This window comes from Tamandua tetradactyla, chromosome 12, assembly GCF_023851605.1.
Source record: "Tamandua tetradactyla isolate mTamTet1 chromosome 12, mTamTet1.pri, whole genome shotgun sequence".
Lineage (NCBI taxonomy): Eukaryota > Metazoa > Chordata > Mammalia > Pilosa > Myrmecophagidae > Tamandua > Tamandua tetradactyla.
Window position 1 is genome coordinate 48,391,929 of NC_135338.1, and position 144,179 is coordinate 48,536,107.

Sequence of the window (144,179 nt, forward strand, 5' to 3'; positions counted from 1 at the left end):
AGGTTGAGACACCTGAGAATTTTGGAAGAAGAAAACTTCTGAAGTTCCAAATAACTTTCAAAAATAATTAGTGAAGTCAGCAAGAAATAACAGTAAAAGACCACACAAAGACCATTTAGGAGTCAAGTACATACATGTTTACTTGTGCAGTGACAAGATACAAAAAAAGAAACCAAATTACCATTCAGTCATATGACTTCCCAATGAAAACGAAATTTATTTAGACCCTTAAATAACCTTCCATCTGGCAAGTAGACTTCAATGCTCCTGGAGCTAAGGGGCCTTTTTCTCCTGTTCCCCCTTTTAATTAGACCCATACCAATAGTTAACTTCTATTTCTGACAGAATCTATACCGCACAGGGACCAGCCATTAAAAGTCATTATTTAAAAGGGTATTTAGCAAGTGAGAAAATGTAATACATTGCTAAATGCAGACACAAGAAAGAGTACAGTACTGTACAAGATAACATTTTGTCAAAACAATATATGCATTTATTTGTAAATTGAAGGAGAGATCAACAGAAATCAAAGTATTGACATTTATGTTTGGATGGAAATGATCACAAGTGATTTTTTGTTGCTTTTCCCCACTTTAATACTCATCAAGCTTAATCTTGAGCATGTATTTTATAAATAATAAAGAATTGTAACTTTAAAACTATACAAGAATTTGGGATGTGACTAGACCCAAGGATCAAAATTTCAATTAGAGGGGATTCCTGTCCTTTGCCCTTCCCCTTCTAAGCAACCTTCTAAGCAACTTGACAATAGAAATGGCCAAAAGAAGTCACCTGGTTGATTTTAAGCATGCCACTGGTCATCCACTACTGCCAATACATCCATTTTCTGGGTGTCTCTCTGTGAGATAATGATTCCAGGCATTTCCACACATGATTAAACTCATCTAGCTAGAGTGAGAGAGAGTTTAATGGATGCCCATGAAAGGGTATTTTTAAAAAGTGAGACAAATGATAATTCAAAATATTTCATCCAAACTTCCTGTTTGCTCTTCATTTGCCCCCAAACACTTAGTCACTTACAAGTACTAAGTTTATGGCTGCCAAAGTGATACGGGTTTCATTCAAATATGAGTCATATGTTTCCTCATCTTCCAAATCATAACGAGTTGCAATCAGGGCATCTCACCACACAACAATGCAATGCAGAAGAGAAGGGCTTCTTGGTGACAATACCATTTTCTTTCCATTGCAGGTCATTATCTGCCCAGGCCCTCAGAAGGGGATAGCAGACAGATAAAATGTTCTGCCTGCAGCCAGAAATGCTGTGAAATCCACCTTGGACTAATATTATTTGTCTTAATGGTTTCCCTTACATTGCTGTCCAAAATGAACTTGCTAATATGTAACAGGGGTTATCAAGCAGGTTGTTGCTTCTTTCTTAATACTTATCCTGAAAACTCATTGGCAATCTCACTTTTGTATTTTTAATTTGTAGGATGGAAACATGTTTCCTATTGACATGTTTTTCTTTTCTTGGAAAGGAGTGCTGTCACAGTTTACAAGAGATTGGTGGCAGGATCACAGACTGTACCAAGCAGACAAAGTCCCATAATGCCAGGATCTCCAGCAGTTTTTCTCCTTGTACTCTAACCAGCTCCTAATTGCTTCTTCACTTCTCTCTTTCTCTGAAAATAACCCAAATGACCTCTGTGGTAGTCCAACCCTGGTGGCCATAAATCAGATAGGGGTGAAGGATAAAACTGGTTACTCGAACCACTGGGTTTCTTCATGTTCTCTCTACCTGCTCAAATGGAGCAGTTTCATTCTTTTAACACACTATCTCGACCAATACTTTTCAAACTGGTTTGCATATGAATAACCTGGGGGTCTTGGTAAAATGCAGATCCTTAGGGCTGGGCTAGGGCTAGGATTTGGGATTTCTAATGAGCTCCCAGGTCAGGCTCACGCCTCGGCAGGTCCATGGATCCATACTTTGAGTAACAAGGACCTTGTCCTTTCCAAGTTTGGCCTCTTCTGGATTTCACTGCTGAAGATAATTCATTACATCCAATTTTGTCTGTCATGGTGATCCAAAGTAAGGAAATTTTAATCTGGTGGTAAGGGACTGACCCCGGACAAGGGGTTATTATGAAAGAAGTCCAGTACTTTGTACGCTGATCACTCAGCAAAAAGCAAAAGGAAAGGGGAGAAGGAGGTGCAAGAGAGACAGGAAGTGAAAGATTGTGAAAGAAGATACCCCAGATCCCTCTAGAAGCTGAAAGGGTTAAAAAAACAGGCAAAGAACACTTTTTATTGAAGCCAAAAGAAAACCAGGCACCAAAACAACTCGGGGATCAGAATTGGAATGAAAACGAAATAAAACTAGCTACTTTCTCTGAATATGAAAATATTCTCTGAATATTTTGGAATCAAAAATGGGAAAAGGAAGAAGAATTTTCAGGAGGAGAAAAAGGGACTATATTACCACTGCCTCTGTAGTTGATTTATGTCTCCTCTAGGTATTAGGAAACCAGTGACTAGGTAGGTTCTCTGTGCATTCATCATTAGAAATATAATTGTAGGAATAAAGAACCTACGTGGCAGATTGATTAATATGTTACCCTCAGACTTTTCCATTTCTAATTTCCACTACTTTATGATTACAGGATATACATTAACTAAATATGACCAGAGACGATACATTTACATCCTTCCTAAATGAAGCCTTTTCACCTGGCTCTTTTCCTGAGTCTATCAAGGATGCTCAGGCCTCCATTATTTCCATTTATATAAAATGGATGAGTGTATATGTGCTCAGATATACCCAACTCCATCTAGCATTCCAAGGTTAGAAGGGATCACATGTTCAGACTCTCAGATCCACAGAAGACAGAGGCCCACAGTGATGAGTGCCAGTTCTGAAAGCTAACTTGGACTATTGGGTGGTTATATAGTCAACTGAGAACCCAGGCTTCCTGAATCCCAGTTGAGGGAACATTCTACCATACCAGGAAGGAGAATCGTTTATGGAAGAATCAGAGATGCCCCATACAGTCTGGAGGTGTGGATTCAGCTTGGTCTAAATTCAGAAACCATTTGCAATTCCTTGACCTTCTTAAATTGCAAACTCCAGGAAAAGAGTCCTAACATGTCATAACTTAAGGCCCTAAAGAGAAATATTAGCAAAATGTACACTTCTTCTGTAGTGGCTGCTTATAGAGAACAGCAGATTTCTTGGATGAGGCCTGAGAACCAACTATGAATTGCAGTTCCAGAGACAGGATGCGGTGGAATGGGGGCAAACCAAGGTGATGTGTTTTAGGAGAACCAAATGACAGGTGTCCTTGGCAGATAAGGAGCCTAATTCTGACTCTTATGAGAGAGACTGCATTTTCATTTGAAGAATGTTCTTTTTATTGGCCCAGATTGCAGTAGCCAGAAGCAAAAATCTGGGCTTATCCAGGTAGGCAAGAATCTAAGAATTAAAGTGGAGGAAAGTATTACACACATTCAACATCTGTAATTTCCCGTAATTGCCAAGGTGCCCCTTTAAAAAAGTTATTGAATACCCATAAAAGAAAGAGAAGAAAGAAAAATTAAACGACTCATATTCAGAATCCCTAAATGCTATGGAAAGAAAAAGCATTTTGGATGCCTTCACTTCACAGATTTCTTGGGGAAGTGGGTTATTCCATCAAAATGCAGAGAAGTGTAGTTATAGTACTGGCTTGAACAATAAGCAAGCGCAATAACAGTCCCCCAGAAAAGTCTGTCACTGCATCCTTCTAACAGCCAGAACTTGTCATTCTCTAAAATAACACCATCTTTGAAATGCTAAATTCTAAGTTTTGGCCACCATCTCCCACTATTTTTCCAGCTCTGATTTCTTCACTTCCCTTATATCAGCTCTTCATTGATCCTGCGCTTGCCTGCCTACCTTCCAGCAAAGCCCCCGTCTGTGGCTTCCTTTCGTATTCTGGAAGGACTCGGTACTTCTCACAGTGAATTGCTTCCCAATTCTTCCCATTATCCTCAATGCCCTAGAACTTTCTCTGCCCCACCACACCTGTCCTGCATATGGTCAACCTTATCCAAACGTTACCCCTGTTCTGTCCTTCTACCCAGGTGCTGCTGAGCCCTGCTGGAGGAAATCACCAGGCAGGGTCTCCAGCCTCCCTTGGGATCTCAGTGTCCCTCAACAATCCTCTCCCATATCCCACAGCGGTTATTCCAAAATTTCATCACTCTTCCCCAATCACCACCCCTTCCCCAGCTTCCTATCTCAGCAGATTACCCTGTCTCCTTCCTTCATTGAAGATAATAAAGACCTAGAAAAGGTCAGGCAATATCCCCTGTGCCCATGAGTGCATCTAAATCTACATCCATCCTCACCTACACTCTGCATCCATTCCCTCTCCCTTTCTCCTGGCCCAAGACCCTGTTTCTTCCCCAGTACTTCCTTCACCCCTGTATGCTCAACCTCTCTTATCAGGCTCCTTTCATACAGCTTATAAATGTGCTTCAATGCCTGCGACATTTATGAAAAGAAAAAATCTCTCCCTTGATCTTGCAATTTTCTCTAGCCAACTGCTCCATGTTCCCTGTCAAGCTTGTCAAAGAAATGCTTCTTTCGCTGTCTTCTCGTCCTTCAGCTCACTGCTGTCAGGCTTCATTCTCCTCCTCCACTGAAAATGTTCTGGCGCAAGTATCAGGCCACCATCTAAATAAGAAACCCAGTGAGCTTGATGGGTCCTTTCAGACCTTATTTTATGTGAATGCTGTGCCTGCCACTCCTTTCTCAAATATCCTTCACCCCATTCTAGCCCTGGCATCCACGAGCCCATGCTTCTCTTCACTGCTGCCCTCTACCACTTGAACTTCCTCTAAGTCTCTTTTTGGTTTCTCCTTTTTCTTAGTGTTCCCTAAGTTTCTAACCTTTTCACTTTTCATGTTCAGTAGTGGCCTTTTACTCACTGTTGTGGGCTTATCCCATGGATGGATAAATGAACTCAAAATAAGCCAATTCTTTTCTTACTAGATCTCATAGTTCAGGTTTTCTAAAGAACCCACAGGTACCTCATTTCCTGACGGATTCTTACTCTCCTATAACTTCCAAGTCATACACTGAAGGACTCACTAAGTCAGGGTCCCATCACCTAGAGAAGGGTCTCAAGAAATTAGAAAGGTTGAGGATGCAAGAAAGTGGAGGAAAGTGTCTATAAAATCAGGAAAGAATTGGATTTTCGAAGGCTTAGCTTTGGAAATAAAAAGTGACAGTTTTTCTCTTCTGGGGAAGCAAACAAATTACTGAGTGCCCACAGGTGCTGACAGATACTAAGCATTTGGCATATATTAGCTCAGTTTATACTCACAATTGTGAGGTAAGGAGTATCATTCCTATTATAGAAGAGGAAATACAGTCTAAACAAGGTTAATTAATTTGCCCAAGGTCATGAAGCTAGTAAATGCCAAGGTCAAGACACAAACTCAAACCAGCACTCTCCAAAGTCAATGGCCCTGAGGAATGAGAAAAGAAAAGGAAAATCCTGGAGAGAAAAAAAAGAAATGTCAAGATAAAGGGAAGGGAATCTGAAAACTCTAACAAACTTCGGAAAATAAGTATAAATTGAAGGGGAAAAAAAGGAATGTACAAAATCCAATAAACTCAGAAGCTTGGGGAATATTTTCCTGTGACCTAATGTCATTCTAATCTCCCATTTTTAGGAGCCATAACCTCTAATAGTCACCTGGCTCAATAATATTTCCTTTCTTAATGGCATTTTACAACGATGTATGTAAATTTCACTTGTGGTTTTTCTGTATCATTATTTTGAATTTTAAATTGGATAGGTAAGAAGGGAATTGGAGATTCTTTATGCATCTGTGACTTTTGGTTATCTTTCCTTTCCCAACCCTTCACCCTTCCCTACAACCCGTGGTGATGAGGGAATTTTGCATGCTCTAATACTGCTCTAAGTCCTGGCTCCTTATGCATTCAGCACTCAAAACAATCTGTGGGAGTTTCGATGCATTTTCCTAAGGCTCTAATCTTGGTCACTGGCATTCACCTCTATAAGTCTTTTTTTTTTTGTATGCTGTATGGCAGGGTCACATCTCATTCTTTCTCCATGAGTATCCCATTATTGAAGCACCATTTGTTGAATCTTTGTTTGTTTTTGTTTAACTTTTTAAACTAAAAATCCTAGCCATTTCTACAAGTTTATCAGACTCTTGGATGAAGATGGAGTGACAATTCCATGGCTGTTTCCCTCAACTTACTATGACTTCCTATCAGCCAAGGAAGTTATCCAGCTCTCTTCTTCTTAGCTTTGGAAATAGATCACAAGAACCAGCAAAAACTATACCGGATGGTTCAAGGATAGTTTGTGGGTATGTGAGGGATGTTGTATGTGTGTGTGTGCGAGTATGTTGAGGATGAGCTTAGTCATGTGTCCCAAAGGAATGGTCGCTGGAAAATAACTTCTCCTGCAAGATTACCTTCCCCCACAAGAGTTAAAAACTTAATAAGCCAGATTCATTAAATAATATAGTGAGAAAGGAAAACTGATTATCAGTAATGTCAAAATCACAATGTTCAGTAGCTTAAAATTTACTTCTAAGGTAAGGGCCCCTTTCATTAGCTACTCGATAAATATGCCCACAGTACAGGAACAGTTCAAAAATACATTTAAAGTACACTATGTTGGTATGCTATTGCTTCTTCTCCACGCCTAATAGATGCCTTCAATCAGACCCCAAGATTTTGAGGCAACATACAGGCCAAGCACTATTGATTTCTATATCTCTCCAGGCCCTGCTCAGCCACTTTTATTCATGAGTTGCCAAGAACATGCTAGAAAATTTCCATTTGTTGCCAATTCCTCAAAGTAGCTTTTCATTCAAGTTTGCATTAGAGAACAGGCAGCCTGTTCCCCTGGAAGATCTTTGACCCTAAGTCATCATGAAATCCACACTGAAGAATGGAACAATTTCATGAAAAACAACATGTAGAGGAAAAATGCTAATTGGAGAAATTAGATCTTAACCTTGAAATGGATTCAAGGCATCATCAAACATAAAGAGGCTGGTGCTATTTCTTGGGAGAGGACAGAAATGTTGAGACCAAAGGACAGTTTAACTGAATGGAACCTTGGGGAAGGCAAGGGGCCTCAATAACCCCCAAACCTGGGGGCAGGGCACTTTGGGGCTTCAGACTTTGGTTGCTCTCACATTCCAAGTGATCACATGAATCTTCTTCTATAAGTCACTTCTCGTTTACTTGTTTATCTCCTATTTAATATATCTTGGTCTATCCCCAGCTAATCCTAGTACATAGTAGGCAGTCAATCAGTATGGTAAAAAGGGAGGAAGAGAGGGAGGGAGGGAGGAAGGAAGGAAGGAAAAGGAAGAAAGGAAAGAAAAGGAAGGAAGGAAGGAAGGAAGGAAGGAAGGAAGGAAGGAAGGGGAAAGGGCAATTGGAGAGCATATATACAGACACAGAAAAAGCAAGAACTGAAATGAGTAGCAGTAGCTGTATCAAACAGCTGAAAGACCCAGAAAATGTTGCTGAATCAATTTCTGAAAACTTCAGTGAGCTCAACTCAACTGAGGAGAGGTCTAAAATGTCCCTAGTGGTTGAGACAAATAAGGCAAGCCTGAGGATGGGAACAGAGAACAGTGTCTGCCATTCTTTGTTCCCTGAAGACATAGAGCCTGGCAAACAGGTACTAATAAAAGCATGTTGAATGAATATCATCTCTAAGGCCCTTTCCAGCTCTGACATGGTAGAATTCCACCTTTTAGGATCTCTGCTGACAGCTGAATCCCTCTGACCCAGTACATGACCCTGGCAAAACTGAGGAGAAAACTGCAATTTGGAGGCTAGAGGGAGGCAGATGTGAAAGCTCAAACTTGGGAATAAACCTCACTGTTCACTTGCTTCGGAGGAGTTTTCACTGTTATTGCCAACTAAACCAATGTTTTCTTGCAAAAGACTATTCTGCCTATCCATGGCCTCTGCCACTGTGTTGGGAGAAGAGCAAAGATTCAGAATATGCCCCCTGATTCTCCTCTTGGTTATCAGTCCACACTGTTGGACTCTGTTCATATTTTCCCCACACTGGAGGCTCTACACAACCTAATTCTATAAAGAGGGCTAGCCCCAAACTTTAGACATATTTCCACTCTTTATTCCATTCTCTTCTGCTCTTACTAATAAAGGAACTCAGCCTGATGGTCTTGCCAAAGAATGAATAATTTAGGAAGACTGCTGTGTGCAAACCAAAAAGCAGGTCAAAGCCCTGCCTTTGCTGTGTGCAAACCAAAAAGCCAAAAACCCATGACAGGCCAGGGTTCCCATGGTGGGAAGCATTATTCAAAGTTTTTGCCGACAGTTAGGAATTATAGTCTAAAGGAGGAAAGAAGGGTAGAGAAGGAAGGAGGGAAGGAAAGGGGGAGGGGGAGGGAGAAATAGAGGGAGAAAGGAAGGAAAGGGGAAGGGGAGGAGAAGGGAAGAGGAGAGAAGAGGAAGGAAGGAAGGAAGGAAGGGAAGGGCATCTGGACAGCATACTATACAGACAGATGAAACAGAAACAAATTAGCGGCAATACCTTTCTCAAGTACACAGCTAAAAGATCCAGACATTTTGTGGAATTAGTTTCTGAAAAAGGTTAACATACCAAACCGAAGTCTAAAGAGAGCGGTTATTTTCTAGCTGCGGGAACAAGCCATTTTAATCTGATGATCGGATTATGAACTCTTGCCTTTCCTGACAGAACTGGAGAAAGAAAGCACTTTGTAAATTCACGGTACTATTCCTTTAAGTAGTTCTGGGTTTGTCTCACTAGACAAAATTTTAAGTGGACTCTCTCAAATCTCTCCCTCCAAAACCTCTGGCACTGCCCCACTGCACTCCATGACGTGGCATTCTAGACCCCGTTGACTTGGTTCCTCCCTCACCTCCATCAGGGTCTTCCCATCCTAACAACACAAGCAGCTTGGCAGTTCCCCAAACCCATCGTGCCCTGCCATACCTCTGTGCTTTTGCTCATGGTTCTGCTCTTTTGAAAGAGTCCCCTCCCCACACCACCTCCAGGCCTCTTCCTGAAGCTGCCCGTGACCCTTTGCCTCCTTCCCCCACTACTGCCTGGCAGCGTGAGTGACCCTTACCCTGCCTGTCTCTGCAGTGACCACAGCCTATGATATTTTTCTGCCCATGAGCTTTGCCCCCAATAGACAGTGGGATCCTATGGGCGGAAATGAGGTCTCACCCATCTCTGGATCTCCACCTTTGAACATCCAGTCTGGCACACAGTAGGCACTCAATAAATGTTTGTTAGGTGAAGGGATGTTCATCAACAAACATTTCATCATCCCTGCACTTGAGACCCAGATTTCCTTCAGAGCATTCAAAACGAAGCTTGAAACTTCTGTTTCCTTCCAACCTCTTGGTGGGTATATATTTTGTGCCTTTTTCTCCTCTGACCGTCCCTCATCTCTTTCTCATTTCCCTTTGTCACTTTAATGGCATGCCAGCTACCATATGCTGAGCAGCTAGCTGGTAAGGCAGCAAGCCTGACCTATGAATACAGCAGGAAAACATACTACTCCTCAGAGCTGGAGTGGATGGGGGGCATCAGGAGGTAAAGACCTTCCTGAAATGTGTTCTTGGAGACCCAAAGTGTGTGCTGGGAGGCCATGCTTTCTACTTAAGAGCAACGCAAGGAGAACCTGGTGTGTAAGGGTGGGGGCCACACCTGCAATGTTGTATTCACTTCTGGGCCCTTCCCCACCCACAATGGAACTGTGCAAGTGGCAGCTGGACTGCTACCTCCCAGGATTATTCCAGAAGGGATTTGGGCACCATATGGGAGGTTCCAATCAGTGACCCATCCCTGTATTGACAGGTCTCAATCTTTTGAGTACGATTGGGGGAAACCATGGTGAGCTTTTGATTGAGGCTGTGACTTGGGCCCTATTATCCTGTCCCCCTTACCTTTCGTCCACATTGGGAACTGGGAAGGCTCTAACTCCCTACATATCCCTTCTCCAGGCCCTGCCCTAGAGAAGGGTTGCATGTAATTCTCTCGGGTTCTTCTGAGGCCTAGCCTATGAAAAGAAAGAAGAAAACTAGTGAAAGACAGTTACTAAAACTTAAGCGACTAGAAGTAGCCACCCCTAGGTCCTGCCAACGACTCGCCTCAGGTAAGCCCTCCTTGGTTATCACGGACTGCATGTGGCCAGCGGCAGCAGCAACGGGCTCCACAGCGATGTTCCCACTGCCTTTGGAATAAGCACCGCCCTAGACCTTGGCTTAGGTAGGTAGTTAAGCCAGCTGCTGGACCTTCAGATACCTTCCATGGCCTCCAGTTTGAACCTTGGCAGCAGCCTAGAGCTCTCTCCTGGTTAAGTGCAGCAGCAGTGGAGAAATAGGACGAGGACTACATGATGAGTCACCGTCTGGGGACTCAAAGGACTCTGAGAGAAATTCAGGGAATGGGGGCTGGAGCCCCCAAAAGAAACCTGGTGGGGGCAGGGGGATAGGGCCAGAGAAATAATGTTCTGCAGCTATCTCTATGATTCAGTTCTTACCCCAAGGGAAGTGGGTGGTTTCCACATGGTTTTGTTGTGTTCTGAACTGGGTGAAGATGTCTGTTGGCCAAAGAAGAGTGTGAGAGTCATCAAGGAGTGATGGCTCGGGATACACGTAAGTGCTCCAAAATAGTGGGGGTGGCAGCAGAAGCCCCCAAAGCTGGTAGACAGCAGCAACAAGGGAAACGACAGTGAAAGCAGCAAGAGAAAGCAAGCCATTTTATTATAATCCTCCATAACTGGAGGAAAGATTTTCCTTGCCCCCACGTGCCTCAACCAGGGGGCCTCTGAGTACTTTGCCTGGCCTGGCAGGGCCGTGAGGCAGGCTGTCCCGGTGCCGTATCAGGGAATGCAAGGCCACTGCTTGTCACAGCCCTACCCAAAGAAAGCACAGGCCATGCTTGAGCCTGGGGTCCCATTTCATATCATGCCCCATTTCCGTACCACCACCACTCACCCCTCCCTGGCCATCAGACCCCACAGGCTCATGGACTGGACCATTAAAAAAACACTGAAAAGCAAACGAGATGCTTCCACAAAGCAAAAAGAGACTCACTGCAAAGCAGACAGATGCTGCTACTTTTCCCACCAAGTGAGCCCCCCTCTCCCCACATCCTTCCTAGCCTCCCCAGGGAGGCCAGGGGCAAGTGGGCTTTTCCAGGGCCAACCAATTTCCAAATGCTGAGAGGTATTTTTGAATCGAATTGCAAAAGGCTGGAAAGCCTCCTCAGGAAACACTGCAGCCAAATCCTCCCATACTGGAGAGGAGCCTCCTTCTGCAGGCCAGGGAGGGACTCAAATGGTGCTGAGGATTTGTCAAACCCTTTAAGCAGAAGATGCAAGGAAGGGGAGGCAGGAAGAAGGGAGGGGGGAGGAGGAGCCAGACACCTCCATTTTCTGTCTCCATGAGCCCAACGTGGGTGAAGATAAAGCGTCAAGGATAAGGAGGTCTGTGCTGCCTAGAAGCATTTTCCAAAATGGGGAGCCCAGACACTCCCCCACTACCAGACCCTTCTCCTTAGTTGCTTCCAAGAGGAAGGGTCTTTGGGTATGTGAAAGGGAGACAGGAAAAGGGGCAAAAGGAACTCCTTTGTCTTTTTCCTTACACACTTGGACCTTGCCTGGCTTCCTTAGCCAGTTGTCTCATCAGTAGGGGAATGAGCCAGTCATTTTCTGACTTTCCCCTCACATCTTTGTGATGTTACTGCCAGCCCTCAGCCTGAGCACCAACCCATCCTCTTCACCTGAGATCGATGGGGAAGCTGTTTGAATGGAGGGATGAGCCATTGCAAAGCATCACTGTTGCTTAAGCATTGCTAATTTGGTGCTTTCAGTGAGATGGGACACAACAAAAGGGGACTTCGGAAAGGACCGTCAGCTGGAGAACAGTGCCTAAATGGTTTGTTGCACATCGTCTAGCTACGGGGGGGGGGGGGGGGGGGGGGGGGATGGGGCGAGCCCCTAATCTCTTCAGTAGTCTGGCCTTAAGGAACTTACCCCAGTGACTTCGGGGGCCAGTGGGATGCCACAGCCCATCTTGGGAGTTCTGATGGCAGAGAAGGGGCATCTAGTGCAGCCCCCGTTCTGTCTACTGAGGTGTGGCTTTCACATGGGGTTAGAAGCTTCCGCAGCAGTAAAAAGTGCAAACGAGAAGAATGCGAGATCTGGAACCACTAAGCTTGTTTTGATTCTGTGTCCCAGCTCTGTCTGTACATGTGACTTCGGGCAAGTCAGTAAAGTTGTCTGGCACCCAAGACACCCTCCACAGCAGACAGTAATTGCGTTTTTGGTTTTGATAACAAAAGAGACAGACAACGTTGACCTTCATTAGTCTCCAGTGGGTCTGACCAGCCACAACTGTTACAGGGCGCTCCAGCTTTGCGCAGGGTTAGAAAAAGGAAAAGGAAACATTAAAAAGGGAAATCGGCAGACTTGTCCACAGGGGTCGGAAAATGAGCTGTAGATTTTGTTTTACTGCTTCAATTACATTTTTTCCGTCACCACCTAAATAAAAAAATAAGAGAAGTAGTAATAGAAATATTTAACATTTAATAAATGTCTATGGAAATATTTAATAAGTTCATTAATATTTGTGTGTGTGTCTGTGTGTGTGCCTGGTACCTTATCAACGATGCCACACTATCTCCTGGAGGATTCTAACCCAGAAAATTCTAACCTCTTGATTTTTTTTTCCCTAATCTCTTTAAAAGGGACACCTCTTGCTTTGCTCTAGCCGCCTTTGGGACATCTTCTGGGTCTCTAGTGAGGAAAGGCCCTGGGCTTAAAGACACAAAAATGTTAGGGGCGGAGGTGGAGGAGGGGGAGGGGAGGGTGGGGGAGGGGACTCTCTGCCGCCTGAAACACCCAGCATTGTTTTTACTTTATTCTGTCTACTCTTTCCTGCCCAGTTCATCTGCTGGTTGCCTGCGCACTATAGCACAATAACTCCCTCCCTAAGGCACACGGAGAACAGGGCCTGCTTTACAACATTAGTGAAATCACTCAACATTTCTATCTGTGTGTCTCTCTATGTGGTGACCTGAGGAACAAAACCGGTCCCCTCACCTTACCTACGTGGCAGCTGAAGGTGCAGCAGGGCTCGGCCGGACCTGCTGCTCGGGCCTTGCCGATGTAGTGCCGCGGGCCCAATACCCGCCCCCTGCCCCCTGCCCCCTGCCCCCGCCGGGTACCGGGTCACAAAGTGGGGAGGTGGAGCCTTTTCAACCTGTGGCCTCGAAATTCACCATCTTCTTCGAAGACGCTCCGGCAAGGGTTCAGGGTCACGCCCCGCCTTTTCAGAAACAGACAGGACTGGGTCGTTTGGTCTTGAGCCCCCGAAGTCCTTGGAGGGCGGCGCTGGTCCCAGGCGCCCCCGCAACTACTGGAGGAATCCGTTCTTCTCGTGGAGCACAGCACAGGGGTGAGATCCTGCGCCCGCTGCTCCAGCAACCGCAGAGCCAGCAGACAGACTGACCTCTGCCCACGCCCTCCTCCGAGGCCCGGCCTAACCCCTTCAGCTCAGTTCCCTTTGGATCCTTTTTTAGAGCCATGAATCGTCTGAGGGCATCTCTTCTCCCTTTAGACTTTTTTGGAAACCGCTCACCTGCTGGGGGCCCCGGGGCCATCCACAGCCCGAGGCTTGCACCGTCAGCTCCCTGCATGCCCGCGCCTGTGACAGGAGTCACAGCCCCAGCCACGCGCCCTGACACCCTGGAACGTGACGCCCCTGCTCGGACTCCTGATCCCATCTGTCCACATAAGCTTTGCGGGCACCTCCTCTCTGGGCCTTGCCACTTCTTGCTCTCCTCCTCCCACTTTTTCTCTCCCAGCCTGAGGGAATCTGTTTTCGTTTTTTTCCAGAATGAGTAAATTCCTTAGCCTTGTTTGTTGCTGGGAGATATTTTTGCCTATGTCCCATAGCTTTCCTCATTTACTTTTTCTCATAATTCTCCTGGTGTGTTCCCCCGCTCCCACCAAGGTTTCAGACTTTTTGGTAAAATAAAAAATCAGAGAAATGCTAGGCTATTTCTGCTTCAAGGGAAGCTAGGGGGTGGGGAGTGGGGGTGGGAGGGGAAGGAGACAAGTTGAGGGGTGGGGACCATGAGGAAGGGAAAAAGGAAAATTAAAGGAGAAAGGAAAAAAAATACCAAAATTTTGTACAATATTATCCTGCCCCAAAGATAATATGCAGTCAGTTTTGGGGGGTGGGGAATAGATTTAAACTTATTTATTCCAGGAGCCCTTATATATAGCCTGTTTTATGCTATAAGTCCTTCCTCATGTGGGTGGGCAATCAGCCCCGATACTGGTGGGGAATTGCCCCAGGGTGGACATGAAATACAGGTCTTGATCTGAGAGGGTGGCCAGGCTTGGGTGGGTCTGGACTCTGGACCTACAACCTGTCTTGGCCAGGGTCTCCCCACAGGAGTCCCCCAGATCTGCCCCCATCTTCCTGCTCTTTGTTTGGGAAGCTGAATTCTCTGCCTCACGCTCCCCACAGAGCAGTACAGGGTTAGAAAGCAAGAGTTTAGTTAGCTCAGGTATGCAAGAAATGGTGAAACAGCATGACCTGGGTTTCCAGGCACATGGGAAATTCTCTGTCGGCTGCCGATGGGTTGGGCCGAGGTCCTGGGGCCCTGCCACTTGGCCACACTGCCCTGGTCCTCCTGGCAGGCTGCCCTAAGTCTCCTCTGCTGAAGCCCATCCTGCAGCCCCTTCTCTTCAGGGAGCTACCCACAGGCCCTCTCTCTGTGGACCGCTGCCTTTTCTCTGCTGTAGCCCCAAGCCTAGGAGTCTCTCTTTTGAGCCTGGGGGGACGCTTTTCTTTTCCCATCAGGGTATTCTGGAGTCACTCTGCTTCCTACCAAATGAGCTCTTTTGTGGGCTGGCTTTTGACTCAAAGAGTCAGGAATGCCCTTGCCACTATATTCCTTCTTGAGGAAATGAAGCCAGAACCTGAGATCTGCCTGTTAGAGAAAAGGAAAGGGAAGATACAGGAAGAAGGGAGAAACATTAATATATCAAATTTATGCAGACAGTTGCTTTCAGAAGGAGCTACAATTCTTGTTGTAATCAGTGACTGCTGAAACTTATCTTTATCTTTTAGTTTGGCTTAGTGATTCTGATTTGTTTTGGTCATTTTGGAGCATTCCTCTCTTGACTGAAAATGTGTTACAACAAAGTATTCTTAAATGAGATTTTATTTGAAGTACTCTCAGAACAAATGATCAATCTTGAATAATATTGTGCAGAACGGCTTTGGAGCCACTCATGTTCCTGTACTCCTATACCTTCTTTAAGACATCCCCCTCTTACAGGAAGCCCACCTGGACTGCCACAGAGCACAGTGCTCCTCACACTCCCTTAATCCTTATCACTTGTATGATAGTTCCTTGTAATTCAATATGCAATTACATACTGTTCAATTATTGTTCTTCCTCCAACCTAATTGCAGGCTTATTACCCCCCAGAACATATCGTGCAGGGGCTACTTAACTCTTAACAAAAAATTTATTTAAAAAGTTTGAGGCCCTTAAAGACAGAGACTACAGTCTCGCAATCCCCAGTTGCTCTCACACATGTAGGGTTCTGTGAATGTTTGTTCAATGAATGGATGGATGGACCGCACAATCTTAATTGATTACCAACCACAATTAGGTATTAATCCTTTTCTCCCTCCTTCAGTCATAATTGAATGGAAAAATTGCTTTGGATAAATATTTATCAAGGAAATAATGGACTAGCCTGTTATCTTTCTTTTTCTTTGGTATCAGTCACCTAAAGAACAGAATTCTTTAAGTTACAGATTAACGTTCTACAAAAAAATAGTAAAATGTGCAGCTGTAAATTATGATAGTATTATGTGTATATCTCTTTCTTGCATTTGCACCTAATGCCATTGATTCCAGAATGTTGGAGTTTTCCAAGTTTCTTCATTTCAAAATAAATTTATATTTTATTGAGTCCTTCAGTAGTTCTTTCCCTGAGATATTTCCAAATAATTCAAAAGACTCATTGACAGTAGGCAGTTTATACATAACAATATAGATTATTATATTTGGAAAATATTTTAATGTTATTGCATTCCAAGTCAGGAGAACTCCTTGTTTATCCGAAATAATTGCAAATAATGAATGTCTTAGTAGTATTTCAAAATATTTCTGAACTCATGAACCCCTGAAAGACTCTCAAGGACATAGAAGGGTCACTGCACCATATTATAGGAACTGTAGACCTAAAGTATGGTCTTAAAATGGTTCCTGAGAATGCACCTGGATTAATAGGAAGGTGCTCTGTGATTAATGAGTCATGTCTGCCTTGGGCACAGAGTGAGGTATGGTAGCACACTTTCCATGTGTTCGATATCTGTAGTGGTTTGGCGTTGTATGTACCCCTGAAAGATACGTTCTTAAATTTAATACATTCCAGTGGGTGTGGAGCCACTGAAAGTAGGACAGCTTGATGAGACTACTTCAGTTAAGGTGTGACCCAACTCATTCAGGATGAGTTTTAATCCTTTTACTGGAGTCCTAAATGGAATGAACACATAGAGGGAAAGAGAAAGCCTCAGGAGCAATAACCTGAGTTATAGATTAACTCAATGGAATAGGAAAAGAAGGGAGAGACCAGCAGATGCCACCATGTGCCTTGCCATGTAGCAGAGGAGCCAAGGATCACTGGCTGATGGTCTTCAGAAAGTATTGCTTTGATGATGCCTTGATTTGGACATTCTCATGGCCTCAAACTGTAAGCTCATAAATTCCCATTGTTTAAAGTGAATCCATTTGAAGTATTTTGTTTCAAGCAGCCTGGATTGGAAGTTTATTATTCTCTCTGAGCCTCAAAGTCTTCATCAGCAAAATGAAGATACCCAGCTTATTGTTTCATTGGGAAGACTAAGTGGGGTGTTTTTAAACTGCCTAGTATAGTACCTGAATATAGGTCTTCAAAACTTGCCACCATTTGCTTTCTACTCATTATTACAAGCCCACGGCTGGTGACTACATAGTGAAGGCAAAGCCAAACACTGACCGAAATGTCGGCACCCAAGAAGAGGTTCATCTCATGTTAGCAGACTTATCAAAATGCCCACACTCAATTTTTCACATAGGACATGTGATTTATAATGCTGTCTGACCCCTAGCACCATGCAATCAATATCAGATTAAAATAGGGAGGGGAAAGGAAATGTGCAGCGACAATTCTTAATTATGTAAGATTCTTCTTCTTGGGTTGTTTCAGGCTGCCCCTTCTGCAGGGCAGTGAATTTGCACGTGTTTTACTCTTTTGAATGCATCTAAGGGTGAGAGGGCAGCACAGCTGAGGAAGGAGCCTGTCCCCAGGAGTCCTATGGTCCTGAATGGTGCTCCCAGCCCAGCCCCCAGGAACCACGCTTGGTCCCACAAAGGAAAGGAAAACAGAAGAGGCATTGGATTGAATCTTCCAGAAGGTCTTTGTTGCAATTTTTCTCCATCATTGGAGAAACCAAAAAACAAAAACAAAAACATTACATCATCAAATAAAGACAATAGCAGCACAGCTTATTGAAATGTTACAAGCAAATTTGCTTTTGTACTTTTCCTAAGAACATTACGAAATCCCCTCCCCCCATTATTTTCTGTAAAATGCCTTTTTAAAAAAAAAAAAAGCACCATGAAATCCTACAGAGACAGAAATAGGTAAAACACTTCCACACGTGGGTTTATCATCTCAACCACTGGGTCCCCTGTCTGTGACCCTGGGACGGGAAAGAGGCGGGAGGCTGGCATGGAAGTTGGTTTTGCATATCACTTCTAGGCACCACTGCACCTTCTCCCTTCAAGCTCCGAGCCCTGGCAGTGAAGGAGAAGATCTGTGCTCATCCTGTGAGGCCCAGGCCTGCTGTTTTGATGGATTGGGAGTCCTCTCGAAAAGAAAAATATTTTTAAAAATGCAGAGAGAGCTATATGAGATTTTGTCACTTAAGAATCAAGAACAGAAAGTCGATTCCCAATCTCTTAGGCACCTGTGAAAATGATAATCACTCAGCAAAATCAGAGACACCTCTTAGCTCTCCTCCGTGGCACTGTACTGCTGTCATGTGACTCATGGACTGCCTCGGGAGGACCCAGGCAGACCTGGATTGTGGGCAGGTTGGTGAAGTCCAGTGCAGCTAGTTTATCATGCGAGGATGGACTGCAGGAACTTTAGTGACAGCTGGGTTATCATCATGCAAATTCCAGAGTTTCCACACACAGAATTAACAGCATCCACGACTCCAAATTAAAGTGGCCTTTGATTCAGAGAGTTGCCATTTCCCTCTATTAAGGCCACTACTACCTGGCTCTTACAGTACACCACCAAAAGCTCACTAGGCTCATGCAGATACAATTGCATCTTAATAATGAGAAGGAATAGCCCCCGACTCTGAAACATTAACAGAATGCAGAAAACAGAGATTTGAAATGTAATACTGGCTCTTTTTTTTTCTTTTTCCTATTTTTTTCTTTTTTTAAAAGACAGGCAAAAAATAAAATAAAATAAAAGACAGACTCCGCATGTTTGTTTGTTCGTTTGTTTTCCTAGGCCTGTCCTATGGTTAGGAAACAACATGTCCATTGAATGGTCCATATACTTAGACAACCCAGTGAGTAAAAGCCTGGCTGCCCTGCTCAAACTTGGGCTCCACATCAAGCATACAAATAGATGAGCAGCATCAGTTAAGCCAAAAAATGATATCATCTCAGAGGGAGGCAAAAGGAAGGCTTGCTAAAATCTAGCACAACTAGGACTATCAACAGGGAATGGTCCCTGTAGAACGCAAAACAGCCATTTCCTATGTGTGTGCTCACGCGATATGCCTGTCTTGTCTATAATACATGAAACTCATAATCAAAGGAAGTTTCTAGTACAATCACCTGCAAATAGAATAACTTAAAATAACCTTAACACCATGCAAAAATACCCACCTAGCATGTCCCCTGCTGGTGACAGTGTGCTGAAGAGTTGTGACAGAGCCTGGCAGAGCCTACACAGGGCGTGAGCCTAATTTGGAAACCAGTCTCCCCAGCACATTCTAGGCTCAGTCACCCCAGAAAATGAATCTCAAAGGGCAGGAGATTAAGCTCTCATTTTAACCTGAAATGAGTGGGACCATGTAGGAGCCAAAGGGTTAACAGAAAACCTGCAGAATTTATTGGGAATAACTGGCTTCAAATTGGCCTTGAGGAGGTCTGCTGCAAACAGCAAGCTCCCAGCTGTGAGCCTTATCTGGGGACAAAGGGGAGGAACAGGTATGCAAACGGACTTGCTTTGTTCCTACTTTCACACACGAAGTTTGGAATGTTCCCTTTTTGCTACCCAGATATCCAGGAGGCTAAATTGAAAATAATCAGCAAAAAAGCTATGAGAAATAATATAAAATAAAGCAGCTGGAGCTGTTCGGGGCTGCAGTCATCTTGTCTGTCTTCTGTGTGTGTCTGTGTGACTCATTCCACAGGAAGTGTCCGCGTCTGTGTCTTTTATTTCGCAGGGGTTGCTGAAAGACTGCAACAGGACCATGGGTCAGTGTTCACAAATCCAGTTAATAACCCTCCTACTAAATTCCATTAACTCATGGACCGCAGAATGTTTCATCAGAGAACTTCGGGAGTCAGAGGGGCCTTGATGATAATCTGTGTCCACTTCCTCCACGGGCAGATGGGCAAACAGAGCTCACAGATGCCCTAGCTGTCAGCCAGGGGACGATCTACTCAGGACCCTCCCCAGCCCCAGCCTATGTGCTTTCCCCAAAAGTGATAAAACTCTTAGATCACTATTGGATTAGGACTGGCTATCAAGACACTCCAAACCATCCCCAGTAAACCTCCAGATCAGTTAGGGAAGAAAAATCCAGTACCCAGTTACCAGGTAGAACAAAAGACACTGTCCACTGAAGGTACTGAACATGTGTTCATCCCTTGTAGGAAATCAGAGTGTTTATTCCAGGTTTATGGTGGGGGCAGGGAATGCAGATTGGAAGAGAAGGGCTGCACTGATGCGTGCATAGAATATGTAGTGGCTGTGCCTCTAATGTGTGCTACACTTGTGATTTGGTCCAATTTTTAAAAGGTAACATTCCAGCAACTTCCAAATCTTAGCTGGTACCCACAAAGTCAGCCTATTATTCCCCCTCAGCATCTCCTTTGAAAAGTATGTTATAGTTTGCCAGTCACTTTCCCCACATTAATGGATCGATCCCCAAGGGAGGGCTATTTGATTTAATGTGTCAGGGTCTTGGTCCCATCTGTACTCAGGGAAGGGGTTATATTGAAGATTTCCCCACTCCCAGTCCAAGGGCTGTTTTCAATCCCTCCATGTAATGTGATTTGACTCATCTGGGGAGGGGCACCTAGGTGGCACCCCAACACATGTGCCTCTTCCATTTGATAGAGTAATGTGGCGTAGTGCTTTAAATTATTTTATCCCTGCTGTATGTGGAGTTCCTGCAAGGTAAGCAAGTAAAGTGCAAAAGAGTGCTTTCAAGTGGCATTTTTAACAATGCAGAAAGGATGCCACATTCAGCATTTCAAAGCAAATTAAAACAAAACAAAATTAAAAATTGTACACTAAGTGTCTGCAAGGCCAACACATTAGGCCATGTTGACATAAAGACTGCATGTTCTATTAGTGGCAAAGATCTCTTCATGCCTTCAAGCCACCTCTGCATGCTCCGTCCAAGAAGAAAGACACATGCAAGTCTGTGTGTGTGTCTGTGTGCACGCGCACACACACACACACGCACACAGAGGGTGCCAGAGACAGACACTGCAGCGAAGTAGAAAGCACAGACTTTGGCCAGACAGGCTTTGAAACAACAGCTCCACCACCTGCTTGCTTAGGTAATTTACTTGGCTTCCCTGAGTGTCCAGGTCCGCATCTGTAAAATGGGTCTGCAAGTACCTTCCACAAAATGTTGCTGTGAGGTTTCCGTGTGCTGACACACGTAAAGTGCCTAGTACAGTGCCTGGCTCACAGAAGGCACTGGGTAAATGATAGCCACTTTTGCTCTTTCAGGACGAGGCCCCATTGCCAGATTTGTCTGTAGGGCTAGAGCTTTAGCACACTACCACTATAAAGAAGGTGCCGAGGTAATATAGGGTGGAAACCTAAGAAAGATCAGGAAGCATTGAATTTCAGAAGAGGGGGAGTCCCAGTTATCTACCAATTCCTTAACACACATTTTATCAGGTGGGACTGATCCCCATAGTAAGAACCGAGGTCCAGGCTGCAAGGATATCATTTGCTGTTATCCATTTATTACCGTGTGGGCACAGAATGATCAGTGAGCCCCAGCTCCAGCCCCAGCTCCAGCCACAGCAGAGGACCTCATCAAAGCAGATTCTTATTTGGCTCCTTCCCTGAAGCAATGCCAGAACTTTAATTAGAGCCTGACGGTGTGGCAGTGGGGGAAGGGAGGGCCACCCCAGCTCCAGGCAGGGGACAGGTGTGCATTTGGGGAAAAACAGGCAGGGAACGGTCTTCCACAGTACCAGCGGTCAAAAATGTGGTGAGCATAATTTTCCCTCACAGTTAGAAAGCATCTGATGGTTTCCGGAAGCCTCTGCTAGCACTGTGATCTTTGGGTAAATCCATTCTGTGGATTCGTTATCTGAAATCCCCAAAAAGTGGCCCTGAGGCTGGGGGGTCCATAACCAGCAACTGTGAACCAAGACAACAGCCAGATAATTATGACAGACTGGGGCAAAACACGTGTCAGTGACCTGCTATATAAAGCATATTTTCCCTTTTCCAATAAAAATCCATTTAAACCCATCCTCTCAAAACCTGTGACTAGTCATTCCCCCACTTTCCTTTACTGGACACTGCAACCTCCTCGAGCAAACATAATCATCCCATGTGGTTTAGTGTTTGGCTTGAAACAATCATCCAATTTTGGTGAACAACAGGTGTGAGACAAAGAGACAGACAAGAAAAAGAAGGGATGTTTTCAGAATAAAGGAACACCCCAAAATAAAGTAGAATTACATATTTTAAATATTCCTCTTAAGTATTATTTTTAAAATTGTATTAACGGCACTTAAGCTGCAAGCAATTAAACGTTTCAATCTTAGTACAAGGGTGGGGTAAGGGGTTCATTTTTCTTTCGTTTGGAGATAGCAAGAGTGGATTTATATCTACCCTAAGACACCCAAAGGGACAAAAAGCCCTGAGATGGAATGATGCCACGGCCCTCCTTGGTATGCTTCAGAAATGAAGGATGTCTATTTTTGTGAAAATTTAGGGTCAGCTAGACAGAACAGCAAGCCACTGGCATCATGCAAGGCAATAGTTTTGGTATTTTACCCCCCTCCCCCTTATCAAAGCAAATTATAACCAAAGTTCCACTATAAGAGTGAACAAGGACATTTCAAAGCCAGTTTATTTTTACCACTGGACCCACTGAGGAAAATAAATGCATGATTTGTCTTTAACCGTGCAGTGGTTGAGGTTGAGTTTTCACCAATGCCTTCAAGTTCACTTCTTTAACTACCTACCCCTTCGAGAAAGACAAAATTCAATAGGCTTCTAGCACTGGTTAAGATGACAGCCACAGTGTGATGTGTTTGTGATTATTAATCCGTGTTTTCTTTTGTAACAAGGAAAGCAATTGCACCTTTTAATTCGTGTGCTCTGATCTGCTTCCAGCAAATTCCAGGTGCTCTCAGGTTCCATGGACATTCATTTGGAGTTTAGAAAGACTAGGACTGCACTTAATGATTTGTATCAAAATTCCAAGTTCAGAGCACATGCCAAAACGTCAACTCTAACCCTAAGGACAGAGGCCAGTTCACCCCAAGTCAGGTCCCCTTCTGGTTCTGCACATGTCACTGACAGTAGGTTCCGGAAATGACACTTCATTTAAAAGACACCCCTTTTCCTTGCAGAAGGCTGGTCTAAGGAATAGCTGCCCTTTGTGAGTGCCAGGGCTGCACTGCATGGCTGCACAGCCTTCGCCACAGACATTTCCTTGAGCACGTGCGTGTGCTCCCTGCCTGGCCTGCAGTCGCCGTCTGAAGCGCAGTTCTTTGATTCCTTTTGGCAGAGCAAGCTTTCAAGTCATTTATGGCACAGTGAAATATCTTCCTCAATGCTATGTAATTTCGGACTAGCAAGAAGTCTGTTTAAGGCACGTGTCTCAGTGTGAATATAAAAAAAAACAAAAAACAAAACAGAAACAGAAACAAAAACCCAACACTCGGTCCACGTCCACGATATTTAGTTTCTGTCTTCAAGTAACGAGTTGTTCTCGAGTTCCGTGTCTTTGGTGTCGGTGCGGAGCACGCCGTTCTCCATCTCGGAGTGCCGCTGGATGCACTCAGTTAGCATGGCCGTGCTCGAGCTGTCCGAGTGGCACGTCTTTCCGGTCTCCTCCTCTTTCTTCTCCTCGTCCAAGGAGTAATTCCGGAAGGTCTTGTAGATCTTCTGGATGTCCTCGGGTAACGTCTTCTTGAGGTCCTTGTTCTTCCTCTTGGTGAGTCTGGAGGAAGACCCGAACTTGTTGACGATGTTGTCCTCCGAGGCCCCCTGCCCGTGTTTGTTCAGCTGCTCCGAGCCCTTAAGGCGCAGGTTGTTGGGCCGGTTGTTGATGCTCTCCTGGGACGAGGCCTTGAAGCTGCCGGCGTCCAAGGCGGCGAAGACGGAGCGCCTCTCCGGGGACAGCATGTCCAGCGAGTGCGCCCTCTGGTCCAGGCCCAGGCGCCGGCGCTCCAGGCTGCGGATGGTGGCCGCCCGCTGCAGCTTGTCGTGGATCTCCACGCTGAGCCGCCGCCGCGTCTCCCGGAACTCCGCCGTCACGCTGGCCTTCCACTCGGCGGCGTGGGCCTTGATCTCACCGACCTGGATGACAGATGGAAGAACAGCGCCACGCTGAGAAAATCCACACCCCCTCGAGCCACCCGGCCCCCACGACCCTTGGGGGGCCCGATGGGAAAGTGGGCTGGGAGAGGCCCGGAGGTGGGGACGGGGGAGGCAGTACCCAGGCCTCGTACTTCCTGCCACCTACATACCCGTCCCAAGCTGGCTGGTGACGAAGGTGGCTCAGAGAGGGACGCATGCTAGACAGTTCCACAGAGGGCTGGGATTTTGGAAATGGTGACTAAAAGCGGCAGATGGCAGGCTGGGGGAGAGATCATCCCTGGGTGTTGGGCAGGCCAAGTTTCTAGCTATGCGTCCACCCCATTTTTAGTCGTGTAGCCTCATTCCTCCCACAAGGACTGAGGTGACATCCAGCTCAAGGAGTGTTTGCTGTTACACGAGAGAAAGAAATGCATCTAACTCAGTCTGGGCACAAGGCAGATGGTCAGCAGTTTTTTGGCCCTTCCCCAGCGAATACTTCTGTCTGGGTGGGACAGAAATTTGCCTGGGACTGTCCTGGCTTTAAATTAGAAAGATCTGTGTCCTGGGAACCCCTCAGTCCTGGGCAAACTGGGGCCTTTGGTCAGCCTACATCTGGTCCATGCTCTGCCCCCTGTGCTCTAGTGCTTACCCTGGTTTAAAACAAGGCCTGTGGCAACCAAATTCCCTCAGTTCCGGTGCAGGAAGGGGGCATGTTCTGCAAAAGCGCACACAGAACCTATTTCCTTAGAGTGAAGCTTTGTCTGAGAATCAGCACCACATTTCTTGGCTGTTAATCAGAAGAGCAAACAGTACAAGTCCCATGCTTCCCTAAACAGATGAGTAACATAAATTTTTGCATTTAGTGAAGTCAATATTACAGTGTTCCTTTGTCTTTTATGTATAGCTGATTTTCAGCAGGTCGGTTAGCTGTCTGGGGAAGCAGACTGAAATTACATTGACTTGTATCTACAGGCCAGGGAAGTGAGCAGTTGGGCCCAGTGATGACATGGGAAATGTCTCCTTTCAGCAACTTTCTCCTGGGGGCCTTTCATCTTCAAATACAGTATTCTGGGAAGTAAACAGTTACCCTTAAAGAGTCTGCCCCATCTTTTCATTTCCTTGGATCTCCTTTCTTTAGCTTGTTCCTTCTTCCCTTGCCCTTGTCCCTTATTTTTCCTTTCTCCCTTTCCTTCATTTTTTTTTTTTAAATTCTGTCTTGCCTTCTTATGCCTTCTTTCTCCTGCTTTTGTGTAGGTTTTCATGTAAATTTAGATGAGGGAGAAAAGGCTGTGTATCTCTGGCCATGGGGGATATATTTGCATCTGGGCATCTGACAAACAGATATATATGTGACAAGGACAAGGAGGGGATATATGTGACAAGGAGCCCTTGAGTCCACTTCTCCATGACTGGCCACTAGTCAAAGACTTCAGCATCATCCTGAAGAAAGAGTCATGTTGCTCACTTGCATTTCCAAACAGACCCTGAGACCAGAAGACAGGCCCAAACTTAAGCTTTTGATGAATTTCCGAAGCCTTTGTGCATATTTGCTGATAAGAGGTAGTTCCATGTCTCCCTCAGCCACGGTCTAACTTGCTAGTTTTTTGTTTTTTTTTTTAAGTTTTCCTTTTTACTTCATTTTTAAAATAAGCTATTATTTACTAGACTTTCCACGATTTGTGGGCTGGTAGTTGAGTCACATTTTCTCACCTACCAAGAAGTGATCCAAGAATAACTGCTATCCCATTTAACTTGGCTTTTAGGTAATGATTCAAAATGAGGAAGGCTTATGAGCCCTCTATTTAGTCAGAAACACTCTAGCCCCCAGAATAGAGGCAGGCAATTCTTGACATGAGCTAAACTGATCTCAGGCACATTCATAGAATTTGGAAGGGGTCCTACCTCTTCTTTTGTCTTTTTGGATAGAACCCGTAGCCAGTCTCCGATCATACTGAGGACGGCTGCAAAGTAGGCAAGGCCGACAAGGATCCAAAACCACACTAAGGGCTTGTACCACTCCCGGTAATGGATTCCAGCGTTTCCCCCTGAAAACAACCAAATGTTACTTTAACCACGATTTAGCATATGGTCTTTGCAGAGAAAACATATTGCGGTCATGTAGTGGAGATGTCATTCCATCAGCATCTAGCACTCGGCTTGTTAGTCCCACTGTATGCACACCGCAAAGGGGATTGGAGGGTGCGAAAACGATGCATCTCTTCCCTAATGGAGCATGAATTGTGGCTTAACTTCCTTTGATTCCTGACCACTAACCTTAATGCCCATATCCAATAAATGTCAGTGGCTAAACTTGATTCACTTATTCTCATCCTGAGTATTGATGCTGAATGACAGAAGATCAAGCCAGGCTGTGTTTTTTTGTTTTTTTTTTCTTAAACTTCTCTACATTTATTTAAATACAAATCAGATGCCGTTCAATGATCCCAAATGATTTGGAATTCTTGGAGCCATGTCCCCCCTAAGCACACACGCAACTTCCAAGAGAGGAATGAATGTGAGGGAGAAAAATTAGACATAAGGGCATTATCCAAAATTTTGATCCAAGCTATAGCGATTTCATGCTAACTGAGGGATCACATTTATGCGATACAACTCAAAGGGTCGATTAGGCCTAGTAATTAGAATCACGGAACACTAGAGCTGAAAGGGACCTTAGAGGCCAGCTAGTTCAATCCCTTTATTTTTCAAATAGGGATTACAGTAAAAATCCATCAAATCAAATTGGCTAGTTACCTGACTGAATTGATTGGCTGTTCCGCTGAAGGGACCAGTCAACCATTTATTCCGCATAATTAGCCCATTTTATTCTAACCTCCCTACAGGTACTGCCTAAGGTAAACCTGCAAAATAGGTTCCAAGCCAAGTTCACTCTCCTGAGGAGGTGATGGAACCCCGTGAAATAACTGACATCAGCCTTGCAAGACGCTGTTGCCCAAAGGAAGCACACAGGTGACAATTTCTAAAACGACTGATATCAACAAAGAATTGGTAATTCCAGTACTACATGATGACTGATTGCTAAACTTTCCCACTGGGAAATCACATCTGTACCACTGTACACATAATCACATCTAGTGATGTGTACTGTAATCACATCTAGTACCACTGAATCCAGATTGAGCTCTCACAGTATCAACACCTCCCAAAGGCAGTTGGGCAGATACTGCAGCCTGTGGCTTTTCTCTGTGGGCAAGGCAGCCCACAAGATCTTGACAGCTACTGCCTTTTCTGAAAATTACAATTCCAGATTTTGCCAAAAGGCTCTGTGTGCAAGACCCTGGAGTTTGATTTAGCTGCCTTTGTTTTCCCCTTTTATACAACTATCCTCCAAAGCCTTCTCTGGAATATGATTTGAGGTCATGCAACATGAAGTGGTTTTTGAGATTCATTTCATTTCTGGGTTAGGCCAGAGAACTATGGTTTTCTCCTCTGGACTCTCTTGAGAGCAAATATTTACCATTGCAAGTCACCATCACCAACAAAGATTGTCACTAGGGTGCGCTAGCGAGCAACTCAGGAAACTCCTTTTGAGCATCCCTTTCTCAGCCCGTGTGTGGTCCCAGGCAAGCTGGTTGCAAAATGCTGTCATGTTATTAGGCTGTACTAAAGGGAGCCGGCTAAAAAATAAACCAGCAATTAATTTTGCTTGATTGATGTTCTGATTATATTGTGGTAGAATTGATGGCAGTCATCACTGGAGCAACCAACTCTTGTAAATGTATCTTTTTAAATTATTGGCCATCCTTCTGTATCACTCTCAAGAGTATTACCAAAAGGGAGTGACAAACTTCCCGTGATTTCAAGGCATGCATTCTTTAGATTCGTCTACCAAAGCTCTGGAAATGGGAGCTCAGGAGGGCCTCATCTAATTGCAGCCCATGCTGTGTATTGTAAGAGACCTCAGGACAAATGAAATATGGCTCTGAAATCAGTAGTGAGGAAATTAGAATAATGTGACGCCTTGTGACTGTCCCTTCACTAGGTAAGTAAAGTTACGGTAAAGTGTCTGATATACTAACTTCTCAGACATGGTGGCTAACAATAATAAATAAAAGCATAAGTCATTTTTAAAAATCTCATACTCCCAGGATACTACTGTTTGTGCCCCAGATTAACAAGCCCTAAAGTAACTGAACTGAGAAACTGGTTAGAGAACAGGGTTTACTCACAGGACTATAACTGATGATCTTCAAGAGAGCCCAGTCTTATCACACAGGCTCTAAAGGACAACACAAGGTACTTTGGGGCACCTAAAGATGTTAGTGAAATGGTTTAAAACTCATTTTAAAATTAATATCATTACCTGCTTTGACCTGAGATGGGAACCTCAATCAACCACAGACTAACTATGGATGATGCTAACTAAGGAATTCATGGGAACTTGCCTACAATATTTGCTCTTACTTTTCTCTTTTCCACTGTGTGCTTTCTCTCCAGACCCTGGGGCCTACATCAGATAGCATTAGGTAATTCTCACTCCAGCCTGAAGTGCTGCACTATGGCTGAGCACCCTGCCCAAGGAAAGCTTGGTAAGGTCCCAAGCCCATCTTTTTGTAAACAATTTTTGATAACTACAAAAGTACCCTGCCAGGTATTTCTTTCAGAGGCACCCGTGTTCCTGCAGAAGAACCTTCAACATCCTTTCCATACGTTCCTGCTCAGCAGACTTTCAAAGACAAGATTTCCATCCCCCTTATGGGGTCCCTACTCCTTGGAGAAACCAAGGCACTGCTGGGATCACAGAGCAAACCAAGGACAGTGTGCCTGAGAGCTTAGCCTTTAAATGTCCGGATGTGACTTAACCAGGAGTTGGCAAAGACACACACTCACCCAACCCAGATATTTCAAAGTTACGATGGAGTGTTTTTAATCAAAGTGTTCAATTCCCAGAGCAGAAACTGATCAGCGATCTGACCACCTAGAACCATCCACTAAGAAAAGGAAAGGATTGTGTCCTCCTCCTATTCCTGCCTTTCTACCACACTTTGGGAAATTGGTACCATAAGAAGCCACATCTCATTTCATTTTCAAACTGCCTATCCTTAGAGAAAATTGAGGATGGTTTTCTTTTTAGTCCCTTAAACATGGCTCATTGACATTTATTTTCAAATAAAGGCCATTGCTTCTATACCCATTCATTCAGAATCCATTATAATAATATATTCTCCCAGGGCAGTTCTGTAGCTCCCAATGTTAGCCCTAAATCATACATCCCAACATGCCTAAGTCAACTCTTAGAGGAACTGCGGCTCTCACCTTGGCATCAGGAAGCTTAACCTACAGACCACTTGCAGGCCAAGCTCTATGCTAATCTCTCCTGACATTCATATTTTGCCACCTGCTAATACAGCTTTTATCAGTTGATTTGAGGAGCCTTAATACAATTCAGAAGCTCAAGATTCAATGAAGAATTCATTTTACTAATGCACAATTTGTATGATGAGGGCAATGAACATCCCAGGGAGGAAGAGGCTGGCTTTCTCCTTTCACAGCAGAAACCTGCTGCTGTTTACATCACACAGGACTCTGAGCTTTAAATGAGACCTAACACAGCAGCAGTGACACCGTGAGTCACTTCCATTTGCCTCTCAAGGGGACATCTTATATCGCTGCTTTGTGAAAAGCACTGCCAACAGATTATTTTCCCTTGCCACAGGCCCGAGGTTGGGATACCCAGGTTGCTTACCTGCCACGAAGTCACCAAAGCCCACTGTGGTCAGAGTGACCACCACAAAGTAAATGGACTCCAGGGCCGTCCATCCCTCGATGTACTTAAAAATGACAGCAGGGATCGTCACGAAAACGATGCAGCCAGCCAAGATGAACAGGATGGTTGAGATGACCCGAATCTTGGTCTGACTCACTTGCTTTTTCTAGGAGAAGCAAAGGAGAAAGGGAGGCAAAGCAGTTTTATCATCCCGATTCAAGAGACAGAGGTACAGGAAAAAATGTATCACATCAGTGACTTTTGACCATTTTTTTCGATCATAAGCTGCTTTGGGAGAATCTGATAGAAGCCATGAACGTGTTGCTTACAAAAATGTACATACAGAAATGTTCAGATGGTATTAGGAGCGTCTCAGGTCCCGTGAAGCCTGTTCATGACGGTCAAGAAGCCCTCCTTAGCTCATGGCCTGCATGCCCCTTGCCTTGGTTTCATGCCTGCAGCCCAAATACCGGTTCTAACTCCCTCACCACTGCAAACTTCATTATTTCCCAAGATGAGCTTGCTGCCATTTCTCATATGCATTATTGACCCTCCATTAGAAGAGCATGGGTTTGGAGTTCTTTTCACAGTGGTAGTGTGTCAACAGGGATACACTGGGAAAAAACTACTGACATGAGTAGATCAAATTGCTTAGATGAAAATAAAGTCTATCTATTCCCTATTTGTGACCAGCTCTTGCCAAATATTTGTATGCTTCTTTATCCTCCTCCTTCGGGCTGAGGTTGTACATTTATACCATAATTTTGTTTTAGAAGTCTTGTTTGAGCTAGTGCCGAGGTCATCAGATGTAAGGGCTGGATTGCCCTCTTGACACAGAACAGAGCCCAAGTCAGGACGACCACTGCCTAAAATGGAGAGCGGAAGCATCGTCTTCACATCAATTTCTGAAGGAGTGAGTTAGTAGATGAAGATGAAAATGCATTTTAGAATGAGAGTCAGACTGACTCTGCAAAGGAACCTTGGCGATGGTGTCCAGAGGTGTCAAGAGATCCAAAGGTGACCTGGAAGCATTATTTGTATTCCCCTTAAGGCAACTGGAATTGCCTCTATGCTGAAGAATGAATTCTTGAAGTTCCCAAAATTGGCACTAGAAATTTCAACATGGGGCCCTAGTACTCCAGCCACAACCTAAATTACACACTAGCATATATTTAACACCAAAGTGTTGTATGGTTTTCCACCTTGTATAGGTTGATTTTCTGTAAATGTGCATATGTGGGGCAATCTCACATAGTTCTTGCCATGAGATCTGTGAATTAGAAGGCAGAAGATCTCAGAGCCCAGAGAGAGACCTTTACATTCATAAATTCCATTTTACAGAAGCAAAAACCAAAGTCAAGAGGGGCTAAGGGGCTTGCATCAAATGATGCTGCTCATTAGGGATAGAGCTGAAATAGAACTTGAAGTAATTAGCCCTCAGTTCATTGTTTAATGATGGAAACACATTTTCATGTTACAACAACCCACCTGCTCAAAATAAATTGCCTAAAGAGTGCTCCCAGAAGAAACCTGGCTAACCCCACTGAAGAAGGGGTCATCCTGTTTCCCTTTGGGGAAGATTGGGATTAAAGAATAGTGACTGCAAAATCTGTACAGGAATTTCTAAGTTTTGGTCAAAATAACAACACCGCCACAAGCTTTCCCAGAACAGAAATGTTCAAGAGAGAATCTGTTCTCCTGAAATCAACCACTTGGCTCCACCATGGAAATGCTGGTCACCAGGTCTTAGAGTTATGAAGGCCAAATGATTACACTCTGTTTCCCTTCCTTCTGTTCCTTCTCCTCTTCCCTGATTTGTGGGAGCATCGGTGCTGCTCTTTCACAGGGAATCTCCAAAGAAACAGGGCGTTAAAAGAAGGCTGGTTTTATACTCATGCCTCAAAACCATTCAATTCCACTTCACTGGGGCCATAAGTCTCCATGTATGCTTCACATGGCAGAATGGGGCAGGAAATAACTAAGAATAGGCAAGGAATATTTATTTGCACAAATCTAGATCACCACTATTTCCACCCCAACTCCTGTATCAATATATATAGTTCCTGAACAGCATTCATAGGAAAATCTAAAGGAATACAAACCTTCATTATAAAAAGTACCCCAATTCCAGAAGTGACAGTACACAAAGCAGAATAGGAAAAAATAATTTAATCTGTGCTTCTACATAGTTCCCCCGCCCCCCATCTCAGAAAAAGCTCTCTGGGGTGGGGGTGGGGGGAATGCGACTTCTAATATTGTTGAAAACTGCATATGCAAATAACCCCCCTTTTTTTTCACAAGCAAAGAAAGCCATACGGAATGTTTTTCCCATTTCATAAGTCTCCATGTTGGGTAATATAGGAGGATTTCATGGAGGGCAGTTCAGTCCCTTGGAGAATCCAGGAATATGTTTATTAGCCAAATTTTGTTTGTAGACATGTATGGAAAGTCCAAAACCCAAAAGGAGATTTTACCTATAGATCATTAATCTAATTGCTGGCAATGGGAACATCATTTCCCTCCTCTATAACTTATTCTCCTTAAATATATAACAAAATTAAAGTCAATTAAGTGTGAGATACTTGTTGAGCTATCAATTAGGATGCAAATGCAATTGCAATCCAAGTGAGGTTGAGATTGGCAAAGCAGGAGTGCAAACAGGCAGGAAGCTCATGACATCCCCAAGTTTCAGAAGATGGGCAGAAGGGAAGACAGCATGGAACAGGAAGGAGTGGATTGGTACGGGGACAGAGAGGTATGTAGCAAACACTAGATCATGGCATTATCAGGGAGTTTATCAGCAAAGTAAACACTTCACCATTGCTTATTGCCTGTGCTAACCAGTGTGTTTTTCTTTTTCTTTTTTTTAGAGAAACTATGTTTTACAGAACAATCATGCATAAAATATAGGATTCCCATATAACACCCTATCAATACTACCTTACATTGGTGTGACACGTTTGTTATAATTAATGAAAGCACATTTTTATAATTGTACCATTAACTAGTAGTCTATGCTTTGATTTAAGGCTTACTGTTCCTGTTGTATAGTTCCACTGATTTTTAAAAAAAATTTATTCTTGTACCATATATACAAACGAACATTTCCCCTTTTAACCACATTCAGATGTGTTTCTGAACTGCTTCTTCCAGACATCCAAGGGTGATGCACGGAACATGGTTGGATAATTCAAATATTGGGGTATTTTAGGGTCTTAAGAAATCAAGTCTCTTGCACGTGTGCGTGGGTGGGTTTATGAAAACATGTGCACACCCTTGCTTCGCTATAAAAGGAAGAGGTGTGGGAGGAAGGTTTAGTAACATCTGTTAAAAAGAAAATAGTTGCCTGAATTGAACACTGTAGATTTCAAGATGGAAGGACACACTAACTCATCCATCATGCGGTGAGCTTCAGGCTTCCTCTCCCCCTCAGCCATCTAACTGTTCATTGTTGCTGTAAACTTGTTTAGGAACATGGGATTCTAGGGTAGACTGCCTAAGACCCATCCCATCCCACTGCTGAATAGCAGAGTGACCCTGGCAAGCTTCTTAACCTCTCTATACCTCCATTTCTCCCCCCCGCCCATAAAATGGAGATAAGAAAACTTGCCTCATAGGGCTGTTAGGAAGATCAAACGAGTAAAGTGTACAAAAGACCATGCCTGGTAGCTGCTCAGTGACTGTTACCTGTCATTTGTAACATAAAAGTTCAAATCTTAGATGTGGACAGACCCAAATTTAAGGTGGCTGAGGAATGTTCCCTCGTGTCTGGTTTAAGATAATCTGTTCAGCTTTGGGACATCCCTGTTGTCTGTCCCTTCCTGGATATATTATTTCTTCTAATGATCTCATTGTCAATAAGGAAAAAGTCCTCCTTCTCTCTCTCTTCTTCTGTGCTGACTCCAGAAGGAGCTCTCAAGGCAACAATCTGGGAAGCTCTTCTTTATTTGCTTTTCAACTCATTTTGCCTAGTTTTCCATCAGCCTTCTGAAATGGCCAAGAATCGCAGATGATGTTTGCAATGTCAGGAACCATCTGTAGAGGGACTCTGGGAGGCATGGACACCCCACACCCCCACCCACCTCCTCCCCCACCCCCGCCACCATGTCCAGAATCCAGCCATGTTTCCGTGCTGGGGTTGCTAGGCAGAACTATGTTGCTTATTTACCAGCTAACAGAGCCGCTAGCAGAAAGCTTCGTAGCAGCCCCAAGCTGACTAAGCTAATGTGTCCTTGGGCCAACAAAATTGTTATCTGGTAAGTGATGGTTTGATGTAACACTTGGGCACACGTGGTAAGATGGTTGTGTGTTTCTGTGCAAATCTTGTTTTCACACTTTGTTGATTGGTTAAAATAGATGATGTATTCTTCCCTTCTCAGTATACAAGCACTATTAAACAAAACTCTCTCCCTTTGTCCGATGGGCAGTAACTCCAGGAAGTTTTGAAGAACTCAAAATCCATCGCCTGTAAAGTTCACCTACTTATCAAAATTATATGTGCTATTATTCCAAAGAGCAAAATAAGCTTCACACCCGGGGGGAGGGGGTGCCAGCACTGAGGACTCTTCTGCGAGTGTATATGCTGACAATTCTAGAAATGTTGGCCAGTTTCAGACCTCAGAGGGCCAAGCCACCAATCCATGAAGGATGATGCTCCTGCCTGTTTATGTTTACTTCCACAATCTCATTTTATGGAACAAGGATATGCACTTCTGGGCTCTTATCTCCATTCTCCTTTTCACCTTTATTTGGTTCCTTAGAATCCTGAGGTTGTTGTGTCTGGCCAAGAGATAGTTTCTCTGTTGTGACTTTCAGCCAGCGTGCTGGAGATTTTATTCAATGATGGAAATTCTGCAATAAAAATCCTATGGTAGAAGTTAGACCTGCACAGCCCTGGTTTATCCATTGGGGTGTACACTACTGAAATGCACACACATCACCGTGGTGATACAAGTGAACTGAGGATAACTTCCCCAAACGAAAAGATAATAGGACTGCCTTACAAAAAGAATTGACTTTATTTTCTTAGATTAGTATATTTTCTGCAAAGATTTTGAAAAGGTCTGCTTCTAATAGTTTCAACATCACAATGAATAGCTCTGTATCACCAGCAATTCCATAAACCACAAAGAGAGCTTTTAAACACTGTTTGCCTATAATCTCCAAGGCAGATAGGCTTACTCTGAACACACATTAGTGTGAGTCATGCAATAAAATCCCCATAGAGCCTAGTGAAAATGTCCTCCTGAAACGCTGAGTACCTAAATGGATCATATCTATGAAAAAGTATGTTATATCCAGCATCTGCCTCTGAGCCAGACTGCAACATCTGATAGACTATTGGCCAATTCATTGCTTCACTGGCTTTACCATGCAAAGTTTTGGAAAAATATTTTGAGGTATACAAATTGTTTTATGTTGGAAATGCCAATGTTAGGTACACCTGCTATGGAGAAAAAGTCAAATCTACAAATAATTGAAACTATCAGCTATTCCTCTCCAAGAAGACTTTAAGATCTTCAAAAAATTTTGTCTAGAAGTTGGTAGTCCTTAACATTCAAAAAAAATACTCTATTGGAGCACAAGATTTTGCATTAAAAAGTTGGCCAGTTATTCATTCAGCACATAATTTTAAAAGAACTTTTATATGTCAGGAATTAGTCTAATCACAAGGGAAAGAGAGGAAGGAAGGAAGGAGGAAGGGTGGGTGGGAGGGAGAGAGGGAAAGAGGAAGAAAGTTATCTCCTTCCTCAGGCACACAAATCCTAGTGGGCAAGGGTAGGGTAGGATATCTGAGTCTGGCTGGAAACATTCTTCATGGAACTGTCCAGTTCCAGCAGCTACCGAAGACAAATTTTAGTACCTAATGACATCCTAGAGATACAATAAATCACCTGGGGGAGAAGAAAAGAAGAGTATTCGTGTATCTTTGTATCTCTGATATGTGAAATATAAAGGTGTGTTCACTGTCATGGACGCTCTTTGGATCTTTGTTAGCTAAGCACTGAGGGGTTATGTCTGAGAGGCCAGAACAGCACATACACAATCACAGCAACGTCCAGAGGTAACCTTGGCTGGAGAATGTCCCTCTCTTGTGTTGAGGTGTGCAAAGTAAACACATGGTGAGTGTAATAGTTAGGCTGAGGTGTCAACTTGGCCGAGTGATGGTGCCCAGTTGTTCTCTTGCTGTGGACTTAAATCATCAGCATGTGAAATTCATCTGTGACTGATTACATCTGCTGTTGACTAAGGGGAGTGCCTTCTGCAATGAGTGAGGCTTAAAAGGAGAGGGCAGATGAAAGAGAAACAGCTCAGTACAGCCCAGCAGAGCTCAGCACAGCCCAGCACAGCTCAGCTCAGAGCTCAGAGCTGACATAGATCCAGATGTTTGGAGATGTAGAAATGAATTGCCCCAGGGAAAGCTGTTGGAAATCAGAAGCCAAGCGGGAAGGCCAGCAAATGTCCCTGTGTGCCTCCCCATGTGACAGAGAAAGCCAGAGGAAAACCAACTCTCTCTCATCTGAAGAACCGAAATTTGTAACTAAATAAATCCCCTTTATAAAAGCCAGTCCATTTCTGGTGTATTGCATTCCAACAGCATTAGCAAACTAAAACAAGAGGAAAGGAGGAAAGGGACACCTGCTCACCAGCCACAATAATAGAATACATCTTGGTAATCCACTCTGCTTCTCACTTATCCAAATTCTAAGTTTATGTTACCAAGAGCTCATCATCACAATGAAGAAACTAGAGATGCAGGTGTGGCAAGGTGACATCTTGAAGTATTTATCTAATGGCTTTCTATGTGTTTCCCTCTGAGATTTTTCTATCTCTAGTGCTCCAATAGCTATTCCTAAACGTGGAGTAAAGATTCTCAGATGCATGCTTGCAGAACCACTTTCTCTGCTCCCAGAGACTAGATATGACTGGGCTAGGGGAAGAAGACATAGAAGGTGGACTAGCCACTCAACCTGGAGAGGAAGGAAGGGCATGAGGGACTAGGGGGCTTCCAAGTGGGTCTAACGGAGACTCCAGTTGGGAGGACCAGTGGTTAAAGGAGAAGGGATTAGATGCAGGGCTCTCCTCCAGGGTGGGCACCAGAGACTCACTAGCTGTGCATGGCTCTCAGAAGTCCTGGAACCCCCTAAGTCTCTTGAACAGAAAGTGAGAGACTTGAACATCTATGGAGTAGATAACCTTGCCCCTAATCAAGGTGCCATTGACCATCAGCAGGTGGGAGCTTCCATGGGGTGGCAGGCAGCAGCGGATGAACCATTGATGTTATATAAAGAGGCAGGAGCCACGTGGAATCCTTTCAGGGGCTGATAGCAACAGTGGTGGTACTATATTCCATTTCCAGGGCAGCTATAAGGGCATTTCTAGCAGCAGCATTCAGGGCCCAGCATCCACGGGGTCAGTCAGGTCAGCTGTACTCTCTGCCAGGCAGACACATCAAGGGCTTCTTCAGAACCAGTTTGATGGTGTGATTTTGGTCATCATTCCAAGTCTGGTTCTCCAACCATCCCAGGGAGGCAGTAGCTATGCAATATCCTCCTTGTATTATTACTTTTTCCTTTTTTACTTAAATCAGTCATAGCTTGTTTCTCTAGTTTTCCACTGTCTGCCTAGAGCAGCCACTCCCAGCGGTCAGGGTAAGGTGGCTTCAGCCACTTGGAAAGGTCAGCCCAATGGCACCCCCTGATGACAGAGCAGCCAAAGCTGTAACCAGGTGTGATGGTCAATTTTATGTGTCAACTTAGCTAGGCTATAATACCTACTTATTCAGCTAACCACCATAATCTAAGTGTTGCTGGGAAGGTATTTTGTAAATGTTGTTAACATCTATAATCAATGGACCTTAAGTAAAGGAGGTTAGCCTTGACAATGTTAGTGGATCTCATCCATTCAGCTTGAAGACCTTTAAGCAAAAACCGAACTTTCTCAGAAAAAGAAGAAATTCTGCCTCCAGACTACAGCATCAACCCCTGCTCAAGAACCTCCAGCGGGTCAGCCTGTTCTATGGCTTCTCAGACTCCTCACGTGAGCCAAGCCTCTGGAGAACCCTGACTGATACACCAGCTATGGCATAACTGCTTTGAATAATGTCTCTCTATCTTATATCTTCAGAAATATCTTATTAAAAATTACAGCCGCTCTCAGCTGTGCTGTGGAAGGGGTCATATCTGTTCCTGGATGGAATGGTAGAGGAGAAGTGTGAACCTCCTTCCCAGGCAAAGGAGGGGACTAGGCACACTGCAGCCAGTGGCTAGTGGTTGGAGCAGACAGGAGCAGTGGAAGGGGAAGGCAAAGGCTGTGGCAGGGTCACACATGGGTGACACCCCTTGGAAGTATGAGATGGCAGGGAACCTTGCAAAGGGGAGCTAGCAGGGTGGTAAGTGGGGGAGGCAGCTGCTGTGGTGTAAGTGAACAGCAGGCATTTGGGCTAATTATAGATGCAAAGAGGAAAGTACAATTATCAAAATGTTAACGGTGGGTTTCTTTGGACGATGGATTTAAATGTGATTTTATACCTGCTTTGCACTCCGCTGTGTTTTCCAAATTCTCTACAATAACCACATATGCCCTTTGTAATCTATGTAAGGAAAGAAAAGGAAAAGGGGAAGCGGTGGTGAAGTGAGGGAGAGAAAGGGAGGAGAAGAAAAGAGAAAGAGAAAACAAGGAACATTCTCACAACTCCCACAGTGGTTCCCTGGAGAAATGGTATAGTGCCCTTGAAAATTGAACCATTTGTCTTCCTTTCTTTAGGGAAAAGTGTGACAAGCATGCCTTTGAGGAAAAAGTAGAAGAGAAAAGACAGAAGGAGGAGTCAATACTCCCCATAGAAAAGTAAGAAAGATGGGCCTTATCTAAGCCTTCAGAATCCCAGCACTATTTCCTAAAGGTGGCAACTAAAGCTGTGAACACCTGGCCTTGTGCCAACTTGGATTACTGGACCGTGCCTCGGCCATGCCAAGTCCCCTTACTGAATGCAGCAAGCCCCTATCTGCGTAAAACTGTCGGGGGTGAGGGGGCCACAGTTGGCAAAAACTCGCTATCTCTTTCTCTCTCACACTGTCTCTCTCTCTGTTTATGCAATCAGTTATTTTGCAGTTTACTTTCTAGAGATATTGGATTGTTTATTGATGCCCAAATACAGCACCATTTCATGCTCCTGTGCCTTTCAAAAGGCTGTTCCATTTGCTTTGTATGTTGTTAAATTCCTGCTTATTCCTCAAAACAAAATTCAGATATTCCCTCCTGCAGGAAACCCTCCTTGCCTTCTGGCTCGAGTTTCCATTTCTAATATTCCCATGTCGGTGTAACGGCTCCCCCTGCATTGCTGTGTATCTGTAAATAGGTGTCTCCTCATTAGACAATGTGCTCCTTCATCTTTGTATACTACGTCCCCAGCAAAGTACACTGTCTATAGTTGCTCCCTCTTTTTTAACACCTAGAGAAACTACGAGAGTAATTTCTATTCAGAGAAGGAAATGAAATCAACCTATTCATCCAGCAAGAGATAACCTGTCAGGATTTCATACTAGTGAATATACTAACATAATCTCCATTACAGAGAAGCACAGACAGATGGACACATACGCACACAATAACTATTTGTTGAATTGAGTTGAGAATCAATAGCATGGGAGCTACATCAAAGGATGTTCTCAACTATTTGACCAGAATCATTTACATGACAATGGAAATTATGCACATGTATTCTTGAACATCCTGGACATTTTTTTAAAAAATACCTCCTTTAGAGTGGAGTACCCCAGGAGGTGATTTGTACATCTGTGAGGGTGTTTGTGGTTGTCACAACAATTGGAGAGGCATTCCTGGCATGTAGTGAGAGGGGACAGGAATGTTCAGACACCCTGCAACACAAGAGTTAGTTTCATAAATGAGAATTATCTCATATTTAGCATGAGTTTTGAATGTCCCACCGAGAAACAAAATCACTTTTATAATTTTCTGAGCTGTTGACATAGAAACTCCTTTTTATTTATAAACACAAAATATTTTTTGCACAGTGTCAACATATGTGTATTTTCCAGCAACATGACTGCAATGTAAATTGAGGGGAGGGTGAATTCTGACTTGTTGGAACTGTGCTGAGAACTGTTCTCCAGTTTGCAAAACCACTTCACAGGTAAGAAAGTCCCTCATGGCATTTTGTCACTGTTGGGGACTGAATCATGTACCTCACAAAAGGCATGTTCATGTCCTAACCTGCATTCCTGGGAGTGCATTTGTACAGAGGACCTTTGAAGATGTTACTATTAATGTGAAAAGAAATTTTTAAAAATTAGAGTTACTATGGCTGAGAGATTTAAAATGGAGGCAGGAGATCATTCTGGAGGTTATGTGCATGCAAACCTCAGCCAGATACCACCACAGACTGTCCAAGTATGCAAAGCCTCAAACAACAACATTCCTCAAACCCTAAGGACTTCCAGACACCATAAACAAACCACAAAATAAATAACTCCATTAACTATCTAATCTGAAGGACAGCTGGAGCACTTCAGAATAGCTACCAACCACAAACATCTTATGCTACCTTCTTTTTCTCTAAAAATTCTTGCCTGTCCCCAAGAGGGGACATGAACAGCGCTGCCACCTGAATCCATGCTCTCAGAATTGGAATTCGAGGACTCCAAGTAAATGTCTTTGTTGCAGCTCAGTTTATTTCTTGGTGGACATCAGGTAAGGTATGACCAAATCAGAGTGGACCTTAATCAGTATGACTGGAGTCCTTATAAAGAGAGAAAATTCAGACACAGTCCAAGAAAGCCACAGATGGAAACCAGAAGAAGGCAGCAAGGGAAGCAGGAGCACCTTGCAATGGAAGAGTGCCACCACCAGAACACGGCCCACCTGGGAGAAAGGGTGGCCTTGCCCACGTCTTCACTCTGGACTTGCAGCCTCCAAACTGGGAGACAATAAATGCTTGCTGTTTCAGTCAACCCACTGGGTGGTATTTTTCATAGTAGCTCTGGCAAACTAAGATGGTCACAAATACAACACAACCGAATTGGTCTACATTTGGAGCTATTGCATTCTAATTAGAGAAGTAAGCTCTTTCAGGGTTTCAGGGCCAAGCACCTATTACTGAACATGCGTTATTTTACTATAAATGACTTCCTTTTATTTCAGCTTTACACTATAGCTAGAGGATGGTACTGACTTTTTCAATATTACGTGTGCTATTTGGGAAATCCACTTTGATGTAGTAAAGTGCATTAAGGAATATTTGTTATAAAAGGGGATGTTGTAACTCTTAAACAACAAGTGGGTCAAAGAAGAAATTGCAAGAGAAATTAGTAAATACCTAGAGGCAAATGAAAATGAAGACATAACATATCAAAACTTATGGGACGCAGCAAAGGCAGTGCTAAGAGGGAAATTTATTGCCCTAAATGCCTTTATCAGAAAAGAAGAAAAGGCAAAAATGCAGGAATTAACTGTCCACTTGGAAGAACTGGAGAAAGAACAGCAAACTAATCCCAAAGCAAGCAAAAGGAAAGAAATAACAAAGATTAGAGCAGAAATAAATGAAATTGAAAACATGAAAACAATAGAGAAAATCAATAAGAACAGAAGTTGGTTCTATGAGAAAATCAACAAGATTGATGGGCCCTTAGCAAGATTGACAAAAAGAAGAAGAGAGAGGATGCAAATAAATAAGATTAGAAATGAAAGAGGAGACATAACTACTGACCTCACAGAAATAAAGGAGGTAATAACAGGATACTATGAACAAAAACTTTACGCTAATAAATACAACAATTTAGAAGAAATGGACAGGTTCCTGGAAAGACATGAACAACCAACTTTGACTCAAGAAGAAATAGACGACCTCAACAAACCAATCACAAGTAAAGAGATTGAATTAGTTATTCAAAAGCTCCCTAAAAAGAAAAGTCCAGGACCAGACGGCCTCACATGTGAATTCTATCAAACATTCCAGAAAGAATTAGTACCTACTCTCCTCAAACTGTTCAACATAATCGAAGTGGAGGGAAAACTACCTAATTCATTCTATGAAGCCAACATCACCCTCATACCAAAACCAGGCAAAGATATTACAAAAAAAGAAAACTACAGACCAATCTCTCTAATGAATACAGATGCAAAAATTCTCAATAAAATTCTAGCAAATCGTATACAACAACACATTAAAAGAATTATACATCATGACCAAGTAGGATTCATCCCAGATATGCAAGGATGGTTCAACATAAGAAAATCAATTAATGTAATACACCATATCAACAAATCAAAGCAGAAAAATCACATGATCATCTCAATTGATGCAGAGAAGGCATTTGACAAGATTCAACATCCTTTCCTGCTGAAAACACTTCAAAAGATAGGAATACAAGGGAACTTCCTTAAAATGATAGAGGGAATATATGAAAAACCCACAGCTAATATCATCCTCAATGGGGAAAAATTGAAAACTTTCCCCCTAAGATCAGGAACAAGACAAGGATGTCCACTATCACCACTATTATTCAACATTGTGTTGGAAGTTCTAGCCAGAGCAATTAGGCAAGAAAAAGAAATACAAGGCATCAAAATTGGAAAGGAAGAAGTAAAACTATCACTGTTTGCAGACGATATGATACTATATGTAGAAAACCCAGAAAAATCCACAACAAAATTACTAGAGCTAATAAATGAGTACAGCAAAGTAGCAGGCTACAAGATCAACATTCAAAAATCTGTAGCTTTTCTATACACTAGTAATGAACAAGCTGAGGTGGAAATCAAGAAACGAATCCCATTTACAATCGCAACTAAAAGAATAAAATACCTAGGAATAAATTTAACCAAAGAGACAAAAAACCTATATAAAGAAAACTACAAAAAACTGTTAAAAGAAATCACAGAAGACCTAAATAGATGGAAGGGCATACCGTGTTCATGGATTGGAAGACTAAATATAGTTAAGATGTCAATCCTACCTAAATTGATTTACAGATTCAATGCAATACCAATCAAAATCCCAACAACTTATTTTTCAGAAATAGAAAAACCAATAAGCAAATTTATCTGGAAGGGCAGGTTGCCCCGAATTGCTAAAAACATCTTGAGGAAAAAAAACGAAGCTGGAGGTCTCGCGCTGCCTGACTTTAAGGCATATTATGAAGCCACAGTGGTCAAAACAGCATGGTATTGGCATAAAGATAGATATATCGACCAATGGAATCGAATAGAGTGCTCAGATATAGACCCTCTCATCTATGGACATTTGATCTTTGATAAGGCAGTCAAGCCAACTCACCTGGGACAGAACAGTCTCTTCAATAAATGGTGCCTAGAGAACTGGATATCCATATGCAAAAGAATGAAAGAAGACCCATCTCTCACACCCTATACAAAAGTTAACTCAAAATGGACCAAAGATCTAAACATTAGGTCTAAGACCATGAAACAGTTAGAGGAAAATGTTGGGAGATATCTTATGGATCTTACAACTGGAGGTGGTTTTATGGACCTTAAACCTAAAGCAAGAACACTGAAGAAGGAAATAAATAAATGGGAGCTCCTCAAAATTAAACACTTCTGTGCATCAAAGAACTTCATCAAGAAAGTAGAAAGACAGCCTACACAATGGGAGACAATATTTGGAAACGACATATCAGATAAAGGTCTAGTATCCAGAATTTATAAAGAGATTGTTCAACTCAACAACAAAAAGACAACCAACCCAATTACAAAATGGGAAAAAGACTTAAACAGACACCTACCAGAAGAAGAAATACGGATGGCCAAGAGGCACATGAAGAGATGCTCAATGTCCCTGGCCATTAGAGAAATGCAAATCAAAACCACAATGAGATATCATCTCACACCCACCAGAATGGCCATTATCAACAAAACAGAAAATGACAAGTGCTGGAGAGGATGCGGAGAAAGAGGCACACTTATCCACTGTTGGTGGGAATGTCAAAGGGTGCAACCACTGTGGAAGGCAGTTTGGCGGTTCCTCAAAAAGCTGAATATAGAATTGCCATACGACCCAGCAATACCATTGCTAGGTATCTACTCAAAGGACTTAAGGGCAAAGACACAAACGGACATTTGCACACCAATGTTTATAGCAGCGTTGTTTACAATTGCAAAGAGATGGAAGCAGCCAAAATCTCCATCAACAGAAGAGTGGCTAAACAAACTGTGGTATATACATACGATGGAATATTATGCAGCTTTAAGACAAGATAAACTTATGAACCATATAATAACATGGATGGACCTAGAGAATATTATGCTGAGTGAATCCAGCCAAAAACTAAAGGACAAATACTGTATGGTCCCACTGATGTGAACGGACATTCGAGAATAAACTTGAAATATGTCATTGGTAACAGAGTTCAGCAGGAGTTAGAAACAGGGTAAGACAATGGGTAATTGAAGCTGAAGGGATACAGACTGTGCAACAGGACTAGATACAAAAACTCAAAAATGGACAGCACAATAATACCTAATTGTAAAGTAATCATGTTAAAATACTGAATGAAGCTGCATCTGAGCTATAGGGTTTTTTTGTTTCTGTTTGCTTGTTGGTTTGTTTGTTTTGTTGTTTTTTACTATTATTACTACTTTTATTTCTTTTCTTTATATTAACATTTTATATCTTTTTCTGTTGTGTTGCTAGTTCCTCTAAACCGATGCAAATGTACTAAGAAACAATGATCATGCATCTATGTGATGATGTTAAGAATTACTGAGTGCATATGTAGAATGGTATGAGTTCTAAATGTTGTGTTAATTTCTTTTTTTTTTTCTTTCCGTTAATAAAAAAATAAAAAAATAAAAAAAATAAAAAAAAGGTAATGATAAAAATTATCTTTAGTTATCAGACTTAACCACACCCCTCCCCAAAATACAAAATAACTGTGGTACCACAAATAATTACCTTTCTGACTATTGATTACCAAACAAATTTTCTTTCAACTATAAAGTATATTTAGTCTAGTATTGCTTTAAAATACTAAATGTATACATCATATATCTCATAGGAATATGTTCTCAACATTTATGGAAGCTATGGGCTTATATTATGCATGTGACACTATAAAGATTAATGGACAGCCTCTAGCTTCTGACACTGTTTACAAATTTTAAGACTAAATATGTATCAATTCAGTAACATTTAAGCACCTGTTTAATAAGAGTAGTGGCAGAATTTGATGTATTGAGTACTTCAAAAAAAAAAAAAGGGGATGTTGTATATTACAGGGTTGAGAACCACTGTGTAACAGTGAATTGTATATCGTATTTAACAAGGTTGACTTGAGAAGTCCATAAGATTACACTTATAGGTACTCTCCTGATAAGACAAAAGTCCCTAAACACATAAATAACTATTTACAATGAGCATTTTCAGACAGCAGCTTTCCTCCTGAACCATCCTCCATAAAACCACTTTTCCATTGACATTTATTTGTATGCTGTGCTTTTAATTTCAAGGCCATTTTCTGTATCAAGTTTCATGAGGTCATGTCTAGCAATGTTCATTCATTCGTTCATTCATCAGGTATTGATCAAGTGCCTTCTGGGTGCAAGGCCCCATGCCAGCCCCCAGAGATGGAGTGCTGAGAGGGCAGACAGGCTGACAGAAAAGACAGACATCGAACATGCAACTCCAATAGAGTATGATGAATGTTATTCTACTGGGTAAAAGGTGCTGGGGGGGTTTGCTGATGAGGGGGGATGCATGATGACCTCCTTAGAAGTCCAAAAAACCTCCCTGAGAATGCTGCATTTGTGTTGAGACCAGGAGAAGGAGGAGGCAGTGTCTGAAGTGCCATAGATATTACACATAAAAGCCTGGGGATAGAAAGAGTGAACTCACTGAGCTGGAAGACACAGCCCCTTTGACAATCCCCTGTGGAAGCAGAGCTTTCTTCCCAAACCTGATCATCCAGTGTTCTAGTTTGCTACCTGCCAGAATGCAACACACCAGAGACAGATTGGCTTTTAATAAAAGGGGATTTATTTCATTAGTTCTTCAGAGGAAAGGCAGCTAACTTTCAACTGAGGATCTTCCTTACATGGGAAGGCACAGGGTGATCTCTTCTGGCCTTCTCTCCAGGCCTCTGGGTTCCAACAACTTTACCCAGGGTGATTCCTTTCTGCATCTCCAAAGGCCTGGGCTGAGCTGCGAGTGCTGAGATGAAGTATGCTGAGCTGTTTGGGCTTTGCTAAGTTGAGCTCTCTCATTTAAGCACCAGCCAGTTAAGTCAAATATCATTCACTGCAGCAGGCATGCCTCCTAGCCGACCGCAGATGTAATCAGCAACAGATGAGGTTCACGTACCATTGGCTCATGTCCACGTACCATTGGCTCATGTCCACGGCAACAGAACTAGGTGCCTTCACCTGGCCAAGTTGACAACTGAATCTAACCACCACAACCAGGATCCTAATCTGGAACAGCATGTTCATTATGAAAAAACTTTTATAAAATTTTGATTAATAAGAACTTTTCACAAAACTTGGTTGGCAGCTTCATTTTTCTGTTCTCCTAATAATAGGAGAGAATTAGAATTTAAGGCATCTCTAGAATTACCATTTAAATTAAAGGCACAGGATCATTTAAAAAAAAAATAGAAGAGATATGGAAAACAATGTGACCATTTTCCAGGCAGGAGGCAACCTCCTCAGCATGACTGCAGCTCAAGGAAGCAGGTGTCACGTCTTTATATGGCCATCTGGACAGGTCCTTTTCCTCCTCTTCCTTGGGGAGAAGGTTGACAAGCCTCCAAAGGGCAGGTAGGAGAGAGATACACCTGATATAAATAAAGGATCAAAGGGCTAAGGATGGCTGAGACTTTTTTAAAGAGCAGCAGAGGCAAGAAGCAAGCAGGATGTCAGGAAAGGAAGGAAAACCCAAAAGAAAGTGGTAATAACACCATATGGCCTTTATATGTCATGTGTTGTATTTTAAATGTTGATATTTCCTTTCTTGTTCAATTCAGTGCTAACTCTCTTACCCTACTTAGTTAAATTCACCAAAAATAAAAAAACACACTGAAGTTTCCTGGATTCTATACCTGAAATTACATATAGATTCTTTGTTTTTTTTTTAACAGAGCTATAAGTTGAATTGTATCCCTTCCCCCAAAAGGTATCATGAAGTCCTAACCCCCAGTACCTCAGAATCTGACTTTGGAAATAGGGTCATTGCAAATTGAATTAGTTAAGTTAAAATGAGGTTACATGGGGCAGGCCACAGTGGCTCAGCAGGCAGAGTTCTTGTCTGCCATGCTGGAGACCCGGGTTCGATTCCTGGTGCCTGCCCGTGCCAAAAAAAAAAAAGAAAAGAAAAGATGAGGTTACACTAGTGTGGAGTGGGTTCTAATCCAATATGACTGGCATCCTTACAAAAAGAGGAGACGAGGTACATGAGGGTGAGGGAGAATGTCATGTGACGAAGGAGAACATGTCTTGCCAGAAACCAGGAGAGAGGTGTGGGACAGACTCGTCCCTACAGAATTCAGAGGAAGCATGGTCTTGCTGACACCTTGATTTCAGTCCTGTAGGCTCCAGAACTGCTGAGATAATAAGTTTCTTTTGTCTTAAGCCAACCAGTTTGTGGATCTTTGTTACATCAGCCCCAGGAACTAAGACAAACTGTACTCTATGTATATTCCTGTTTCTGACTGTTCTAACTAAACTGCAAAGCAACGTTAGAATTAGTAGAGAAACTCCCAATCATTGATATGAGATGCCCAGTGGATTTATTTGCGCCTACTCAGCAACAAGAGGGAACCTGGGCAGGGAGGGAGATGAATAAGCAGTCAAATATTAATCATAATAATTTAACATGAGCCTTTTCCACCATTCCCCCAGGCTCTGCTCTGAAATCCTGTAGAAAGATTGCTGGTGTTGTTCATAGTAGAATTCATTTCTGCTAAGGAACAGAAGAAACTAGACAAGGGGACCTTGCTTCACCCTAAGCAGAGTAACTGTGCAATAATGTGGTACCTAAATATGAGAAAAGCATTCAAACACGGCAGAACCCGTCTTCCCATGGCCCCATATGATGTACAAAGGGCCAGGAATCTTCTAAAAGGAGAGTCTAGTAGTGCATTCATGCTTTATTAGAATAAGAACTCACCTGTGAGCTCAAAGCTAGTGAGAACACAGGCAAACTGAGAGGATGGCAGAATGTAAATAAAATAAATTATTTTTAATTCCTTTACTTTTCTCTGATGAGAGCTAAGCAAGTGGTGGAATATTATAGACACACCTGTAAATGCCTGTGGCCCGTGGAGTGGGGCCGAGGATGGAGAACACAATCTCTCCCACACCCCCCAACAGTGGGAATGCAGGGGTGCGCCAGTCAAGCTGCACAGAAGCAGACCACCTGTGTTCTTCCTTTTCTTATTTGACTTTCAATGGGACTCGCTGAGTCTTTGCCAAGCTGTCTTTGGCATTGTTTCCTAGGAACAATGACTAATGACGAGTTTTGTCCCAACCTAAGCCCTGTCCCGGCAGCCCATCGGATTCCCTCTGCCTAGCCGTGTCCATGACTTCCCTCTCTGCTGCTCCCTCCACTTCTCCAATCCCACCCACCTCCACTCCCAGAAAGGGTAGGATGGAGGCAGTCAGCAAACATCCCTTCTTCAGGTTTCTCTGGAGGCATCACAGAGCCTACACACCTTGGGTCCCCAGAAAGGAAGCTGGTTCATTTCTCTCCCATCTCCAATCAATTTGCAATCAGTAAGTATTTACTGAATGCCTCCAGTGTGCCAGTAGGTGGGAACAGCTGGCATGAGGGTATAGGAAAAGAAAAGCATGGCCCTTAACTTTTAAGGCTCTTATGCTTTACTTGAGGAGAATGATCAGTTAGCAATACAAGACAGATGCCTCACTAAAGACTTGTGAGATATCTACACAAGTTTGAATTCATAAGTCCTTCCCCTGAGCTCCCATAGCCAACAGCATGCATACTCAGGAAGTGATATTTACTGAGCGCTGACTACCAGCCAAGCACTGTTCTCTTGTGTCAAGTAGGTACCAAAAGAGATAGGTACAATTATCCCCATTTTTCAAACAAGAAAACTGAGGTAGAGCCCAAGATCAGGAGGCTGCAATGTGGTAGACAGACTGGGCTTATGCACTGAGGCATCAGGGCCTGCTTTCCCCAGTCCTGGAATCTTTCTGCACAATATTACGGATATCAGTCTTTATACATGTCTGTTTTCCCCATTGCCTTGTCATCTCATTGGGAGAAAACGCTCATTTATTGCCTCGTACCCTTAAGGTATTGAGAATGCAGGAGGCATTATTTGATCATTGCCTACTAAATTGATCTGAGGACAGGTAAAAAGGAGCAGCCACAATGTGGAGCTGGATGGCGAATTATTAGAAGGTGAATAACAGGATTTCAGAGCAGCAAGACCAAGTGGAAAACAGATGCCATCAATATGTTAGAACTGCAATCCTGCCTGGCAGGGGGCCACCCTCCCTCCCACCAGTTCTGCTGCAGGGGAGAGCTCAGGAAACGAGGATGGGACTAGGTTCAGCGACACTGCAGGAGGTGAGCCCACGAAGGAGGGGGCAGGTGCAAGAGCGAAGCAAGCACAGGCAAGACTCTCTCCCGCTTTACCCCTGGGATAACAGAATGACAGCCGTGGAGGCAGCCAGGACCAATGGGGCAGTTGGAAAACAATTTTCCAAACGCTGCCTTATAGCCTATAAAAGTTGAAGCAGGCTCTAAAGTATCCAACCAACTCTGGGATTACCTTACATGAAAAGAGAATTTCCTTGAAGTAGGGACTATGGCCAAGCCAAAAATGTTAATTCTACAGAGAAGAACCCATAGCAACATGGAAATAGAACACTGATTTAAAAAGCCGCTGTTGTTCTCTCCCAAGGGTACTCAACTTTTCTGACTATGGTAATGCCCTATTAACATTAAAAAAAAAAAAATTTCTGGATGCCCACATAAAACAATAAAACTTTTGGTACCCACTGATGGTGAAAACATATAAAGGCAAAAAGATACTATGAATTCAGGATTATCCTTTTAAATGAATTACTGATGATGAACCTTCTACATAATCTGAAAAGGGTCATGCATACGTGAAGGAAATATGTTGTTTATTCTGTCTACCAGCAATGCTTGATGCACAAAAGGATACTCTGATCCTTTAAAATAACACTGCAGGGCCCTGGGAACCCACCACCTTCAGAGTGAACACCACAGCTCTATACTAACTAGAGAATAAAATTCCGCAGGAGATAATACAAAATTATTAAATCAAAACTACCGTGATGCCCATGCACTAACCCCCGCTAAAGTTTTTTTTTTGAACAAATGTTGCTGCAATAACGGGATATTTACATGGAAAGAGAATGAAATGAGACCTGCCATGCAGCATACAAAAAAAAAGTGCCATGATGCACAAATGCAGCTCTTCCCAGAAAATGAAAAATAGAGCAGCTCTTCTTGGAAAAAAAAAAAAGAAAACAATGTATTTTCCTCCAGAAATGCAAATTGTTTCCTTTTAACAGGAACCCACATTTCCTTGGTTGGACTGACTCTAGGGGAGCGCAGCTGCCTGGCAGCCTGTCCTTCTTATGCCTGCCACACCGTCACCACCAAGGACAGCTGCCTTTTTGGGGTGAAGGTTCCAGAACACTGGAACGCTTCTCAATAATGATGCAGTCTACATACCTTTTCCCTTCCCCAAAGCAAAGGGTCCTAAAGCTATTTGGAGTTTACCAGTGGCGACTGACCAACCAGTCATTCCATTTGAAGATGGTTCTCAGTTTCCCCTCCTCCCCCACCCCGTAAAAACCCAGGGACCCCATACCCAGCTCCATGACAAGCAGGCTCAACAACAGCTTCTTTCATCTTTCAGGAACCTAATTTGTTGGAAGCCACGCCAGAGCAGGATATTACTTGCTTGGCTCACAGAAGTGCCATAAGGTCTACTTGATAAATACAAAAGACAAACAAACAAAAAAACAACCTTCTGATTTTGCAGCAGAATTCTACAAAAAAGACAAAGGATTATTATTCTGTTAAATCAGTGCATTCCAGTGGAACCAAACTAGCCTGTGAAAATTGGTGATGAAGGATGAGTGTGGGAAATTGAAATCATCCATCTGTTAAGCTGACTTTAAGATAATAGTAAAACGTGTGAGTGCTAATAAAACGCTTACATTAAATTCATAACTCAAACATACTTGGAAGTTTTTGAAACAGGTTCCTATGTGGTAGATCTAATGTATCACTTTCAGTGAGCCCAGATGCAAAGATACAAAACTTTTGAAATAATAAAAACAATCGTTTTTGGGCAGGCCACGGTAGCTCAGCAGGCAAGAATGCTTGCCTGCCATGCCAGAGGACCCGGGTTCAATTCCTGGTGCCTGCCCATGTAAAAAGAAAAAATCAATAAGTGACTTTAAAAAAAAAAAAAAATCATTTTTATAGGACTCAACCACATCCTATTGGACAAATGACTCTAGGAATGGATCATCTCTTCAATGGGCAAGGCGTAGCAGATAATGAATATCTATAGAACATTCCTATATAGTTTCTTCTATTGGGTGAAAGTTCAGGAGGAGATTATTCTGCAATTTAACATTCCCTTAGGACTAGACAAACAGCAAAAAGGGAAAAGGAACGGATAAATCCTTCCATTTTATTACTTTTAATTTGACGCCCCAGGGCATCAAATTACTTTACCCTAAATGGCTTGGGGACTTGGGTTAAAGCATGGAAACAAAGTTGTGCTAAATCACTGAGATTTGGCAACATAATGAAACTTCAAACAAGGAGCTCCACTGACTCTATAGAACAAATAGTCCACATGGCACAGTAGTTCAGAGCAAACAGTCATGGCATCTGGGTTAAAATTCCCATTCTGTTCTTGACTAGCTGTGTGACCATGGACAAGTTACTTAACCTATCTGGGCCTCAGCTGCTTCATAGGTAAAATGGTGTGATAGTATCACTTAGGCTCACAGGGCTGTTGTTGGGCCCTTACAAGATACTGAATATAAAGCATTTAGCACAGGGCTGGCACATAGTAAGTGCTCAACAAATGTTAGTTATTGCTATTTTCTAGCGTAATTACTGATGACTCTTCACTGTTGAAACAAAGCCAACACTTAGTCCTTTTCTCTTACACAAATATATTGCCCCTCATTCCTTGTCTTTTCTCACTTGTATCTTCCTTCCCAACAGAACTGTCAGCTGGATTAAGCAATTGAACAGTCATTTAAAACTGTTTTAGAACAAATGAAGAAAAGACGAAAGACTTGGCTAGGATCTTCCATATCTTCTCTTGCAAGATAAGGAAAATGGTCCTTTATGCATCTCAGGTTCCCTTGTAAAGGGTTTGAATCTAAAAACAAAAAAAGAAAGACAGTCCAGAGGAAAAAAAAATAACACTCAATACGTCCCAGGTATTCTGCAAGATGCTTTCACAACAGTCCTGTGAAGAAGGCAATATTATCCCAATATAGGGACCAGGAAACTGAGGTTCAGAGAGGTTATATAGCCTGTTCAAGATCATACCGCTAGTAAGTGTAGAAGCCAAGACACAAACTGGAGACTTCTGACTCCAGGTAGGATATTCCTTCAACAGGAAATAAAAGCATATTAAGTCTCATTCTAATTAAGCACCCCTCTTGTATGATATGCACACATGTTCCATGATGGTGCCAAGGGAACCCTTGACATGGATGTCCTATAACCGAGACCAGCTGACATACAAAAATAAGTAAATTAAATTTGCAGACCTTGTGGGTTCTCTTCTTACAGAGCAATAAGTCTTGGGGTTGATGGTTTTTGTGTGGTCTGCCACGCCTACCAATTGATGGTAAGGAATGTACTACACTGTTCCAAGAATGAGGCACAGGTCATAGGTCTTAATAAAGGTTTCAAGGATGAGATGCACAGTCTCCCACTTCCCGTTATAAAACAGGCCATATGCAGCCACTTCTTTTCACCACTTCTGCCTCATCCTCTACCTTCTCACTCGGAAAAGGTGAAGAAGGCTGCAATAGCTGTTAAAATATTGGAGGTGGGTTTTAAGAATTTCAGAAGCCTCAGGAAAAAACAGCAAAATCTGAAAGACACGAGGAAGCGACTAAACGGTTCTGAAAGGAAGAGAAATTTAAGACCATCACCAAAACAGACCTTGAGTGTAGGACTGAGCTAAATCCCCAGTGGGAATTAAGGTCTTGTGTTGGTGCCCTCCAGGCTTACAAAGCCACTGAATAAGAGAGTTGAGGCAACCCAATAAATCCAGAGAAAGGAGAATGCTTTCTGAAGGTCAGGCTACCTGCCTCAGTTCACCAAGAGGCTTAGCTTTGAGTTGTATGTTGTCTTTTATTTTCAGCACTGAGTAGGTTGTACCAAGTGAAGCAAGGAAGTGAAAGAACAGAATGGAGAACACCTGCCTGGCAACTGTTACTCGCAGAGGTGGGCCAAAATAAGCCATCCATCATGACAGGACAGACCCCTCTTTTGTAAACCCACCTTCTTATTAGTCACATAGCTGACATGAGCAAGGGGGCATTTAATATCCAGGAAGAAAAAAACACCAAAAAAGAGATGTTTGCTAATAATGAGACTGTATAAGGGAAATGGAGCAAGTGCATAGAAAAGGACCAGAGGCTATGTTTCAATTCACCACATCAGCAGAGTGGGAATAAAGTTGGAAAACCAAAGTCCCTTGAAAACAGATTTAAAAAGGACCAATATTAACTCTTTCTCAATTGGCCATCTTCTGTGTCCCCAGGTCTCATTAAACTTCTCAAGAAGACATTCTGAACTATCAGATGTTCTCTCTACATTACAATAGAATGAAGGAAGTCATTATATTGGAATGACTGAGCCTATGGGTGCACTCTGGGGCAGGAAGACCTGATCTGGAATCTTAGTCCAGTTACTTATGGGCTGGGTGACTGTGGACAGGCCATCCAACTGCTCTAAGTGAGCATTCCCATCTTGTGAAATTAAGATGACAATAACGTTCTCCTAAGGAGAGTCGTTGTATGGCCTATTCTAGTATAAAGTTTATAGCCCAGTGTCTGGCATATAGTAAACCCTCAGAACAAATTAGCAACTAGTATTATCTTCTCTAGACTTTGATATTCAGGTGCCATAGTACTCAGTCCGATTCCAACCACATCCTATTGGACAAATGGCATATCCAAGCCTCCTACGAAATTTACTACATCGAGAAGTTCACAAGTTACTGCCCACCTCAACATAACAACCAGATTCCCCAAAGTTACCAGATCAGAGGTTGCCAGAAAGAAAAACAGAAAGATCAGTTAAAGCAATTTAAAAAATACTTCAATGCTAAACACTTGTCAAAGCAGTATTTTAGGTAATTATAACCGTTATTCAGAGTTTGATAGCATTACTGTTAATTAAAAAAAAAAAGCAAAGATGCCATTAAAACTTCCTTTAGTGATCTCAGATAGCAACAGGAAACACCAAAGGAATACTGGCCAGTTATTAAAGATAAGCTGAGAAAGGGTAAGAACAGTATTCCCGCTGGGTCAGCTGGAAACAGAGATGGTTTCCCTGTTGAAGAATAGTAGCAGGACAATCCATCTTCATGTCTACTCATCAGATCAAATCCTCAGCCACTTTCCCTCATTGGGAGTTTAATCTCAGTTCCAGAGTATAAAATCTCTAATGCCCTCTCTATGGACCCAAGTGAGAGAGGAGCATTCTGAGGAGGGTTGGTGCTAATATGGAAGAACTGGTTGGAGACAGCACAGTTCACATGAAAGATTTTGCCCGGGGACCATGCTGCATCTCAGGACCTTTAGCACAATTGACCCCTTACATTCCATTAGAGCAGCAGTTCTCTACTGGAGCTATTTCATCCCCCAGGGAACATCTGGCATTTTTATGAAAATATTTTGGTTTTCAGAACTTGGGAATGGGAGACTGTCTGCTATCAATATCTAGTGGGTATTGGCCAAGGATGCTGTGAAACACCCTGCAGTCCACAGGGTAGCCTTCCACAAGGGATTATCTGAACCAAAATTTCAGTAAGTGCCCAGGTGGAGCAAGTGTGCATTAGAGGAAGGGAGAAAAGAGGGAAAATGTCCCAGGTTATCAATAAGAAGCGCCATGTAGCTTGTTCTGTGGATGCTCTCTATGTAGTTACATCCCAAAAACATTCCAGGCCTATTATTAAAGCTCGGAAATATCACTAAACTAATTTAGAAAAGATCTGGTTGACAAAGCTTTAAAATTATGTGCTTTTTTTGCATTTGACACTAGTTACCCTTCCCCTTCTCTCCTTAGGAAAAACAAGAAAACAATTGTCTATATTAAAACCAGGGTGCGCTCTCTGATGGGAACACACATTACCCGTGTAATGCCAATCCCACTGAGTTCTTAGTCAGGAATTTATTATATGGCATACACTGTAAAGTCCTATTTTAGAGGCAGATAGACATGCATGCACGCACATGAAGTTTGTGGCAGTCTGAAACTGTATGTCCCCCCAGAAAGGCATGTCCTTAAATTTAATCCATTCCTGTGGGTATGGACCCATTGTAAATAAGACCTTTTGAGGAGTTTATTTCAGTTAAGATGAGACCCACCTCATTCAGGATAGGTCTTAATCCTCTTACTGGAGTCCTTTAAAATGGAATGAATATATACATATAGAGAAAAAGCCATGGAAGAAAGAAGCTGAAATCAATGAACCCCAGAAGAGAAGGGGGAGACCAGCAGACAATACCATGTGGGGGGATCGCAGGCAGCCAGCCTGCAGGAAGAAAGTTTTGCCTTGATTTGAATATTTGCTCAGCCTCAAAATTCTAAGCTAATAAATTCCCATTGTCCCAAGCTGAAACAATTCATGGCATTTGTTTTAAGCAGTCTAGAAAACTAAGAGTTGTGAACTGAACTTCAACAAGATCATATCTTTTTGAAACTACTAAAAGGCAGTCATTTCTTAGACCTAAAAATCAGTTCCCTCCCTGCTCCCTCTCCCTGCCTATTTGGGTGCAATGTAGGCATGTATAATTGATACCCCAATGAATGTTTTCACTACTCATAGGAACTGGAAGCTGAAGTCACACCTACAGAACTGAAAATGACACCCACTTTCTAAAACAGGGATTTTTCTCTTCTTTAAATAATAATTATTTAAAGTTAACCCCTTTGCTGCTGGGTGTGAGCTCAAAGACACCTAGTGAAACACCAAAGTCTCCTGCCAAGTATGTTCTCGAATGTCTTTCCCCAGCACCAACCAGGCACAAGGCAGAGTAAGTGCCTCTGGTTCTCACCACCCATCCTTCCTGCAATACAAAGTGATTGATCAGCCCACTAATTGAACATCCTTAGCAGACTGAGATTGTTATCACCCCGTCTTAAGCATTTGACAGGCTCTAAAGTCCCCAAGTAATAAATTGAGGATAATGTGTTTTATTTGTTAGCTACACCCAGACTCCTTTGGCTCCAAAAGGTAAATAAACGTTTCTGCCTTATCCTTGAGGGGAAAAAAAGCCAAAGAAGAAAAAGAGTATCTTTTGGTTTCAGAGGAAATATCAGAAAGCCTGCTGATTCACTAGATAAAAACAGGCAGCTGCTCCCTACTAAATCCAACCTCCAACTCAAAGCCAGAAAATGGGATCCAATCCAAAACTCGACCATTTCCCTAAGGCATCCTATCCAGTGATGGTCGGCCTGGCCTCACAAAAGGGCCAGCCCACGGCAGGGGACAGAGAGGCTGCTGTGGAGCCTGATGTCAACCTGCCTAATCCCAAATAAATACCCTTGTTAATGGCCCAGACATCTCCCTGGAAATCCAGGAAGAATTATTTTTACTTTATGTTGTATAAATATTTATAAATCATCTCCAAGAATTAATGTGGTATATTCAAAAAGCTTAAAGTCGAAATTGACTTCATAGAGGGAAGTAATGTATCTGACCACAAGTGTTTTCCTGCCCACATGGAAAGGGCTAAAGCAGGATAACTGGTTCTAGTGCAGGCCTTGCCATCCTCTCATTGCAAGGCTCAAGGCCAGTTCCTTTACCAATCAGGGGCTCCATTTTCTCAAATGTGAAATGAGCAAGTTTCACTATAATGGTGTCTCCAAAGAGATATCAGCAGATCAACTGTCGAGGACTGAACGGGGGCTCCTCAAAGATATGTCCACATCCTAATCTCCGGAAACTGAATGTGACCTTAGACGGAAAAAGGGTCTTTGGAGATAGAATTAAATTAAGGATCTTGAGATGGGGAGATCATACAGGATCACCTGGATGGGCCCTAAATCCAATGACAAGCGTCCTTACCTGAGGGAGGCAAGGCCTACAATGCACAGGTTTTGTACATTGGAATGATGGAAAGGTTTTGTAATGGATGTTGGTAAAGGTAGCAAAACATTTGGAATGTAATTAACACTGAACTATATATCTGAATGTGATTAAAAGGGGAAATGTTCGATTATATATGGTAAGAGACTAAAAATTAAAAAAGAAAAAATCCATGGAACTAGACTGCCCAGTGAACCCTAAGTCAAACAAACCACAGATTATAGCTAACAGCACAGTTAATTAAAAAGTGCTTTCCTCATTGTAACAAATGTTCCACACCAATGCAAGGTGTTACTAATAGTGTAGTATTGGGAATTTATGCATGATTGTTCTGTAAACCCACAACTTCTCTAATAAAGACCAAGTGAGGCCAAGGGAGACTCTAATAAAGACCACGAGGCAGGGATGGGAGTGATGTGACCACCGGGTGAGGAATGCCAGCAGCCACCAGAAGCTGAAAGAGACAAGAAGTGGTTTCTTCCCCAGAGCCTCTACAGGCAGCGAGGCCTTGCCGATGCCATGGTGGACTTCCGCCTTCCAGAACAGTGAAAGAATACGTTTCTGCTGCTGTCACCCTGGAGTGGGGCCCAGGACAGGTCTCAGGGAATATGTACTTTACATTACTAGAGCCCATCAACCTCCCCATTCCCTCTCCTTCCTGGAGATCAAACAGTGCATTCCACAGCCCCCTTTGCAGTTGGGCGGGCCTTGTGACTAGGTCAGGCCAATGGGTTGTGACTGGAGGCCAAAGCTCATAAGAGCCTGTGTAATGTCCAGCTCTCTTCTCCTAAAGTAGCAAACCCTAAACTTTGGAGAGTCACCCAGGCTGCCTCAGACCTGGCAGGAATGAGAATAAGTTGCAGTTGTTTGTTACCATAGCACAAGCTCCAAGATCCTGACTGATCCAAAGATCCCAAAGGCCATCTGATTCTACAACAAGAGGAAGGGAGGACAACTTCCCTGTAAATGGCCAATGTGGTGGCAGTTAGTTGACGCCTGCAGCAGGTGCTATCATTTGCTCACTCCCCAGTTCTTCTTTGCTAACAGAATTCTAATTTTGTTCATAAAAGCAATGTACTCAGCCCCAGGGGGTGAACCATGATTCCTCTAGGTCAGTAGTTCTCAAACTTCAGAAGGCATCGGACTTACCTGGAAAGCTTGATAAAAGACACACTGCTGGGCCCTAACCCCAGAATGCAAGAATTTGTATTTCTAGCAAGTTTCTAGGAGAGTCTGATGTTGCTGGTCCATACTTTGAGAACCCCCGGTTTAGGTCAGTCTTAGCAATCCCATTCTTCTTTGTCAGATGCTTACTTTCCTTACAGGTGGGGGTAGTCATGTGACCCAGTCCTGATCAATGAGACATAAGAAATAGTCTGCCGGAGAACTTCTGGGAATGATTTTTCTCCCATAAAAAAGACAGCCCATTTGCCTTGTCTTAAATGTGGTTGTGTGAAACACTCTTGCAAACACAAAGTGACAAGCATGAGGATGAAAAACCAACATGCCAAGGAGAGCAAAGTAGAAAGAGAGAAAAACCTAGATATACTTAGCATTGTGGAGCTGATGCACCAAACCTCAAATGACATACCTCTAGGCTCCTTGCTAAGTGTTATAATCAAATGTCTGTTTAACCCGTTGTGGACTAGTACTGGAGGAATGTTTTCTCTCTCTCTCTCTTTAGTTTTTGGCCTTATGTTCCCTGTAGGAGGAGCTTCAGCTACTATAGCACTTGAGGCCTTTTTCCTCACCACTCATCCAGACAAAGCCCTGGAGAATTTAGCAGAAGGGATTGAGCAAGTTCAGCTCAGGCTGCTTCTTCTCCTATTTGGAAGCCATCTTCCTGCAGAAGGGTGCACTTTGTTTTGTTCTCCACGACATATCAAGGTTCATGGGACAGAGTCTGCCCTTGTGGAGGACAGCTGTCCTGTTTATGACAGAGGAGGTGTGGGAGGCAGAATTTCTAAAATGCCACCCAAAGATGCCCCAGCCTAATCCCCAGAACATGTGACAGGAAGAGCTGCCACTCTCATGATTATCTTATGTTATACGGCCTCACTGACCTCCAGATAAGGAGATACTTGGGGGGACACCTGATATAATCACACAAAAACTTGAATGAGTTTGGAAGCAGGTTCTTCCCCAGATCCAGAACTCCTGATATCCTAAGCATAGCACCCAGCCGAGCCCAACCGGACTTCTGACCCTCACAACTTCCAGATAACAAATGGGAGTAGTTTTAAGCTTCTGTGTTTATGGTAGTTTGTTACACAGCAATAGAAAACTAATGCAGTGAAGAAGTCCTTCTAATTCAGGGTAGAGTGGTTAGAAAGCTCTTTTGGACTCAGAGTTAAAGTCACATTCTCCAAACAGCTTATCAGCAATAAAGCTGACATTTTCATCTCTGACTCCCATGTTGATTTCTCAATTAATTCTGAACTTCAAAAGGAAGAAAGAGTTTTTATTCCAATTGCCCCAAGAAAACCCCAACAGTCAGTATTGGGTTACTCTGGAGCCAAGAGCATTCCTAAGTCATACAAGCTCCAGACCCCCACCTCCCAGCAATTCTTTAAAAGGAGCTCCGGACCTGGAATGTGTTAGAAGGACCCAAACCAGCATCACCGTCACAGCAGCAGACAGGTTTCCAGACAAATGATTTTATAGTCTATCGTTACAAGAAGAAAAACCCTTTTTTCTCCCTAAGAGCTGAAGAAAAACATAGCCAATGGGGAGAAAAGCATAACAATCACTGAGCAGCTGAAAAAACAAAATAAAAATAAAAAAGAGAACCTTCTCCAAGAGAACAAAAAATTCACAACCCCAAGCTTGTATCAGTTTATACTATATTCAGCTCTCAAAAAACAGCTAAGGGTAACTGGTGTTTTAGATGTAGTTTAAATGAATGGCAAAGAGATTTGAGATTTTCTATCTAACTTTACACATGGCAAACAAAGTGCAATCGTATGAATTTTTTTGTGTATTCAGGAAGCATGTTTATATTCCTTCTGGAACTAAGTCACCCCTTCTAATAGCACCTTCCAATGTTCTGCAAATGAATATGTCATGTGCTGCCAATTTGATAACATAAGGCTGTCTGGCTTCCTAAAAGATTCCTAGTCTTTGATGGCACTGCAAGGAACTGAGTGGGCCATTCAGCATAAAAATGCAATATGAGATTTTAAGGCTCTGTCTCAGAGTGAGTTGAATGATCCACTGGAGAGGCAGCTTTAAGGAGAAGAAAAACCCTCTCTATTCACTGTCTGAAATTCTTCAGAGAAGACCCCCACATTTGATGGCAGATGGAGTCAAACTGATTGCAACCTCTTCCCTCATTTAGGATACAGTAACTGAAATATTCAGCTAAAAGGAGATTTCAAAAGCTTTTAGCTCAATCCTTTCTAAGGAAACCAAGATCGAGTAAAGCTATATAAAAATTAAGAGTCAGATCAGTCATTTCTCCATTTGAATCCTGTCCTTCTGAGTGTTCAGTTGCAAGGTTTATTTTTCTCCAACACCGTAACTTGATGGCTAAAAGGGTACCTCTTTGAAATGGCTCTTGGAGACAGGGTTGCCATCTCTAGATTAGACGACCTCAACATCTGAGAAGCAGAGGCGCTGAGCACTGATGGTTTCCATGGTGACCACTGTGGAGCCCCGGTGCGTGATCTAATGAGGCCAGCTGGCTAGCCAGCTCTTATGGAGTAAAGATGTGAAACGTTCCAGAAAAACTTCACGCCACTGAGGTAACTGGGATAAAACCTAAATGGGCAACAAGCCTGCCAACAAGCACTTCTCTTGGGAGACAGACACTTCAGCAGCTCTGAACTCTACAGGCCTGGCCCTCTACCAAACTCTTTTCCAACCATTATTTCATTTACTCATTACCGAAACTTTACAAAGTACATTCAAATTCTATCCCTTTACCTGATAAGTAAACTGAGGCAGCTCAGTCAGAGTCACTGCACATATAAGTGTAGTGCCTTATTCCTCCCACTCTACTTTAATAAGCCCTCTGAAGCTGCTTGATTAGGGAGTGTCCTTGCTTCCTTCCTCTGAAGAGAAGCATAAGCTGTGATTTTAGGGATAGACAACCTCTGACTGCAAATTAAAGAGTTTTTGTCTCAGAGGAGAAACAGTACAACTTTAGCTCTTCTGCAATCTATCTTTGCTCATCATTGCTAGATTCTGGAAAAGATCTCAAAATGTCATATTTAAATATTAAGTTATCACAAGAAAGAAATCCCTGAAAAAGTTTTGAAAGATTTAAGAATTAGGTCAACAATGAAAAAGAGAACAGAAATGACCTTACACAAGCAAAACAAGGGTCTTGTTAAATTATATGAATGGGTGTGGGCTAAAGGTTATTAGGAACTCAAGTCCAATCACCACTACTTCCGATGCCTGTCACTGTTGCCTGAATGCCATATTTAGTAAATGAATATGAATTGAGACTTTTGTACCTTGTTTAATGGTAAGTATTCCACAGAGGAAAAAATTATTAAACCAAATGAAATCACCAACATTTTAGTATGAAATAGTATATTGGTACATTATAACTGAACTAACACTCATCACTAAGAGGAGGGAGAAGGAAGACCCATGAGGAAACAGATGCAAGGCAAAGAGCAGTGCGTGGAGAAGACAGGCTTTCCCAAGATGTCTTAGAAACAAGGATTAGCCTGAAGACACTGTGCTTGGAAATAAAATGGAGTTAAAGAGTTCCTATAATAAAGTGAAAGGATATACAGTTCTCCATTGCAAATGTACTAAAGAACCCATCTTCCATCTTCAAGGAAAAAGTGAGTATGCCTCATCTCTTCAGAAAATACTTATTGGAAAATCCATACTTTTAACCTTTTATATCATGATTTCAGAAATACCACTCTAAGGTAGAAAACTACTCAAGAGAGGGGTTTTGAGCACAGTAACTCTGACTGCCACTGGCCAAAATAGAAAATATGATCATGATATTAAACCATTCCATTAAAAACATAAGACAAATTTTATAATTCCCTCTGTATTCTGCCAGACTAAAGTCAATTGGATCACAGTGGCTAGGGTTTAAATAGATGTAGTACTCACTCGAAAGACCTTCTCCACTCTTGTAATGCTTTTCCCAAAGATGGTTCCAAGTTGGTCTCCAATCCCAGCCAATAGGAAACCAAAGAGCGGAATTCCAAAGATGGCATATAAAATACAAAAAATTTTGCCTCCTTCGGTACTTGGAGCAATATTCCCGTACCCTGGTGAGAAATATTAAAAAGAGAAAGGGAAAGTCATAAGATGGCAGAAAAATTATTGAATTGAACCAAAGAACACATAGACTTCTCCTTTAAAGGTTTCTACATTCCCCCAATTCATGACTCTTAGGGAATAGAACTTCATTTCAAAGGCCCTTTAAAATTTAGAACATCCTTCCACGGCTTTTCTTGCTTCTCTCCTTGTAAATAGTTTTAAGGAGATTTAGGTTTCCTGGTTCTTTATATATTTAGTTAGATTACATTTTAGGAAATTGGTGGCCACTCAGAATTGCCTTTCTGATGGAAAATGAGACTGTCCTCTTCAGAAGCACCAAATATATCATGGACTCAAATAGACATATCTAGTTTAGAGAAACCTGAATCACATCTGAGACATATTCACCAATGACTTATTTATTTGAAAGAGCTTCTCCTTTACAGTCTTATTCCATGAGCAACCCCTCCACCTAAAGACAGATTGTGATTGTCTTCAACATTTGTCTCCCTAGGACAATGGGTGCTTTGCCTTGAGAAGGATATGTGAATTGAGAAAGGACCCATGAATCATAGAGCCCTCACCTGGGAAGCCTGAAAACACCAAGGAGTGAAAGAGGGAAAACATGTGCCTCTTTTCCCCACTGACAGTGAAGTTTAGCTCTGCCAGGCTCTTTCTCTCCTAACTGGAAGCTTCACATCACCTTTGAATCCTGCCTCTCCTCCCAAACTCTCCTGCACAGAGTATAATGGGTGCTAAGTAAATGTTTGCTGAGGAAATGGATGTTTGAATACAAGAGAATCTTTTCATAGTCAGGTCTATTAATATGTAGTTCAAAGAGTGCTTTGAAAGCACCAACATCTGCATTCTTAAGAGTTTTGCAATTACATAAATAACTTATGCATAGTGAGTGTTATGCCCATCTCCCAAAATCAATCTACTGAAGTAAGTTCTATTTTATATGGATGAGGCTAAGAAAAGTATTATTGAAAGAAAAAGGCTTATAGCATTAACATACTTTATAGAGCGATTAGAGTCTAAACTAACTGATATTCCTTTTCGTGCCAATTAGTATTACAATATTATACTAACTAGTGTCTAGAGAGTCATCTAACTGTTTCCCAAATTAGGAACTCATGTGGGGCCAGTTCCTGAATCCATGCAATGGGTGAGTCACTGGGCTCCTGGTTATTGGCATGAGCAAAGAAATAATGTTATACAGTAAAGAACAGTAAAGCACATTAAAGAATAATGTTGATGATTAGTCCATCAATCATCCTCCTTCTGGCCTGGAAAACACTGTTTGCTTCCTGCCTTTGAGTATGACTCACCTGGCTATTTCCTTTTCAATTTCTGTTCACAACCACTCAAGCATCTTATCATAAATTATCTAAATGACAGTTTCTATTTCTTAAATGAGTGCCTTCCTAGTCTTGCATTTCTTTTACTCACCACCATTTTAATTTAATTGTGCAAAAATTGCTCTTGCAACTTTGTTCAGGTGCTTTCAAGAGCCTGGATAAGTGCATTTTTCTAAGCCTTCCTCTCTAAAATAATCTGACTTACATTAATATAGCTTTATTGAAGAGGAAATAAAAGTGCCCTGACTACTGTTTTAGTTTGCTAAAGCTGCCAGAATACAATACACCAGAAATGGATTGCCTTTTATAAAAGGGACTTATTTAGTTACAAATTGACTAATTTGGGTAAGCACACAATGGTGTCTCCTGGCCTTCTTTCCTGGCTTCTGGGTTCAAACAGCTTTCCTGGGAACATAACCTTTCTGTATTTCCAAACATTCGGATCTGTGTCAGTTCGGAGTTCTGAGCTGAGTTGTGCTCGGCTGTGCTGAGCTCCACTGAGTTATCTCTCTCCTCTCAGCTCTTATTTTAAGCTTCCAGATAATTAAATTAAATGTCACTCATTCTGGAAACCACTCCCCTTAGCCAACCACAAATATACTTAGCCAAAGATGAAATGGACTTAAATCATCTATGTCCATTTAAATCCACAGCAACAAAACAAATGGGCACCATCACCTAGCCAAGTTGACACCTGAACTACTAGTGTCCATCCCTTGTCAACTTGGCAACTATACATATCACCTAAAACCATACTTAATCTCTAAATAGTAAACAATAACAGGTGTATTTCTGCCTATCAATGCTCACCTATCCTGCATACAATGCACTAATCTTTCCATATACAAAATACATTCACTTTATCACAATATCACAAAAATCGTAAAACATTTCAGTAGCAATACAATACAATACCAACTCAAAAGATAGTATAACTCTCATCAAACTCAGTTACAGGCATGGTCTGTCTTAAAGCAAAATTCTACTCTGGCTGTAGAACTGTGAATGTAGAGCAAGTTATCTGCTTCCAATATACAAAGAAGGAATAGTCACAGAATAAGTGATCCCATTGTCATAGAGAAAATTGGAGGGAAAAAGGGGTCACCAGACCCAAATGATTCCAAAAACTTGCAGGACAAACTCCATTAAATTTCAAAGTCTGAGAGTCATTCATCCTAGGGGCTTTAAAAAGCAGCAGTCCCATCCTTTCCAAGGTCCTACATAGCAGCCTGTTCTCTTTAAATGCAGGGATAAGAGTGGCAGTATTGGAGAACATTGGAGAAACCACCTTTTTCTTGGTCCCACCCTCCTCAAGCATCTGGGTGGTACCTGGATTCTCTGCCATTTCTGGGGCACATGCTCAACCCCTTCAGAAAAATGGAGTGGCAGTCAGGCTCTCCCCAATTCCTGGGGAATGTGCTCCACCCTCTCCAAGCCTTGGGGCACCAGAACTCTTCCTGGACATTGAGGAAGAAGGTCTGCCCTCTACCTCTGGGGCAAACTTACCCCCTCCATACACACAGGCAGGTCTGCTCTCTTGGGCTGAGGTTTCTTGGCCTCAGAACTTAGCTTCCATCTTTCTGCCTCTGAGGTTATTTTCCTTCACCCTGTCCCTTTTAGTCCAGACTGGCATTGGTTCTGTTTATATACATCTTGCAAAAAATGTGTTGACTTGGCATGCAGCATACAGGGATCAAAGCCATGAGACAATAGGACTTTCCACAAATCCTTTCTGGATCACATTATCGCCAATCCTGGCTTGTCCTATAATGACTGACTGGTTCCATGTTTGGTTAAATCCTTACATGGGGCACTATTACCTAGGGTCTCACTTTCAGGAAGCCCTGAATTTTCCAGATCATCAATTTTTGGTTTCTTTGTAACCAAGAGTTTAGTTCTTAACCTATCTCTTGTCACATTTTACTATTAGCTGCAAGGAGAAACCAAGCTGCATTCCCCACACTCAGTTTAGAAATCATCCCAGCCAAGTATGCCAGATCATCACATTCAAACTGTCCCTCCCATCCAGCTGCAGGAATCAATTTTGCCAAACTTTCTAATTCTAAACAAGGGTTGCCCTCCTTCCAATCTGCAACAGAAATATTTTTAGAGTCCATATTTTTACCAACAATCTCTTCAAAGCTATCTAGGCTTTCTCTATCAAAGCTCCTCACAATTCTTTCAGAATCCTCCCCTTATCTATTTAAAAAGCCATTCCAACATGTTTGGTATTTGCAAATGCAGCAGAATCCCACTTCTGGTACCAAAATCTGTTTTAGTTTGCTAAGGCTGCCAGAATGCAATACACAAGAAATGGATTGGCTTTATAAAGAGGATTTATTTAGTTACAAATTTACAGTTCTTCAGTGGAAAAGCAGCTGGCTTTCCTCTGGCTTTCTCTATCACATGGGAAGGCACATGGTGACATCTCCTGGCCTTCTCTCCAAGTTTCTGGATTCAAATGGCTTTTTCTGGGGCATATCCTTTCTTCATCTCCAAACATCTGGGTCTGTGTCAGCTGTGAGCTCTGAGCTCAGTTGTGCTGTGCTGTGCTGAGCTGCTGCTGAGCTCTTTCTTTTCTGAACTCTCTTTTCCAAACCTTCAGCTAAGTAAATTAAACATTACTCATTGTGTAAGGCCCTCCCCTTAGCCAACTGCAGATGTAATCATCCATAGATGAATCTCACATGCTGATGATTTAAGTCCACAGCCACAGAACAACTGGATACCATCACTTAGTCAAGTTGTCACCTGAATCTAACTACTACAATCACTTCATTTCGTGAAGTTTTATGGTGATTCATGGAAACATACTAATAACTTGTGGAAATATTTATGACTCTTGCTTGACTCTGTTGTAACTGCCTGATTGTCATCAGGGAATATAGGTTTCTCAGAAAGAAACAGATTGCAGACATAGGCAAACAAATTGAAGCTTTGAAACTGCTAAATAGCATCTTATCAGTCCTGATAAGCACTGGATGCCCTTTCTCCAGCTTTCAGAGAGGATCTACCCTACCTCCACTGTTGATGGAACATCTCCAGCATTATCCAAGAACAGGAAAAAAGAGAAAAGATGGGGGCTCCAGTTGCAATTCCACCTTCTACTATCTGGTTGTCCTCTGACTCACTTAACTTCTCTAAATACTAGTGTTCATGGAGGAACTCAGGAAAATGTGAAAAATCAGTGAACCATAAAGAACAATACTAATCAAAGTATTATTATTAATATTACTATAAAAACTAATTTATTATTAGTTGAGTTTCAGAGACTAGCACACTAAGATAAAATTAAAGCAAAGCTTTTTGATAAGGGCACCAGTGATTTAATAATCAAGTAAGTCTTCAAATATATTTAAGGTCATCTTTCTTTGGTAACTCACTTCATAGCAGACATAAAGTAATTCCCATGCTTGACTAAGGTAATACATTTTGAGTGCGTGCATGTGTGTGTTTGTGTGTCTATGTACACACGTCAATGTACACTCCAGTCTCAGTTCTCATTCTGCATCCCCTACTTCTCCAGTGGGGGACTTCTCCAGTGTAATCCTCAACTCTGTCTCTCTGGGAACATTCCAGAGCTTACATTTTGGAGCTCTGCTCTGCTACAATGGGAAGGGCACATTCCTAGGTTTTTGAGGCTAGTTGTGCCAACTTTATTTGGCTGCCCTGCCCATTCTTCCAGAATGCCTGGTAGAGTTTTGAAGTAAGGTTTCAAACTGTTGTATGTAGGCTTTGAATTAGAAACTACAGATCCCTGTTCTAACTCATCTACTTACTAGCTCTAAGGCTTTGGGCAATTGTTTTATTCATCTATAAATGGGCCATTAATAGTACTTACCTATTAATTAAATGAGATTAAATGAGTTAATACAAGTGAAGTATGATGCATAGGCACTCAAAAAGTATTCGCAATTATCATCTTGCCCTGTGGGTTTTTGTGGGAAGAAACAGTTTCTGAGTAATATACTTCCAGGAAAACTAAGCCATGGAAGAAAACAGAAATCAGTTTCTGTTTTCCCTCTAGTAATGCCACTGTTCTCCCACAGCACCAAGACAAGGGACAAAATGTTTGGATCTCAGTCTAGGTTGGCTCAATTATTTGGGTGGTCCCATGGCTGGATTTGGGGTGTGGGGGAAGTTGGGGCGCAGTATAGGCTGGAGAAATGAGAAGGTGGTAACAGAGGCTTTCCTTCAGGTAGAACAAGCTGGGAACATTAGAACTGGATATAAACAAAGCAAAAGGAGCCCAAGAAGCTCTTGCCACCAACTGGCTTCTGATGACTTTCCTTTCAGCAGGAGATGACCATCCCAGCAAGTACAATCACATGAACCAAGGAGAGGTTCTTATAAATAACCACGACCATGGTGGGGCTTAGCTCTGTTCAACTCTGGCTAGAAAATAATCCCCAACTTTTTATGAAGAGAAAGTTGGTGGTCAAAAGAAGACTCATGCCTGAGTAGCACACATACAATGCTTGCATTTGCTAATTATGTGCCACTGTTAAATCTTTGCCAAACTAGGTGCAGTTCCGTTCTGGTTGCTTGGCCAAGGGTATGAGTCCAGAACCAGACTTTATGCAGGGGTAGCTTTATGAGTGCAACCAGTGCAAAATTTAGAAGGGGCCTGCATTGGTTTAATGCTCTGCTGCGGCCACTTTGAAATTTTTAATAACTTTTTTAACAAGGGACTGCATTTTTATTGTGCCCTGGGTGCACAAAAATTGTAGCCTCTCCTGGAAAATGAAGCCAGGCTCTATTGCTTATGAAATGTGAATATTTGGGCAAGTTACTTAACTTCTCTTGGCCCCAGTCTTCTCATCAGTAAAATGAGGATAATAATACTACCTACCTTATGTGGCTAATGTGAGGATTAAATGAGATAATGTTTGTGGCGCACTTTGCACAGTGACTGGCACCTAGAAAGCACTCAGTAAATGTTAACCACAATGCTATTTTCAAAGCCATGAGGTAAGCATCCAATCCAGTGCAGTTACATTGGCAAGTATAACCTTGAATTGACATTGCCACACAAGCGATCCAGTCATTGGGTGCCACCTGGAACCTGACCAGGGGATGTCTTTACCCAGGGCACTCAATCAGAAAATGCCCCCATGACAATAATCTAATCGCATTTCATAGCTCTTGGTAAGAACTTAATCTTTTGCTGCCCTTCCACAAATGATGGTTTGTGGAAAAGCATCTTCTCCCAGAAATTAGTGTGATTCCTCCAGCTTAGAAAAGCTAGCTTCTGGGGGAGTGAGGGAAGATGCAGTTGCAGAGTCAACAATAACGGACAGGAGAGGCTTTTCCACGTCAGAATCAGTTCCTGAGAAAGAAGACAGGGTGCAAAGAGCTTCCACGAAGACCAAGCAAAGCCTGATTTCCCTTTTGGCGAGGCTACTGGTTTTGAGGAAGTGCCTGAATGTATTCCCTTTTGCTATACACTTGTAAATCTGTGTATGTATCTGAAGATGAGGAAAACTTTTTTAAAAGGAAGTGCTTTGATAACCGTACATAAGGGACCACTGATACTGAGCATTCTCTCTGCTTTTCAGGAAACACTGCTGTTCTTACAATATCCCTATACACATTCTAAATAATGAATACATTTTGTGTATCTGAAAAGTATATTAACCTCATTATTCTCAGAAGAGCTTTCTGGAAAACAACTTAGTGAGCCTTTAAAAGGTCCATGCCCTTTGACACACCAATCCCTTGGGAATCTCGCCAACGGAAACAACCAGAGATGAAGACCACACTTCACGCACAAAGATTTCCATCTTGATGTGACACAATTACAAAACCAGAAACAGCCCAAGCCTCTAGCAACCTGTGATTATGGAGTGAATAGTTGATCCAATAAAATCCATCAAAGGTTATGTTTCCCAAAGACCTTCAGTAATATGGAGAACTGTTTATAATATTATGTCACAAATTATATGATCCCAAGCCAAGTATGTATTTGTGTATTTCACAATTAATGAAAAGACAGCTCCTTGGCTCTAGCTGCTTCATTGACTGACTCCAAAATTGTAGAAATTTTCTCAGGAAGAACTGGAAGAATTACTGAGTTGTGAGTTTTCTTATAAGCCTTGCTACCATATGTGATAAATGAATTAACCACTGAGTAATTGGAAAAGAAATAATTTTCCCACCTCATTATTCTTACTCACATTGTACTAAGGTTGTCCTTAGAATTCTCAAACTGCATGACTTTGTAAAGAGTCTCCACACTAGAATTTAGCCAGCTAAACTGGTTCAATCTATAATATGCTAATTTTAAATTGTGAGAGAGGATGAGAGGGAGAAAATAACAAGGACCCAATCTCTAGGCTTAATGCTGCACCATGATACTAGAGCGCACTTGTGGTTTGGGGTGGATTTTACTTTTGTTTTCGTAGTAGTAGCTTGTTCCACATCCACCCTCCTTCTGATTTTGGGGAAGTCTCCATCCCTATCATCAGTGTGACACAGTGACCTGTCTTCCACTTTGGAGGCACCTGCCTCCCAGACTGCCAGGACCCAGGCACACCTCGATGCTTATCCAGTAAGACGGGTCTGCCTAAGACTTTAAATCACCATCAAGGAGATGGTGACTACAGGGCCAGCTCAGGCCAGGCATTGGCCATGGAGATCAAAGGATACTTGCTGGCCTTCCATGATCTTTCACACATTAGTGAGTATTAGCTAAGATTTTTTTTTGCAAATGATAGAAAACCCAACAGAGGCCAGATTAAACCCAAAAAAAAAAAAAAAAAAAAGAATATGTACTGATCCCAGTAAATAGAAGCAGAGATAACATTTATTCTTAATGCGTCATGGGCATCTCAATACAGAGCTCAAATGATGTGAGCAGGAATCTATTTATCCTTTGGTCATTCTGCTTCTTTATTATTAGCTGAATTCTAGGGAAAGCAAACCATCAAGGGAAGAAAATGGCTGGCAGTGTCCTAGGCTTGTCTCTCTCTGGATTTATATCTAGTAACAAAGAGAAGAGGCCACTTCCCCCAACAGTAAAACAAAAGCCCCCAAATTGATATTATTATTAGCTTAGTCCAGATCATACGTCCATCTCTGAACTAATAATGGTGGTTATGGGAATGCAAGGTGCTGGATTTCTTACTTTATACAAAGTGATCCTTCCCCAGGGACCTGGGGACCAAGAGTAGGGAAAAGGACCATTGGATTCTAGTTATCAGGACACAAATAAATGCAATGCATGCCAGGCAATGGAAAGCACAGAAACTCACTAAATAGAGTAAAAGTCTTTTCACAAACTCAAAGATTCCAGGTGAACACATAAGAAAAAGGCAGAAAATGTTACATGTGAAATGCTCCCCAATTACATAATATAATATGGGTCATTATACACAGTTGTTCATAAAATCAAGTTCCTGGAATCCTAACTGATCGAAACAAATACATCTTCAGCATGCACTTCAAAGTAGATAAGGTATTTTACAATGTATTATACGTGCCGCTAATTTAGTCATTTCATAAAACAAGAAAATTTGGATTTCCCTTTTTCTTTCTTCTTTAATATACACCTGTGATGGTTAAGTTCTGGTATCAACTTGACCAGGCCGATGATCATTCAGTTGATTGCATCTGAGGCTGATTATATCTGTGATCAACTAAGGCTCATCTCCCACAAAAGAGATAATCCAATCAACAGCAGAATTTTAAGCAAGGAGAAAGGCTTTTGCACTGCTTCTTCAGCCAGCAAGTCTCACCTGTGGAGTTCATCCAGACACTTTGTTAGAACTGCCAGCTTCATGCCTGTCATACAGATTTTAGACTCTTCCATCCCCACAGCTGTGTGAGACATCTTTATAAATCTTATATTTACAGATCTCTTCTGCTGGTTCTGTTTCTCTAGCGAACCCTAACTTACAGCTTGGTACTGGGAGTGGTTCTTGAGAAACAGAATCTTAAAAATGGGTTTTCACAATTGGTTTTCTACTCTGCCTAGACTCAAAAGCACTAATGACTCTGTTTGCAATAATCAAGATGATACTGACAGTCCATGGGGTGAGTTGGCAAGAGAGATACTCAAAACATCACCATTAGATTCTGCTAATTGTATGCTTACACAAGACAAGGCTATGGATAAAAGTGTTTTGATATCTTTATGAAGCTTTGTGGAATTAAGAGGTATAATTATGTCAGCTTGTTGTTACTAGATATGCTGGATACAATGATGAGGGAAAGGGATGAGCTGAAGGCTTCAAATTTGCACCTTAAGCACTGTATGAATGCTGTAAAAGCTTCCATGTACATCTTGAAAGAAAATCTTATTTCCTGTGGTCGCAAACTTGAGATCTCTGAAGATCAGATAGAGAGCTACATTGTGTGAGTAGGAGATTTACAACACAAACTAAAATCTCAACCTTACAGGGTGTCTGCTATTAAAGTAAGGACTTTGATTGGAAAAGAATGGGATCCTGAAATGCGGGACGGGGTTATATGGCTTGATAATGATGGCGATGGGGAGATGGAATCCCTGGAATCTGCTGAACCTTTGCTAGGCAACCTGGATTGGACTGCCCTGAGAACAGAGCTTTCCAACCTCCAGCCTGCCTTGAGGAAACAGCTTCCCGGTCTCCATTCTGCCCAGAGGACTCTGCCATCCAACCTCCATCTAACGAAATTAACCCTTCAGTACCTGCTAACCCTGTAACCACCTCCCCTGGGGAAACAGCCCTCCTTCCTCTGTCTGGAGTGACTAATCTTGTTTTACAGATGAAATACAACAAAATGCCCTGAGGTAATTGGCTTGAAAGACACTTCTATTGCTTTTCATGACCCACCCCCATCACCCCTCTTTTCTTCAAGACCTGTAACTAGATTAAAGTCCCAACAGGTCTGTAAAGGTGAGGTACAAAGTTCACCTCACTATACTCCAAAAGAATTGCATGAGTTTTCCAATCTGTATAGATAGAAATCTGGGGAATACATGAGGGAATGGATATTAAGGGTGTGGGATAAGGTGGAAGGAATATAAAGTTGGATAAAGTTGAATTCATTGATATGGGCCCACTAAGCAGAGATTCTGCATTCAATGTTGTAGCTCGAGGGTGAGGAAGGGCATTAAGTTTGCTTGGATGGTTGGCTGAAACATGGATCCAAACATGGCAGACATTACCTGAAGTCTAAATGCCAGAACTCCCTTGGTATAATGTAGATGAGAGGATCCAAAGGCTTAGAGGAATTGGAATGTTAGACTGGATTTATTATAGAAGACCTGCTCACACACCCCAGGAATGTCCAGAGGATACATCTTTCACCAGAACCTTGAGAAATAAATTCGTGAGACTAGCTCCATTAACCCTGAAGAGTTCTGTAGTTTCTTTTCTCTGTAGGTCATATGTCACTGTGGGAACTGCTGTCAATGAACTGGAATCCTTAAACACAATGGGGATGATCACATCCCAAGTTGGCAGAAGCCAAGTGGTAACAGTTGATCACCATAGACAAGGTGGATGTGGCTCTTATAATGGACAGCAAACTCAAAGCAGTAGTCAAAATAATCTGGCTTGCAAAGACTTGTGGCATTGGCTAGTAATCATGGGGTACTTACAAGTAGAATAGATGGGCAGCCTACTAAATTCTTATTTGAGCTATATAGGCAGAATTCTAAGTCTAAGTTTAATTCTAATTCTAAGTCTAATATAAAAACAGAGTCATGACCTTTAATCAATTCCCAGACTTGAGACAGTTTACAAACCCAGAGCCTTTTGAATGGAGGAGGGCCTGGTATCCTTGGGGAAGGACCCTTTTACACTGCCCATACTTTACAATGTTAACCTTCCTCCCAGTCTTCCTGAAGGAGACACATAGCCTTTTACCAGGGTGACTATGCCCTGGCAGAAGGAAATGACCTGATATTTCAGGGATTATTAGACACTCACTCAGAGATGACATTAATTCCAAGAGACTCAAAACACTACTCTGATCCACCAATGAGAATAGGGGTTTATGGAAGTCAGGTGATGGATAACGTTTTAGCTCAGATCTGTCTCACAGTGGATCCAGTGGGTCTCCAGACCCATTCTGTGGTCATTCCCCCAGTTCCAGAATGCATAATTGGAATTGACATACTCAGCAACTAGCAGAATCCCCACACTTGTGGAGTGAGGGCTATTATGGTAGGAAGGGCCAAGTGGAAGCCACTAGAATTGCCCCTACCTAGCAAAATAGTGAATCAGGAGTAATACCAGATGCCTAGAGGGATTACAGAGATTAGTGCTACTCTTAAGGACTTGAAGGATGCAGGGGTGGTGATTCCCACCACATTCCCATTCAGTTCTATTTGGCCTGTGCAGAAAACAGATGGGACTTGGAAGGTGACAGTGGATTACGGTAAATTCAACCAGGCAGTGACTCCAATTGCAGCTGCTGTTAAAGATGTAGTATCATTGCCTGAGCAAATCAAGACATTGCCTGGTACCAGATGCGGAGCTGGCAAATGCATTTTTCCCAATAACTGTCAATAAGGACCACCAGAAACATTTCGCATTCAACTGGCAAGGCCAGCAGTATACCTTTACTGTCCTGCCTCAGGGGTGTATCAACTCGTCAGCCCTATGTCATAATATTTTTCACAGGGACCTTGATTGTTTCTTCCTCCCACAAGACATCATATAGGTCAGTTACATTGATGGTATCATGTTGATTGGATCTAGTGAGCAAGAAGTAGCAATATTCTAGACTTATTGGTAAGGCATTTGCATGTCAAAGTTCCCCCTAGTGGGAGGAATTTCGAACAGTGCCTTGGTTGCTCATTTTGCTTGGAGGGAGAACTGGTCAGAGATGCTTTTGTATACTGACTCAAGGACTATTGCTAATGGTTTGGCTGGATAGTCAGGGACTTGGAAGGAACATGATTGGAAAATTGGTGACAAAGAGGTCTGGGGAAGAGGTATGTGAATAGACCTTTCTGACTGGACAAAAAACATGAGGATAATTGTGTCCCATGTGAATGCTCTAAAGAAGGTGACTTCAGCAGAGGAAGGTTTTAATAATCAGGTGGATAAGATGACCCGTCCTGTGGATACAAGTCATCCTCTTTCCTCAGCCACTCCTGCCATTGCCCAATGGGATCACGAACACAGTGGGCATTGTGGTAGGGATGGAGGTTATGCATGGGCTCAGCAACATGGACCTCCACTTCCAAAGGCCGATCTGGCTACAATCATCGCTGAGTGCTCAATCTGCCAGCAACAGAGACCCACACTCAGTCCCCAGCATGGCACCATTTCCTGAGGTGATCAGACTGCTACCTGATGGCAGGTTGATTACATTGGACTACTTCCATCATGGAAGGGGCAGCAATTGTTCTAACTGGAACAGATACATACTCTGGATATGGGTTTGCCTTCCCTGCACACAAAGCTTCCACAAATACTATCATCCGTGGACTTACAGAATGCCTTATCCAACATCCTGGTATCCTATACAGCATTGCTTCTGATCAATAAACCCACTTCACAGCAAGTGAAGTGTGGGAATGGGCATATGTTCATGGAATTCTCTGGCCCTACCATGTCCCCCATCATCCAGAGGCAAATGGGTTGATAAAATGTTGGAATGGCCTTTTGTAGACCCAATTATAGGGCCAACTAAGTAGCAATACTTTGCAGGGCTGCGGCAATGTTCTCCAAGAAGCTGCATATGCCACTGTCTTGTGCTCTTTCTCCCACAGGCAAGATCCATGGATCCAGGAATCAAGGGGTAGAAATGGGAGTGGCATCACTCATTATCATCCCTAGAAGTCCACTAGGAAAATTTTGCTTCCTGTCCCTGAAACTTTAGGCTCTGTTGGTCTACAGATCTTAGTTTCAAAAAGAGGCATGCTCCTCTCTGGAGATATAACCCTGATTCCATTGAACTAGAAGTTAAGACTGCCACCTGGCCACTTTGGGCTTCTCATGCCACTAAATCAACAGGCAGGAAAGGGGATTACTGTTCTGTCTGGGGTGACTGAGCCTGACTATCAAATGGAAATAGTACTGCTACTACACAATGGAGGTAAAGAAGAGTTTTCCTGGAGTACAGGAGAACCCCTGGTGCATCTCATTACTACCATGTCCTGTGATTAAAGTCAATGGAAAGCTGTAACAATCCAATCCAGGCAGGACTACCAATGGCCCAGAAGCTTCAGGAATGGAGGTCTGGGTCACCCCACCTGACAAAGAACCATGACCAGCTGCAATGCTTGCTAAGGGTCAAGAGAACATGGAATGGGTAGTAGAAAAAGCAAGGATAAATATGAACTATGACCACATGATCAGTTACAGAAATGAGGACTGTAATTGTATGAATATTTCCTCCCTGTTTTGTTATGAATATGTTTGCATTTGTACATCAGCAAATATCTTGTTTTCCTCTTATCATATGACATAAGTTGTGTGGTTCATGTTATAATATTTAATTCATAGGATATAAAGTTTAAGAGCGAATGTTAACTAAGGACTTTCTCCCTCTTCTGGAGAGGTGTAGTGTGCTGCCACTTGTACACAGGACAGTGGAGTATTATTAAGTGAAACATATGTCTGTTATTGTGTTCTGTTTGGAAATTAAGCATGTGTCAAGGTGATGTATATAGCTGCCAAGTTGACAAGGGGTGGACTGTGATGGCTAGGTTCTGGTGTCAACTTGGCCAAGTGATGATGTTCAGCTGTTTGTTAAGGTAAGCACTGGCCTAACCATTGCTGCAAGGATATTTTGTGGCTGGTTGATAAACTGGAAGGCTGGTATATTAAATCATCAGTTAGTTGATTGCATCTGTGGCTGATATGTCTGGGATCAACTAAGGCATTTCTGCCACAAGGAAATAATCCAATCAGTTGAAGACTTTTAGGAAGGAGAGGTTTTTTCACTGCTTCTTCAGCCAGTGATCCTCTCCCATGGAGTTCATCCAAACTCTTCATTGGAGCTGCCAACTTCACAGCCTGCCCTACAGATATTGGACTCTTCCATTCCCAAGGTTCCATGAGACACATTTATAAATCTTATATTTACAGATATCTCCTTCTGGTTTTGTTTCTCTAGAGGATCCTGACTCATACAATGCCAGTGTTGCACGAGTTCAATATTAGGTACTGGAATACTTTTTCCAAAATGTACCACTTGAAGTAGCCCCAAATTTCTCAAGTTTAGTTATTTTACTATAACTCTTCCTAAACTGCGTGACACATTACTCCATCTTAACAGACAGACTGTTAAACAAAATTAAACCTGACATTAGTCTTCTCTAATCTATAGTGATATCTGCAGGTGTTGAGATTAAAAAAGCCTTTTTTTCCCTTACAGCAAGTGGTGCCAGACCACCCTGCTTCCCTTGTTGGGTGCAGTGAGACTGTGTTTTAATATGACCTCACCAGATCTGGAGTGTCAGAAAAGGCTTCTAGGTCATGGGTGGAATATATTATCGCTAATATGTGTGATAATTGATATTAATATATTTGCAAATTTGTCAGTGTGAAACTCATAGGCTACATGATTAGATTAAAAGGCTTTCTAAGTAGGAATGACAGTTCTCTTTCATCCCAAATTTTCTTGAAGCACATAACTTCCTTGATTTCATCAATGTAGAAACAACACAGGTCCTGAATACTAGATAAAAAACAAAAACCTATGTCTATAAAACAAACTTTAGTTCCTGCGCTGGTTTTAAACTATTATATACCCCAGAAAAGCCATGTTCTTCTAATCCATTCTTATGGGTGCAGACCTACTGTGGACTGGACCTTTTGATTAAGTTGTTTCCATGGAGATCTGACCTACCCAATTCAAGGTAGGTCTTAATCCTCTTTACTGGAGTCCCTTGTGAGTGGATAAAAAGACAGTAAAAACTGAGAGAACTCAGAGACATTTTGAGAGAGAAAAGAAATGCCCAGAGACACTTTGGAGAGTGCCAACACAGAACACTGAGAGAGAGGGAAATGCCCCAGAGATGCTAAGAATGGGCCTGCAAGACACAGAGAGCTCAGAGAGGTGTCCCCGAGGAACAAGCAAGGACCCACAGAGGCTCAGAGAAAAAGCCACTGGAATCAGAAGGTGAAAGTAACGCAACGTGGGAGCAAAGGACCAGCAGATTCCTGCCCTGTGCCTTCCTATATGACAGAGGAACCCTAGATGCCATTGGCCTTTCTTCAAAGTCAAGGTTCTTTTCTCAGGATGCCTTAATTTGAACATTTCCATGGCCTTAGAACTGTACATTTGTAACCTAATAAATTCCCTTTGTAAAAGCCAATCCATTTCTGTTATATTGCATTCCAGCAGCTTCAACAAACTGAAAACATGTACAATCGGAAGTTAACTATAAAAGCTGTGATTCCACTAAAGAAGGCATATTCTCCAAGGCCTACTTAAGACATAGCCATGAAGGATAAGGGATGGGGAAGAACCATCTGGGAGGCATGGGTGGACTTCAGAAAGCAATACACAAGTTCCTCCCAGAGGATACATGGGATATGATGAAGGAATCTCCCTTCTGAGAGAGCCAAGGGTCCTCTCAATTTCTGTCCATCACCACTATGTACCAGTGACTGGCATGCGTCTCCCATTCTTCCCTCTTCTGAATGAGAATTTTATTGCCGTGCTGCTTCACTATTGTGTGGGGGCAGAAAACCTTCAAAATCATTTTCAACAGAGCTGGGAGGGGGATATAATCTATAGAGGTCAACAAATGTGAAAGGACTGCCAAAAGAAGGTGAGATGGGGAAGAAGACTTTGGGATAAAATACAACGACACACAATGAATAATGAGAGGGTCTCCCCGCAGCAGCAGATCTCAGAAAGGGCCAACAAAAATCTAATTACGAAAGTGAGAAGCTCATCTCAACCTTCAAAAAAGAGATCCTTCGTTGCACTGAGTGTAAAATAAAGGATGAAGACGTTTAGCAGCAAAAGCCCTCCTCAACCTGATCTGGTTCAGAAAGATAGACGACACAGGCCTATAAAAAGAATAATGTGGATGGATCGCATTTGCAGGAAGCACTGTATCATTAGCAGCAGCATTTGCAGGAAGCACTGTATCATTAGCAGCAGAAAAGAAGAGAGTCTTGGGATACGCAACCCAAGGTTACTCTGGTTTCTCCTTGCTTTCCTCTCCCCAACCACACTGGACCATTTGACAGGTAGATGAATTTGTCCGTGAATAGTCAACTTGTCCAAGGTCAAGTAGTAAAAAACAAGCTGCCTGACATAAATCTAAAGCAGCCAGAAGAAAAATACAAAAAGAGCAATAAAACTTGCCAACAGATGTAAAACACTCCCTGGAGAAAATGTTGCCCAAACCAGATATAAATTGTAACAAAATATGAAGCAAATCACCTCAGTCTTACTGGGAAATCACAAAGCAGAAAGGCAATAAATCAGTGAGAAAAAGGAGCAGACAACAAGTAGAGATGAAATGTGAGCTAACAGAAGTCAGAAAAGAAACAGGAAGTTGGAAAAATAACCTTAATGATCAGAAAAATGAAAACAAAATTGGAAGGCACACAGGGGACAAAAGGCACTGTGAAAATCACAAAAAGAACAAAGAGAATAAAATTAGCAAAACAAAAGAATAAAATTTAAAAGCTATGAAGGAATAGGGAAAAATGATAGCCCTAGAGGTTAGGCAAAGAAGTTATAATACATAAATAGTTGGAATCCCAAAGAAGAAAACCAAAACCATACAATAGAGAAATGTTTACAGACAGCATTCAAGAAAGTTTTCCTGAAATAAAAGGTCCCAAACCTAATAGTGTTATTGGATGAAAGATACAGAAATAATCTTGGGGGGCCTAGCAAAAAGATCAAATCATTTATAAAAGAGAAAAAAATTTGCTGGCATCAATTTTCTCCACAGCAGTACAAATGTAACAACAGTAAAGCAACACTTACAAAACCCTTTGAAAAGAAAATCTGGCTCAAGGATTGCATTTCCATTTGAACTGTTCTTCTAGTATAAAGGCTACAATTTTGAGGATGCCAAAACTCAGGGAACACTGCTCCCATGAGCCATTCTTAAGAAACTACCTGAAATTGACTTTCAGTCAAACAAGAGAGGACAAAGGAAACCATAGCACAGGACTGAAAATAAATATTGACAAGATTTAACTCTAGAACTAAGACTAAAGCAAATGAATTAGGGTAACAAAACAGGATGTAAATTATATACCCCTGTGTTAAAGAATGATATGGTGAACAAAAATTGATAAGAGAAGGAAAACAATTGACTTGCTCAGTAAGTTCCCTGACTGCATTATATATAATAGCTGAAGGTCAAGAGTTATTATTTAAGGCTGGCTAATCAAGCATAAGCATATTTAATAATTTAAAAGTAAACATTAAAAAGATGTGTTGATTAAAATTGTATAGTGGACAAGCAGAAAGGATGTCATCACTTATAATAGGGAACTAATAGATACTGTTTAAAGAATAGAAGACTAAGTGATTATTAAAATTATACTATATACAATTACAAGTATATATACAATTTAAAATATAACCATTATATCATATACACAATTATATATGGCTGTATGTATGTAATGTATAATAGTATATAAATATTTATAATTATGCAATATATAAATTACATAAATACAAATCTTGAAATACAAGCTATAAACTCCCAAAACAAAACTAACAAACTCTCCCAAGCATCAGAACACACACACACACACACACACACAAATAAGAAAAAAAACTGCAGGAAAAAAGAATAATCATTGTTCAGTGTATGATCAGCTGTGAAAAGCATTCAGCTAGTCAAAACAATGAAAATGTTTAATTTTGATCTAATCAAGCTACATTGGGAAGTTAGGAGGGCAGGAAGAAAACATTTGTTTCTGAAGTGAGGCCGATAAGAAGAAAGAGAATTAACTCCTCCTCTTTCACAGTGAGAAATGAAGAAATAATCCCTAACAGTGACGTTCAGGAAGCGGCAATACAAGTATGATATTTAAAGACATGGAGATGAATATCAAAATAATCAATCAAAAGAGATGAAAGTAATTGCCTCTGGGGAGGTAAAAAAGAGACTGCTGATTTTCATATCAAGTCTTATAGAATATCTCGATACGTTCACATATAACTTTAATAAAAAAGACAATTTTTTAAGAAAAAGGAATTTGAGCTCAACTAAGAAATCTGAGTTCGAATAACCAATGCACATTTTTCTCTCTAACCTTTTCACTAGGTCTTTTCAAACCAAAGGCTCTCTGGCCTTCCATTCTGAAAGAGAGTCTCTGTTCTGCTGTGCCTTTTACAGAGAGCCACCACCAGCACAGCACTGATTTGAGAGGTTCATAAGCCTCCTTTGAACTTCAAACTGCCATATATCCTAGAAGGACAAAACTTTGATTAAGCACATTACTCAGGATGGCCTGCAGAGGAAGAGATATTAGAAAACAAATGGATACCTATAGTGGTGATGACTGTTCCCGCAAAGAAAAAGGCACTTCCAAGGTCCCAGTGACTGCTGTTGTTGGAAGAGTTTCCTATTGGACTGACTCCTGCATTGTCAGCATCGAGGGCATGCTGCAAAGAAAGTGAGAAAGCATGAGACTCCATTATCGAAAAACTTAAAAAAACAAAAGCTTTCAAAAAATTATTTCCCCACTCAAGAGCTTGCAATGGTCTATGGAGAACTCGTTAAGTGAAGAGGGTACAGTCATAATGTGAAATACATTTATCAAAATTAGAAAAATTTGTTATAAGTGGGGAAAAAACTAGAACATATATAGTATGGTGTCATTTATATAAAACATGACAGTCTCAGGATGGCCTGGGTGACATAAAATGCATATATATTGCCATGCATACCCATAGAATTATGTCCAGAAGCATCTCCACTCAAAGTGGTCGTTCCTGAGAGTGCTTTTTTGCTTTAATCTTTTCTGTTTTGCTAGAATGTTCCATAGCGAACTTTTTTCAGTATACTGCAGGAGTCACAAGTTCGGGTGCTAGGGTCAGAACATCCTGGTTCTGGCCTTCAGTAGCTTAGGCAAGTTATTTTAACCTGTCTAAGCCCAAATGTCCTCATTTGCAAACTGGGAAAAATAAAACTTTTCCCCATTGAGTTATTGTGAGGATTAAATGAGATGGTACATGGAGCATGGCTTCGGTCAATACTCAGCACTATCAAATAAAAGGCCAATTTAATGATTGTCATTTCACTCCCCCCTCTCCAAACATGCTGGCCTTTTTCAAAATAAACTCCAGTGACTCCTCACCATACTGAATTTGGAGTTCCATACACCTTAAAATCCCGATAAATTGGCCACACTGGTGACCCAAAGTTGCCTCACACTGCTATGAAAATCTCCTGCTCAGTGCCTCCTCCTTGTACCTTTGCTTATGCCACCCCCTAAACTTTGCCTATCTTTCAGTGTCAAATTGAAGCCCTCCATGAAACCCACCGTGTGCACTGTAGCCCCCCATCACCCCCTTCCCTGGGCTCATACTTCTACACTGCTTATGAGTAACTCACTTTCTTTATAGCTTCTTTTTTTTAGAGTAACTCACTTTTTTTTTTTTTTTTTTTGCATGGGGAGGCACCGGGAATCAAACCCGGGTCTCTGGCATGGCAGGCGAGAACTCTGCCTGCTGAGCCCCCGTGGCCTGCCCTTGAGTAACTCACTTTTTTTATTATTATTATTTTTTAAATTAATCTATTAATTTTTTTAAAAACATAAACATTCTTAACATATGATCATTCCGTTCTACATATATAACCAATAATTCACAATATCATCACAGACTTTTATATTCATAGTAACTCACTTTTCTTTTTTTTTTTTGCCTTTTTTTTTTTTTTTACATGGGCAGGCACCGGAAATCGAACCCGGGTCCTCTGGCGTCGCAGGCAAGCATTCCTGCCTGCTGAGCCACTGTGGCCCGCCCAGTAACTCACTTTTGATAGCAGGTTTCCCTGCTGAAAATCCTTCCCTGGCCTCATTGTGGGCAGGATAATGTGAAAACTCCTCGGTTGTCCCTTGGTGAGCCAAGCTGTTTTTGGCTAAGGAAGAAGGTGGGAAGCCTGTCATAGAAGCTCTGTACACACACTCTCCAGACACAGGTAAAGACGTGACTGGTGGAGGTTCAGAGAGGGGGTGACAGATAAAGGAGCTACTTGTAGACAACAATGGGAAAAGATGGAATAACCTTATGCCCAGACAGCAAGATGCAATTAATTACTGAAATACGATTATAAGTATCCTAAAAATACTCATGAAGCTTTGAGAGAAGTTATCACGACTCAGATTACAGCATTACAGATTACCTTCACAAATCTGAGCTGTATCTAGATGAGAGACTGGCAACTTTTTCCCGTAAAGTGCCACATAGTAAAAATTTCACACTTTGCAGGCCATACATGGTCTCTGTTGCGTATTTTTCTTTGTTGTCATTACTGTTTAAGAACCCTTTAAAAATGTAAAAACCATTCTTAGCTCATGAGTTGTACAAAAACAGGCTGCTGGCTGGATTTGGCAGATCCTTAAACATTTGACTCCATAGCAGAGCAAAAAAATATCTTTTATTTAAGTTCCTAGTCTAGTTCTTCCTGCCTCTGAGAACACGAAATTTTATGCAAGTCTGTAGGTGGCCGCTATTTCTAACAAAAACCCTGGCATCCCAGGATTTAAAATCCAGCCTCACAAGGATGTATACAAGCCATCTTTGCCAATGGTTTAAACAGGCCTAATTGACAAGGATCACTCATTCATCCGGGGCCACACTCTGCTCTGCTTTAGAGGAGAGACAGATGGCAAGTCCTTTCTGCTGGTAAAATACCATTTTCTCTGAGCTGCATAAGCAGCATCACATAAAACCACAAGGCTTAACCAGTGTTTATATCCTCAAATCTATTCAGCTCTGATGCAACCACCTGGAAATAATACACAGAGACGGTTCTAGGCCTCAGTCACTTAGGCAGCCTCAAATCACACCATCCATCCCTAATATTGATAACTTCCGTGAAGCTGCAAGGAAACCTCAGGTTCAACCAAGTCTCAAGCTGCTGAGAAGCTATATAAATTTCATAAGCAGACCCAGAACAGTCTACAAAAATACAGATTTGCAAGAAAGACAAACCAGGATTATTTGTTTTATCAAAATTCCAAAGTAAGATTTTTTTTATTATGCAATTTATAAATATTTCATGTACACATATGTAACCCTCAAGGAAAATGTTTAGGGGATGAAAGGAGAAACAAATTAACATTTGTGGAGTGCCTGCATTTAGCCAAGTGCTTTACTAGGGTCATTCCATTTTATCCTTCCCATCGTGTCTCAGTTGGCTGCTGCAGCAAAGTGCCACAGACCAGTTAGCTTAAATAACAGAAATGTATTGCCTCATGATTCTGGAGACTAGAAGTCTGAAACCAAGGTGTGGGCACCTCCCGGCTTCCCCTTAAAGGGGAGAATCCATTCCAGGCTTCCGGTGGGTGACTCGTGGCACTTGACTCCATCTCTGCCTCCGTCACATGGCTGTCTCTCTCTCTCTCTCCCTCCGTATCCCACTGTCTGTGTCCTCAAGGTCAGCAGACATACTGGATCAAGGCCCACCTTAAGAAAGTCTGGCCTCAACTTAACGAATAACGCTCTCAAAATCCTATTTACAAATAAGTTCACATTCACAGGACAAGTTAGTTAGGACTTGAGCATCAGTCTATAACATACAGCTTGCAAGAAAGGTAACATTATCCCCACTTTAGAGAAAAAGAAAGAAACTGGCTCAGGTGAAGTCATGAAGTAACTCACCCAAGATCACACAGCCAGGAAGTGGAAAAGGTGGGATGCAAACCCTGTGGGTGTGGCTGGAAGCCTGCACCCTTTCCTCTACATAAGATCCCAGAGCACACTCCTCCCCACTCACACCTCCAGGTAGACATGAGGGAGGAAGGCTGCCTTTGTCCAGGCGGAAGGGATCTTACAGGGCTCAATTTCTGCTTAGACTACTCCCTTGAATGAACAAACGGAGGCACTAAATTTCATTTGGCTTTTGGAGCTGGAGAGGGCTTAATTGCTTTGCATTTAAAAAAAAAAAATGGGGGGAACAATTTGCTTTATACCTTGAGAGGGAGAGAGCAGTGAAAAGAGAAAGACCAGAAAAAGGAGGAAGAGAGGAAAGAAAAAGAGAAAGAAGTGTCAGTTGACAGGGCAGGAGGTTCGAGCTCAGCTGCAGCAATGACCCAATGACCAGGACGTTTTTAGAACGGGGCCTAGCTAGTAGTTAATTTCCACTTGCTTCATGTCTGTGGTATAAACCCTCTCTCTCTCTAGAAAGGGGGCTACATATGCAAATGCTTTAGGGGAGCAGTTGTTTGAAAATAAGAATGAGTCCTACTCGGCACAGTGGGGCCACTGCTGAACCGAACTAATTCAAAGAGAGCAAGAATTAGAACCAGAAGTGCAGACGTAAAAAAATAAAACTTCCGACAAATCATCAAACTCTTGAGAAGTCTGCAGATGATCCCCAGACCCGGGAATGAGATTTAAGCCTATCTACATCTTAAAGGTCAGGAAGACTCCAGCTCACAACCAGGGTTAAAATGAATCAGCAAACTCGAGTTAAATACATACAGAGAGAATGCAGTCTAAACCAACTGTTATCACTCGAGTTAATAGCATCATCGTTAATTCAAAACAATATTTCTGATTAAGCTCATGGTTCCAACTGATTAATTTTCAAAAGTATTTTATAATGGTCTTAATTGTTCAAGCTCAGGTAAAATATTTAAAACTTAAATGCATTGGTTTTATGTTTCTTCTCTGCATTCAAGATTTGAAAGTGAAGATAAGCCAGCCCAATTGAAATGCTTGAGCATAGAGACAGTGAAGTGACATGTAGAGTTGAGCTTAAAAGGCCAGGGTACAATACTATAGGTTATAGGTTCAACCAACAACAGCCTATTTGGGGCCACCACCTCAGTCTAAATGATCATTATTTATTCATTTATAAGTTCAATTCTTAGCAAGTTCAGAAAGGTCTATGAGGACCAAAAAATTAAATAAATTTTAAAAACCACAAAAATAATACCACATGAGAGCTTCAAGCTTCTGAGAAAGGATACCATAGACAAGAGGACACTATTCGACAATTTAATCTTTTCTTGGACTTCCTCTTTAGCCTCTAAATTGGAATTCCACCCAAGTACCCAGTAAACCATTCATAAGTGAAAGTCAATAGTAAATGAACAAATGAACTGAAGCAATAAATTCAGACACATGATCTTCCCAGAGGTGTGAGAAGAAAGCAATGAACTTCTTTTTTTAAATCAGACAAACACAAAACATAGTAACGCTACAAAAAGAAACAGAACGATTAGCTTATTAAAACAAAAAAAACAAAACCAAAAACAGGAGGCCAGGGAGCTGACTTGCAGGATGGCAGGATCTAGAAGAATCTGTTGATCTGTTCTCAAGTGCTTCTCCCCACCCCACCCATCTCTCTCATCTGCAGGAGGACCACCTGAAAGGCAGCCGAGGGAAGCTGCGGCCTCTCACAGAGCCGGCCTGAGGCTGATGTGAAGGAGGAGAGGAGGGTGGGCGCCCCCTCCCCACCCCTGCGTCCTCCGCGGCTGCGATCGGGCAGTGCCCGGTCGTATAAATCACTGGGGAAGACAGTGCACAAAACCACCCGGAGTGTTAGCACGAGGCGGGGACGAATGATGAGCCCCCGGGGACCGCTAACTGTCTGTGGTTTTTTCTCCTATGATCTGTGTACTCGGCGAGATCATCTGTTTCCGTGTGCTAATGTGACACCAGAAAGAAAGACAGACAAAGGAGGAGCAACAAGTCCTCCCCTTGCCTCAGCTCGGCTGAAGAGTACAACCAGTTCCTGCGGTCCATGTGGACCGGAGGGCTCTGGGGACTATTTCATTCATTAAATTTACTTCATTTAGCGAAGGCGGGCTCTGCTGATAAGAGGGCGGGGCCACAGGGCAGGCAGGCGTAAGCCAGCTCAGGTGGTCACTCTGCTAACAGCTGATACCACGGGGACAAAGGGAAATGACTTCTTCTGAGGGAGCCACAGAGGCTCTGCGTCCACTGCATTCTTTGTCCCAGGAGGGCACAGTCAGCAAAGGGATTTGCAGATTAGATACATGGCTGGGGGTTGAGGCGGAGTGAGGAGGCGGGTGCAGGAAGTGGCTTCATAAATACATTAACAGGGAGCATGTCTGCAGCCATTCGTGGACAGGAGAGCCACAAGCCCTGTGAGACCCAGAAAGGAAGGGGGCAGCCCACACTCATTCCACTCAAAAATGGCCCTAATGATTCAAAACCCACACTAGTGGAGGGTATCCAGGAGGAGCTACCGGGCCAGCCCCAGCCAGGCCCTTGTGTGGCTGATTCAAAGGTGACTTTGCTTCAGTCCAGAGAGGTGGGAATTTACACCTCACACATTTCTCCTGAGACAGAGAAAGTTCCTCTGATAAAGTAGTAAATGTTCAACCTGGGACTTGCAGGGCTGTTGCAAGAATATTTTTTAAAGGTAGATGACTTTCAGCATTGCACGTTGTCATTTCTCACAAAATAACATTAGTAACAATAAGAGACCTTTCTGAGCACTTCCTAGAGCACAGATTGCCTCAGTTAGCCCTGTGACACCCTGTGAGATGCTCACGAAACCCTGGCCAAACCAAGAAAAGGCGATGAGAGAGGCATCTCCAGTGTCGCGGTGAGTGGCGTGATGGTGTTTACCTTCCCACTGCTTAGAGTATCCAGTTCTGTACAAATATGCCTTTCCTCAGGTCCCCAGGCAGCCAGCTTTCATCAGAACCCCATGGCCTAGCTATAAATCTACAGTATAGACCACCTGTAGAATGGACAGGACACGTGGAGAATCTGTGGTGAATAAGAGGCGAAACCCAAGACAAGACGGTCCCCAAGCTGGGCCTCACATCCCTAACCTGAGGTCTTCGACAGGCTCCTCTCCTTGCTACCACTCGTCAATTCTTGGGGTGGGGTGAGGGGTTCTAGAACTCAGTTCATTACCACCTTGGATATATAGTAGTGACTAATCTATCTAATACTGTTATGTGTGACCATGCCATATTGAGAGGTAGCTCTTTTTCCTTCCACATTGTGCCTTGCACTGCAGAATTAATTTCTCTCTCGTTTTGACCAAATGGAAGGACAAAAAAAGGGGGAAATTTTAAACCCAAAGGAAATATCAAGTCCACTAAGGAAGCAGGGATATATTCTCTAGAATAAGATCAATAAGTTTTCAGACTCACTAACTATCACCTTTCATCTCAGTTTGAACTCAGACGCTACAGCCAGAATAACAAATTCGCCAAATGTTGAAAAATCACCCTGGTCCTGAGTAGAATGTTGAATGTCCACTTGAGGTCATTCCTCTCAATTTCTCTAAAGATATATATATCTACACAAACACACACAGTATATATATTGGGCTACAAAAGCAGCTACAGGAATTCTGATTCGTGGCCATGTGAGTTAAATGAAAGATTATTCTTTTTTCCCTGCCCACTGTTTTAGAAAGTGCCTAAACTTTAATAGATGGTTAAAAATATCATGAAAACGAGATGCTTCTACCATCATGTTCTCAGTTGTAGCTATTCACTTAGGGCTGCTATTGCTCTTGAATGTTCAGTATTAACACAAAATTTATATTTCCCCTGCTGTGTCCTCTTACAGAATGCGCCAGGACCTACCACCTCTCTATGAGTTCAGTTTGATTAGGAGGCAGATAAAGAAGTGGAGACAGAGACTTTAAAGAAAATACTAAAATACTGATGAAGATAATCACAATATGCAGCATTTGTTTTCTTCCTCACAAAAACTCTATCATAACAGATACCACTATTACTATCCCATTTATAAGTGAGACAACGAAAAACAGAAGTAACATGCCCACGGTTATAGTAGTTAGCAAGGGACCAAGCTTGGACTGGTTAAAAGTTCTCTTCGAACCCTTCTTCTATCTCTCACAAATAGTTCTTTGTCCTGCTTGCAAGCATTTTTCTAATATTCATCTTTTATGTTACTTGCTTCCACCTGAAAAAGGGCAAAGTGGAGCAGTAAGAATTTGTACTTCTTTCCTTACTTTAAAAAGAACAAAAGGGTAAACCCTCATTAACTCTGTAAAATTAATTTGTGTCAGCAACACCTTCATTTCTTCTACCCATTTCCAGTGAAAAGGAAGGGGAAATACATGTTCTTAACACGTACGGATAAGCTACTCTTGCAGCCTGAACATTAACTCCTGTGCTTTGGTTTTGAACACAATGTATTGACTCAGCCCAAATATATTATATTACGATGCCAAGCAATGCCCCTCTAGGGGACAAGAGTAGCTTTCTCACAGGTGAAGACAGGTCCTCCTGGGAGCTCCACAGGCTGAGTCAGAGATCCCTGCTCCTGCCAAGGAGCCTGTTTCCGTGTCTTCTAGAACCAACCACGCTGGCCTCTCACCATCCATGCCAAGTCTACCTCCCTGACTCGGGAGTACAGCACTGTGGTCTTTGGAAACCTGTGTACAAAACCCAGCTTTCCTCTCATTGGGCAGATAAGCTTTGGCAAGTTACTTAAATACTCTGGTCCTCGGTTTCCCACTCCCACCTCAAAGGTTCATTGGGAAGATTAAATGAGTTAACATACTTTAAGCATTTAGAGTAGTGCCTGGCCAAAGTAAACACTAGGTAAGCGTTAGCTATTCATGGGATTAAGACTAAACTGCAGGTTCCTTGAGGACAGGATATAGGCATCTTGCATCTTTTTTATTTAATCACTGGAGCTTAATACTGCAGCTGTTTCATGGCAGGCATTCAGTAAATATTAGTTATCTAAATGAATATACTTAATTATAAGTAATGAGAATAATTCTATGAGCCACACACCATCAAAGTCTCATTATTCCATAGTATATACAGAAATACTATAAACAAGAGCAAACGCATGCACATTTGTATATAAACGTGGACACAGTAGCAAACATTTCTGGGTATTTTTTTTATTTTTACAAGTTTCTCAGGGGGCGAACATGGAATTCTCATTTGCAAATTCATTTTCAGAGGCATGCCAATTTCCGCCAGCTCTTTAATTTGTAGTTTAAATGCTTTAATCTTCTTCACAACCCCAGGGATAAAAAAAACAATAATAATACTGAAGTGGGGGCTTGTAGAGACAGGCCGGGGGCTGCAGGCCTGATCTTGCACACAGTAACCAATCTTCTGCCTGACTGCTTCACTGGCAAACGGCAGCACCTCTGACTTCAGGCCCACATCCAGGAGGAGTCACTTCAACCAGCTCTGAAGCCGGCACACAGCTCCAAAACCTGCACTCACCGGACAGCACCTGCTGCCTTAGCTGCTGCCTAAACTTCCTGGACAAAAGGCTGCTTGGAAGAGGGGACTGGCCCAGGGCAGGGAAGGAGAAGGTCGATCTGGCTCTGTACTCCAAAGTCGCAGCAAGGATTTCTGCAGGCTAGTGAACGAGCAACCTCTGAGGGGCCAGGCTACCCAATGGACTGCTTTTCCTTAAAATCCTTACCTTCCTAAACAGGTTCAGCTCTTTGAGCTACAAACACCAGCCATGTCTGCTCAAGCATAAAGAAGACGGAAAGGTGATTTAAGAGGAATATTATTGACAGCCAGGCTGAAAAGAAAGGACTTCTATTCCTGTAAAGGTTCAGTAAACCAAGACAGGTATAAGAAGCACCATTCATTCATTCCTCCAACTTTAAGCCTCTTCTGTGGCCTCCTGACTGTGAAGTCTCGTAACTGTGCCAGGCATGAGAGCTTTATGGATAACAGATACAGCCTCTCCCTCTGTAGTAGTTAGATTCAGTTGTCAACTTGGCCAGGTGAAAGCACCTAGATCTGTTGCTGTGGCCATGAGCCAATGGCGTGTGAACCTCATCTGTTGCTGATTACATCTGCAGCGGGCTAGGAGGCGTGCCTGCTGCAATGAATAACATTTGACTTAATTGGCTGGTGCTTAAATGAGAGAGTGCAACATAGCACAGCCCAAGCAGCTTGGCATTCCTCATCTCAGCACTTAGCTCAGCCCAGGCCTTTGGAGATGCAGAGAGGAATCACCCTGGGGAAAGTTGTGGGAACCCAGAGGCCTGGAGAGAAGGCCAACAGAGATCACCCTGAGCCTTCCCATGTAAGAAAGAACCTCAGATGAAAGTTAACTGCCTTTCCTCTGAAGAACTAACAAAATAAATCCCCTTTTATTAAAAGCCAATCCCTCTCTGGTGTGTTGCATTCTGGCAGCTAGCAAACTACCTCAAAAAGCTCACAGTCGTGAAAAGGAAGTGAAGTGATGGTCACTGAGCACAGTTCAGTCAGTGTGGTGGCGAAAGTGAGCGCTTGGGGCCATGGAGCACAAACGGTTCATCACCCAGCCTAGAGGGTCCGGGAAAGCTTCCCCCAGGAAACAGTGTTTGAGCCGAGCCCTGACATCACCGAGGATAAACCAGGTCAGAACTTCAGAGCAAAACACTTACAGTGCAATCGTCAGCACTCCCTAAATATTTAGTTGTTGACTGAATGAATGAATAAATAAATGGATGAATGACTTAAAATGGGCTCATAACTACTACTGACACTCTTAGGATTTATATGAAGGAACAATATAGCAAAGTACTGTTGCTTAAAAACAACTGTGGCTTCTCAGTGCTCTTAGGATAGAAGCCAAACTCAAGCCCTGCATAGTTTAGCCCCTGCGTCTGCCTCTGGCCCAATCACTTATCTAGTTCTTGACCTCCGGCCACGTTTGCTCTCCTTCACTTGAGGCCCATCAGAGGGCCTTGGCCCTGAGCTCCCTTTTCCTAGGACCCCTATCTTACTGAGTCAATTCTTCTGCCCATGGGACCTGCAGCTCTACCTGGCTCTCCTTTGCAACACTCAAGTGGTTTTATTTACATGATAGTATGTATGAGGTTTGTCTCCCCACTACCATGTAATTTCTCTTTCAAACCAGGGCACCTCTGAGAGAGAAAGGGGCATGATAAGCAATCACTCCAGAACCACAAACACTAGGATCTCTTAGCTATAAGCTCTAAGACATGGCAGGATCATGCCTGTCTTTTAATCACCACTAGGAGCCCAGCCCCAGCACTGCGTGTGGCACACAGCAGGTGATCAATAAATTTGTTGAATAAATGAGTGAGTGAGTGAATGATTTAGAGCTTGGCAGAAGAAAAGAATGGTAAATGTCACAGCCTTGGAAATGTGGATGGGTCATACATATCAACCTCTCCTGTTTCTGGAGAGAAAGGCTTGGCAGTTCATGACCCTTATCTGTAGAATACAGCTTTGGTTGCCATAGTAGCATCAACAAAGGCCCACACCCAGGATCACAACATGGTACCAGGTCTCTCATGTCACAGCCCAGATCTTAAATTAAATCCTCCACTACCAAAGCATTGTAGAGGCAGGCCCAATGAAGAAAGCCAATGAAATGAGTCAGTACATCCGAGAACAACAGTCCAGCTCCCTGGGTCTAGGGGAACTTGCATATCAGGATGAGAGGAAAGCTGGGAGGGGGGCAGAGACTCTGTGTCAGAAGATAAGCACTACCTCTTGAGAAGGTGCTTTTCCATTATCAGCAAGGCATATCATTAGAGTGGATGTTCCCTCAGTCCAGCGGAATCTGTCTTGATACCATAACACACCCTCCAGCCCCATATGTCAAACCACTGTCTCTGGCAATGGAGAGATTAAGATTCAAGTTTTGTTTTTGCCACTATCTAGCTCAACCAAGTTACCTATTCTCTGTAGAACAGGGCGGTAAATAGTGGCTGCCCTTGGGGTAATGAGGAGGGTCTAATCAGGCTCAGTAATGCACTGAGCCTGTACAGTCAGAGTTGAATAAATCACGTCAAATACTATCCACTGAACACAACCTGCCCTAAGTACTGAGCCCAGTACTAAGACTTTGATAATTTATTTGTCCAGTGTTAGAATTGCTAAGAGTCATAAAGTGAAATCCAGTGGCAACAAAAAAAGTCTCAGAGAGGGAGACATAGGAATTCCCCAAAGGCTCCAATAACCCGGGCTTCCTCCCACCCATAGATAGTGCCCATTTCTAGGTCTAATGGGTTCTGAGAAGTTAAAAAAAAATGCTTGCCCAAGGCAAGGACTGTTGAATGCCAGGGGAAAAGTCAGTCTTCTAGGCAGTGAGGCAATCTGCTAACACTGGAGAGAAAGGTCTCCCAGAAATGCTCCCCAGTGACAGAGGGGCTCTCAATGTCCACGTTACCTCTGGGCCCTTAGAAGAGAAGGTCCCTCATCCTCCCTGGTAGACACCTCACCCAACACTAAATCCGCTCCCATGAAACACCTTTCCCTTCAACGTGGCCATTACCAGGAGAAACATCAGCTATGTGACTTCCTGAGCTGCACAGAAGATGTTCTCAGTCTCAAAATGTCTAAGAGTTGACAACCAGATAAACGACCACTACAAATCACCATCCATGCAGGCAAGGCATTCTTCCCCTTCTGTCTGCCAGAAAAAACTGCTTCACAATTTTATTCTTTGAGGTTTGTAGAAATTGAATGTTTTATTGCTTTCACCAAGACTTGTCAGAATAGAAGCTTCTAAAACAATTATATTGGGAACAAGGGACATAAGCAATTGTGGCAGGTGAGAGCATCAGGGATAAAGAAATTTGAGGGATGGGAGGGGGCTGTCAAATCAAGTTCATGGAAACTTCAATTTCAACACAAATTTAAAGTACCTTACTTCATTGCCAAAGAAAGGCAAGTACTCCAGGTATGCTTATCATTGTCTATTCAATTCTATTACCTACACTTCGCATTGAAGAGGAAAGATAGATTAGGAAGAAGGAAATGACATATCCTGAATGCCAGTAATAGGTGAGGCATTCTGCTAGGCATTTTACATGGGTGATCTCACTCACTTCTCCCACTTTCCTGAATGAGAAGTCTGTCCAGCCCCTTTAATATGAGAAAGAGCCTTAAGGTTCAGTGGGGTTAAGAGACTAAGGCTTCTCTAAAAGAAAAAAAAAATGGTGGTGGTGGGGGGTGGTACAAGGATAGTTCAGTGATAGAATTCTCACCTGCCATGCAGGAAACCTGAGTTCGATTCCCAGTCCATGCACTTCTCCCAAAACAAACAAACAAAAAAGCAAAACAAACAAACTACAGCAAATGAACAAAAATTCAACAAATGGTGCTGCAATAATGGGATACTCACATGGAAAAATAATGAAATGTGACCCTGCCATACAGCATACAAAAAAAGTAAAATATAACATATATACAAAGCAAGGAAAGAAAAAAGCAGTAATTTTCAAAGCACACTTCAACAAATAGTTACAGAACAAATCCCAATGTTTGTCATGGGTTACCATTCCACTATCTCAGATTCTTCTTTCTAACTACTCCAAAACGCTGGAGGTTAGAAGGAATATTAATATAGTGATTCAGCAACCATACTCATTTGTTAAATCCCATTTCCTCTGTTATACCTCCTCCTTCTCCTTTGATCCTTCTCCTATTCTGTAAGGATCTTTAAGCAATGCCTATTCTGACTTTTTTTCATGTTGAGAAGGGATGTCCACACTAAAGGATATGGGGATATGATCGATAATCTTGGAGAGGCTGGTCCCTTTGAGTTCCAGGATTTATCTAACCTAGGAACCCTTCCAGAATTATATGTTCCAGAAAGGCAAGCCTAGAACATGAAACATTTATAGGGTCTCGGTTTGAGCCCTAAATGTTCTTAAGAGTCAACAAGACAGATATTGATTAGGGTTTAGCAAACCATGACAATTAGCACTATCTAAGTGAACCTTGCATAAGAGTAGCCTCCAGAATAGCCTCTAAACTCCATTTCATCTCTGTTGGCCACTGGTGCCTTATTTTAATACACTTCTTTTCCCCCTTTTGGGGACTAAGACTTCTGACTCTAAATCCTGTTCTTCTTCTACTATTAGATGCTCTTTTCTTTGAAAATTAAATTGTAATGATTTAAAAGCTTTATGGACCCCAGAAAAGATCACATTCTTAAAGCTAATCCGTTTCTGTGGATGCAGACCTATTGTAGGTGGGACCTTCTGATTAGGTTATTTAAGTTGAGGCATGCCCCACGTGGATTTTAATTTCCTTACGAGAGTCCTTTATAAGAAGATGAGAAACAGAGTCAGAAAAGCTGAGAGAAAAGGGCACACACAGAAGGTGAGAGAGAAAGCCACAGAAAACAGAGAGGAAGCCACTGACACCAGAAGCTAGAAGCAATGAAACCCAGAAGGGAAGGGGGAGGCCAGCAAATGCCATGTGACTTGCCATCTGACCATGGAGTCCAGGTATCATCTGCTGATGCCTTAATTTGGACATTTTCATGGCTTTAGAACTGTAAGCTTGTAAACTAATAAATTCCCATTGTAAATGCCAACCCATTTCTGGTATATTGCATTTTGGCAACTTTTGCTAAACTGAAACAATATTGCACATTTGGGGTCCTATAGGATCATAACAGCGGTCTATTTTCCCAAATCATTTCTCCTTCTCCCTCCAGCCTTTTCCTTGGAGTAAAAGCTTTAAGAACAGGCTCAACAGTCCCATATGGGATGCTCACCATTGACTCAAGTGAGCAATATGGCACAGTGGTTCAGTGTGTGGGCTCAAGAGGTGGGCTTTCCAAGGCTCAAATTCCAGCTAAACCACCGAAGGCTGCATGGCCTTGGGAAAGTTACTTAAGTTACATAAAGTGGATGATGATGATGAATAGCACCTGATTAACTAGACCTGTTGCAAGGGTTAAAAGAGCTAAAGGACTGAAGCACTTAGAACAGGGCCTGGAGGAAAGTAAACAACCAATAAGTAACAACTAGCTTTTATTACCAAAGCTCTTCAGGAAGACTCCCTATTACTGTTATCCACAGGCCCGGTAACGGCAAGATTCCAGAGTGGGTGGATGTTATGTGTCCTCCATGGCTGAACTGCTGTGGCCCAGCCTGGATTAAGGAACATGCCCCAGTTATCAAGTGAGACCCAGTGAGAACTGGGCTTAGTGTCCACTCCTGGCTCCTTTTCCTAGGTGAATCCATATTAAAGGGGCCTGACTGTTTCCCTAGAAGACCAACAGGCCTCATTGGGGGTTAAATAGCAATCACGACGGGGGATAGAAGACCTTTCACTGTCAACCTTGGAATTGTGGGGTTCTTCATACTCAGAATTATGCTGTTCCGGGCACTCTGGTTTTGTTTTGTTTTGTTTTGGGGGACACTCTGTTTTTGTTATTAACAGCATGAATCACACCTGCCCACTTAGCTTTACAGATGGCTCATCCAATGCAGCCATGAGTCCCAACATGACCAAATAAGTCCCACTGGTCTAATTTTCTACCCTTAGGTCACTCATTTCATCCTTTGGTGTGATGCAGTAATACTATTTTTCCAGCTTAGAACACATTACACTGAGAATCCTTCCAAATGTGAAAGACAAACTATTTTTAAATACTGTGTGTCTTATGAGCAGAATATACACAGCCTCTCAGAGGCATACAGTGTGAGGAGCTTTCTCTTGGTCTGTAAGAGTGGACATTTTTATTCTCATAACATTATCAGTGAACTGAAGTGCAAAAATAAAAAATAATTTGTTTCTCAATTGATGCAAATTCAGCTTAAACTGACCTATATTGTGAGAACGACTGTAGATAAACAAATATATAACATTAAAATCATAGCAGATGGAGATCTTAAAGTGTCCTAGGTCCAGAACTGTTACACGATGGGTATAGGGAGAAGAGTAGAGAAATATTTCCTGATGATGAGCAAGGAACACCAATGTTTTTCGACCCTGCTAAAAATCTGGTAAGTGTTTAAATTTTTTAAAAAATTCAAAAATATTTTTAAATATAAAGCAAATATTTAAGAGAGAGAGTTGAGTTTATTTTAAAGCAAGACCTACTTAAGGGGTGCCTGTAGACTTATGGGGCAAGGCAGTGCAGTCAGACAGTCCTCACTTTGTGTTTGCAAAGTTACTCAACCTCCTGTAGTATCAGTTTCCAAACCTGTAAAATGGAGCTAATGATACCAACAACTCAAGAGGATACGTGAAGTAAATGTTCCTAATGGGCTAGGTACGAGGGTAAGTATCTTAAGGAAAAAAAACTGCCCTGGGATCTGCCCTCCAGGAATTCATAGAATTGCTGGGCTCTAAATCAAAACTGGCTGTGACAGAGGCTGAAGAGATGCTTATGGCACTATGGAAGTGTTGCAAAAAGATCTGAAAAGGTGTCGCAGGCTGGGCTCCTCAAGAGGTAGACTCTGAGATGGAGATTAAATGAACATGCAGGGGACTTACTGGAGGTCCCCTTAGCATCAGTACAGTGGAAGGGAAGGGAAGGAAGCAGAAGTTCAGCTGCAATGTTGTCTCAGTGGAGGACTCAGGCAAACTTAGAGTCTGTGGACCTGGGATGGCCCTTCATTGATGGCTTCACCTGGATTAGACATGGGATATGGTCCAGCCCAAGAAGGAAATGTGACTTCAGTCAGGCCAGCTCTCCTAGCTGAGATGATCCCCATAGGTGAAAGACTCTATATCTGGACAGTACATCACAACAACTGGCCATCAGAGCATCTACCAGAGAAAGCTTCCACAGCAAATGCAAGCCAAGCTGTACCTTAAAGAATAGTCAGAACCCTCTTTGCAGAGGATGACCGTCCCTCCACTATCACTCACAGCTGCCTACAGAACTCCTCTTGATCCTTCAATACTCAGCTCAGACATTGCTTCTTTCCTAAAAGACTTCTCTGACAGCTACAAGCAAAGCTAATGATACTCTGTAGATTTTTTCCATAGTTCCACACTTAAGAGGCTAATAATTTATCTTTATTTCAGCCTTTCACATTCGGTTGTGAATTGTTACTCTTTTATTTCTTGTTTCCCCATCTAGTAAAGCCAGGCGCATACAAAGTACTCAATAACCATTTGTTGGATAGATGGATAGATGGATGGATGGATGGATGGATGGATGGATGGATGGATGGATGGATGGATGGATGGATGGATGGATGGATGGATAGGTAGGCAGAGAGAAGGATAAGAGATGGGAAGAAAAGCAAGAAGGCCAGCATGTCTGGAGTGGAATGAGAGAAGAAGAAAATGATAGACTGTGAGATCAGTGAGGACACCAGGGGGTAGCAGTAGGAAATTAAACTAGAAAGGCAGTAAAGGAGCCAATTTTTCCATTACCAATATAGACATACCCTCCTGTGATATTTCCCAAAGAGACTGGAATTCATTTTCCATGTGCACAAAAAGTCAGCGTTAAAGATTCAGTTATTCATCTGTTCAGTCAAACATTTCCCTGAGATTAATTCTTTAACTGGGTAGCCCCTGCCAGTGGAGAGATCCAAGTATTGTAATGTGGCTTCACCTTTCAAACACACATCTGAGAAGCCACAACTTCAGGATGAAACAAGCTCTTCTTTTTCAGTGCCCCATGGGTTTGTTATTGCCTTCTGTCACTGCACAAATATTTACTGAGCAACTACCATTTTTCAGGCACCAATATAGGTACTAGGGATAGAACAACAGACCAAACAGACCATTTCTCTGATCTCATGGTAATTATATGCTAGTGAAGGAGATAGGAAATAAGCGAGGGAAGAAATAGACATATAGCACTATATCAGTAATGATAAATGCTATGAAAAAAAATAAAGCAAGGTAAGAGAATAAAGGAAGAAATGGTGGCAGAGCTCTGTTTCCAATATGACAGCCAGTGAAGGAATGAAGTAAGAAAGCAAGCCTTTAGAATGCCTAAAATATTCCATTTGGAAGGAACCGCAAGTGCAAAAGCTCTCAGGCAGAAACGTGGTTAGAATGCTCAAGAACAGCAGGTAGGCAGTGTGTCTACAAAGGAATAAGAGAAGAGTGGTAGACTATGAGACTAAGAGGATGCCAGGATCAGGCTCCTTGCAGATTCCCAGTTCAAAGTCAAATACAGCTTACCCTGTTGTTTAATATATACCTGGAGGAACTGAGTGTGGGCACATGAATGGACTATTGCACACTGGTGTTTATGATGACAGTGTTTGAGATTCACAAAGGATGGAGGTGGCCCAAGGGTACAACAACTGAGGAAAGGAAGGGAGAACTGTTGTGTATACATACAATGGACTACTGAGCAGCCCCAGGAAGGAATGAAGTTGTTAGGTATGCAATGAGGTGAATGAACCTTAAGGATAGTGTGTTGAATGAAATGTCAGAAACAAAAAGATAAATATTATCATGCTTCACTCTTACCAGGTTGGGACCTAATGTAAAGGGTCCTAGATTGTAAGCTCTTACAACAATCACAAATATTCAATTGTAACTGTTATTTCTAAATTCTGAGATACTGAGCTATTTGTATATAACATAGTCATACCCCAAAACTTCAGGTATTTACGTAAGTGAATAAAAAAGTATTTGCGAAGTCCCATTGGGGGAATGGAGAGAAAAGAGGAAATATTCAACTTTCCCATTTGGAGAATTCCTGATATTCTCACAAGCAGTGGGGACAACCAAATCAATAATCTGAAACCTTGATCTTAGGGTTGGCCCCTATGAAACTTATTCCTGCAAAGGATAAGCTAAACCTACCTATAATTATGCCTAAGAGTCACCCCAAGAAAACCTCTTTTGTTGCTCAGATGTGGCCTCTCTCTCTAGGCCAACTCAGCAGGTGAACACCCTGCCCTCTCCGCTACATGGGACATTCCTCCAGGGGTGTAAATCTCCCTGGCAACATGGGACAAAATTCCAGGGATGAGCCAGGACCCAGCATCATGGGATTGAGAAAGCCTTCTTGACCAAAAGGGGAAAGAGAGAAATGAGACAAAATAAAGTTTCAGTGGCTGAGAGATTTCAAATGAAGTCAAGAGGTTATTCTTATGCATTATATGGATATCCCTTTTGAGTTTATGGTGTATTGGATTAGCTAGAGAGAAGTATCTGAAACTGTTGAGCTATGTTCCAGTAGCCTTGATTCTTGAAGACAATTATATAATGATACACCTTTTACAATGTGACTGTGTGATTGTGAAAATGTTGTGCCTAATGCTCCTTTTATCCAGGGTAAGGACAGATGAGTAAAAAAAAATTGTACAAAAACTAAATAAATAATAAGGGGGTGTGTTAGTTAGCTGCTGGAATGCAATACACCAGAACTGAAACAGCTTTTAGGAGTGCAATATACCAGAACTGGAATTGCTTTTAAAAAGGGGAATTTAATAAATTACAAGTTTACAGTTCTAAGGAAGTGAAAATGTCCGAATTAAGGCACCAACAAGAGGTTACCTTCACTCAAGAAAGGTCAATGGGTCAGGAACACCTCTGTCAGCTGGGCAGTCATATGGCTGACATCTGCTGGTCCCTTGCTCCTGGGCTCCATTACTTTCAGGTGCTATTCCTGTGGGGGTTCCTTATTTACTTATCTGGGGTGGGTTTTCATCTCTTGGCTTCCCTTGGCTCTCTCCAGGTGCTGGCTTACTTACCATCTCATGGCAATGTCTGCTGGGCTCTAAGCATCTCCAAACATCCGTGTTTCTGTTCTCTATGTGTCCACATCTGTGTCAGGTCTCCTGTGAAGTTTCTATCGGCTCTGAGGATTCTGTTGTTTCTGTCATTTCTCCAAAATGTTTCCCCTTTTAAAGTCTTTAGTTATCTAATCAAGACCTACGTAGAATGAGTGGGGTCACAACTCCATCTAATCAGAAGATTACCCACAATCGGGCATGTCACATCTCTGTGGAGATAATCTAATCAAAAGTTTCCACCTTGTAATATTGAATCAGGATTACAAGAAAAAAATGTCTGCCTCCACAAGACTGAATCAGGATTAAAACACAAGTTTTTTTCAGTACGTAAAGATTCAAACTGGCACAGGGGGATAAGGGGTAAAATATATTGGGTAGACTGAAATACTAGTAGTCAATGAGAGGGAAGGGTAATAGGTATGGGCTGTATGAATTTTTTCTTTTTATTTCTTTTTCTGGAGTGATACAAATGTTCTAAAAATGATCATGGTGATAAATATACAACTATGCGATGATATTGTGAAGATTTGTCGATAAAAATAAATTTTTTTAAATATTAAAGAGCAGAGGGGTTAGAGATGGTGGAAGCACCCACATCAACACAGACCTTCCCTGAACACAGTTTGACAGTTTTAGGACAGGGCTAGCTGCCAATTTAGGTGACTGAGTGTTCATATTGAAAATGAGCTTCATAGTTATTGGTCCCAGGTGATAATAAAATGTGTAGGACTAACTGCCATGCATTGATTCCTTAGGGAACTACAGTTCTAGAGAGTTTGGGTCAACACTATAGTTTTGGGAATAAAAGGCAGATGCTCCCATTGCACTTTGAGTTAAATAACAGTTAAGTAGACTTCAAAGGAACTTTAGAGATTTTGCCTAATCCATTCATTTTTTTTCCAGTGAAGAATGTGAGGCTCAGATAGGATCCCAAGTTGCTAACATCATACAGCTGGGTCAGCAGAGTCAAAACTAGAGCTCAGGACTCCTGAAACCCACTGGGGCTTCTCCCATCTTACTATATGACTCCTTCTCATCTATTGACCATCATGAAATCTTCTGATGGTGAGTGTGTGTGTCCTTAGAATTGTTTTACAGAAGAATAAATTAATATAAAGCTTAGGCACATCACCAAAGATCGCACTCCAAAATTGCCACTTAGCTGGAATTTCAGCCTAAATTTTCTTGACTCTTAGTTTAGAGTTCTTTCACCTCATCTAGTCATGCCATGATCAGAGGGACAGATTTAGAAGAAGCCTGGCCAGACACTTGTCTCCCAGCAGGAGGATGGGGGCAGCCTTCCAGGGTTCTGGAAATTAGGGCTTATAATGGTCAGCATCAGAAATGTAGGAGTGGTTCAGAGAGCACAGCCTGCCAGAAGGTTAAGGTCCAACAGGAGAGGCACCAGATGCAGCCACCACACTTCTTTGAAAGACAACAAATAAGAATCTTGAAACTTGATGATATGGTCCAATCGGCAAATGTGATTTTCACCAAGGAAAGAAAACCATGAGAAGAAGGAAGAAGGGAAGGAGAAAGTGCGCCATCTGCATGGTGTCTTCCTTTGGCAGAAAATTTTCTGCCTCTAGCTGGTCTTCCTGCAGCTACCAGAAAAGATGGTGGTAACTTTGGGTAGAGGTGGACGTAGCACTCCTACATGGCCTCGAATCTCCATGCCATCCTGCAATTCTGTTGCCTGCAGGCCAAGAAGCCACAGCCATGGGTCTTTGAGGAGAGGAAGGTAAGAAGTAAAGAAGGGGGCGGAAATATGAGAGAACGGAATGATGAAAACAAAGAGGGAGGGTAAGAAGGACAAAGGGAAAGATGGGAGGCAAAGATGAAAGGAAGACTGGCCACAAAGGTGCAAATTTTCTCCATTTCTAGGACAACAAACCAAACTTCTGTCTGAGAGGCCACCATACTCCCTCACCTCCAGTGAGGCTCACAACCACTCCTGCTCCCTCCTCTTCGGGTCTTGGTTCCTTCTCTGGCTTCCACAGCCTTCTCAAGTCGACTGTTTCCTTTCCTCCCTTCACACCATTTAGATGACTTTCTTGCTCACCCACAGTTCTGGATCCCCAACAGCCCCTTTTTGCCAAGCCCACCCTGACCCTCCACTTGCAACTGCCTTGCTTCTCTCAGCTGTATCCCAAGGTCGCTGCCTCCATTTTTTCATAAGTCTTTTGGTTCTTAACATTCAGATTATATAAGATGTTCAAAAACAGCAACCTTGATTATTAGTATCACAATTACTATTATTATTTATTCTTTTTATTATTACTGTCATTTCTTCCCAATAAATCCAATAAATCAGGTCTCTCAAGTCACCAACAGCATCCTCAAACACACACTACTTGCTTCTCATCATCCCATTCTCATTGGCCTTGGACAAGTTAATCCACTTCTGTTTGTTTAAAATTGTTTGCTTCCTTAGGTTCTAAGATACCCTATTATCCCAGCGTCTCACACAGCATGCAGCACTGGGAAGTGACTCTGCACACCTAGATGGTCCTGCATTTGAAAACTCAAAGCTCTTTTACGTCTGGCCACCACATGCCCTGGCACCAGGTATGGAGAATCCCGCCTGCTCTCTCGAAAAGGGTCATCGCATGCATGGTCCCTTCTCCCACATGGTCCCCTGGCTCACTCCCTGCCTTCTCCAAGATCGCAAATGTCCCCTCCTCAGAAAGGACTTGTCCGGCCACCAGGGGAGACTCGACACGAGATCAAAAGTCAGTGACCCAGGAAGACCAGCCCTGCCCCGTCCTCCGTCCCACGGGCAGTCCTGTGGATGGCTCTCTCCCTGCTCACCTGAATCAGTGTCTCCAGCTCCTGTGGGCTCACACAGATATGGTCCCGCAGGAATTCTGCCTTCTCCAGGGCAATGGTATTCTTTTGGCTGCTCTCGAAAGGCTGCTCCAGGGCCCGGAAGACAAGGCCCCCCGTGACGAGGTAGACCACCACGACCACAAAGACGGCTACCACCGTCTTCCACTTCATGACCGTCTGCAGGCCCCCCTGGGAGGCGCCTTCCATTCTGGCTACCACCGTAGCTCGGGAGGAGATAGAGAGCCGTGGCGCCGGATAATGCCCGTTAGTGGCACCCTTGGGCTGACAGGCTGGTGCCGCCGCAGGAACAGCCACTGAGGAAACGAGAAGTGGGGAGGAACAGAGACAGTTTGCTTAGAAATATGAAACGCAACACTCGAGGCAAACAAGGCACCCAGGACGCTCTGAAGCCAGCATTCAAATTTAAAATGGGTTCACCACACCTGCAGTTAGGGAAAGTTAGGGAATTTGATCAATCATTAGGTACCTCTTGCAGTCTCAAAAAAGGAGTGCTAGGAATCCTAAGTTTTAAAATATAGGGCGGTGCAATGGTGGCTCAGTGGCAGAGTTCTCGCCTGCCATGCTGGAGATCCAGGTCCGATTCCCAGTGCCTGCCATACAAAATAATAATTATTATATATAGATAGTATCATTTGAGTTTGAAATGCTCATATTTTTCTGCAAGGGCCCAAATTTGAAAGCCATCTCTCTGCTATTTATAATTTATCTCCTCCCTTAGCTTCCTTATGGAAGCAGAGTGTAAGGCACATGACAAAACACCATATTTGAAAAGCAGGCATATTGTTCAAGTGGACAGGAAATAAATCGGAGAGGTGCACTGGCTACTTTGGGTCAGAGCTAGTGATACCGAGAGTTGAGAAGGGAGGAACAACTAGCCAATTAAAAAGTCTCTGGGTGGGCCATGGTGGCTCAGCAGACATGAATGCTTGCCTGCCATGCCAGAGGACCCGGGTTCAATTTCCGGTGCCTGCCCATGTGAAAAAAAAGGTCTCTCTTATCCAGGACTGTGGGGACGAAACAAAGCAAAAAGGTAAGGTCACTGTCAGGGAGAAGAGTCAAAAATCAAATGCAGAAAAGTCTGGGTTTCTGAAGACTACTAGAAGGGAAAGGAAAGCAAAGGGGCGTGAGTGATGCTTTTTATGCCAATTAATCTGGATTCCTGAAATAATAAAATAGATTCTAAATGTATTTCTCAATAAAAAATTGTGATGCCCCAATCTATGAGTAACACAATTTTTCTTCTATTTCTCCCAATAAGCCATTGGAAAGGAAATTTCCCCTGGTTATTGGGATGCATTGAATCCTCAAAGATCCCTGTCCTCTGTAAGGGCAATTTCATTACCTTGGAAATAAATATGTTAAGCTGGAGGTTTTTCTGACATGGCAGGAAGTCCCGGTTAGCGGTGAAGACATAATCCTGTAGTGCCTTAGAGAAATCTGTCTTGTGCAGCAATGAACAGCCATTTTCTCCTTTATTATTCTAATTCTATCATAGTGCAGGCTGGTTGTTGTGCAAATAAGGCATTAGCTGATGACAAACCTAATTACCTAAGTGAAATAAACAATTCCATTCCAGTGGAAGCTCAACTGCTAGATCTCTGGTTTGGGAAGCTCAGAGTAGGTAAGAGAGGAAGACTGTCAGTCTATGGTCAAAACACCCATGGCCCTGAGAACACCTGGCCATATGAGTGGCTGCTTAGAAGAGCACAGGTTTGTAAACATCTGCCTTTCCTCCTAGAGCCTCTCTCGAAATTAAGCCAACATCAGCCTTTCGTGGTATATTATTCTACCAAATGAAGCCTTCGGATTTTAAATTTCACTCAGACTTACATGAACACAAAATTCTCTGGGATCTCTGATTGAAAGGTGTATAACTTAGGATCAGCAACGTGAGTTTTACGCTCTTGCCAGCGCTTCTCTAGAGGCCTCGGTGCTGTACGGTGAGCCCCGTCTGGGCAGCCTTCTTCCTACAGTGCCTGCATGGCCCATTCATTCACCCCACCTCCTCCGTGTGCCTCTCACCAACCCCACAGCCAGCAGCCTCATCCAGGCTCGTCACGTCCTGCCTTGACCAATTCCTCCAAAGTGTCCTCCCTGCTTGCACTTTGGCCAAGCTTCTGATCCATAAATATTGGGTTAAATACCACTTCTAGACCATCTCCTCCCCTCCTCCTCTGGCCTCTCTGTGGGAGGCAGAATAATGTTTCCCCCCACCCAAACATGTCCACGTCATAACCCTCAGAACCTGTGAGTAGGTTTCCTTACACGGAAACTCTGCAGAGGGGACTTAACAGGACTTTGAGATGGGGGATTATTCTGGGTTATCTGGGTGGGCCCAGGGTCATCACGAGAGTCCTGAAAAAAGGGAGGCAGGAGGGCCAGAGACAGGAGGTGTGATGCCAGGAACAGAGGTTGGAGTGACCCAGCCATGACTCCAGGGATGCGGGGCAGTCTCTACAAACTGGAAAGTTTTGAAGACTCCAGAAAGAGCAAGCCCTGCCAATACCTTAATTTCAGGTCAGAGACTGATTTTGGATTTCTAACCTCCAGAACTGGAAGATGATAAATCGTGCTCTTTTAAACCAGAAGTCTGGCTCATTTGTTACAGCAGCTATAGGAAACGAAGATACCCTCCTCACCCTGTACTCACTGCAGTAATAAGCACTGTCACTGATAGAGCCAGTTTACTTGTGCCAGTTTGAAAGGATTATGCACCCTAAAAAGGCACATTTTAATCCTAATTCAATTTTGTGGAACTCAGTCATTTCTTTTAAACCCTATTCAGTCCTGTATGTTGGAAACTTAATTAGATTATCTCCATGAAGATGTGACACCCCTAAAAGAGGAAGCATTTGAGGAAGGCCATGAGAACCACGAGAGTCCAAGCAGCCAGAGTCCTTTGGAGATGAAGAAGAAATATGCCACCGGGGGAGCTTCATGAAACAAGAAGCCTGGAGAGAAAGCTAGCAGACGTCATTGTGTGCCTTTCCAGTTGAGAGAGAAACCGTAAACTTCATCAGCCTTTTTTGAGTAAAGGTAACCTCTTGTTGGTGCCTTAATTTGGACATTTTTATTGACTTGCTTTAATTGGGACATTTTCACATCCTTAGAACTGTAGATTAGCAACTTAATAAATTCCCCCTTTTAAAAGCTGTTCCATTTCTGATATATCACATTCCAGCAGCTAGCAAGCTAGAACACTCGTCCAGCTCTCTCACTAGACTTACACATTGTAAGTCTGACCCCAAGAGGGCAGGAAGGATGGATGAATGCACCCTAGATCACCTGCAGTCTAAGGAAGGATCAGCAAGACTGTCAAAGAGTTCTTGAGCCAGAATCAGCTCTCAGAGCAGCCCACATCTCCCAGGGAGTATTCCCACTGCAGTATTCCCACTGTGCTCAGTCAGGGACCACGAGCAAACACGGAGGAGTGTATCCTCGGACAAGCCCTGCATGGGCTTCAGGGCAGCAGCCGGGGCTCTTGGTCAATTGAAAGTTCATTGCCATCACAAACCCCCTTTAACAGATAAGGAAACTGAGACCCAGAGTGGTCAACAACTAAACCAAGGCCAAGTGGCCAGAGAGTGATCAAGCCAGGATTTACATTTTTAATTTTTTTTTTTTTAATTTACATGGGCAGGCACCAGGAATCAAACCCAGGTCTCCAGCATGGCAGGTGAGAATTCTGCCACTGAGCCATCATTGCCTGCCCCAGGATTTAAATTATTATTATTCAGCTCCAAAGTCAGTTGTTGTCTGGAGCACAGGAATAGAAAAATAGGAAACAAAGCAATTCCAGGTTGAAAAGGGCCTTTTTTTTTTCCATAAATAAGAAAGACATTTGCCCCAGATGGGCATAAAATATTTTCCAATCTATGAGACTGCTACATAAGTTTCCTAGCGACAACGGAGTTTTTCCCCCATATAATGTATTAATGATGGATGAATCATATGAAGTAATGACCTATCATATTTCGTAACTCCAACAGAAATGTGTTTGGCATCAAAAGTGCTACCAGGAATCAAGGAGAAGAGAAATGTTGGCAGACAATACCCCATCAGTTAATTTTCATTTTAAAATGTTTCCTCGCATCCCAATTGTTCCAAGGGTGGGTGAATACAGGAGGAGCAGGTGACAAGCACACATAGAAACTTCCTTCTCTTGGTTGAAAAAGTTATGAGTAATTTTATATTAGTCAAGGCTTTCCCATGTCACACAGATTGTACTTGACCATTTATTCATTCATTCGTTCAATCAATCAACATTTGAGTTTGCCAAGCACTGTGCAAACTTGGGACACATAAATGAAGAAGAAACATCCCTGACTTCAAAGTTGGTGAGATAGTTGACAAAGAACTTCTGCATTGCACGAACCTATTGTACCCTTGCAACAATCTTCTGTGGGGCACAGTGGTTATCAGTTCCCCTTTGACAGACGAGAAAACAAGACCCAGAAAAGTGACAACAACAAGCCTATGACAAGTGAATGAGCAGTGACATCCTAGAATACATCTCAGACACCTAAGCCGGAGTCCTTCCACTCCGCCACACCGCCACTGAGACGAATGACATCCAAAGGACTCAGTGCCTCTTGGAAACGTGAAGTGCAGCCACCTCAAAGGTGTCAACTGTCACACAGCAACAGGACTCTGCCTATTGACCCAAGCAAAGTACAACTGTGACTGTTCCCTGGTGGAGGCTGAGCACGTCGCCTCCCCACCTCCTGGTCTGGAATCGTTCCAGGGCCACCTGTACCCGCAGCTCAGAACTTCCAAAGAGCTCCGGGAGAAAGTTCAGCTTCAAAAGCTTCAGTGGACATAGGTCTAGGAGGGGCGGAGGAGAGAGGGGGCATGGTGGGGGTGGGGTGAAAGGACAGGGGAGATGAGGAGACACATAATTCCACCTCAGGCATCCGGTGCCCATCCCCGCCTGTGTGTGGCTGTCACAGCAAGGACATTCCCCGGTTTTAGCCATTACCTGCCTCTGAGATGAACAGAGAGTGCGTGTGCTCCCTCTGATACCAGATATTCCCACAGGCAAACCTCATTTCTCCTGTTTCCAAGCTTGCCTGTGAGAATGGGGTGCTGCTCTATCCTTGCGCACAACATAAGCAAGCTGTGTTCCTGAAATGCTATCCCAGGAGAGGCTGCCCCCACTTTGTGTTAGACTTTGCTCTGCCCTTCTAGCCTCTTTAAAATTTCAGCCTTTCCTTCCCGATGGAAGAGACCAAGGTCACAAGAAATAACTGGACCACATGTGCTGGACCACCTGCAAATACCTCCCTCTGTGCCTTCCCAGATGAATGGGACCTGCTTTCTGGATTGCGTTCTCCTCCCCACTCTTTGTCTAATACATCCTCACATGTGAAAACATCTCGTGTGTCACCACCTCCATGAAGTCCTCCCTGATATAATATAATAAAAAATGTGGCTGGTTTTTACCCCCAGTTCCTAGCAAGTAACCTCTACATATTTGTAATGTAATTATTCAGGGTGTGCCCAGAGACCACACTTAATAGTTCATATGCTAAGGAGATGACAGGGAGGGGCCAGTTAGCCTACCATGGGACCTACCATGTGATTGGGTTGGAGCCTTTGAGTCATGTGTCAGCCCAACCTCCCCAACCTCTGGGTGGGAAGGGAGCTGGAGATTGAGTTCAACCACGTGGGCATAGATTCCCCCAATAATGCCTAGGTGATGAAACCTCATATGAACTCAGGACACTGGAAGCTCCAGTGAGCATCCATGATTGATTATGGCATTGCTATGCCAGGAAGGTGACATATTCTAACTCCATCTGGAGCAGACACAAAAGCTTGCTTTTGAGACCCTCCTAGATCTTGCCCCTTGTACCTCTTCTTTTGGCTTCTTATTTGTATCCTTTTCTTTGATAAAGCTATAATCTTAAGTATAGTGCTTTCAGTGAGTTCTGTGAGTAGTTCTAACAAATTATTGAAACAGAGGGCTGGTAGGAACCCAAGAGTTTATAGCCAGTTGGTCAGAAGTGGAGGTGGCATGAAGGACTATCCTGTAGGAGATGGCCTTTAACCCCCGGGGTATGACCTAACTCCAGGTAGTTAGAGAACTGAACTGAATTGAGTTACCCTAGTTTTTGCAGTTGGTGTTAAAAAGCTGTTGGAAGAAATTAGACATTACAGAATTTTTGAAATTTATACCCCGCCATCCTTAGGTCTGATCAGACGCACTCCCCCTGCGCTGTCAATCTGTAGAGCTACCACATGGACCTGAGCACTGTGCCTGCAACTGGGAGATTCCCAATTAAATGTGCTCCATTCCTGAGTCCTTTCGTTCAGCCATCCACAAATCTGCTGGCTACTATGTGGGACTCGGCTCCGACGTCTGCCCCAAAGAAAATTTAACTGCTCAGTTATCTGGCAGGTAGGTGTCAGGGGTAGGGTGGGAGGGGATTTCCACAGACAAGGTATTAAGGTTCTCAGAAAGCAAACAGCCCAAAGAAGGCTCTTCACAGTTTGTTAAATGGCTAAAAAGAAAGAAAAAGGAGAAGCAGTAATTCATAGCACTGTGCTCCAAGAATTTAGCTTGGGGCCCTTGTTTTCTTCACAAAGGGCTAGAGGTTCTCTTTTATTCATGGGTACAAATACTTGTTAGGTAAAAAATCTATCGAAAGGCATGAATCACCCCTGATAAATCACCCCTCTGGTGCCACACAGGCTGAATTTCTTTCCAGCTGCCCCGCAGGAATCCTCTGACTAGGACCAAAGGGCATAAACTTGAATTTGAGGAGCCCAAAGACTTTTCTTTGGATTTGAGGACCCCAAAGACCCCAAATGGCTTTTCTTGCCCCACCCTGTTAGCACACCCCCAATCTTGGGAGAGAACAATGGGACCTGCGTTCATTTAGGGTTCAAAGAACCAGGGCTAGTAAGCAAATGGTTTCTCCTCATCTTCCCTAAATCTCTTCTTGTATTTATAAACAAAGGCCCTTGCATAAAGTCAGGGGCTTTCTCCACAGCAGACAGAGCCAGAATGACTCTTAGGTTTGGGGAAAGAACTGGACTTCAATGGTCCAGTCCTACACCACAATCACAGGTTCAAGCTCTATTACAACCCCATCATTCCCAAGAAACATCAGGCAGCGCTCCTAAAACGGGAGTCCTCTCTCTGTGCTCTCTTTCTGCCTATGCAGAAAGGTACAGAGGCAGCAGCATTCGGAAAACTCAATGCAATCAGGTAGGGCATGTTGCTCTGTGCCTGGTTCAAAGCAAGTACACAATCCATATGAGCTACCACCTTATTAGGAGGTGGAGAGCACTATGTAAATGATGTAAATAAATGCAAACAAGTATGCAAATGACATGCCAGACCTATATATGGGGTACAGAGAGACAAAAAGATGGAATAGTCAAGACTACCACACAGGAGACCGGGAAATACTTCAAATAAAAGGTACCCACTGAGATGGGTGTAGAAAGAGGATTAGGTATCTGCTGGAAGGTGGAGAGAGGCAGAGTGGGAGGCAGACTGGCAAGAGCGAGCAATTGATACAAAGGTACTCAGCCATGATTCAGCTGAGATATTTGGGAATTACACCCAGTCTGTGTGTCAGGACTATAGGGTGTGAAGAGGGCTGCACCAACATAAAGCTGGAAAGAAGCAGGGGAGAACATGGTGGGTTTTGCAAGTCCTATTAAGGAAGCCATCAAGACCAACACGGAGAGAAAGGCCATAGGGTCACGTTTGGGTTAGTAAGTTGACTTTGGCAGCAGTGCAGACAATAGACTGGGGAAGTGAGAAACTATCCACAGGAAATGTGGATAGGAGTTGAGTGGAATAGGTTAGGAGGCCTTAACTCAGAAGGTTGCAGAAGGGATGCAGAACAGGGCTTATTAAAGAAGTAAAAAAGCACAGGTCTTGATGATTGATAGAAATAGATAGAAATAGAGAAGTATGGAGAGGGAAGAGTGTATGATGACTCCCAGTTATCTGTCTTAGAAGAGTAGGGTTCCTTCCTCCAAGATAGAAAATGCTGGAGGCTTAGAGGGGCAGCTCATTTCACAGCCACTGTCATCGCAGCCAAGTGGAGACACCCAGTAGACATTAAGCACAAGGTCTTGGGGCTCAAGGGGAAAATCTAGCTGGAACTCTGGTTTGAGAGTGATGAGAAGATAAATGATATTGAAGCCACAGGACTGGATGAAATCATCCCAAGGCAGATGCAGAATGCAAGAAAGTGATGCTCATGGAAGACGCAATATTCAAGGAATACCAAAGTGGGGAAATGCACAAAGGAGAATGAGAAAGAACTGGAGATGAATGGGAGAGAAGCAGGACATGGTGTCCTGGATGTCAGAATGGTACATCTTATTCAGAGTTCTGTCTCTAGCGTTATTCACAAGGCCTGGCCCACAGGAGGTTTCAGCACATATTTGATGTATTGATTATTGTCATGTTATAAGAAACACCATTTTCTGTTTCTAGCTGCCAAGAAACCCCTCTTCCACAGAACCCCTGTTCCAGAACTTTTGGGCATTGCAGGTCGATTGTTGAAAGCAGGTGGGATACCTTTTTACTGCACTGAAAAGAACCTACACTCCCCTCTATTCCCATACCAACAGCTCTGGACCAGGGCTAGTCCTTGTGAACTCTTAGTCATTCAGTACAGCCCAGGTGTTTCCCACAGGACCACTCATCTTTCAGGACACGGTGTTGCCTACCTCGTTGTTCTCCCAATGGACCCCAGACAATGCCATGTGGGAGAGATGGTCTAATCTGTCCTGCCCCCATGGTCAAGGCCCTAAAGATGCACAACCACAGCTGGGCTTCTGTTCTCTTGTTCCAAAATACTTCCTCAGTAATATATTTTACCTCTTGCCTGAATTTTTTTCCCCACAATTTAAATTAACTAGAGCACTTTTAAAAGGAAAGATCCATTTCCTCTCCCTCTCTTTGGAATTAAAAATAAAGACGGTTGCTCTTCCCAAAGTATCTCCATTACCCTAGGGCCAAGTGTTTTAAATCCTACTATCAGGGCCCCATTCCTTCCAGACAGAGGTTTGCCCTTCCCTGGTGTTTTGTGAAAAGTAGTTACCTCTCCTGCTAGTTTCCACGTGCAGGTTTCTTCTCAACCAGCCTCCACAACAGCCCAGTGATCCTTCTAAAATTCCTGTCTTGTTCTTGGTTAAAACCCTTGAGTAACTCCCATGGCCCTTAACATGGCTCCCAAAACCCGGGGGGCTATGGGCCCATCTTCTTCCTCCAGTTCCACCCCACTCCCATGCCCCCCCATGCTTTCCCCCAGATCCAACAACCCCATTCGGTACCTGCAATAGCCAGTTCCTGAATGCAGGCCCTGGCACTCTCCATGCTGCTCCCTAGGTGAGATCCTTCACCCTCTCCCACCCTGGCTGACTCCTTCTCACCCTTTGTGTTGTGATGTAACAAACAATCCTTCCAAGTATCTTCCCCCGACCCCCCTCCATGTCTTAGTTGTTCCTCCTGTGTGCTAGGCTCTCACAACCTCTTGTGCATGCCCCATCAAAGCCATCCACACTCATGCTAAAATCGCCACTTCCACATCTTTCCATTTCCTCTACAAGGATGGAAAGTCTGTGCATATCATGTTCATGGACATCTCCCCAGCTCGTAGCACAGTGCAGGACATTGAAGAGGTGCTTAGTGAATATCAGGTTTGGTTCAGTTTTATTTATTTACTGTTAAGATTGTTAATATTATTACTATTGGTGTGAATGAGCCTACCACTGGGAAGTGCAATATATTATAGGAAGTTAGAGACCACTCTCTAAAAAGTTTCCTACATTGCTTTTTTATATTTGCCTTATTTTTAACCTGTCTAGAATCACCCTACATTTGGGTAAAAGCACCCCTGTAATTGTCATTGGCAGCAGTGATGGAAGCAGCACAGCTACCAAAGGAGAATCTAATTGTTGTATACAATTTATCCTGCAAGCTTTCATTGAGTTCCTATCATTTGGCCAGGTCCTGGAGACTCAAGGGTGTCTACGACTCTATCCCTGCCCTCAAGACACTCAGGGAATGCAATCGCTTTTAAAATATCTGCAAATTCTTTGACGCTTTTTCCATCAAGAGGTGAAGTCTATGCCCCACCCACCCCACTCCACCCCACCTCCCCCACTCTTGAAATGAGGTTGACCTTAGTCAACAAAAGAGATGCAGCAAAAGTGATGCTGTGTGGCTTCTGAGGCTACATCAGAAAAGGCCATGCAGCTCCACCTGGCTCTCCTAGCGACTCACTCTGCCAGGGAGGAGTCACCATGTGCCGGTGCTCTAGCCAACAGCTCAGCAGAGCTTCCAACCATGCAGGTGTGCTATTTTGGACAGCCAACCCCAGTTGAGCCTCAGCTCCCAGCACCCAGCCAACACAAGACTCCAACTGCCTGGAGATACCCCAAGCAAAAAGTGTCCAGCTGAGCCATTGCCAAGTTCTTCTCCCACACAATCATGGGCAAAATAAAATGGTTGTCTTAAGCTTCTAAGTTGTGGCTTAAGTGTAATGCAGAAAACACTATAACAGGGCAACAGAGAGGGTGGGCGCACCAGGTTGGTAAAACAGATCTAGGGGTGGGTCTTGGCAGAACGCACCCTCTTTCCTTTTTTCCTTCCACATCCAGCTTAGAATCCATGTTCAACACATCATTCTTTAGCTAACATGCTCGGCTCCCTTTCCTTTTGCTCTCGGAGATACCTTGGACATATCTCCCTCTGTTCTAGTTTGCTAGCTGCTGAAATGCAATATACCAGAATCAGAATGGCTTTTAAAAAGGGAAATTTAATAAGTTGCTAGTTTACAGTTTTAAGGCCGAGAAAATGTTCAATTAAAACAAGTCTATAGAAATGTCCAGTCAAAGGCATCCAGGGAAAGATACCTTGGTTCAAGAAGGCTGATGAAGTTCACTGTTTCTTTCTCAAATGGAAGGGCACATGGCGAACACAGTCAGAGTTTCTCTCTCAGCTGGAAGGGCACATGGCGGACATGGCATCATCTGCTAGCTTTCTCTCCTGGCTTTTGGTTTCATGAAGCTCCCCGGGAGGCGTCTTCCTTCTTCATCTCCAAAGTGCTGGCTAGTGGACTCTCTGCTTCGTGGTGCTGCAGCATCCTCTGCTCTCTCTGAGTCTCTTGCTCCAAAATGGTTCCTCTTTTATTGGACTCCAGTAAACCAATCAAGACCCACCCAAATGGGTGGAGACATGTCATCACCTAATCCAGTTTAACAACCACTCTTGACTAAATCACATTATCCAGGGAGACAATCCAATCATAGTTCAAAACATATAGTATTGAACAAGGATTATTCTACTTTTATGAAATGGGATTTTGATTAAAACATGGCTTTTCTAGGAGGCATACATCCTTTTAAACCAGCACACCCTCTGAATTATTCCTTTTCTCAGCTTAGGGTCCAATTCCAGACTGCTGAACCCTGCTAGAAAAAGTGAACAGACTCGGGGATTACTGCCACTTTCAATTTATCATTTTCTGCCTCAACTGGCCCTGAGGCCACACAGCAACCCTTCCATGTTTCCTTGGTCAGGGATACAGGACCAGTGTCATGAAAATATCAAGAGGAAACTCACTCTCCACAAGCCTGAAATCGGACATGGTAATGCTACCCTGCAAGATAGATGTTTCTTTTAGAAAAGGATATTCTTCTGAAAGCTTTTAAGCAGTAAGCTCTGCATACATATAAGATGAGCTCTGATTTATATCCATATATATGTTTAGGAACAAACGTTCTGTGCAGACTGATTTGTACCCTCACTTTTGCCCTTTTCCCAGGAGTCCCTGGGATGGAGGTTCAACTACATTCTGCTTTGCCAGCAGCCTCAGCCACCTTCATTTGCCAATTTAGCTGCTCAGTGCCCATGGTCCATCTCATAGTCCCCAAAACCTCTTGCAGAAAAACTAAGATGAAAAAAAAAAGCATAGATGGTACTTTCTTCACTTTTGGGCCACCAAGTCACAAAAATGAATGAGATCCATCAAAGGGAGAAAAGGGGTTTCTACAAAGTACTCTGCAAAATGGCTTTGCTTTTCAGCATCACTCTCTGGATAATTTCCTCTAAAGTTGCTCCTCTAACGCAGTATCAGTGCTGCTGACACCAGCAACATTTTTGTGATTTGCTGCAAATGCGGCTCTCAGCGGCTGGGAGTGAGCATGATGGGTTAGAGGAAGAGAAATCGAAAAAGGAAAGAATACTCACTATACTCCTCGTGATGCTGGGGAGTCAGCGAGATAGAAAATGCACAAATCCATTCATCTAAAGACTGAGAAGTGTTTTGAAATATTAATAGCTCCGATTAGTGAAGTCCTCAAGAAATCAGCAGATGTAAAAATTGGGTAAAGTCATTTCCTTCAATGAAGTACTCCATGTGTTCCCAGCAACATCTGGGTTCAGGAGCTAAAATATGGTCTAATGAAGGCAAGGTTCAGCCCTGCCAGGGAAATCCTAGGACTGAGCCAGCCCCCTGAGGATGTTTCCACACCAGAGAGGTGCTGGAGGTAGGCTAGACTCACTAACTAACACCGCACCCTATCTCCCTCCACCCCCACCCCAAAATCCATAGTCCTGCTCACGGGTAATTCCCCTGGCTAGAGAGTAAATTCTTCTAGATGTCCCCTGAATTCATGCCTTTCATCTCTACATCTCCCACAGTCCCAACTGCAGTGCACAGCATACAATAAGAGCTCAAACAATGTTCACAGAATGAATTCAGAAGATGTTTGCTAAATGCCTATTGTGCTCAGGCCTGAGGAGGCACAGAGGTGACTGAGCAAAATCACTACTCTCAGGAAACTAACCCTGGTGAAAAAATGGATATACTGGGGGGTGGAGGAATATTTTCAAGGCCATGTAACTCAGGAAAGGCCCAGCACTCATGGATCTAAAGAATCTCAAAAAGTAAAAACAGCCTGACACAGATCACAGGATCTGTCTGCCAAGCTGCTATGCTGGTCCTTGAACTGCTCCCTAAGTAGCAGGCTATAAAGCAAAGGTTGCAGACGTTTGCCTCAGCATCATTTGCAACGGTTGAATGTCTCTTCCCCACTGCCACTCTGTCAAAAAGCCTCAGACCCAAATCGGCTCCCCAGATCTGTTTAATCTCGATACTGTGGAAGTGAACCCATTTGTAAATAGGAAGCTCTGGAGATGTATTATCAGTGAAGGTATGGACTCATTTGTGAATAGGATCTTCCAAAATCCTATTTAAGTGAAATCAAACTGAATCAGGGAGGGCCTTAATCTGTATTACTAGAGGCCTTGTAATAACCCAGATGTCAGAGAAAATCAGGAGATCAAAGACACTGCTATGTAATGGGAAGCAGAGATGCAAACCAAGAACCCCAGGATTATGCCAAGCCAGTACCAGAATGCTACAGACTTGCTAATGCCTAGATTTTAGACTCCCAAACTGTGAGCTAAGAAACTCCTATTGTTATGCCAACATATTATATGACATTTTTCATAGCATTCCTGGGAAACTAAGACAATAGGCAAACTCTTTATATGATGGGCTAGTCACAACTCAGCAATCACTGTAAATATATTTCCATTCAAGAAACTTTGCAATTTTAAGAAGCATTGAACATTATTTGAAAATCTATAGCCAGAGACAAATTAGATATTGAATACTGGTCCATAGTAGGGTTCGATAAATGAGTGTAGAATGAAAGTACTGCATTCAGCTTGTCATGTAAACAAATGTTAACTATTGATGCAAGATCTCTGTAGACAGCAAAGCTTGGGGATAAAAAACACAAGAGGGAAACCCGTTTTATGTAGATTGTTAAATCCGACCTCGGGGTTCTCGGTATTTAGCCAAGAAAGAGAATCTTCATAGAAAATCCTAGCTGATGTGTAATTCATGATACAGTTTGGATTCAACCCCTACTTAATTGCTTTGAAATTGTCTCTGAAGAGGTAATTTGTGGTTATATCTCCTCCACCTCATGGAAAGGAGAAAAAACAGAAAGGCAGAGAAATTGGTATGATCAACTAAAATAGCAAATGACTCAGCCCAGCTCTCTTTGTGGAATCTGTGGGTATTTCCCATGAGTTCCCTGCCATTAAAAAATTTTTAATGATCCCTTAAAAGCCAGTTGCACTTTAGCTGCTATAACCGAGAGGAGCAGAACTCTGAAATTCCATTTGCACTACAGCCACCAGGGCTAAAGAGTAGGTGCATCATGGAGCAGGTACTTGATTCTTCAAAACACAATCAAAAGCTTCACACCACTTAATTCATTGAAAACTTCCATGTTGAGGTCCATTCTGTGGCCTTTTCTAAATAGTACCACAGTTACTGCAGCAGTTTCTTCCTATGGAGGTATCATAGCTAATTTTCCCCAAAGCATATAATACAGTTTCTAGCAAACTAGCGTGTGATAAGGTCATTTGCTGCCCCTGCCCACCTCTCGAAGTTCATCTCACACCACATTCCATTGCCTCTGCATTCCAGCCTTCCCTGGGGCTACAAAGGCTCTTCTTTCTGTCTGGAAGTTCCCTCATTCTTTCCATGGATGGGTCTTTCCCATCCTTTAGGTCTTAATTTAAATGAAGTCTTTCCTGACCACTCTAACTAGTACCTTCCCAGTATTCTCTACTGTAGCAGGTATCATGATATAAAAAATTACATATTATTTGCTGGCTTACTGCTTATTAGCCATTTATTTTTCATGCATATTCCAGAAAAAAAATCAGTGACTAGCCATCAGTTAGCTACTGATATGAGGATGAACTACATCAATCTCCAGGATCCTTCATTTCAGCACAATTTCACAGGGCCTCGAAACAACTATTTTTTATTCCTAGGCACCCATCAAAGATTCCAAGAGAAATTCCCTAAACTGAAAGCATGGAGATTTAGAAAGACACTACATTGAATAATGGAGATTTTGCCAGTAGAAAAGACTTCAGCTAGTGCCTGAGACCTTTGACCTAAAGTGAGAATAATGACACTGATACTACTCACAGACCAAATCTTTAAACTAAAAAATTTTCCAGGAGTAGTGTGGAATAGATCAGAGGTGTTTGAATCTTAAAAAAAAAAACCCTTCTTTCAAAAAGTTTGAGTTTTAAGGGGAAACAGATAGGTAGGTAGGTAGATAGATAGATATAAAATTCCATTTGAAGTTTTGTTCTAAAAGTTTGAACACTTCTGAGCTATCCTACACTGCTCTTGGATATTATACATAATATCATATGTATATTAATTTATTATATATTAACTTTAATACAATAAAGCATTAAATATCTATTTTGTTATATTAATATATTATACTATATATCAAGTATAATACAATATAATATAACACAATATATCTCAAAGCAGGCTACATGTTTGGAATCGAGAGTAGTGGTTGAAGTCATATCAACTTTGCCTCCCTCTCAACCCTTGCACCAGGTCCTAGGACCTTACTGGGGCACAGACGATTCATGGAACATAGCTGGAAACAGAAACTCCAGAACTTGGATTTGCACTAACTAGCCCTGTCACCTTGAACATACAACTGTGGAACCAGAAGACATGGGTGCAAACACCAGCCTGTGTGACTTAACTGCTCTACTACTCACTCTCTCATTTGTAAAATGGAGACAATAAAAACACTGGCCTCACCTGATTACTCTGAAAAAATAATGCTATAATACTTGTGGGGTGCTATAGTAAGTACTTAATAATTATTAGCTGTAATAGTAGTTAATTAAGTTTATAGAATGGAGAACGTGTTGTGAACTTTGAATGCAATGCCAACTGAACAAGTTCGGAATAAACTCATTTTGTGCCTTGTTTTCCGTTGTGGTTTTTTTTTAACATGGGCAGGCACTGGGAAATGAACCCGGGTCTCTGGCATAGCAGGCAAGAACTTTGCCACTGAGCCACTGTTGCCCTGGTGTCTTGTTTTGATTAGATTTTTTTTAACGATGATTAAGGACTGTCAGTGGTCTTCTCCCTTTCCAGGGACTACTTAATTTGAAGTCAACTGTATTTGTCTTCCCCTATTAGTTTCTTGTTTTTTTGTGCTAACTAGCTATGCCCCACCACAATTAGCACAGTATCTCAGGCAGAATCAGTATTCAATGAGCATTTGTTAAATGAATGAAAGTTTACCAGTTCTAACTAGTCAGCCTTCGAATTCTAAAAAATCTTAGGGCAAGAGGGTAGCACTCTTTTAATAAACAAGGGACCCTGATTTCAGAAAATTCCCAAAATTTAAAAGTGTATTTGGTCTCTTAGCCAGTTAGTCTCATAAATGGTCTCCTGCTGAAGCCTCCTGGCTGAATGTATTTTTGCAAATCTGGCCAGAACAATATCTCCCATCCCACATGCTCTTCTTACTACGTAACTATGGCACTCCTTCTGTGGCAGTTTGGAGGCTGTTATGAACACAGAAAAGCCCATGTTCTTTTAATCCATGCCTGTGGGTGCAAACCTATTATGGGTGGGACCTTTTGGTTAAGTTGTTTCAATTGAATGTGACCCACCCAATTTAAGGTGGGTCTTAATCTTTTTACTGGGTCCTTTACGAGAGGATAAGGGACAGACAAGGCCTAGGAAGCTGAGAAACACCCAGAGAAAACAAATTTGAAAGAAACACAGAGAGAAAAGACACAAGGACACACCCACAAAGCTGAGAGAGCCCTTGAAATCAGGAGCTGAAAGCAACAAAACCCAGGAACAAAGAACCAGCCGAAGTCCTGCAATGTGCCTTGCTATCTGACAGAGGAACCTCAGATGCCAGCAGCCTTTCTTCAGAGAAGGTATCGTTCTCTTGATGCCTTACTTGGGAAATTTCCATGGGCTTAGAACTATAAATTTGTAAACTAATAAATCCCCATTGCAAACACCAGCCCATATCTGGTATGTTGCATTCTGGCAGCATTACAAAACCAAAATACCATGTATTGAGAGTTGGAATCTATGCTCCCTCCTATTGAATCTGGATGAGCTTATGACTATGATTTCCAAAGCTAAGTCATAAAAGTCAGCACATCTTCCTTCCTGGTCCTTTTGGGACACTTACTCTTGGGAACCAACTGCCATGCATGAGAAACCCCAAACCAATGCAGGTGGAGAGACCCCATGGAAGGGCAAGTAGGTATTCCAGCCAACAGCCAAGGTAAGATCCCAGCTGAAGGCCAGCATCAACTGCCAGTCACATGAGAGGAGATGCCTCCAGTTGATTCCAATCCCCTACTACTGATACCTCCAGGCTTCAAATCTTCTTACGTGGAGGCCCAGATAAAGTGGAGCAGAGATCAGCCATCTCCTCTGGGTCCTGGCTAAATTCCTGAACTACAAACTCTATTAGCAAAATAAAAAGTTTGTTTTATACCACTAAGTTAGGGTGGTTTCTATCCACCAATAAAAATAGAAAGAGGCTGCAATCTATTTAGTATAACACAGGAATTGCTCACAAAATTGCACAGAACCCAAGCATTCTATTTACTGATGGGTAAATACATTTAAACAAAATTCTAAAGTAATAGTCTTCTTAAAACACACTTACTCTTCCATCAGTTAAGATGCCCCATACAAAGAAGATTAAATAGTTTCAGAAAATTGCTATCATTTCTTGAGTGCTTATTATATTAAGTACTTCATAAATATTAACTCATTTAAATATTAAAATAACTGTATGAGGCAGGTACTGTTATTACACCATTTTGCAGATGAGCAAACAAAGCACAGAAGGGTTGGGGATTTGAACCTAGCAATCTGGTTCCAGAGCATTGTGCAATACACTAGGGCTGTTTCTCAAGCTTTATGCTGCACGAAAAAAATGACATATGTGAAGCAGCTAGCACAGTGCTTGGCAAATAATCAACATTCAGTGAAATATTGCTTCCTTCCTCCCCCAACACTGACATTAATAAATTAGACTACCACATCTTCGTAAGTAAAAACGTATGCCCTTCCTAAATGCAAAATGAGCACCTTTAGCATTTTGTTTCATTCATTGTCACTGTCTACTCAATATCTACATTTAGGTGTCCAATTAATGACTCAAATTTAACATAATTTAAATATAAATCTTGTTTTACTCAAACATACTCCAAATCTGCCTCTTTCTAGACATCCCCATCTCAGTTCATGGCCCTGCCATTCCCTCAGGAGCTCAGGCCAAAGAGTCAGGAATTGACTATGATTCCATTCCTTGCATTGGCTACCAGGGCCAATCCATCAGCCAATACCAACTAGCATCCAAAGAAATTCAGATTTACACCACTTCTCTGAACCTCCACCACAAACACTCCAATCCAAGTCACTGTCATCTCTGCCCAGAAGATGTCCCACAAAAAGAAAAAAATATGCCCCATTCTGCACAGAAATGACAATCCAAGTCATTTCTGTCATTTCTAACAAACCATATTCTTCTCACTTTTGCTCCTGCTCCTGCCCATTCTCCACACAGCAGCCAAGGTGATTTCTTTCTACAGTGCAAATTCAGTCCCACCACTCCTTTTCTTAAGACCCTCCAGAAGTTTCTTATCACACTCCAAAGAAGATCCAAATGCCTTTCCTTAGTCTGCCACATTCTGGCCACTGCTTTCCTCTCCAACTTCATCTCCTGTCATTTGTCCCTAACACCCTCTGGCCACAATGATCTTCTAGTTGGTCCAAGTTAACTCTCATCTTGGGAACTTTACACTGCTTGTTACCTGTACCTTGTGCGTTCTTGTCCAGACCTTTATAAGGTTGTGCCTTCTCTAACACTCAAGGCTTTACTCCAATGTCACCTCCTTAGGGTTGTCATCCCTCCTTATCACCCCACTGGAAAAAAAAAAAAAGACTACTCTTCCTTCCATTAATTCTCCACCACAAACACTTCAATCCAAGTCACTGTCATTTCTGTACAACATGGTTCTAATAAATCTTCCTCTTTCCACTTTTGCCCCTACTCCTGCCCATTCTCCCCACAGCAGCCAAGGTGATTTCTTTCTACAATGCAAACTCAATCCCACCACTCCTTTTCTTAAGACCCTCCGGAAGTTTCTCATCACACTCCAAAGAAGATCCAAATGCCTTTCTCTATCCCATAGCCTGGCTTTACTTTTTCCTTCATAGCAACTTATGCCTAGCTAAAAACTACATTATGATTTATTTGCATGTTTATTATATGTCTCCTGCCTAGAGTATAAGATTTGATCTCTTTTGTTCACTGCTGCATACAAGCACCTAGAATAGGGCCTGGTACATAATAGATGTCTAATAGGTATTGGCCAAATGAAATTAATGAGTCCTTTTATGTGACTATAAATCCCTGGTAGTTAGAGACTAGCAACTGTTAACATTTGTATCCCAAATTCTTAGTCTAATATCTAGACCACAGTAGGTGGAGAAAGAAAGAGAGAGAGCAAGGGAGGGAGGGAGGGTACAAGAGAGGGAGGAAGAAAGACATGGTATGTCCCTGAATTTTTCCAGTTTGTGGATTTCACAGATGTAAAGTCTTACAAATATCCAAAAATCAAATCACATATAGTATGCATTTAATCAATCCAGCATAAAATTAATCAATTGTTTTTCAACAATTACACAAAACCAAGACTGGCCTTCTAAGTCCACGATGTGTGAATGCCCTAACCATATCTGTCATAACTTAACAAGCATTTTTATATTAGTTAATCTGTGAATACATCTAAAATGTAATGTCTCCTCAGATGAAGAGTGTAATCAAAGAGGTGGAGAGAGAGAATACTTCCCAGGGAAACCAAAAGGATAGAAATCAAAACCCTACCCCCTAAACAGGCTGTCAGGACCAGCAGGAAGGAAAACATTTACACATGGCTCTGATGTGGCTCCAAGCAGGTAAGGCATCAGCCCTTTTTGCTTTCACCTCATCAGCTTATACACACATAGCGAGCATAACCTACTGCCATCTCCAGAAAGTCATGAACAGACAAAACACTGAAGAACTGTAAGTCATGGGAAATTCTCATCATCATGGAAACTGTGGTTAGCTTTCCCAGGTGCAATGGTTTTCAAACTGTACCTAAGAGCTAACCTTGAGGACCCTTCCCTACTCCCCACCCCCACTCCCCACTAATAACCATGTCATGCCATGTCTGTCTGATTTATATATTGGACTTCCCTGCAAGACTTTACCTGAAGAAAAGATTTCTCTCCTACAATGAGATGTTAAGTGGGGCTTTACCTGTGTCGGAGGATGTAGACTCAGGCACCAAAGCTGAAGACTGAACACATCTTTGCAAAACATGTCAAGATGAAGTCAAACTGTCTGAGAAATCACCAGCCATTTCCAAGCCATATTAGAGAATTCACTGCAGAAAAGGCATTTTTTAGAAGAGAAATCGGCTTTGGGGAACATTCTGGCAAACAAAACAAGAGAACAACTCCAAGAAATCAGGGTAGTTGGCACAAGGGGTCCCAGCACTGCAGACCTCAACTGGATGCTTGCTGGGCTACAAACTTCATATGTCTGCCTTGCATTGTTTCAGACAAAAGTATGAGAAATTTGTTAGAACTCAGAGGAGGCTGCATTAACTGTACACCTCCAGGAGATTATGTGTGAATGGTGCACCCCAGAGTTGTGCAATGAGACAGCCGTGGGAAAACTGAACATGGGTTGCCAAAGTCTGGCCTGTGATGGCAACTTGAGGAAAGAGCAATAGCAGGGGAAGCTGCACACAGCCACATAATAATTTTTCATGGACGGCACTGGGAGGGTGTGGGAGGATAGCTAGATGTGTTAGGGTTCTCCAGAGAAACAGAAGCAACAGAAGATATGTATACATATATATGTATACATATTTGTATCACAAAAATATTATGAGATTATTATAGAAATTGGTTCACCCTTCTGTGGGGATGGGCAAGTCCAAATTACATAGGCAGGCTGCAAGCTGGGAGCCCTGATGAAGGTTTTCCATGAATTCTTTAGGAGACGCTGGCTAACTAAAATAGGGATAGAAATTCTTCTTTCTAACTGTTAAAGTCATCAATTTTCCCTTTAAGGCCTTCAACTGATTGGAGGAGACTTCTCTCCTTGCTGAAGGCAATCTCCTTCGTTGACTGTAGATGCACTCAGCCATAGATCCAACTAACTTACTGATGATTTAAATCCACAAAATACTCTCACAGTAACAAGCAGGCCAGTGCTTTCTTGACCAAACAATTGGACACCATAACCTAACCAAAATGACACATGAACTTAACCATCATACTAGATTAGAACCTTCAATAAAACAGTCTTTCCAAAGAAATCTATCTATTCACAGAAAAAAAATCCTAGATCCACTCAAGGCAAAAGCTGAGAGGAAGCCATAAGAGATCAGCCAGAAAGTCTGGAGCAAGAAAAGGTGGAGGTCTTCACAGGGGGTGGCCAAAAACTCGCAAAAACTTCTAAGAGAAAAGTTGGGCAGGTGAATACCTGCAATGAAAGAGGGCATTCCAGGACTACAGAGAACCATAACACACCAGCTCAGTAAGACCCTCTAATCACTGCTTTCCCTACCACCCAATCCTGGAAGAAACAGAGTAGCAAAGTAAGTGAGGAAGGAGTCTGGACAAGGAGAGAAAAGAACAAACCCTCTCCCTTCTACTGCCGATGTGGCATCTCAGATCAGGCCTGACCTATGGGGAAAGGAGAAGCTTTAAACTGGATAAGAAGCTGGCATTCTGGTTTTTGGGAACTGGATTTTTGAATACCTCAAAATTGATTTTTAAATTTCTTTTGTTTTTAAAGTGTCTTGAAAAGCTATGGAGTTTGTCTGGAATATTAGACAAGGGTGAGGAAGGGAAATCTAACAAAGCAAATATGAAGATAGTAGTTGAAAGTAGACAAGGGTGAGGAAGGGAAATCTAACAAAGCAAATATGAAGATAGTAGTTGAAAGTAAATAAAGTCACTTTCTGCTTGCACCCCCCGCCCCAAGAAGTCCAGCCAATTCAATAAACCAGTGACACTGGTTTTAGGAAAAAATCAAAACTGGTGCAGCCATCCCTTTCATTTTACAGATTCACATGCTCACGACTCCTCAAATTCATATTTCCAACTTTACCCTCTAAATTCCAGACTCTTATCTCCAACTGCCTACTTGAAATTTCCACTCATATATCTAACAAGCTTCTCAGATTCCACAGATCCAGAATAGCATATTTGATTTTTTTTTAAATTTTCTTGTCTCTGAGAAAATGGTACTACCATCCTCTCAGTTGCTCAGTCCATAGACCTAGAAGTCATGTTTAATTCTTCTTTTTCTTACCACCCCTGACATGAGTTCCATCAGCAAATCCTGTGGATTCCATCTTCAAACTATTAATCAAATCCATTTAGTCCTCTCCATCTAGACTGCCACTCTCCTGCCCAAACCACCATGATCCCTTGCCTGAACTTCAATAGCCTCACAACTAGTATACTTGCTTTCATTTTCAACCCTCCAATCCATTCTCTCAGCAGCCCTGACCCCTTATTGCTAAGAGAAACTACTCCAGCCCAACTCTCAGCCCATGTGCTGAGTTTCACGGGGTTTCACTCCTAGACTCCAGAAGTGAAGTATATAATCCGGTTGAGCCAATCAATACATTCAATCTCCCTGGCCCCAGATAGGCTAACCAAGACCAAGAAGATTCCATCATTTGAGCTTTAGAGAATGAATGTTTTCTAAGAATGTACATCTGGAGTCATTGGCAGCTATCTCAGAACCATGAAGGAGAAACTTGACTAAGAACAGAGTAATGCAAAAACAAATAAAGAAATGAAAAAATGCCCCAGTCCTGGATGCATCATTTGATCCCTGTGCCTGGACTCAAATGGATTCGGTCCCATTTGGGCCATATTTTCTATCACGTACAAAGAAATGATCCTAACAGATACACTGACTGATCCAGTGACTGTGTTTTTGCCCATGAGGCTCAGGTCTCAACCAGCCCAAACATACAAATGGCCTCATATAGCCACATGGGCAAAGGCTCACAAGAGATTAATCAGTCTTCGGAGAACCAATTCCAGCAGCAAAGTGTTACCTTTAAGGTCCTTTGCAGATCTGAAAAATTGCCAGCTTTTTCTTTCCCCTCCTAAAATGTAGCATACCACTTCAAAGAAACTGACCCAGCCTTCTTCCCTTGGGTATAATGATAATGTGGCTTCCTACCCTTAGAAATCATTTCAATGCAGTCATTGACACTTATAGGCTATAAAGTTCTCAGTGTTCATTCATTAATTAATATTCTGGTTAAGAATAAACTTATTCTTTTCAATGTATTTCTTACAGTGTTTCTCACTGATTTGTTCTTATATTAGAAACTCAAAAAGTTAACAGAACTCAGAAAAGAAAGGAGAGGCCTCATGTGTATTGCCATGTGAAACTGCCAGTCCCAGAAAACCAGTCTTCTGGAAGAAAGTGTTGCCTTGATTTGGGCTTCTCCTAGCCTTAAAACCATGAACCAACAAATTCCCATTGCTTAAGCCAACTCATTGCATGGTATTTACTTTAACAATGAGGAACCTAAAACAATACAATAAATGCTTACTGATGACAAAAACAGTGGTGACAAAAGTGATAATGGTCACCTCAATTGCATCATTAGAAAGATGTTTGTTCTGACCATTCATTCAGTAGAGAAATTTCCCCTAAACTAATAAAAATTTACTTTGTTTTGTCACCCTTGTGAGAAGAATTTGGAAACAGGCTTAAATGAGTAACTTAGAAGGTTTTTGAGTTTCTGACTCCAAAATTTAATGGCCACCTTTGGCATTTGAAAGCTTGGTCTCTCCCTTATAAATTGTAAAATTCTTCTGGCTGTCCAATAACTCTAAGAAAATAGCATATTGCTTTTAAATAATAACCCAAAATATTTTAAATTTCCTTGAGATGTACATGGAATCAAAATATCTAAAGGGAATTCATTGACAGCAGAATATACCCACAAATGTTAGAAACATAATTAGAAATGAGATGTTCATCAGCTCTCATCTATGGACTGTGTCCTTATGCCTACAGTAAGCTCCTTTTGGGATCACAGTCTTTATTAAAATCTCCATCACTGAGTTCTGAAATATTAGCTACAACAGCAATTTTGCCTCTTTGGGAGTCTGATTCAACTAAAGTAACAAGTTCTCGAACCTCAACACTAAACCCACCCATCTACCAGGGTATTTCCCTGGGCCATCTGGGCATCTGCCATATCCCAGTTGGTTCCAGTCCATGCATCCTGAGTACAACACACTGGGAAGATACTCAATGGAATCCTACTCAACCTCAGGGCCCTATTTTTTATTCTAAGTCTATTTTACATACCTCACCATGTACTATGCTGACCCTGGTTGGGTCCTGGGACCCCACTGGACAGACTGTCTATCACTACACATTCTGAGATGTTCAGATCATGTGCAGCAGGTTGGAAGGAGCATGGACTTTGATGCCCCATAGACTATGATGCCCCATAGACGATAGGACACTGGGCCTAGTCACTTACCCTCTCTGAGTCCCAGTCTCACACATGAAGGATAATAAAAATGCTCAATGAACATCTATCTCGCAGGATTGTTATTCTTAAAACAGTGTATTTGAAATGGACAATAGTATGGCATTCAATTAACAGGCAATAGTATGACTTTCTACTGTCATTATAACTCTACTGTTCACTTCGCAATCATCAGGTACAATCACTGACCCTCCTCTCTTGGGGCCAGTTCCTATCTCCCACACTACATCCTTAAGTACCATTTCTCATTTCTCCTGCTCTGTTTTAACATCTTCCAGAGTTACACTGCAATGAATTTTCATGGCAGTGCAGAAAGGTAGAGAAGATCTAGAGACAGGAGGCATGAGAGAATTTCTCTTCATCCGGCTGTTATCAATTACACAGCCTGAAACTGAAGATTCTGCCTCCACCTGCTGCCTACTCTCTCCTAGACATGGACATCTGGGCATCAGAGTCCTGGTGGCCCTAGACCAACTTCAATAGCTAAAACTAGAGGCTTGACATTAGTACTGAACTACAAATGGGACCATAATACTGGACAAAGTACCAATAGAGTATTATGCAAATATTTCCTTTTTCAATGAATCGGAGACACCACCATTATTTTATATAACACTAAAAAAAGAGAAAAGGCTGACTAAATTATGGTATGTCATTGTTAGCAAAACACTCAGAAATGACAAAATGCATCTTAGAATTATTGTAGTCCAATAGAATATTTTTCTTGGAGAAACATTAAAAGTACAAAATATGGCTCTTATGCTTATTTCCCAGAGCCCTGCACAGATCCTGACAGACAGGAGTAAATATTTGTTAGATGAATAAATATGTGCATGCCTGAAGGAATTTCCTTACAGCAGCATCATAAGGAAGCTATACCATTCAAAAAGACAAGTTGATGCAATAGGAAAACCATGCTAAAAAATAAAGTTAAATACTCATCATTTCACCAAATCGTCATTGACATTCAATTTAAAAAGTAAACTTCACTTTGAACAGTTTGTTGCAATTTCAGCAAAATGAAGACTGAGATACAATAATAGATTACAAAGGTTTAGTGTCTCTAATAGCCAGCTTTAAAATAGAAACTACTTTTAAGTGTTCAGTACTCAGAACCATAAGAAGTAAGGTGCCTATTCAGGAACATCTGCCAGCATCCTCAGGACACACCTTGGGTTCCTGTTAGCTAGGAGACAGCATTGGCATCTTTGATAACTGGGAATACAGATCTGTTTAACAGTACCTTCTCCCTTCTTTTATGCCACTAAATAGGCTGTAGATTTCCAGCCGTTTCCTGGAACGCAACCAACGCGATGGTGATGCGGATGAAGGCAAGTGAGTCATGGTCCCCATAGAAGTTTCCATTAGAAGAATTCAGCCTCCGCTTCCTGCCCACAGCAGCTCCCAAGAGTTGCCATGCCCTATTCATTGCAATTATAATCGGTACATTTCATCCCAGATACTATAGAGACAGGCATTCTATAAAATAGATGAAAGAATAAGAACTAGAGACGCAAAGACAAAACGGATGTTTTGGGGAGATACATAAATTTAGAAGATTCCCTGGGAAAATTTCCGGTGACAGGTGTCATCGACATCAGAAGACCCGTCTTCTCTTTGGTCTGCGGGGGAACATCAGATTCCAGCCCCTGCTCTTGTTAAGCCTTCATCTGCTCTTTGCTTAAACATATTTACATTAGACTCTTCTCTGTGTGAAGGTTTAAATTGCGTCCACAGCCACTGAATTGGGAGATCCATTTCAGGTGGCAAACAATGGACCAGAAGAGAGGAATCCAATCATGTAAGTGTCCCTTAGTACAGAGAAATTGGGAGGAAAGACCTACTTTATGGATAAAAATGAATCACTCAAATGAATCTTCATAGGACACATGTCCCTTGTACAAGTCAAGAGAGATAATGTCCGTTTTCAGTGTGACCCTCATGTCTCTGTGGCATGAAAAGCTATGCAAAAATTATATAACTATTTAGCCTTGAGTATACTTAAAGACAAAAGAAAAGGAAATAGAGCATGGACTGCCTCTGTTCTTTCACAGGAAAGAATTATCTGCAGGACTCCTCCTCATCCTCGCATATAATGTGCTAAAAACATCAATCATTACCTCTCTCCACTGCCATACAATCAATCCCCAATATTCCAAACCTCATGAATGTCACCACTCACCTTGTAATTTTAGAAAAATTGACTCCACTCTTTTGGTGGCCAGTCAGTCCTCAGAACTCAGCTCCGACCCTCACTTAGTTCTTTCTTCTAGCCCAGGTGACGGTCACAGTGATCACTTAGGACCTCATCATTTCTCACCCAGATGACTGCAATTTCTTCTTAATAATCCCCAGTTTGCAGTTATTCCTCCCTCCGATTCATATAATGTTGTTTCTTAAAAGAGTACACCTTGTCATAGCCTTGATGATTCCTGGTCAACTTTGGAAATAAGTCCATGCTCAGCCTAGTGTTTGAGGTGCAAACCACCCCCTAAAACCCCCAACCTTCCTCTCCACCTTCATCTGACCACATTCCCACCGAACAACTAGCAACTTGCTCCTTCCCAAACAGGTGCATTGGTTTCTCTCATTGATGTTCCCTTTGCTAAATTCCTTCCATCACTGCCTGTCATCTTCTATCCTTCAAAGTCCACCTGAAATGCCACATCTTCTAGAAAGCATTTGCTGGTCCCTAAAGCTGGTCTGACCTCTTCCTCTCATAAACAAGAGCTCATGCTCCTTGCATCCCTCCTATGGTCCTTTCCCTACTCTGCTTCCTGCTCTCATCCTCTGGTGTTGGATTTATCATCCACTAAAACACATAATCACCTTCATGTCAGAAGCATCATTTAGTATCTAGCAAATGTTTGCTGAATGTGGGGGGGGGAGCTTACGTAGTTCAGGTTCAGAGGGAACTCACTCTGCCACCCAGCTAACAAGGCTGGTGTCAGATGTCATAATTAAAAACTGCTCCAGATGGCTGGAGTTGGTCTCACCCATCTTACATCTCACCTTCTTATTGGTGCGCCATTTTCTCCCTCCTTTGCTCCAAATTCATTAAGAGCAAAGACTGCATCTAATTCTTATTTTCATCTCCTCCAGCACAGCAACTTGTACACAGTAAGTATCTCATACATGTAGATTGAATCACACTAATTCAATTTCGTCATGTCACAACTAAACAGCAATAACAGTGCCAGGGGTGTTTCCAAAATTACATGAACAGTTTTTCCTTGTAACTTTGCATTTATCCACATGTATATTTTCTCATCACACCAATAAGCTTGTGTATCGGTGGTACACAAGATGACATTAGGGGACACACAGACAAAAATGTTTAATGGCTTTTTTTAAAATATGCATTAGGAAAAACATAATTATCACAGAATACCCATAATTTCATAAATATTGGTGCTTGGGGTAAGACTCAATTTATTTAAATTTTTAAAGAAGAGCAAGTTAAAGAAAAACATCAAGTAAATAGTGGTAGATATCGTTGCTCAGGGCAAAGATAAATTTGCTTAACTTTTAAAAATTGGAATCAATTTAAAGAAAAATATTAATAGTGACAAAGGTGGTATATAAGTCTGACAATAAAAAGGTGAAAGTGGACTAGGAAAGGCTAAAGTTTGAGACACCCTGTCCCAACTAGTATTCCCAGTTTGAATCTGGTTTTGCTCCCAAATGTCTCACACCTACTATGAGATTGACCCCTTACAAATACTCTTTCCAGGACACATCAGGTCTCAGGAACTCGGAGTAGCTCCCCATAACCAGCCTCATCTCATGTCTTCCACTGACAGTTGCAGTGTCCCTAATCCTCTTTTGCAAACGCCCCCTGATTTCTCCTCAGTGGAACTCGATCTTTTCTGTGTCTTGCACAAATCAGACAAATGTGTGCCATTTGCCTTGCGGAGACCATTTCTCTTCCCCTTTCCTCTCCATCAATATACTGCTTCCCCTGAATAATGGAAGCTCAAAACAACCTGCTTCTTCTACTTTTTCCAGCCCATCTTGTACTGCCCATTCTGCATCAATTACATGAACAGTTTTTCCTTGTAACTTTGCATTTACCCACATGTATATTTTTTCATCACACCAATTAGCTTGAAGTCAGCAAGAGCAAAGATTGTGTCTTTAGTATTTTGTAAAGTCTCAAACAGCTGACATCAGGGTCACATACACCACAAGCACTAAATATGTTACATGACAGACTAAAACAAACACCAATAAACCTCTAATGTTGGTTGCTCTGCTACCTTGTCAAACGTGGAACTTCAATTAGGATAGGCTCATCTGCAGCATTTCCAAATGAGGTTTATGACTGCACTTATCACAAAGACCAAGTTTTAACAGTTTCCCTGTACAATGAACACAGTGCTCATCATTAGACGCATCTTCAGAGTATTTCAATGACAAAATCACTCAGCCTGGGCCCATCACTAGCACATTTTCAGAACTCAACTATCCCTTCAAGAGAGTTTGATGGAGTCCAAAATTCAGAAGTTTTCGTGCCTGAAAACTGATTTTATTTATTATTTTGTAAAAAATAAATGATAAGAAATTAATTTTCCTATGTAATAGTTTACTTTGTCAATTTCGGGAAAGGTTTTTCAGTATGTTGGTCTTTATTTACGTGAAGAAATATAGCCCACTGGTTATAAAAGGTAAAGGACCTTGGGGACATTCATGTATTCACATAGTAAACATTAATTGAAAGCTACCATGGGACAGGCACTGCGCTTGACCCCCCTAAGCCATGATGGTCTCATCTGTAAAATGGGAATAATAACATTCACTGGCAATAAAAATATTGCCAGGCATTAAATAAGATAATGCATGCAAAATGCCTGGCACAATTCCAGGTTCTCAATAACAATAAACGTTAATTATCACTGTCATGATTATCTTTATCATCATTAATATTATCATTATCTTTGGTCTTTGTACAGCATTTATTGTGGCTAATTAAGTTCTCCTTCTTAAAACTCTCTCTTCCCTTGACTTCATGGAGATTCCATTTAGTGCTTTTAGTTTACTAATATTTTAGATCTCATTTATTAAATTAACAAAGAAAAAAGAAAAATTTCAGAGGGTGACTGGCATAACACAAAAAATAATAAGCAGGTGACTGGCCAGAGTGAGGATTAGGGAAAGTGTATCTAAGAAGGTGGCATTTAGGATACATTTTAGCGGTCACAGCTGCCAGGACCTGTTGATGAATGGAGAATAGTAGGGAGCAGGAAAGAGAGGGCCCCAGCATCATGGCCTAAATTCTGGTTGGAGAAACTGTGTAGATGGTGATACCATCTTTGACATGAGAAATTTTAGGGAAGAGAAGGTTTGGTATGGAAAATCAACAGCCCTGTTTCAGTATTTTTAAATTGGAGATGGTCATTGGACATGTGAACAGATGTGTCAAATAGGCATCTTATGTACAAGTCTGAAGACACACACTTGTAGGTGACAGCATATACATGATATAAATGGCCTGGTGGGGTAACCTTGGGAGACTTGACAGAGACAAGGAGGGCCTCAAGTTCAAGTACTTGGACACTCCACTATTCAGAAGCAGACCCATGGGGAAGGAGCCAGTGGGAAACTGAGGCACAGTCAGGAAAAGCAGAGGGAAAACTCAAAGGAAATAATGTCACAAAGCAAGAGGCAGGAATGAAGGGCTTCAAAAAAAGGGCGTGGTCAACTGTCAAAATTGATGAAAGGTCAAGGAAGATACGGTAGATGCTATCAGGTGCTTTTGCACTAGCCACTCACCTTCCTTGCCCATAAAACCCAATTTCACTTAAATGTTGGTTAATGGCAACATGTTCAAGAAAGGTGAGTCCCACTCGTAGACCACCCTCCAATGCTGTCACAACAATAAGAAATGTACATGTTTCCTGTCTCAGGAAAGGTCCTGGAGCTGGGGGTGGGGAAACCATTTTACACTTCATAATATTTAAAATTACAATTTACTATGGGAGACAGCAGGAAAAATGACATTTTCTCCATTGTGTTGCTTGACTGGGTTACTGGGCTCCAAACCCAGAAAGTATATTTCTCTCAACATTTTCATTGGGGCACCAAGTCATGGAGCCACCATGTGGGTATTCCATTTATATGAAATGTCCAGAATAGGCAAATCTATAGAGACAGAGAGTAGATGAGAGGTCATAGGGGTTGGGGAAGTTTAGGGGGGAAATAGGGAGTGACTGCTAATGGGCATGGGGTTTCTTTTTGGAGTGATAAAGATGTTCTAAAATTAGGTAGTGATGTTAGTTGCACAACTCTGTGCACAACTACTAAAAACCTTTGAATTTGTACATTTTAAACAATATTTATTTATAAGATAAATATCTTCTAAAGGTATCATTTCAAAAAACAGAGAGGGAGTGCCCACCGTGCAGGTTCCTTGGCAGCCATGAAAAGCATCTAGGTGGGTTGGCCAACCATTAGGACATTAACTGGTGTGCTGGTTTGAAAGGATGTAAGCACCCTAGAAAACCTTTTAATTCTAATCCCATTTCATAAATCCAGCTGTTTCTTCTAATCCCTATTCAGCATTGTACGTTTGAAGCTGTAGTTAGATCATTTCCCTGGAAATGTGATTTAATCAAGAGTGGTTGTTAAGCTGGATTAGGTGGAGGCATGTCTCCACCCATTTGGGTGGGTCTTGATTAGTTTCTGAAGTCCTATAAAAGAGGAAACATTTTGGAGAATGAGAGAGATTCAGAGAGAGCAGAGAATGCTGCAGTACCATGAAGCAGAGAGTCCACCAGCTGGAGCTTTGGAGATGAAGAAGGAAAATGCCTCCAGGGGAGCTTCATGAAACAGGAAGCCAGGAGAGAAAGCTAGCAGATGATGCCGTGCTCACCCTGTGCCCTTCCAGCTGAGAGAGAAACCGTGACTGTGTTCACCACATGCCTTCTCACTTGAGAGAGAAACCCTGAACTTCATCGGCCTTCTTGAACCAAGGTATCTTTCCCTTGGATGCCTCTGATTGGACATTTCTATAGACTTGTTTTAACTGGGACATTTTTTCGGCCTTAGAACTATAAACTAGCAACTTATTAAATTCCCCTTTTTAAAAGCCTTCCTTCCAACAGCTAGCAAACTAGAACAACTGGAATAACAAGCAAAGTGGCTCAAACTGGTGTGAGGATTAAATTTCTGTGTTAAGCACTGAGTACTATGCCTGATACTTAGAACGTTCTTAGGTCAATGATGTTACAGTGGCCATCATTCATTAGGAGTCTTCTATGGGCCATGCACTGTGCTCAGCTTTCTGTGCACACTGTCTCATTTAAGTCTCACAACTCCTAGGAAATGGGTTCTCTTATCATTTATGGCTCTTAAGGGTGAAACTTAGGCACAGACAGGTGGGTATGCATCTAAGGTCAGCTGTGTGCCTGTAGCAGAGCTGGGATGCAAACCCGAGCTCTTAGGCATCTCCAGCAGCAGCCAGCTGTCGCTGCATGGTAACAATTACCATCACCAGCACCCCCATTCAAGATTCTCCACTCATAAGGATCTGTTTAAAACAGAGCAGAGTCCCCTGGTAGCTGCTGCTGACTCCCTCATGTCCCTCCCAGCTGCTGAGCTGAGCCTCCAGCCAGTAAAAGTCCCCCACCCTGCCTCAAATTCCAAATACGATTCTCACTGCCCCCTGGATTCTCAGGGAAGAGCCCCCCTAGCCCTGCCAGCCAGTCCAACCCTTTGCTGCCTCCTTCCCCCTGACATGGCCGGGGCTGGCAACCTTGATTCTTTGCTGGCCTCAGCCTGCCCCAGCAGCCCAGTTGCAGCAAAGACACTGCCAGGGATCATAACAAACCAAAGCTGTAATTTGCCCCTATTCAAGAGACAAGAAAATATAGACACTTTGGAAATCATGTGTGGCAAAAAATTCCCAGCCACTTGAGACTGCGTGTGTTTGTGCACTGGGTTTAAGTACATAACATGTGGGCATCTTGCAATTCCCCGGAGATTAATTTGCAGGTCACCATCATAGTCTAGTCCCAATAATGCATGCACAAGTCACAGAGTCCTAATTGACAAAGGTCCTTAACACAATTTAAATTGCCTTAAACTAGGCAACTCTGAGGCCTTCTTTGAAATCGCTGCATTTTCTAACAGAATGTTGCTGCCTTCAGCAGGATCAATACTCATTCCATACTAAATTGTCAAACTAAATACTTTTTGCAGAGCAAAAAGACACCAGAATGGTCTCATTTTCATCCTTATTATAAAATTGTAAAACCTCCTTACTTGTCAAATATGTGCCTGAACCAGATTCCTAAAACGCAGAAGAAGGGTTTCTTCTAAATGCCTGACGAGCTGCTGAGCTCTGGCTAGGTATAACTTGCACGAGGCAGACACTTTGTCCTGTGTGGCTCTGTATCTCCAGGGCCTGAACGATGCTCGGTACAAAAAAGGCCCTTGGTAAATAGTCACTGAATAAATGAATGGATGCTTTCTCCAAGAGGCTGAAGGCACACTCACATCCTTACCTATCAGAGACTTACAAGAATGTACTTTGGGACCTCAGAGCCAATATGCTCCTGGCTCTAGTGGAGCTAAATCTCTGCATTAATTCTTCCTCCCAAAGGAAGTCTTCAGGGGCAGAGAGAAAAGACCCCAGCACCTACTGGCATTACCATGAGAAGCAGTGTTGAATAACGGAGGTTAGAAGATAAGGGGTCAAGGATGGACTCATCCCGTCTTTGCTTTTCAGCCAACAGCAAGTTGCTTGATCTCTCCAGACTTAGGTGTTGTCCTCTGAAAAGCAAAGAGCTCAGGTATCTCAAAGTTCCCAACCAATCTCAGATGTATGTTTAAAGTGATCATAGTGAACCTTGGGCACCATTTGTACAAGTAGAAGTTTGCCCTCCCCCTCTCTTCCTGGCACCCACCTTCCTCCTGCACCTGTAGCTCTTCCATCCCCACCCCAACCCCATCACCCAATCCTATCAGTACCCTCGGCCCTCGGTCTCCGCACCACACGGTCTCACCAAGGCCTGTCCTTCCATGCTCTGGATCTTTCCCTCCCCCACTTTAGGCCACCCCATGCTCTATTTCCCCATGGCCCAGCTCGCTCACAGACACAGATTTACTGGACTGTACCAGTGGGTAATCAGGAGTTAGTGTCTTGCCCTCAGGAAATATATTTGCATTTTAACAAGATGTGTTCTGGACATGACGTGTTACTCTACATCTCTATCAAAGCATTTATCATGGTAGATCATAATTACTTGATTACCTGTCTTGGTGGCTAGACTGAGTTCTCTGGGTACCCAGCCTCATGTCTTTTTCATCTTTCTGTGTCTAGTGCCTATCCTCATTTCTGCAGGAACTCAATAAATGTTCGTGAAATAACCAGACGGATAAATGAAAGACTGCTGATGAATAGCATAGCTAAGACTTTAAGCATCCTGATAGGCCTGGGAAGGGGTGGATCTGGGTGGGTTGTGAAAAGGGACTTACAGGGCTCCTCAAATCCCACCCCCTGTGGCTGTCTGATCTGCCTGCCTTTAGAAGGGAAACTGAATGCCGAGATTGTTGCCTGATGAGTGGCCATTCATGCTGATGTAGAAGCTGTATTCTCACCCTGCCAGAGAAAGGCCCCAGCCCACCATAACCCCTGATTAATTCAGGCTTCTGTGAGGCTTTCCAAGTTGAAGCCAGAAGGATGCCACTAGCAGGGGTTCCCATTTTAGTCAAAGGAGAAATACCCCAACAGCACAATAACCCCCTGTCCCCAACACACGAGGAACAAAGAGACAATGGATATGGAGAGAGCACTGATCATTTTTATTAGGTCCATTATGCTGGATGCTTGGACAGGGATCTGAAGTACAACAGAATATGTGCATGCCATAGTTTTTAGTTTATTGATTCACTGACTCCAGACATGTAAATTTTCACAAAACCAAGAGACATGTAACAAAGACAAGGAAGTGATTACTTTAATTAACAGTAATTAAAAATGTGCTTGTCATTCCTTTAAGATACATCTTCTAGTTTCAACCAGAGGTTTGGAATTGGTCGTTGTGAACTACCGATGTCAAATAAAGCTTTTCCCCACTAAATATTTGCCAAAAATGGTTAAGAAGTCAGTGACTACCCAAGTGTAAGTCTGGCACCCAGCACTATGCCTGACACATAGTACATATTCTTTATAAACATGTTGAATGAATGAATCCATCGATCAATTGATGATTTAAACAGTCTTTAAAATACAAGTCTGATTGTGTCCTTCTCCCACTTCAAACCATTCAGTGCCTTCCCACTATTCTCACAGGAAATGACAAACTCCTTATTGGGACCTACTAAACCCCACATAATCTGGCAGCACCCACCACTCCACCTTTATGCCACCACAGTGCACCTCACTCTCCAGCCAGTCCCAGCAGCCGAGTCATCTGGCCAGTGCTCCCTACCACACCTCATTGGCTTTCTCTGGTTCTTTTCCAACACATTGAAAAATCTTAAGATCTAAACCAGATTGTGAGTGTAGGAGTGTTATTCAAAACCATGAATGCCACAAGCAATTATCATTATGCACAGCTACACTTAAATCTGGAGCATGTACGTTACATATGACTAATTTGTCATAGTGAATATGGAAAACCCCAGGAAAACATGTATGTGTGCTTTAGTCTGGGTTATAATGTTGCAGGTCCAGAAATTAAAAACAGGACCTTGGAAAGTGCAGAGTTAGTTAAAAATTAAAATCATCAGTATAGCAACCATCCACGCTGTGTGTGTATACACGCACCTGTGTTAGGGGGAGTAGAGGAACTGGCTGGGGAAGTAGCAGAAGGGGAAAGAACAGAACCAGAAAGCGGTCGCAAAGGCATATGAGCATCCTGAGAAATTTTCGGCCCTTGGTTGCTATGGGGACAGACTCCACGAGCGTTGGCTCTGGCCCACGCCCGGGCCTCAGGCAGCCCCATTCAGCCTGCTCTCACCCTGTCCTAGGCCCTGTCTTTGCCAAGTGCGGGAAGTGACACGTTCAACAATGTCCAGCTCCCAATCATTCTCAACTCCACGGTGGTACTCAAAGAAACTGCTCTTTCTCTCCTCTGCCCAGGGCACAGAAGCGCCAAAACTTTATGCAGAATATAAAATCCCCTCAGGAATAAGCCAGAAGGCATGAAATGTGTTCTGCTTCCCGGAAATCATTTTCTCCTCAAGACTGTGCAGAAGAGCAACAAGACAGCCAAAGACCATCTGTGTAAAATGAGACAAAGTGCAAACAGGCCTCCACCGTGGCCTTTCCCTGCGTGGCGAGCCAGCCCACCCAGGCACACTGTCCCTGCCATCACGGATAAAGACACTGACACACGTTTCATCCACACTGCGCACACACACACACACACACGTGGTCTGCAGTCATTGCAGAAACACACCAGACACACACCAGACATTCCCTGGCTTTCTACCACTCGGCCTCGAAGCCATCCAGTTTTCCCGGTTTTATTAAAGGAGGCTGGACTTTTCTGCAAAGGAAGGGGAGAAGGCCCATGAGTTGCCCCGCTCAACTTCTGACTGCCGGGTGGGAAATAAATAGGGTGTAACGTGGGTCATTTCCTTGTTACTGTTTTACAGAATTACACATAGCTTTGTACCTTCACCAGATAAGCTCAGTAGATGCTTTTTGCAATTCAATACCCTGTTTGTACTGGTACCTATGCTGGGATCTAATATAAGACCATATATTCATATTGGGATAAATCATCATACTCACTGTCTTTCTAGAATACTGCTTTCAACAGTGGGTCCAAAGGAGGGATCAATGGAGTTAAATGAATTATGGTTCTGTGATCAAGTGAGAAACTCAGAGTGAAATGAAATTAAATAGGTTTCTATGCTGCAGGATTATCAGGGAGAGGCATACAGAGTAAAGACGAGAGCTCAGATGTTCAGCAGAGACCTGGGGTTCAAGGCATAGCGCTGCTGGGTAACTTAAGGCTAACTTGGTAGGTCTCAGCATCCTCATCTGAAAGTAGAGGTATTAATTTCACCTGTTGCTTTGGATTATAAAGGGGATTATGTGAGATAACGACTGTAAAGCACTTAGCACCATGCCTTGCACTCAGTAAATATTCAATGAATAGTAGAGGGAAAACTCTTATGGTGGTTTTAAAATATGGCTGCAAATTCTCTGGCATTCATTCCTTCCAAAGTAGAGCTTGATACCCCAACTCCTGTTGATGTGGACTTAATTTAGTGACTTGCCTAATTAGTGACTTACTAATAAGTGGTGCAGCTCAAATTAGGACCCAGGTGATCTAAGACTACTGAGACAGTAAGGAACCAACAACCAGCTCCCTCCTTTTCATTATGAGTGGCAGAGCCACCACTTGAACGCAGGTCTAGCACGCTAATACCCTACAGAGTGGCATCTTGCCCAGGGGCAAGGTTCTAAGGTTACATGAATATAACGGGCATTTACTCTCTTACTGAGTTATTTTAAGGAGGAAATGCTAAAACAGATCTATCATAACTACCTCCCTTACGGCCTCAAATTGCACCATAAGAAGTGAATGCCTTTAGCCTAAAGCAACATTTCCAGCCAATGGAATTCCCAACCAGAATGGTCCATTATAAAAGAGACTAAAATAGACTGTCCCAAGTTTGGGGGGGGGGGGGACAATTAATTAACTAATGGATAAAATCTTTTCATCTCTGAGTTCTTCCTCCCATCAATTTTTTCTTGAACATTTGACACCCGTTTTTCTGTCTTGTATGACAAAACAAATGAATGTCATTGTCAAATATCATGTCCGATACCAAGCATTTCTATTTAGCCTGTCAGGCTCATAATACATTAAATTTGGTAAGTGATCTTATTAGCTTTATCCTGCTAGAATATATGGTGTATTACTACTTGGGGGACCTAAAGGCCTGCTTCCATATTAGAAACACATTTTCCTGGTAGTAAAATTGTCTTTCATTTATATGTCAGAATGACAAACATTGACATTTAAGCCATTCTGAGATAGTGATTATAACATCTACAAAGTCACCATAAGGTCTACATTCACCACTTGAGCAAATTTGCATTGTCTCTTTAAGCATCTTTTCTAAACTGCAAACACCCCAATATCAGGTAGTAGAGTGGAAAATATTTGTATAAGAGATGGCAGTTGAGATCAGAAAAAAATACATGAAGGAAGAAAAGAAAGAAGGGTGGGAGAAAGAGTTTCTGTCTGACATGATAAAAAAGCAGGAGTGATGTTTATGGGTGATGGTTGCACAATATTGTGACTGCAATTTAATCCCACTGAACAGCACACCTGAATGTGGTTAAAATGGGAAATTATGAGTTGTGGATTTGTGACTACAATAAAAACGAAATGTATAAACCTACCCCATTTTTACCCACTATGTAAAAACACAGTAAAGTCTGTGTTACTAGACTTTAAACTTTTTTCTTCTTAATTAATCTGAGTAGAAAAAAAGAAGGTAGGGAGGAGGGAGATGAAGTTCCGTGCAAAAACGTGTTTTAGGTCTGGTAGCTCCATATTTACTCCAATTCCCATTTCCTCATTTTCCCATTCTACTTTACTTCAAAGTTCCTTCTGGGGGCAGGAGGACTACCAGATTATAGTTATTAGTAGTATACAAACTGGAATCCCCTGAAATCGTGTCCTTCCCCACAACGTCTCAAGCCCATCTCCACTCCCCTGCCTGTGGGAAGGGCAAAGGAAGAGAATGCAGTTTCTCCTGTGACCACCTCCTGCCATGCTAATGCCTTCACCCACCCCCAGCCTAGATGGAGGGTTTGATGGGCAGGTTTCCTCTTAATTCTTAAAACTCAGTCCCCTGCACTCATGGGGACTGTGGAGGTCTCAAAGAGCACTTTTACAATTCTAAAAAGTAAACAGAGGTTTTTGATTCCCCATTCTGGGGGACGGTAACAGGCTTGACCCTGAGTCCCACCAGGATGAGAGCCTCTAAGCGGATGGTGCATTGGACCTCTGTAACTCCGATGGAGAGAAATCTGCTAGACAAGTGTAACCCACACGGTGACCAGGTTCCTGGGGCCACATTTGGATAGACTCCATAACCAGGTCAAGTGAATCCCCTAACGAACTCTAACCATGTCTGGATCACTCAGAAAGTACCCTTTATAACAGAATCAGACTATAGCAAGGGATTGTCACCTTAATTCACCTTTCTGCTACAGTCAAGAGAGTTCCCCACAATGAAATCTCCTAATTGGCTATTGGTAAAATGGCCTCATTCTGCTTTATCATTAAACTCTAACTTTCTGTGGATCAAAAGTATAAACAAATCCATCAATTAAAAAAAAAATGTTTCCTTGCCAACTGCCAGCCCCCAGCACTATGCTGATATAAGACACACTTTACATCATACAGCATTTGTGGCCGAAGTTTCCCAATTTGGGGCAAGATGTGGATAGTATTTTTTAAATGCATCTGATTTAAAGATGATGCTTATCTGCAGCCGAAGCACAAACGTTTTAAAAATACTGTGGAATAGCAAAGTCAATTTGCCCTGTCTTATTTCCAGCCAGTGACTACTGGGATTGTTGAAAGGATGATGAAACTTCCTTAGACACTGCTGGAAAAGAACTCTGAGCCAAATCTGGGCCAAACAGTCTTTGGAACATCTTTCCTGTTTACTTTCTAGTATTTTCGTGGCAATTTTGGCACATTATTAATCCCATTTGGGATGCTGATCTCCTGAAAGTTGGATATTAACTCAAGAACACATTATTTTCTTTCCAGAAAATTGTATAGCTTAGGCTATACAAATGTGTATTTGGAGACATATTAATAAAAATAGCACTTGCAAGCTGAGCACCGTCACTTTCACAAGAGACAAAACTTTTAGTCACAAGAGCAGAAGTGGTATCCAAGGATCTTCACCTGAACGTATGGATTAAAGAAAGGGTTGGCCTGTGCAAGTATAACCTGCTAAAAACAGGCTGGACTTGCGACTTGCTCAGTGGAGAGATTTTTTTCTCTAAATCTCTCAGAGAAAACTTTGAGTACACTTTTGATTGAGAAGGAATGGGAGAGTGTGGAATGGACAAGGACCCTGGAAGGAAGGAGGATTTAAGGGAAATTGCCCTGGATTTATGAATCAAAAGAATTAGACTGGGGAAGGGGGTACAAGGGTATAACTCAGTGGTAGAATTCTCGCCTGCCGTGTGGGATTCCTGGCCCATGTATCTCCCCCCACCAAAAAGAAAATTTCAGTAAATGGGGCTGTAATAATGGATACACACATGGAAAAAGAATGAAATGTGATCCCCACCATATAGCACACACACACACACACACACACACACACAAAAGAACTGGGTGGGGCACAGATCTGCCTGTTTTAAGCTATAGAATCCCCAAATAAGTCTTTCTACATTTGAAGTTTAAACCTAAGACTCTACTATCTAAAAAATAGGGCTATTTAAGAACAAATGAGATCATTTACAAAAGTGTTCAGTAAACTGAAAGGTGCTAGGCATGCACGGTACAGGTCTCTCCAGAATTCTGCATTAACATATGCATTTAAATGCAGTTTTTTTGTTTTGCTTTTTTGCATGGCAGGCATGGGAATCGAACCCGTGTCTCCAGTATGGCAGGTGAGAACTCTGCCAGCTGAGCCACTGTGGCCCACCCTAAAGTATGCATTTAAAATGAAGCTTTTTAAAAAAATCCAGCTCCAGCTCTGTGGTTTTGCTTCTTTCTTAACTGGATTAAAATGCCTAAAAAATAGTCATACTCCAACAGCAAATATGAGCCAAATTATTATCGGACACTGAACCTATGTTTGTCAGGCTAGATCAGCCCAGTCCCAGATCAGCCTTTTCATTCCTGCTGAAAGAGAAGAAAAGAAGGAAAACAGTCTGCCAGAGGCTTTGGAGAACTGGGAGCATGCAAGGAAGTGGGAATATCAGCGTCCTTTCCAATGCCCCATTATTTGAGGCCCCATTATTTCTCTTTATTTATACATTACCATTCATAGATTAAAGGAGTTCTGAAATTTCCATGATGCATTTAGCCTTAGAGTTCCTCTCCCATCCATCCCATCCATGCTTCCACTCAGCAAAGTGTTATGGGGTATCTACTATGTGCCAGGCACTTCCTGGGGCACTGAGGATACAACAATGGACAAGACAGAGCAGTCGCTGCTCATGGAACCCACATGCCAGAGAGGGAGCCTGGCAACAAATGTGACATGTGAGTAAATAGTTAAGATGCTTTCAGACCAAATTAAGTCCTAGGAAGACAACTGAACATAACATAATAAATAGCGAAGGGACTGGGAAAGGGGCAGAAAAGTTTTCAGATGAGACAAGAAGACCTCCCTAAAGTGATGACATTTGAGTTGAAAAACAGATGGAAAGGAACCAGCTATGCGGACATGCAAGGAAGAACATCATAAGCAGTGGGAACTGCAAGTGTGAAGCCCTGAGATGGGCACGAATTTGATCTATTTGAGGAGCAAAAGGAATCAAGCATCCCAAAGGTCAGAACAAGGGGGAAAGCTGAGGAGATAGGGTAGAATTCAATGGTCCCTTTCCACACAAGAGGAAAGCGAAACCCAAAGAGGTTAAATGAGCAGCCCAAAATCACACAGCAGCTATCTAGTAGGACCAGTTCTAAAACCTAATTGTTTTGTCCCCAAATCCACAATTTTTTTACACCATGTTAATCTGCTTGGCTCAAACTGTGGGAATACTGTTTGTCAATCTTATCAGCTTTATAAAGCCCTTTGGATACATAAATAGCAAGCCGAT

General features: G+C 42.5%; 1 protein-coding gene across 1 annotated transcript; it reads right to left on the minus strand.

The window, feature by feature from the left end:
- Window positions 1-22,438: 22,438 nt before the first annotated feature.
- Window positions 22,439-112,291, minus strand: KCNK10 (potassium two pore domain channel subfamily K member 10). The gene is made up of 7 exons (XM_077122310.1): window positions 112,249-112,291; window positions 102,907-103,238; window positions 80,987-81,104; window positions 62,053-62,213; window positions 29,615-29,801; window positions 25,810-25,952; window positions 22,439-23,907 (listed from the first exon to the last, which is right to left on the minus strand). Exons 1-7 carry the CDS (start codon window positions 112,289-112,291, stop codon window positions 23,287-23,289), a joined length of 1,605 nt encoding a protein of 534 aa, XP_076978425.1. The 3' UTR covers window positions 22,439-23,286.
- Between the last annotated feature and the right edge of the window lie 31,888 nt (window positions 112,292-144,179).

Bases quoted from the DNA above. Each gene is read 5' to 3' on its own strand.
- KCNK10 (XM_077122310.1), bottom strand. From the start codon at position 112,291: ATGGAGAGTGCCAGGGCCTGCATTCAGGAACTGGCTATTGCAG. The intron at 62,214-80,986 runs GTATCCATTTGT...ATTTCTCACCAG, and splicing joins AACAGTCATCACCACTATAG to GGTACGGGAATATTGCTCCA. The intron at 29,802-62,052 runs GTGAGTACTACA...TGCTTCTCCTAG, and splicing joins GAGTGGAGAAGGTCTTTCGA to AAAAAGCAAGTGAGTCAGAC.